At 45.6% G+C, this 121896-nt stretch overlaps 3 protein-coding genes across 10 annotated transcripts in view; 2 read left to right on the top strand and 1 right to left on the bottom strand.

The window, feature by feature from the left end:
- The first annotated feature begins 248 nt into the window (after nt 1-248).
- FLI1 (Fli-1 proto-oncogene, ETS transcription factor) lies at nt 249-79524 on the top strand. Of its 4 annotated transcripts, none has more exons than XM_057425979.1 (9): nt 249-663; nt 2528-2609; nt 44725-44936; nt 51813-51967; nt 55379-55582; nt 61886-61954; nt 74729-74791; nt 76058-76105; nt 77064-79524. In XM_057425979.1, the coding sequence occupies exons 2-9, from the start codon at nt 2571-2573 to the stop codon at nt 77591-77593; spliced, it is 1320 nt and encodes a 439-aa protein (XP_057281962.1). In that variant the 5' UTR covers nt 249-663; nt 2528-2570; the 3' UTR covers nt 77594-79524. The 4 variants fall into 4 exon arrangements, with proteins under 4 accessions (XP_057281962.1, XP_057281961.1, XP_057281964.1 ...); XM_057425978.1 differs by having other exon boundaries at nt 2528-2636; XM_057425981.1 differs by lacking the exons at nt 249-663; nt 2528-2609 and adding an exon at nt 10914-11065.
- Nucleotides 79525-87582: 8058 nt separating this feature from the next.
- On the bottom strand, nt 87583-103355 carry KCNJ1 (potassium inwardly rectifying channel subfamily J member 1). Of its 5 annotated transcripts, none has more exons than XM_057425989.1 (4): nt 103181-103355; nt 101355-101425; nt 100850-100924; nt 87583-89791 (listed from the first exon to the last, which is right to left on the bottom strand). In XM_057425989.1, exon 4 carries the CDS (start codon nt 89770-89772, stop codon nt 88657-88659), a length of 1116 nt encoding a protein of 371 aa, XP_057281972.1. In that variant the 5' UTR covers nt 89773-89791; nt 100850-100924; nt 101355-101425; nt 103181-103355; the 3' UTR covers nt 87583-88656. The 5 variants fall into 5 exon arrangements, with proteins under 5 accessions (XP_057281972.1, XP_057281973.1, XP_057281971.1 ...); XM_057425990.1 differs by lacking the exon at nt 100850-100924 and adding an exon at nt 102473-102564 and having other exon boundaries at nt 103181-103354; XM_057425988.1 differs by lacking the exon at nt 100850-100924 and having other exon boundaries at nt 101355-101463; nt 103181-103354.
- Nucleotides 103356-118105: 14750 nt separating this feature from the next.
- Nucleotides 118106-121896, top strand: part of KCNJ5 (potassium inwardly rectifying channel subfamily J member 5) — an 18645-nt gene continuing 14854 nt past the window's right edge. Inside the window, exon 1 of the mRNA XM_057425984.1 lies at nt 118106-118576. The gene's annotated coding sequence lies outside the window, so the exon portion shown is untranslated. The remainder of the gene's footprint in view (nt 118577-121896) is intronic.

Below are 121896 nucleotides of genomic sequence, written 5' to 3'. Positions count from 1 at the left end.
CCAGCCCCGTTCCTCTGCAGTGTTCTCAGTTCAGCTTCAGGGGGAAATGGGTTAACTGCTTTCAAGGTAGGAGTCGGGGAAAAAAAAACAACCTCAAAGTAAGAAACGATGATTTAAAAACGGATATTTGAAACTTCCTTACTTTAAAAGGGGATTTAAAGTAGCACTTGAGCTCCACTCAGCGTCTCTTTTCAGCTTCACTCCTCAGCAGCATTTCTTTTTAAGAAAGTTGTGAATTTGGGAGTTTTATCCTTTTTTCCCCTTGGTTGTTTAAAGTCGTGAGTAACGCCCGGTGGGCTCATTGGGCGAGGATGTGATACAGCCATGATTGATGAGAGGGAGCAGCTGAAATATTGATAAGGGGGAAAACGGAAATCAAATGAAAAGTGGAGGGCATAGAAGAGAGGGAAAGGAAAGCACGTCCTGGAGCTGCGAGCGTTACAGAAGCTCCCTGAGGAAATGCCTGGTTGATGCAGCCTGTCTGGATGGGCTGGGAATTCTGACTTCAGCGCTGCTTTGGATCTACCAAGTTTAATCTTCTGCTCTTTGCAAAGCTGCAGCGGCAGGGTAGTAATCCAGACCTGGTGGGGAGTTTTATTCCTAGTCTCAACCTGGATCTTTACAAACTGGTCTGCCACTGGTTGAGGGGAAAGGGTATAAAAGGTGAGTCATTTAAATAATAGTAATAAGAATAAGCGAAAGGCGGATCTTAAAAGTAGTTTAAGAGGCCCTTTTATATTGCGACTGATGCTGGCAGGGCGATACGATTGGCGGCTAATCCACAGCAGACTCCTTCAGACGGGCTCCAAATATGCAGATGTATTTATTTATATGAATTAGGGAGGTAAGCGGATGGGGGGGGGCGCTGATCAGGGGTGCAGAGGGGAGCGGGGGAACCCAATACGTGAATCCTTGACCCTCTAAAATTTACTGGCTAAGCAAAATTACCCCGTCCCCCTCCACCCCCTGTTGCAAGTTCAGAAGCAAAAAGAAACTGGAATGTGTTAGGAGGGAGGACGACAGAAGAAAGAATTGTACTTATCAGAAACACATTGTCGATTTTATAATCGGTTGCCCTTTTGTGCCAGCTGGCTGCGTAATAAATGCTTTAAAAATCAATAAAAGGGGGTTTACGTGCAGATAGCTTTGCTTTTCCAGAGTTGTTGGGCTGGGGGGATGTTTTTTGCTTTCTTTCTCTTCTTCCTATGTTTTGAATCAGATGTTTGGCTGCAAAGCAGGGGCGCAGCTCTGGGGGCACTGACGTGTCCGCTATTGCCGGGGTGGCAGCTCCAGGAATTAGGATTTCTTCATTAATCGAACGAAGGTTGCTCCGGGATTCCCCAGCAGTGGCTGGGTTGTATTAGATGCTGAGAAACTAGGTGCAGAGTTAGAATCACTGCCACACGTACTGACCACTTGTGCCCAACTCAGCAGGCGCATTTCTAATTGTGTAGTGTAATTGTCTTATAGTAAATTCTGATGAAGCCTCTTTTTCCATCCCACCCGGAGGACCAGCAGAACAGCAGCACTTAGGAGCTCCCTGCTAAGGGGTTGTGTGTGTGTATATATGGAGGGGTGTGTAGTGTGGTCGTTCTTCTTAACGATGCACTAATTAAAGTAAGTTAATTGCTTTGTGGTGCTTTCCAATGGGACTAAGGATCCTGAGGGCAACGTGTAGGGAAAAAGAACCCCTCGTCGCTTATTTTAGTGACTGCAGATCTATTTTTCCCACACACCATTCTGTTTTCCACGATCGTTGTTAATCTCGGCATCTCTGTAGTGATGACTCGGGGAGGGGGGGAAGAGAGGCAAAAAAAAAAACCCTGTTCATCAGGAGATCATCAAGTCTTAGAAGTACAGAAAAACAGATGTATTGCCTTGATGGGAGCCTGAGATAAAGCACCGCGATGTTTGACTGAGCATCCGAAATAGAGGGGCTGAGAGTGACAACCCTGGGGAGGGGGGTATTGCTGTTTGGAATGAAACTTCCGTTCGCTATTCTTAAAACTTTGTATTTACTTATAGTTTAATTATTATTGGTGAGAAAGGTTCTTTAAATCAATAGAGGCCGGCAGGTTAATGGCTCGGAATGGTTTCAATGAGTCAGGAAAGGCAACTGCCCTTCATTTAGCCAAGTGAAACCCTTGGCTACAAGTCAATAGGGTTAACTAGGCTCGACATGAAAACATGAGTATTTCAGCTGGCTTTTAATTGTTGGCTAAGAAATTCAGTTAATCAAATGTCAAACGTTTCCACCTGCTCTGGTGAAGAAGGCTCTTTTTCCCGGGTGGGGGAATCCAAAAGCAAAACCGGACTGCTGTTAAAGCAGAGAAATAAAACCTCACTTCATCAACTCCTGTCTGCTGCTCGACTTGTAGTTACTGTGGTGGACGTTTTTCAGCGTCCTTTCAAAGGTACATTTAAATGCTTGATCACTTCTTTTTAAGTTTTATTCCTAATGTTACTTTTATAGCAATGCTTTGTTTCATTACTTGTATATAACTTTTTATTCTTTTTTTAATTTCAGGTCAATTTTAGGACCCTTAAATCTCTCTATTAAACAAGTAAGGATGTTTCAGACTGTACCAGACACTTCGTCTTACGTCAAGGTAAGACATGACAGCATCTTTAAACAGGTAATGTCAAAAATTCCAATCTTCCCGAGTTTACAGTGATTTGTATTACTTGAAAATCCTGACTTAGCAGGGGAAAAGAATCTCTCTCTGCCTTTGGTGGGAGAGGGGTTGGAGTCTCCAGTATCACAGTTATCAGTCTATGTGGGGTTGAGTCAAAAGTTGTATCATCAGGGACCAATGCTGTGTTGAAGTGGCTTTGTCTTTTATAATGCATTGATGCTTGGTTCGATCGGTTATAGTATAAATCCTGTTATAGTGAGGGTGTTTTGCATTGCATTGCATTACAGTGGTGGTTTGTTGCTCTGAAACCAATATCAGAGTGGCGCTGCGCTACTAGTGTTATATCCTAGTGGTTTGTTACATTGGCTTCCAATTTCTCAGATACCATTTAGTCTTGAACCAGAGCTAAATTTCATTTAATAGCCTTCTACTTCTCTGCTGCGCCAGCGACTGAATCCAACATGCAAGATGATATGTCTCTTTTGAGAGGTCCATTTCAGGATGGATTTAGAGGGGGAAAATATTTAATGATTCAAACCAAAACATCTCTTTCAGTTACTGCAGATTGTTGCACCAGGCAATGCTATGTAATACTGAGATTTCTTTGACAGTGTGACTTACGGTTTCCTTGAGTAATGCTTCCATACAATTTAGTAGGCAAACTGACTTTGGTTGGGTTTACTGATACTGACTGGTGCCAGACCTTACACTCTAGACAGTTGTTTGCATATCCTTTTTTTTTTTTTTTTGCAGTAAAAAACAAAAGGGTTCTTAGAATGTATTTTGAGGGGCCACTTCTGCCTCTTTCTTTTCATCAGATTGAAACAAGCCTTGGCACAGCCTGGTCCCTTTATAACTCAGTCGAGTACTATATTATATTTGACATCATATAGGGTTTTTTCCACAACAGTTCCCAAGAATGTAAATAAACCAAGCCTGAGACATCTGTGTTACACGTTTAAGGCAAACCCTGCATGCAACAGCACTTAGGGAAAATCTAAAACACAAGCCTCTTCTCTCCCTGAAGAAGGCTGAAGAAACACAGAAGGGTGTTAACTAGAGCTGGGTGGATAATTTGTATGAATAATTCATTACAGGAATTTAGCCTCTTTTTCTGTCCCTCTTGTTAGTCAACGTTCCATGCACCAATTGTGATTTTCATGTACTCACACCTTATTGGAAGTGATTTATTGATTGATTTCTGTGTGTGTGGCTCATTCTGCGGGCAGTTTTGTATTGGAAATGCCAGCTCGGTGGGATGATTCCCAGGTGATGTGTCATTACTTGATTTCCCTGATTGGGTGAACTCGTAGAGCTCTCTGGATTTGGTTTAGAGACACCATCCAAACAGGAATGGTCAAGGTTTCACATGCAGTTGATGTCCCCCAGCATCAGAACTATAGCTCAGGGAATGCTGGTGATTTAATTTTGCTTATTAAATTCGTATAGCTTTGGAGCAAACTCTAGAAGAATAGAAACTCTGTGGAAAGCAAATGAAATTCAAGTCTCATGAAAGCAAACTCACTCAAAGTTCAAGTGAAGAAACATGTTACACAGTCTGTGCCCAGCTTTAGCATTAATGTCTCTTTGGAGTTCCTGTATGTGGGAAATGATCTGAGATGTGTTCTGTTTACAATGAAGAGATGAAGGCCCTTTGACATCCTATATTATGGTATCATTGCCTTTTGTTGCGAGGCTAGATCCAGCCTCAGCTCCAGTTAGTAGCAAAATTCCTTTTGAATTAAGTGGAACCAAGATCCAGGCCTAAATAATTAAACATTCCAGCAGGATTGAGTGAGTCTGTCCATAACTGTGTCAGGATAGCCTTCTCATTAAGTACAATCCTGCAGGCAAAGTGCTTGGACAAAGTTCTCTTCATATAAGAATGTGTTTTATCCACCAGGAAGAACTCCTTCAGGCTATATTTATATCCAGTGTTTCAGGGGTGGAGGGATACATGAGCTGTGTCATTTGAAGCTCTCTGCCTTTTATTACAACCCTTCACCATCAGCTGCCCTTGTCTGGGGGGGGAAGTACCTTGTCTTTGGTGTTTTGTCTGTAAAGCTTCATTCACACCAGTGTCACTGTGCTTAGAAAACTCCACAGCATTTTGACAGCAGTCTCTTAAGTCTGATTCAAAGTCTTCTGGAGACAAAGGAAATCTCTATTGACTCCTAAAAGTTTTGAGTTGGGCAGCTCAGTGCCAGTGGGGCAAAAGGGTACCTGGGCAGCTCATTCAGACCAGTGAGGCTGTGCATCAAAGTAAGAATGTGGTTAAATTTGGGAGAACTAGAACCTTAAATGCACGGGTTAGGTCAACCTCTGGCCCCTCTGAGTTTGGTGATGGTTTCCATTGACTTAAAACGCATCCAGGGGCAAGTGGGAGATTCTGAGGGTGATTGGCTTATTTGCAGAAGTGGTGGGATTGACTAATGATCTAGTTAGGAAATGTGGGTACGGATCCAAGCCTGATAGCCTGGTGCTCCTGAGCAAGATACTTCAACTCTCTGTTCCTCTGTTTCTCCATCTTTAAAGCATGGATGGAAGTGCTGTATAAGAACAACGCTCTGTTCACATGCAGAAAGCACCTGCCTTCTCTTTCCTGCTTCCCCACGCTGAGCTTTGTGGACTTCCCAAAGAAGTCTGGAAAGCAGGAGGTAGAGTTCCAATTGCTCTCTCTTCCCAAGTCTTTATTATTATTATTATTTCCATGTCATTCCTTCTCCAGCAAAATTTACTTGCTTGTCCTGTGGGAGGAGAAGTGTTTTATTTATTGCTTCCGTGGGCTCTCGGCTGATGATGTGTACACTACCCCCTTTGCAGCAGAAAAAGCAGTATTGGGATCAATGTCTTGTATAAATCCTCTCAAACAAACGCACTACATATGTAAAATTTATGTTTATCCTGTGCCTTCTACAGAGAAGGCCTCTGTATGTTGTAATCAGGAGGGGGTTGCTGGCAGGGTGCTCCCCAGCAGCTCCCAGGAGGAGCAAACTCACTATTGCAGCTCTGCGGTACAAAATAGCCTATGGCCACCTCCAGGCCACCCTGGTTTTCTTGCCATGGCTCAAAATGCAGAAGAGAGGGGAGGGACTTGGTGGCTGGAGGAGGAAGAGGAGGATTTCAGTTTTAGTATGGTTTGTTTGATCAAGGGTGACTTATGTTGAGTCATACTGGGCAAGTTCAGCTTCTTGTGTTGTAACCTTGATTTACATCACAACCACATAGGACGTGTGGATCCGTATCTAGCACACTGTATAAGGTCATGACAGGAGCACTCTGTCTTCTCTCCATACACACTTCTCCTGTTGACCTGAATATGATGGAGAGGTAGAAATCATAAATGTAGAAGAAGGCATTTTGATTCACACTGGTTTGTTCTATGTGACTGATGAAGTATCTCTATTACTCAGACCACTATGGACCTGCTGGTCTGCAAGTACTTATTAATTCACAGTCTATCAGAGGGTGCTAATCTCATCTAAACACTCGTATTTGACTGTACAGAATGAGACATGTAATATAATTGGGAAATTAAATTCTAAAAGACAGCGCTGGAATCCTGTCTGGAGGGATATGGAAAGAATTAGGGCTGTAAGCAAAGCAACATGACCTCCGAATACTGACTTTTTAATTATTACCATTGCCACAAGCTCCTCCGGGCCGCAGACGTCTCTGCTCCCTTCTGCACTGCCAGTTTGTGGTTTAATCTGTGTGTAAAGGCGGTGCAAAAGTAATTTTTTTTAGTGGGGAGGTGTTATTGACCCGCGCTTTTCTTATGCCCTTCGGCAGCATCCTAACACTTATCTGCTCTCTATGCGAGGAAGGGAGGGATAGAAAAGTCACTGCTTCTGCTTTCGGTTCCCCGGTTGGACCCACAACAGAGCCTGAAGCTCTGCGAAGCGTCCCGGGACCGGTGGGTCCCCTGCCGTGGGAGCCGGGAGCACCCACAAATCATCTTCATGAGGGGCTGCAGCCCAGAGCTCTGAAAGGGCACAGGGATGGGCTTTGCTCCGGGAAGGAACCTCGGTGCAAGTGCGGGTCTGCTCGCTTTAGAAATGGATTTCATGCAGCCCTAACGTTTGTGGTAGTGTATAAAGAGGCATATTCATGGAGGCAAAATAGCCTGGGTGGCTGGAAACAATATTTGGGTTGTTCTTGCTTTCACCCTGCCTGGAAAGTTTACAGAAGCCCTAAAGAGGGTGTGTGTGTGTATCTTTTAGGAACAAAACAGGGAGATTTTTCCTGGAGCAGGCAATAGGAAAGCTGCAGACAAACACGGACACGATATCTGTCCAGCAGCAGCAAGAGGCTGCTCGGAGACAGCTTACAAGGACAGAACATCCCGTTTAATATCACTGGCTTTTGCAACAGAGACCTGGTAGTGGAGGTGGTGCCTGGGGAATCTCCCCAGGGGAAGTCGCTGCATGGGGCCGGCTCATCCCGCAGGTGCTCAGGGATGCGTGGATTCCGGGAATGCCGCTGGGCCAGGAACCTCCAAAGCGCTCTTGAGAGCAGCTTTAACCCGGCAGCAGAGGGGAAAGCAGACCCTTCAGGGTGTTTTTAACCCGCAGCTCAGGCAGTGGTGGTCCTACTGAGAGCATCCTCTAGCGCGTTACCCGTTTCTGCCTCTCTTTTAGTACTAGTACTATTACTTCTCCCCCGTTCCTGGCGTCCGGCAGAACTTTGCTTCCTCCCACCCAGACGGGAAGGACAAGACCCAGAGAAGGTGGGGAAAGCCACTAAATTGTCAGACTTCAGCGAGCCATTGATTGACACCTTGCGACAATTTGGGCTCAGCTCTTGCTGGCACCTATCTGTATTTTATACAGGAAAAAATCCCTTCCCATTTCCCATTGTCCTGTGAATCCTGGACTTCCTCCCCGTGCTGAAGCCCAGGGAAAAGCTGGCGTTGTTTCTTCCCTGCTTTACCTTCAAGACACGGTTTGAATTTGGGTAGAGAACGTGGAAGAAACGCCGTTTATCCCCTGAAAATGCAGTCTGGAGCTTTGTAAAAGAAACCAGGCTTTCGGGCACAAGAGGCAAGGTCGTTACAGTGATTCGAGCAACCACCCCCCTCCCTAGCTCCGCGACCTTCGAATGGCTCCGTTCTCCCACAGTTGATAGAAAAACACCCCCCACCAACATGCTGGGTCCAGGGAATTTTGTATCCCGGCCTTTCCTGTGTTTGGAAAGAGAGGAGGTGTGGAGGGAAAGGGGAGCAGAAAAGGAATTAAAAAGAAAGTGATGCTAAAGGGGGGAGAGGGCGAGGGGATGATGTTTTAAATCTTTCCTGCAAATCTCCAAGTATCTGAAGTCTGAGGAACAAATTCAAAGCAGGCACGGCCGCCTGAAGAGAAGTTAGGGAGAAATATTCCGTTCCATTCAAGCGCATCAAGGGTCTAGCTGGAGTCTTGTTTGGCTAAGGTCAGACGAGCCTGGGTTCTCCAATAAAAATAAATCTCAAATTAATTATGGCCTCAAGCGAGGGGCCAGACGTTTGGAGCTTGTGCGCTGCAGTCTGTTTGCTCGGCCTGCGGGATGCTGGGGGGGGGATGTGCCTTAGTTTTCCAGTAATTGCTGGAGCGGGGAGGAAAGGGACATGGAGCCCAAATAAAAGCGGCCAGCACACTGCTCACCCTACCGCTCGCCTAATTGCGATGCAGCTTCAAAGCTACTGCATCTTCTCCACCCCACTCTTAAGACGTTATGTTTTACTTAGGATCGATTAGCAGGGAATAACTTCCCGGCTTCAAGTTCCCAAACGGGGCTGCTCTTGTAGACCCAGAGGTGGGATAGACCCGATCCTGCAGCTGTGGGGCTGGAAAACTCAACCGATTTCCTTTTGTCACTGGGAAGAAGAGGTTTGCCCAACGAGTTTAGTTGAGAATCGGCATTTGTTTCTCGGGATCAAATCCCAGGGCTGGAGTTTGGGCTTTTTTTCTTGGAAGAATGTGGGTTTCGAAAACAAACAAACCACGTCGCGCTTTTCATTCTGCAACGGAGCCGGTGCCAGGGGAAACTCAGCCCCGGAAAACTTAAACGTTTGCTGAAGCTGGTGGAGATTTTTCCCTCCAGTGAAGTCTGGAGCAGAACAGACCCCGGCCTAAAAAGGGCAAAGAATGAGGGTAAATATGGTCAATAGTTTTATATAGGATAGAATTTATAGGGTTATAGTATACACACGCACTATACCTGCCTAGCAGGAGGTGCGTAACTACGTAGATAGAGTTAAAGAAAAAGGTACTTTCTAGGGACAAAATCAAGGCGCGGGGCTGGATCTGGGGTTCCTCCGCCTCGGTTCAAAGCGGCAGTCCCTGGGCGCTAACGAGAGCTCAGGTGATGCTCTTCAGGTGATAGAGAGGGAAAAAAGCCGGCTCCCTTTCCCAGCCTCCGAAATGAGGATTTCTAACGTGACAACCACGGCCTGGGAAGGTTTTCATTACCTTTATTCCTATAGAATAACTACACGGTTTTAATTACGAAGCGATGACCGCTAATCCCGTGTGAATTACAGGCAGAACATCCCTGTTTGAGGTTGTGTAGTCCCGCTAAATACTGGCACTGAACTGCGCTAAAGGGTTAACTGCTTTGATGCTGGACGTGAAACAGTCACTGGCCATATCCCCCCTACCCCCGCGGTGTGTCCTTATTGATTTCAATCGGATCACGCCAAAAACGTCGGTTTCGGCTTCTCCGTGCGAGGCTGCAGCCGGTGTAACTGCAAGGACGAAGAGAGGAGGTGGGGACATGCCAAGCGCTTGAGCTCAAGATCGAACTGATTAAAAACGTGGCTGGTGAATCTCGTCTCATTCATAAGCGGAGTGAAAAAAGAAATAATGAAAATAGCGGAGGAGTAACTGATTTCTACCAGCTTGTCCCAATGGAAGCATTTGAAATCTTCCGTGGTTGCCAAGATCAAATGATTTTCCAGATGTCTGGTGGTAACCACATTAAAGAGATCGTAATTCCGGCGCTGTATATACATAATGCATCCAAAACCCCAGCATCGGGTTAAAACCTGAGCACGACGAGCAGCATCGTGCCCGGCGGTGGCTTCGCTTCCCTTGCCCATCACCGCTGCCTCCCTCTCAAAACAGTTAAACCCAAAGGCTGAGCAATCACCTGGGATGATTCAGAGCTTGGCACACGAGGGTTATGAATATTCCAGCTTTCCCAAGCAGTTTGAGATAACTTTAAGGGTGTTATTTTAGGGTTTAGGTGAAGCAAAGGTTCTATCGTTGCGTTATTGGGGGGGGGGGGAATAGATTGTTTCGCTTGTCTATTAGTATGTTTAAAAATCTGGCTCGTTACCTTAGCTCTTGGACTTGTCGCGGGTCTTATTTTAGACCAAACACTGGAGGTAAAGCGCGGCGCAGCCCTGACGGACCCGCTCTAACCGGTGACCTCAAAAGGGTCACCCCTCAGGCATCCCAAATAAGCCCCTGGGTTCGCGGTGCCCGCCTGGCACTAAAATCCAGGGTTGGGTTCCCCGCATGTCTGTAGGCGGGATAGGGATGTGGGTGTGTGTTTGACATCCTGGAGAGCACAGGGCATCCCTGCCCGGGGCACGGGCTCCTTCCAGGGTATGTTTTTTTCCCCTTCCTCTCGCGGTTAAGCTCCTCAGCCTGTCCTCTCCCTCACCCGTTTTTTTGGGAGGGGGCTGGTAGTGTTGTCTAAAGAGGAAACCATTCGGGTTTTGAAAGGATGCGTTTCACTCTTCCCTTTAACCTCTCGCTTTTCTGGCTGCCGCAGCCTGCCATGCGGTAACGCTGGAGGGGGGAGTATTTGGGGGCGGGGGGGGGTGGTGGTGGTGGCAGAGAGCAGGGAAAAAGACAGAGTAATGAGGGAAGCAAAGGGTTAACCGTGATTTCTTTTAATTGAACTCCAGTTCTTGTGGCCCTAGGCAAGGGGGGACCTGACCCCGCTAGCAGCATCCAGATGTGCTGCTCTCCGGGGAGACCCCGGGATTGTAAAGCAGACAAGAGGCGGGGGGGACGGGCTGTCCCCTCCGCTCCCCCCGCTTCACCTCCCGCCTGCAGACGGCCTCAATCGCTGGCAAGCAGCGAGCCAAAACCTCCAGGTCTGGTCACGTTCAGTCCCGTGTCTGCATCTGAACTCCCAAATTGTAGCTGAATTGATGAGGCTAATTTCAGGGGAGGGGGGAGGGAGGGGAGGGAGGGGCAAGGGGGGACCCACAGCTCTCTCCTGCCAGCCTCCGTCTTGGAGAAATAAAGTATTAATATAAGGCATCTCTGCCGCAGCCGGGTAGGAACACTAGTGGCATTATTGCATTTCCCTTTTGGAAGGGGCGGGTGAGAATAACTTTGGATAGCACTCTGACACCCACCCTCCCCCTCCCCTCCCCGTGGTTGGACTAAAGACGGGGGGGGAATCAAAAAGACTGGACACAACTGGCACTGGACAAGGTAATCCATACCCCCCCCCCCCCAAAGAGATCCGATGTGCGGGAGCATCCTCCTTTCTTGGATTCACCCTCCCTTGTTTTCATCCCCCCCCTCTCTTTGCTCTTCTCCTGCGGCTGCAGCAGTTTGCAGAAGTGGGGATGAAGGAGTGTTGCATGATGTGTTCCGCTGCTGGTTTTGCAAGGGGGGGTGGGGGGGGTGAGCCGGTGGTGTCCCTTTCCCTCGGGTCCTTTGGACGGGTTCAGTTTTTCCCGGAAAAAAAAGGGAGGGAAAAGCGTTTATTTTCAGCTGACCGCTCCCGTTTGAATGAAATAGAGAGAATTGGACGTCAGGGGCAAGCCGGGTCTAAAATGAGATTTAAAGGTTGGGGTTTTGTAGTGCCCGTTTTGCCAAGGTGTCCGGGAACGGCCAGCTCAGCTGCTCTGACAATTATTGTCAATTTGGTTCATTTTTGGCTTATAAAGTGTTTTGGTTTGGTTTGGTTTTCCCTGAGTGGGGTTTTAACAGCTTAGTGGGAAACTGGGACTGGGAGAGAATGGTGGAGAAAGTGCTCCTAGTAAATGCAGTGAAATGGATGGGCATCCTCTGCTTCGGAGCCCCGTATCCCAGGGATGCTGGGAAGGAAAGGAAGGGCTGAAAGTGGGGAAGAACCTCCGCAGCCCCGTTTCCAGCCTGTGTTTAATGGCACTCTCGCACTGGAGAGGGACCGGACCCTCGCCTCACTCTCCTTGATGGGAGGCGAGAAGCAGAGGGGCAGAAGTTGCGTTCTAAACGTGTTTTAATCCCCACGCTCTATATTTCCCCCCCATCTGCCTGCCGCCACCGACTTGTATTTACGGTTTTCTCCCTTTCCTTTTTGCCTGTGACTGGAAAACGCATTAATGAAAAAATCTGTGGGAAGAGACGGAAATTCAGTGAGTCAGGCTTAAAGCTGCTCCAGCCAAGAGAAGACAAAATAATATCGCAAAAGCTCTGTTAAACTAAACTGTGGGATGACACACGGCGCTGGGGTGCGAGGCAAGGGCTTGGACAAACAAGAGCTGCCAGAGGTAGCTATTGTTCTGCCCCTTCTTATCTAAATGGAGCAAATATCCTGTATGTAAAATATATGTCTTTTTTCATCGAGAAGGCAGGACCAGCGGAGAGACGAAAGTTTCCTCCTCGAGTGACTTCACTTCCCAAAATTAGCAGAAAAAAACGGTTCATCCGGTTAACTGTCTCTTTTTCGCTCTGCTCTGCTGCAACAACCAAAGTTAAAAAAAGAGAGAGACGGGGAGGGAGGGAGGGAGAGGAGGAGAGGGGAGAGACGCAGACCCGCTGCAAGGGCAGGGAGGAAAGCGAAGGGACAGAGAAGGATCACACAAACTTCAGGAGGCTTCGGTTGCAGGCTAAACCGGGTCAATGTGTGGAATATTGCTGGTCCCGGCTGGAAGTTATTCTAGATGGACGGCACTATTAAGGTAAAGGGGGCAAGAGGGGCTTGGGGGCGCTGGGAAAGGCAGCGAGGGTTGGGGTCTGGCTCCGTCCGTCCGCTCTCATCCTCCTCCCGCTCCGCCGCAGCGCATCGGGGCTCTCCCCTTCGCCTCCCCGGTGCTCGAGGGGCTCCGCAGCCGGCAGGGAGCCGTCGGGGCGGCCCCGGGGCCCCGCCTGGCGCGGCGGGCTGCGGCGGAAAGGCACTGACAGCTCCTGCCCTGGGGCTGCGGGGGGGGGGGGAAGCAACGAGCTGGCCCCAGATGTGTGCCCCCGGCTCGGGTTTCCTTGCCCGGCCCTGCTCGGAATGCGCCGCTGGTTCTGGGGGTCGCCCGTGGGCTTCCTCCGGGAGCTTTCTGGGGGGAGAAAGCGAGGGCCGGGGGTGGTTTGGGGTGAAACATCCCCCTGGCTAGCTTGGGGCCAGACAGGGGGAAGGGGAAGCCAAGAGTGTGGCAAAAACCCACGAACATAACCAGCCTCTGGTGGCCTTGAGCAACCGAGGACGCTGCTGGGACTTGGAGAGCGGTTCCCCCTTTTCTCCCCCCATCCAACCGGCCGGTCCTTCAGCCTCTGCGAAGATAAACCAAGCCTTTCCCAAGCCCCTGGAGGTGGCCGGCGGTGTTACTCAAAGCCCAGGCAGCAGGGGGCTGGCTTTCTTGCCCTGGAGGGAGGGGGGACCCTTGTGCACTTCTTACGGGCTCTTCTTGAGCGAGCGCTGCCGTACAGGAGCAGCTTGAACAGAAGAGCCTTGAAGGGAGAGACGCTGTGGGTGTGTTTGGGTTGGAGGATTTCGAAAGATGCCTATTGCCTGGGTGGGGTGTTGAGCTCTTCTTAAAACCAGTCTATTTTTTGCTGTTTTGGTCTTTCTTTTTCATGTTGTTTTTTGCTGACCTGGTGAGAAAGAAGCTGCAAACTGACAGGAACTGAAACTTTCTCCCTTAGGTTGCAGCTTGTGACAAGTGCACTGCTTGGAAGGGTCTCAAAAGAAGGGGGAGGGAAGGAGGTGGGCAGGAAGAGAGAATGAAGAGAGGGAAACAAGAGGGAATGAAAAGGTGGATGTCAGAAAGGAGGAGAGAAAGCGGGAGTGTTGAAAGCATAGACTTCGGGAGGTACAGCAGGAGTAAGACATGTTTCCCCCGCCACCTCCTTAGATCTGTACCAAAAGGAACCTGGGCCTCATTCACGATACATTCAGAGCACCACAACCTTCTTTGATTTGTGGAGCCCGAAATACTGTGCAGTGAAAGTGCAGAAATCTCCCATCTGTACGTGTGCCGCGGTGCACACATGGACTTGCTTTGCTGCACAGGCCATGGGCCCCCCACACCACCCTCGGAAAGGTGCTGAAGTATTGCCACGACCCATGTAGCTCACGGTGCCTACTGGGTGCTCCTTCTCTCCCCATGCTGCAAAGTATTATTGCTTCCTTCTCAGCCCCTCTGGTTTGGAGATGAGGAACTGCGACACTCTGCAGCCAGGCCTATAGTCACGTTGGGGAGGCTGTGGTGAAAGGAGGAACTCGGCCACATCCCAGGTCACTTCTAGTCCAGAAATACTTTGGTTCTTTAAACTAAGAGAGATGGGGTCCAGATACATCAGTCTCCTTCTGGGTGCTGAGCAATTCCAGCATCGTCAGCAAGCTGCCGCAGGTCCCCATGTCCTATCATTTTCTGTATCATTTTCACTTAGATCAAAGTTCCTCAGGATTATCTAATATTTCTCATCATAGAATCACAAACAATTTGGGTTGGAAGGGACCCTAAAGCTCAAACAGGGACACCTTCCACTAGAGCAGCTTGCTCCAAGCCCCTGTGTCCAGCCTGGGCTTGAACACTGCCAGGAATGGGGCAGCCACAGCTTCTCTGGATGTTCCAGTGCCTCACCATCCTTATATCTGACCCACACATAGCCAGATTTGCTGCAGTCCACCAGTGAAAGGAAGGGGCTAGGCTACCTTGCCTTGCTTGTCTCAGGTGAAGGGCAACGGGAGAGGATGTGGCTTGAGATGCTTCAATGTTTTGAATATGCTGATCTCCTGCCATAACCCATCATTCAGGGGAGATTTTCTAAACTCTAAGATGCAGGAAAGCAAGGTTGTACTGTAGCCAGAGGAAAGCAATTGAAAAGCAATTGTCCCTTTAAGTCTGCTCTGCCATAGGTGGTAGGCATTGATTTGTCTCAAAGCTGTGTGTTTATGTTGGGAAATAGGGCAGAAAGATGCATGTAAGTGACTAGAAAAGACCCAGCAAAAGCTCTGTCATTACTAGAGCAAGAACACAGTGAGGGACCAAATAAAATCTACCAGAGTGGTTAAGAAGGGCTTCCCTCTGTAAATTCAGCAATGTACCCCTCTGTGTAGAACATAAATGCTGTGTAGCACAGAAGAGACATGGGAGAGGGTTTTGCCTTCCAGATGGTTGTCTTCTTGAGCAATTTAAACAGTACAAGGGATTGTTTTCTCAAGTGTACCAGAACTATTCCACAGACTAATTGTTTTAATTGAGCCAAAGACATTTAATTGCACACTTGGCAGATGCAGGAGTCTGAATTCAGTCTACTATGGAAATCTCTCCTTTCGCCTTGCAATCTCCAGTATTCAGTTTGTACTTTCCTCTTTTTTAGGCCATTCAGAAAGAGTCTTAACAACTGCTTTTGCCTACATGGAATAATTTAACTGCAAACCTGCCCAGCTGCAGTGTAACTTAGTAGTAAAAGGGAACATCCGCTGCAGGGTTGATGTGTGTCCTAAGGGCTCACACTTGCATGGTCCTGGAGGAACAGAGCTTGGTCGGTGAATAGATGTGGACATGTTTTGTGCACATCGTGTGCAAGTGTGAATTGAAGTCTTTTGCAGAGCTTTTTAACCCATAGCTCAGGGAATTCCATGGGTTTAAACATATGTAATGGGATCAGCCTGGACTCTAGGTCATTGTTCCCCATCATGCACTGACTTGCATCCCATATGATATTGCTGAGCCAATGCACCAGGTCTAGAACATGTTTTTCTTTCTCCACAAAGAGTTATTTACCCTGAGAGGAGTTAGAGCACTTACTGAGGAGGGGGAGGCAGGTTTTGCTGTGCTCTTCAAACTACCTGTTCAATATGAACCTAGCTGATGCTATGATTCTAATATCTGGCACAGGAGGTGGACTGATTGGTTTGAAAAGTGACCTCTAGAGCAGTGCTCTAAGGTCTTTTATGGCAATAGAAGTGCAGCAAATCTATATCTTTATTAGTTTATTTCCATCTTCAGTTCATATTCTGCAAGCAACGCTTGCAAAAGATGATTGGGAGTCAGTGAAACTCATGACAGCTTGTGTTTGCATGGATTTGAAATCACTGGTAACATCTTTATTGCACGCCTCCAAATCACATCTTCTTTGGGTTAACATCCTGCTCTGGCTTAATTTATATTGTGTTTGCAGGGTTTGTTTTTTATTGCCCTAAATTGAATAAAAAATGGGTACATCTAATCTCAGCAAGATGCCCATGCACGGACTTCCTCACCATAACAAATGGTGTGGTTTTAAACTGTTTAATTGTTTCAGTTCCACTTTACATGTGGACAATAATTAAAGCAAATATACTTGCCAAAGCCTGTCTGTTAATTAAAAAGCCACATTTTGTGTAACTGCTGCTTTCATTCTGTGCAAACATGTTTGTCTTTATGTTCTGGACATAAGAGAGAGACCATCTGAAGGGCATTCAATGAACATTTTGCATTACTCAAGGAGATGACAACCATGCTTGTCTCCTTCCATGAGAAGACAACTTGTGTGTTGGTGTTGCTATAGCAAAGGGTGGGGTAGGGTTCTCTTGCAATCACTGTTTCTTGTCAGTTGTGAACTGTGGGCGTTCGCCTCTGGGCCTGAAACTTGGCCATCAAGATCTTGATCTAAGAACACGCTTCCTTTCTGAGCAAGTTGAAGTCTCTGTTTTGCCATTTTTAAACTGCCCTGCCTTTGGCCCTGTAGAGGTGGCCTTTCCTGGCACAAAAGCATTGACCTCGAGGGCAAGATTCTTCATCTCTAGAATGAAAAACCCCTACCTATAAACTAAGTTTGCAGAGACCTTTGCTGACTGGAGATTTTCCCTGTTGCTGTCCCTCAACAGCCATTTTGAACAGAACCATCTGAACCATCCAAGGGATAAATGACAATATTCCCTCATACCCTAGTCCCTAGTCAGATGGCATTTGTATTGCATTACAGCTTTCTAATGGACAACAGCAAAACCCCATTGGAAATGTTTGTAACTGGGATATTTTTATAAAGCTACATCATTTTCCCTGTGAAATCTGTATGACCACATGTGCCTTTTGCCTTAGTATGAACTTACAATCATGTGCTGCGTGCTGTCGACTTAAGGTGTTTGTACTAACTCCTATTTGCAAGTAAACCACTGGGAGAGTCTCTTCAGAGCCTGAGTAGCTCTGCTGCTCTGTGATGGAATTATTCCTGCTAAGGGAAGACAGGTTTATCTGAAGCAAACCTACAACAGAACAGCACAACTGCTTAGCTTTTAGGCACTTGGGGTTTCACTCAGAGCCTTTACAGAGGTGCTGAGAGTCTTGTATATAGTTTCTCCCCACCACTGTGGATTTTACCCTAACAGGATGTGGTCACTTTAAGTAGTAGCGTGCATGTCTTGAGGATTTCATGCTTTTATTTTAGTTATTTATCTAAATTTTGTGATCCTCCTTTGTCACTGCTTGGAGCATTTCTTCTAAGGAGAGTTTTGTTGGAGTTCTGGTATGCAAGGGTGGTATTCACTGGGGTATTATGGGAAAGGGACAGAAAGCGAGAGAAGCAAAGGGGAAGGTTGCACCTCGAGGTGAGGTCTTAGATGACAGGCTGATAAGGTGAGATATGCTGGGGGAAGGGCATTTATAGCAGTTTTTGCAGGAAGCAGACTTTATTTTCTTCAGGTCTCTCTGTTCTTAGAGAAGGCTTTCCTCCTCATTTCAGTTCACATCTCAGAGCACCAGGCTTAGAATGAGGTATGAAAGCAGATTATGAACGTACAACCTCCCAGCACCGAGCATCTTCCATGCTTTTACTCCCAGTAAAACATCTGCAAGCGAAGTTCTTCTGCAGCACCTCATAAGCTGCATTGGACAAACAAAACTTTCTCATTCTGCTTGCGTTTACTTGAACACTTAAAGACCCCATGTCCCATCTCAGTGCAAGCAAAATTAAAGGAGCCAAGGGAGCCTTAACTTCAGATGTTCAGATATCTGTGGCTTTGCTGCACACCTCATGTTGCAGAAGCACGGCTTGAGTACTAGAGCGTGCGTGAATGTGGGCATGGCTTGCCTAGAAAAAACAGGTCTAACGCATTAAGTTTAGCTTTACAACTTGGTTTGAAGCCAATTTCCCCCCCAGATATAAAATTCTCTTTAAATCTTTTGTTCTGAATCAAACAAGAGATCTGTTTCCAGTGTCTGTGCCTCTGTTGTGCTCTCACGCATGTGTGAACGTGAGCGCACAATGCACGTGATGTGAAAAGAGCTGCCTGTGGTGTACCTCTTGTACAAAGCCATGTCCCACTGCTATGGGTGATGCCTAAGAACTCTTTCTGAGTGAACAAATGTCTTTGTGCAAGGCTGCGAGTGCATATTTATAGCTGCATTTGAAAACACAGACTAAAATATCACCACACAAATGTGGTTTTCTGCCTCCTTCTGCAAACAGCCTGCCCAAACCTTTGCTAACTTGTGCACTGCATCGTCACGGACTCGGGGACACTCGGGGTGCTGAAAAAGTAACTTGTCACCAACCTGAATGGTCCAGACAGCAGCGTATGGTGCAGGACAATGTATAATCTACTGAGCTCCAAATATCAAAGCCTTCAAGATGTTAATGCATCTACTGCTTATTTTCTTTCTTCCTCTCGTTACCGAGGCCACATAATTACTGATGCGTATCTACACAGCGAGTAACGCTGGTCTAGAAACCTGTCTCTTGTAGTAAAGCCACAAATGTTACCTCCCTTCTCCCCCACCTCCGCTACCAAAAGCTTTTCCTTTAGCTGTAAGACTGAGACCTAAACAAAAGGGTTGTACTTTACTGCATGTTACTGTTGAAGACATCCAAGTATGCCCTGAGAAACTGTTTCTCCAGTGACAAATAGCACCAAAGGCAAAACTTGGCAATGATGACAAGGGACCAGTGGTATCTGACACCAGAGACACTCTAATTCTGGTTTCCTTCAATGTTTGAAGCCAAGCCCCCAGAATAGGTATGTAAGTGCATATGTGTCTAACTAAGCAAGCAGCTTGGTTTGTAACGATATTGGCAGTCTGTAATTCTCATTAGCTTTTAAAGGTAACTGTTCCCCCTGCCATCCAGGCTGCTTTCTAGGTGCTTACCAAAGTATTTTGCTTCTATAAACATGTTGATTAGGATTTGCAAGGCTGGCTAAGGAGCACTGAGTATACAGTTCTCACTGGAAATAGATGGGAGCAGTAAGGCAAAATCCCATGGGCAGCTTGCGAGATCTCAGCCTTTGCTTCTCTTCAGTGTTGGTATGATGCTGTGAAGAAAGTGAGCCTGGCTCTTCGTGTGCATCAAGAATTCTTTCTTTTCCTGATTCTGTTCTAAAAGACAGTCAGAAGCACAGCTCGGGAGAGGCTCCTGAAATAAATGCCATGGCTACAGCTAAGTTAGTGGTTTATTTGCATAAATCTTGTCCCTGTTCTTCCAGCATAGACTAATCCAGAGCTCAACCGACCACAGGGTTGGAAAGGAGTAAGAAAGTAATTATAACACCCCAACCCCAGCCTGACAAAGCTGCACGCCAGGAACTGGACTTTAGCATGATGGGCCATGCTTGTCAGTCACACAGAGGGAGTGGAAATAACATAACGGGCAGGAGAGCCTTTAATTAGTCATCTGCCTATTTCTCACTCAGCAAAACCTGCCCTTCTGTGTTTGATCTGAGGAAGGAGACAAATCAGCAAGAATACAGGTTTTTGGGTTGGTTGATGAGTGAAAACCAGAAACTGGAGTAAGGAACAGTAGGGTCAGGGGAAGGTGTGGTGAGTTCGGGAAACCGACTTCTGCCCGATGAGAGAATTCTGATTTGAACGTTTTTTATAGCAGCTTTCTTTAAAAAAACATAAAATAAGATAAGGAAAAGATTAGGAGAGGTTAAAATACCCCCTTTTTTAACAGCTAAAAGCAGAATTTGGCTCTCTGGTTTCTTCTGAATAGCTCCTCTTGTTGTTCCAAGCTTGATTGACTTATAACTGCATCTGAACCAACCTCACATCAGTTCCTTTTTATCAGCCAAAGTGAGACTTCCTGTGCTCCACAGTCTGGCTTCCTGATGTGTTTCCTTTTTCCTTTTAACAGAACAAAGGAAACTGTAACTCCTCCGCTGCTCCTGTTCCAAATCTCCTTGGGACTTCATATAATGTTAGCATCGAACATTTGCCTTTCATTTCTCTTCTGCCTGGTGTCTGAGTCAGGCTGCCTGGAGTGTTAGTGCCCTCTTCGTATCTACTTGAGTTTTGCATTGCCAGCTGTGGAGAGGCAAAAGCTGCGCTGCTGTTGAAATGAATTGACAGCCACCATGCCCTGGTCTAGTAAAGCAAAGCACAAAGGAAAAAGTTTGGCCAAAAGCACTGCATGTTTTGTAATGTTCTGTTAAGGCAAATAATCAGGTGTTGAGATCTCATTGATTTGCATGGGCTTGTCTTTGTGAACTTATTTGGTATTTGAACATGGGGCTAGAGCTTTGTGCTGAAATATGTAGGCTACTGGCACAAGTTTGCTCCCCAGGATGGTTACAGATACACAGTATGGATGGCATTGCTCTTGTGCATATCGGGACTGTCAGCCCTGTGTGCTTTAACAGGAATTATTCTCTTCAATCACCCCACTGAATGGCTGTCACTCTCTTCTTACAGCTATTTTTCCTTTAGCTGCTATAGGGCTGCAGTTCTGTTTCAGTCATAAAATCATAGAATCCCAGACTGGTTTGGTTTGGAAGGGACCTTAAAGCTCCTCCAGTTCCAGCCTCCTGCCACTGGCAGGGACCCCTTCCACTAGAGTAGGCAGATGCCTATAAAAGTGCTTCTGAACGTAACTAAAAGCGACAACAGACGTATGGAGCTATCTGTTAGTACAAACTGCCAACTGGGGCCTGGTTCTGAGAAACATACATTGAATACCTGCAAATTCCTCCTGAAATCAGTGCAATTCCTTCGCGCTTTGACTTCACCCGTTTATCCAAAACACCAGCGCTCAGCAGGCTTAGAAAGAAGGGGGAGATTTGCAAGTTCAGCCTGTCCAGAATAGGCAGCTTATATGAAGGTTCATTTATCCAAACCATCAGCATTCAGGAATGGCAGAATATGGAATATGATACCAGAGTATAGACTTGCCCTCTTTTCTGTTTATGCCTTAATGTATATATGTGGTGTGTATACATGAAAGGGTGGCCAGAGACAGGCAGTGGTTAAACAGCCTGAAGCAGGAAAGGATTACTGCGCCACATCAGTTAGCAAGAAGGCAGCTTCCAGGGAGCCATCCTCACCCCAGCCTAAGGGAGCAGCAGGAGTGATGGGACTTAAAGCAGTGAAAAGAATTAACATCATTGCCCTCCTACAGAATAGCCTTTCTGCAGGTTTCAGTGCACTGATTTGGGGTTTTCTTGTGTAATAACAAAATCCTACACCTTTATATTGAAAAATGTCACTTTGAATCAAATAACTTTAGATTAACTGAGGAAAGGTATCAGAAAATTATATCCCTTCTGTAAAATCCAGGGGAAGATCAAGGAAGTTTCACCTTTTCTGCTGTGTTCTGTTTATGGAACAATTTCTATACAGCACAGTTCGATTTCTATAAGAACTCCATTGATTTATTCCCTATTTGTCCATGAGAGCCGTGTTGCAGATCAGCTTTTAGGACTGACTCCTGATTAGAATCAGAAGTCATGAGTCATGATTAATTCCTTGTATTATGGGAGTTGTCCCCAGAGGCTCACACCAAGATGAAGCATGGCACGTAGATGGACTAAGAGCCCACAACCTAAGCAGGCAAATTCAAACAAACCAAGTAGGAGCTGAAATGCAGGAAGCAACTGGTCACTCAGGAAGTCACCATCAGAGACTCAGAGTCCTGGTGGCCATTCACAAGTTGTTGGCAATAGAATTACCCAGGGATTTGGAGGAGGGGGTGGACCTTAAATGTGGTTTTACCTCTGATACACAGAAAGATCACTAGAGCCAGAAACTGACACACTTAATGCTCAAAAGCCACATTGTAGTGATCTCACAGCATAGAAATTGATCCCAAAGGGCTAAAAGTTGTTTTGAGTAGGCACCACAGCTGTTCTGGGTGGCTTTGAGGTGTTCTGGGCGTTTAGAGTACAGTCCGGGTGACCCGTGGTCCTTCAGAGAGGCTTTGCTCCAGCAAGGACAAGATGATGACACTCCTAACCTGAACTTGCTCCCAAAATTCACGTGACAAGCTGGTAACATCCTTCCTTAATTACATCCACTGTACACATGCAGATCTTTCCCCAGCACAAATATTTATGTTTTGGTGTTATTTCTAAGAGCCATAAGCAAATACATCTGACTTCATTAGAACCAGCCAGGCTTTAAAGTAAGCATGCACTGAAGGGATTTGTTAGGTCAGAACTCTGAGTATCAGCCTGCAAATATAACCCAAACAGCCTGTAACAGCTCCACTGTGACAAGAGAAAGAACGATACGATGTTAAGTGAGGGACCGATGCACAGAGCAGTGTGTCTTATCGGGATCTGGGGTGCTTTTAATTGCACAGATTCCTCCTGAATCCCATTCTCTACTGTGCATGCAAATATCGTGTGTGCTGTGTTTTATCCAAGCGATGGTGAATTCCCCAGTGACACTGAGATTGTACTTGAAATCTGAGACGTCTCTAGTAAGCTGAAGGGAAACTGTGACCATCACAATGGCATGTGGCCCAAACTCCAGCTCCTCGCACCCTGCTGCGGATCCAGCGGCTGGGCTGAATCTCACAGTACCTTGGTTTTGTGCCACTGTCTGCCTCCTGCCTTGCATAAAGTGGAGCACAGACAGGTCTAGACTGAAATGAGTTACTCCTTATCCATGCAGTGATTTTACAGAAGATCTGGAACAGGGCTTTGCCTTGGTACCTTCTAATCCTTTTCTTCTGCAAAGCAGCGCTGTCCTCCCCACCACAATGATTCTGGGTCATCTGGGTTTTGAGTAGTGTTATACAGAAGGCTGTGTGAAACGCTTTCCCAGTGTGCATCACCACATGACTCTCTTTTGGTAGGAAAAAGGGTACCTCCACTTTTAACCCTGAGCCTCAGCAAGCTCCTGCCTGGGACACGCAGTTTCTGCATGTCAGTATTTAGGATGTCACCACTCCACTGGTTTCCAAATCCCAGCTGCACAGCTACAGGGATCTTTTGCCTTCACAGCACTTCCAAAGCAGTGGGCAAAGGTTTTAACAAATGGAGAGTTCCTCCCCTTTGGAAAGGGAAAGCTACACAGTGAGTTCAAGCTTCCTGCAAATCCTCTGGATTTGCACCACTGCATCTGGGTGTATCTCACAGAATATGGGGTAGTCATTAATGAATGGGATAAGCTTGCAGTTAGTTCCTTGCTGTTTGTTTTTCTATCCTTATATGTCATCTCTACTTCAGGAAGGGTGTAATTATGGTTGATGGTTAGTGTTGTGAATTATCTGTGCTACAGTGGTACCCAGAGACCAGTGTGGTCTCTGTTGTGCTAAGCAGTGTATATAATGAGAGTCTTCTTCAAAATTCCTTAGGAGTGAAGAAAAGTTAAGGCACTTAATTTGAACTCCAGAGTGGAAGCAGTCCTTGAGCTCTGCTCTCTGCTGTCAGACGTGACCATGCTCTACCATTCCTTTCCCAAAAGCTTCCAGGTAAAGGATGGATGGATTTCCTTTCCACCACCAATGCTCCCCATTGAAAAGGGCTTCTGTAACTTCATGCTGAGGTTTAAACAGTTTCCTCTGGTTTTGGACTGACCTTTGCTTGTGACTGATTCATACATTTCTCACACCAGCACTAGTAGCTTAAACAGCACTTTCCCTTCCCTGATGTTATGCCCCCAGTGTGTTCACAGCCCACTGCTGAACCTCTCTGCCTTTGTTTTGCTGGGATAACTTAAAATCTGTGTCATAAACCCCCTTCTCCCACTTATTCCTCAGCCCTCAGCTGCACCTGCTCCCGGTTGCATTCGTCTTTCCACAGCGTGAGTCACTGGAGTGGCACACGCTGTTCCTGGGGCTTGGCATTGACACACACTGGAAGATCCCTCCCTGATGCAATTCTGGGATTGCGATGCCAGAAAACTCCGTGAGCAGTTAATTCACTCCAGTCTTTGTCCTCAGCGGAGCCCAGCCTCCCTCAGCCCGTTAGGTTCCTGTGTGAGTTCAGGCATTTCACTTCAGCTCTCAGTTTCTCATCTGCAGAAGTAAGCAAGTGCTTCCTTCCCTCTCTGCCTTGTTTGGTCGATCTGGAGTAGATGCTTTTATAAGGTGGGAGTTGGATTCACGAGCAGCAGCTACAGTGATCTCAGTGCAGGCACTCCTGCGATGTAATGAGCAGAAAGAAACCCAGTGGTTCTTCCCATAATGTCCTTTATTAACACTCAACAACCTCCGACCATGTTCCTGAGATATGGGTACCGTTATCCACCTTTTGGGTCACGTACTTCTTTGTAATGGGGGTTTGTAGCATTGCAGCTGTGACGAGCAGCTACGTTTTCCCTGAGACCCAAGACCATTCCGAGCTGTCTGGAAGGAGTAAGAAGGGTGTGAAGTCCCAGTTGGTTTTCCAGGTTTCTGCAGCAAGTGCCCTGGCCTGCCTGGTGAAGGAGCCCAGTCGAGTACATGCATGTGCTTGTGAAGCTGCTCCATTGATTCATACGTAGAGCATGCAGCTAAAGCTTCAGCTAGGTTTAAACACCAGATGGTTTCTTACATCAGCCAAACTTTTATGTGCATTAAAAGATTGCAGCCAGCACATAGTCAGGACCCCACTCTCTCTGGCCATTTCTTCCATTGATTTCTTGCCCTTTCACAATGTTGCAGCTCTAAGGTTGGTAGTTTCAAAACCAGACTTCCAAAAGGAAAAAGGAATTAATAATTAAGATAACCCTAAAGGAATCTCCATGCTAGGAAGGTGCGTGCTCCTTTCAGAGCCTCTTTTATGACACAAGAACCACCCTCCAGTTCCCTCACATTTACATCACTGCTTCAAGATGTGTCTTTCCAAGCACTCCTCTACCTCACACACAAGTTCTTGTAGGTGCTCTTCTCTACCTCTGTGAACTTAGATCTCTAATAGCAAGTACAAGTGTGTGTGTGGGATTTTTTATAAGACATTAGAAGGCCTGCCATAGTTTTAAGTCATCAAAGTCCAAAAACTGTAAGGAATTAAACAGTGTGAAATGGACTGTACCTGAGTGTCAGGTGTATCTGCAAATGAGCTTTGCCTATGAGGCAGGATGGTACAGATGGTGGCAGTGTTTATTGATACAAGGCTCTCAGTGAATGTGCAATATACTAAGTAAGCAAAGAGCTTTTGAGTGTCATCAGCTCCAGTGGATGGCAGGAGCATAGCGCTTCTACTTGGTATAATTTGCGGGTTAAACTAGTGGAGTTAAGCAAACAGCTGGAAAATGGATCTGTCTCAGGCAATGCTGATTTGCATATATGTAAACTGCATCTTTTACACCTTTGCTGTCCCACTGACTCTATCAGAACTGACCTGAACTCAGTCAGTTTGGCTTAAACCTACTTGTTTAAGTGACTATTGCTGTTGATTTCTGTAACACTGCACACATCAAAAGCTTCAAAAGTGATTTTGTGGGACAAAACCTCTAGTTTTTCATCTGAATCTCTGTTACTAAACCCAGTACTGCAGTGAGATGGATTTGTGCAGCTACAGACCTGATATGTGCATGATATTTGGTCTGGAGCTGATATGGCATGAAGCAGGATGGCCAGCTCCCACACCCAGGAACTGTGTCCAAGTTGTGCACTTGGTTATTCACTCTTTGTTATGACTAACTTAATGGGTTATGGAGATAAGAGAAACATGTTCAGAAACCTGAAATTATCTATGATAAAGTTTTCTTAGCATCTAAGATCATAATCAGTCATCTATTATTTAGCAGAAAAATGAAGAGGAAAGATCTCCGGTCTGGTATCTGCTCAGCAGATAGCAATCACACTCACATGGCTTCAGAAAAGCTAGACCTTTCTGAAGAGTGCTGTTCAGTCATTAAAGCAAGCCCCCCTCTGCAAGAGGAGTCTCCTTGGCTTTATTCCTCTTTCTTACCCTGAAACCCTGAGCAAATCCTTAGAGGTTTCTGTGCCTTGCTTGTCCTAATTGTAAACTACAAATGGGTAATGCTCTTTGGAGGGAAGGCTGAAAACCAACAGATCTTCACAGAGATTGTAGGCTCTGGATAAAAATGCTGTAGGTGCCTCAAATGTCAATAGAAAATCCTCGCTGAAATGAAGTTCAAAGCAGCTGGATGTAAAAGATGGTGTTTTTTTTTTTGCAGCTAGGAAAGGAAAGACACTATTTATAGGACATAAGATATTCTAGTCACTTATGAAACACAGAAAGAAACCAGGTTCTGCCCTGAAGCCCATATAACCTAAACCAATCCCATCAACAGATGACACATGATACACATATCAAGCTGGAACATCCACAGGCTAGGTGGTAGCTGCACCACACACACCTTTCTAGAAGCCTGTGGAAGAGCAGTGGCTGTCACCAGCTCAGGACTACACACTCAGAGGGACGCTTCCTTCTTTCCAGCCCTGATAGTCAAAGATGCAAAAGCCACATGAGCCATGGGCTGCTTTTCCTGAGCAGAAGGGTGTATAACGTGCATGTGAAGCACAACAAAGCTGGTTGAAAGCGTGTGCTGAGCAGCAGTGGGGCAGAGGAGTGCTGTGCCGAGGGGGCTCTCCCCCGTGCTGCTCACCAACCAACTCGCTGTCATTGTTTGACTTTGGCCTGCTGAGACAGGTGCTAATCAGCTTCCAGATCACACTTGGGTACGTGGCAGGCGACTTGTCATTAGGGGCTGCAATAACAAGAAGCAGCTCTTGTCTCTCAATGCTCTATAGAACTGGGAACCTCTTCTGCACGCACCTGACGGTGGCTGTGAGCAGGGGCGCAGCGCCTGGCTTGCTAAGGACAAGTGCTTCCCAGTGAGGGGGGTTTGCATTTTGTCTTGTTTGACAGTCATTTAGCAAGTGCCATTTGGTGCAAGCTGATCCTTAAAAAACAAAGGGTGTGTGTATGTGTGTGTGAATGCAGCTAACATGAGTTTTGCCTTTTGAGCAAGCTCAGAGCCTGCCCCCGCTTCTTCATGGAACTCTTGAGTGCGGTTGGGCACGGGGGTGTTGGAGGAGTGGAAACCCTGACCTCAGATGTTTCATTGAGAGAGGCTGGTTCTTTCCTCATCCTCATGAAAAAAGATGCAAAAGGTAAAGAAGAAAATGCACAAGGCAACCTGAGTCATAGAAAGCCTGGTTTCCTGATAGTTATTCATTGCCATTCACAGTCACCTCCTGCAGTTTTAGATAAGAGAATTATCTTGCAGGTTAGATGAGCAATGGAGATCTGAGGTGAGGAATGAGGCATGTGGCTTGAGTAACACAAGAACCAAGTGAGATGCCCCTGCAGAAAGTAAGAGGGAAGCTTGGGCACCCACCCAAAGGCTGAGAGGGCAGCCCTGGTATTAGGCTTAAAAGCATTTCCTCTTTGCCAGAGAAGAAGTAAGAAATCTGAGGAGGGATTCAGCTGAGGAGAGTTATCAGGCAGGTGAAAACAGCAAACAAGGCCAGCACAGTTGTGAGCTGCCTCTGCGTTCATACTCTCGTGTCACCAAGCTGGGCTCATAATAAACACTCTGTATGATACAAGCACACGTGGCAGAAGGCACTTGGTTCTGGATACCACATGCCAGAGAGGCTTTGAGAAATAAGAGTAAAGAGAAGCACGAGACAGGACAGTGTGGGGCTAATCATCTTCTATGGAAGGACTGAAGTAGAAATGCTTGATGGCATGGCAGTGCTGTTGCCAGCTTTTGTGGTATCTGATTTTCATCTGGAAAGCCTGACTTGCGTTCTAATTCCATAGGAATATCAGCATTTAGTTAATGAAAGTGAGTTTCTTCAGACTGCAGGGAAGAGATTGAGATGAGATGTGAGGAAGAAGTTCTTTCCAGTGGGGGTGCTGAGGCACTGGCACAGGGTGCCCAGAGAAGCTGTGGCTGCCCCATCCCTGGCAGTGCTCAAGGCCAGGTTGGACACAGGGGCTTGGAGCAAGCTGCTCCAGTGGAAGGTGTCCCTGACTGTGGCAGGGGTTGGAGCTGGATGAGCTTTAAGGTCCCTTCCAACCCAAACCAGTCTGGGATTCTGTGATTCTGTGATGCACTGTGCTGGGTCCTGTGGGCAGCCCTGCCTAAAGGTTTAAGATACAAGCCAGTGAGGGGAGGGCATGGGAGTGATTTGACAGGTAGGTGATGTAGGTGATGCCAAGGAAGTGCTGTGTGAGCTCCTCAGTTTAAAATTAAACCTGGCAAAACCCCAGGCAAGAAAAAGGAAAGGCCTTTTTGGGAGCTGAGGTCAGAGAAGTCATTTTGCCCCCCTTTCCCCACCCATTCCAATTCTATTATTCCTCTATTACACACATGAGAAAAGAAGGAGGGTTTTGAATCATGTTTATTAATTCAGAGTGACAATAGGACACCTGGACTAGCACCTGTCAGAATAGGATGCAAATTAGCCCAGGAAAGCTAGTCTTGATCAGTGCAGCCCTAATGAAGCACTAATAGAAGTGATAATGCTTTGAGGGGTATTCAGAGGAGCAAGAACTGCTCGAATATCGGCTCAATTGCATTAATGCAGCACTGCTCACATTCACAGGGACTTCCTGATGCTTTTCTGCTGCTCTTTGGTTTTTAAACAGCCAAACGTGGGACTTATTATAATATTTGCAAACAATGGGGTCGTGGAGATGCTGTGATTTACTGCAGAGATAGAGAGGGGGGTGATGTTTGAAAGCTTAAATTAAAGCAGGATTTGCTCCTGTTCTCTCAAAGGAGAGGTTAACATTTTGCCAATAACTATCACAGGCTGTAAATGGCCTAAGTGTCATCTGATGGATTTTTCTGATTGCTTTTAATCGAGGTCTTTAGGCATCATGGGGTGTAAGCAAAGAAAGGAGCTGAACATTCACGAGCCTTTCATGAGTGGAACACACCTTAGATGTGACTAGGGTAAGAAAGAAACTGCCCTGACAATGAAGTAACAACAGGTTCTGTGCTTCCTGATTTACACTTTTTTATCATCATTATTTTCAATGTTCCTCATTCTGTATCTCAGGGAGATAAACTGCTCTGCATACATGGATATAGGCTTGCATAGGTTTTGAGAGTAGGTGGAGGCTTTTTCACCCTGCAGAGATAGTAAGTTGCTGTGTTATCTATTTCATCTCCCATATGTGGTGGGGTTTTTTAGCCCTATCAAACTTCAGACCAAATTTAGACAATGGGACTGCATTAGAAAAACTCACTTTACTATGTTCAGATCAGAAGAAAGACAGCAAAGCTGAGGCTGGGATATGTAGGTGATCTTCCCATGAAAATGATTCCTTTTTGCTGAGTGCCTTCTCAGGAGAAAGGGATAAATGGAAGGGAGCTCATTGCCCTACCTGAAAACAAAAGACAAAGACATGGAAATGATTTTCCAAACAAAGAGAATCCTGGGATTGGGCTAACCTGAAGATTGAGATAAAAGGGTTTTAGTGTCCTCAGTTTCTTTGTGAATAGGACCCCAAATGCACCAAAGGGTATTTGTGTGTAAGTGTACAAACTCAGCGGTTACCAGGGCTCCTGTTTGCGCTGAGGTGTGGCCCTTTGGGTCAGCTGCAGAGGAGTTCTCGCACACAGTGAACCTTTAAAAGCAAAGACAGGTTTGGGGGGGCTGACACCAGGACTGGGAGCCATACAGGTTTAGCAGAGAGCGTATTGGGTGAAGTGCCTGCAAACCTCCAGCTGACACAAGCTGTATCCTCTCCCACGAAAAGCTTCATAATAATCTGTGCAGAACATCACTTTGGGATAAACACAATAATGCTATAAATACCCCAGGCCATTTCCTGTTGTTCTTACTGCAGCTTGCACAGGGTTTGTGTCTGGGTGAGGGTGTGACTGTAACCCACATAGTAACACATACGTTAACCTTCTTCTCTGCTTCTCGCTGACTGCATTATGGGATGGAGTGAAAACATGGGCTTTTTCTAACGAAAAGCATCCTTTGTCAGTTAACCTGTGGTTTGTTCTACTGAACACATTCATCATTAAGCAATATTCTTTATGTAAAGCATTTAGGGCAGCAAAAGGATTAGCTCTTGTGCTAGTGAAGCGATGAGCTGACTGCATATAGCGAGCCATGGTCACATACACCTCTCACTCTCATCCTTAAGGGAAATTAAACACACCTTAGAACATGAATTGAGAGCAACACGAATGCAACCGTCTCGCTGAATGTTTAGGGTATTGCTTGGTATTTACTGAATTGTATATTTTAAGTGGGTTTGTTGTTTTACTGAAAGCAAGAGCAAAAGTTACCCTTGCACCTGCTTGCAAATTACATAAACACAATGCGAGGAAAGCAAACAAATTGCAGAGGGAGGCCCCTGACTCCTAATGAATGAATCCAGTTTTTAGAGGACCAGACTGGAAGTGCCTGGGACGACATCAACTTTTAACCCAGCACTTTCATTCAAACCAGTATTATTTTGGTTTGAAACAGCAATGTGCTGTTTGCTCCACAGAGCAAACTGAAACCCCGGATTATGAATAGCTGCCGAATGGCTTAGACTTTTTGTCTAAGTTAAACCAGAAATTTAGGGCCATATATAAAGAAGAACTTGGGTACCTCCAAAGAAGATACTGCACTGCTTACATCTTTAAGAGTTCCCCCCTAAAGTGAAACCCAAACTCAGATTGACATTACTCCAAGTCCCTAAGCTTGGATCTGCTTTTGAAGTATGTGGTCACTTTTAACTAGGTAGTAAATCCCATCTCCCTTCAACAACAGCAATTATCATTTCTTCCTTCAGTTTATAGAGACAATAGTTAAATAAGATGATTTTGCCAAGAGAGAGATGGACAAACTGAAGAGAAACTGCCCCAGCTGTGAAAAGAACCAGGACCCATCACTCATCTGCTTGTTGCTGTCCCTGAGCGAAGAAAGAACTGCTCAGAAGCAGCATCTTTTTTAAAGGAGATCATTGTAAACTAATTTCCCTGTGATTGTGGCCAAATGAGGCAGAGTGGGTGTGTGCAATGGATATGTTTCATGTGAAAGGCAAGGAAGGAAATGGTAATAGCAGGCAAGTATGGGAGGGAAAGGCCTGATGAATGAAAGAGGCAGAATGCTCCACTCCTGCTTATTGAGGTTTTACCTCCATGAAGTTTAATATTAAGCAAGTTGAGGCAGAGAGTGGCATTTGCAAAAGCTTTAAATGAAGGGCAAAATGTATTTTGCTCATCTGATTCGTATTTGCCTCTGAAGATGCCCCTAAATGAAACACCTTACTTACGTGTCACACGGTGGCTCAGCACTTAAAGCAGTGAGAATCCATACCGTTGGGCTCTCAGCCTGACTTTACTGCACTTGTGCTGTTTGACCTTCAGAGAGTGATGTCTCTGTGTCTTGCCTGATCGCATGTTAAAGAAAAGCTTTTCACAGGTGAGAAAAGTGGTGTGAAATCTACCCCTAAACATGACCTTTAGTATGGAGATATAGCAAGGCAATATTTTGACATGTTTAACAACACCCACTTCACATTTTTCTTTGATGGTACTGAAAGAATTGCTTCCCTGGTGACTAATCCTGTGGTCTGCTGGCATTCCTAAAGATGTTACATGTACTGTGACGTGAGGAAGTATCAGAGGAGAGTAGAGCATCTATAGCTTCATTAGTAAAGCATATCTTGCCATGGCTGTTGCCCAGAGAAGCTGTGGCTGCCCCATCCCTGGCAGTGTTCAAGGCCAGGTTGGATGGGGCTTGGAGCAAGCTGCTCTAGTGGAAGGTGTCCCTGCCTGTGGCAGGGGTTGGAACCGGATGAGCTAATAAATCTGATGCAAGTTTATCAAAGCCCTGTTCACTGAAAAGGCTGATTTTGGCAGTTTTCTGAAAGCCTTTCCTGGTGCTTTCTCAAGTTTTCCAAGCTTTGTTTTGAAACTACTCTTTATTTAGAAGCATAGGCCAATCACAATATTTTAAAGCAAACCGAAAAGGTTAAAACTGCAATGAAACACTCAGAATAGCTGAGACAAAATATTTCACTTAACTTCAGGTGGGCTTCTCCGAATCATCGTTTTGTCTCTCTGTCCAACATCAGGATTGGAAAATTTCCCCCAGCCTCCCTCATTTCCTCAGGCTATAACAGCAGTATCTCACACATTCCAGGTTTGTCCATCTCTTACCCTGTCTTGACTCCTGCTTTTGCCCCTCATTTTACATGGAGAACTTTGACCTGAACAATTTTGCCGCCTGGATGGTAAATGATCCCACAGCTCCCAAACATCACTCCAGTACTGAAACCACAGAACCATCTTTTCTGTGCTTCCTGCACGCTTCCTCACTTGAGAGCTGGGGAAATGAAGTATGTTGGTGTGTGAACATTATTAGTGTCTTTCTATTGTGAAAGCACTAAGACAGCAGAGATACAGACCATGACTAAAAATGGACAAGCGTGGCAAGGTGCTGGGCTCAGGAAGGAGAAAACTGAAATCCCAACAGTCCATTCCCCTGTGACATTTACAGAATATTCCTTGCACTGCCCTATCCACCTGGATCTGTGTGCAGGTATGGCGTGAAACTCTGAGTTAGGGCAAAAAGCACTGTTAGTGCTGGTTTGGGTCTATGCCAAGGTGTGTCCCGATTCGGTTTCTTTTTTTAAGCCCTCAATTTCACTAACAAATCAGAAATGGGGCTTTGAAGGGTGGTTGGTTGCTTGGTTTTGGTGTTTTGTTCTTCCTTCAGTGCTCTCATTTTCTTTAGAAAGAGCTGAGCAGAGGCAGGAGCAGAACCATACCTGTCTCTGAGCCAGCAGAAGGCAGTGGTAAAACTCATGCCCATTGAATTGACACCAAATCCCTTGGGCCGGGGATAACTCCTTCAATGAAGTGGCTTGAAAACTTCCAGCCAGGCTGACACCTATTTGCTTTGACTCCTCCTAAGAGTTTTAATAGCTCGTGTAGGTTCTCACTTGTGCACAGAGCCCGCCGTTGCCTCTCTGTAGGGTGGCTGTCTGGTTAGCACAGTCAGAATTAAGAGGCAGGCTATTTTATTAGCCGGTAAAGCTGATTGATTTATTAGAGCAGAAATCTCTTGCTAGCTCCAACACAGGTTATTCTCCAAATGCAAACTCTATTTCATTTCACACACACCAAATAGCCCAAGTGCCTGTGCTATGAATAGGCCCCTTTGTTACCCTGCGAATCGACAAGACAGACTGTTTAGTTCATGTCTGTACATTAGCGAAGGAGGACGGGGTCTGTGAGACAGATGTGGCCTTTAATTGCATGGAAATATTAGAAGATCGTTAAGCCATTTTTGACAGGGTTTTCCTCTGACTAAGGGAGCAGAGCCTTGTTTCGGGGAAGGAGCAAGGAGCAGCCCTGTCTTGCCGGCCCCACAAACAGGACCTTGTCCTACTCCCTCACCCCAGTGCTAAACAAAACCAGAGGAGATTTAGTCAGAAGCCCCACTTCCCTGCCAGAGCTGCAGAACTACATCTCAGAAAGAGCTTGCTTTAAATTGCATCTGATAAAAGGCTTTTCAACACAGCTCAGGGGACTTGCCCTGGTAGAGATAAGAGCAGCCGTATCAGCTCTGCTAAGAACATGGAGATGTGCTGAGGGGCCTGCTTCTTATTTACATTAGTATGATTTGAGGGTAAAAAACTCTTCAGCAAAAGGAAAACTTACTGCAGTTATTGCAGCAAGCATTGGAAGCAGTCCTCCATAGGAAAGTGACCTTCTGGGGGGGCCTGGGGTTCTGGTCTTAGTTTAGCTACATGCTACAAAATGACTTTAAGCAGAGTGTTCGGTTGCTTTGTGTTGGTTCCCATGCTGTGAAATTAGTGTAAGAAACTCATACCTGTCTGCATGGCACCTCTGAGATACTGGCTTGGTCTATTAGACACTTGGGTATGAAGGTAGGAGCCTGACAGCTCTGTATGGCACAGTTATCAAGTCAGAGCTAATGATCTTCATTCAAAAACCAAACCAAACCATCACTTCAGTTGCTGCAAGTGGGAACTTGCTCAGGGATAGCGTGGATCATGTCGAGATCGGAGCAAAGGTCCTAGAGATGACAGAATCCTGACACTCACCCCAAACTGGCCCTTGGATGTACATGTTTGTAGCATCACCTTGAGCAGAGGAGAAGTCTGGGATGCAGAGCTAAGTGACTTACCTGAAGCTCTAGCACTGAATTGCTCTGCCTGCTTCCCCTGCACCACAACATTTCAAACTCCCTGCCATGAACTCGATCCTTGCTCTACTTTGCCAGGACCAAGCCATTAGATCTCACAGGTGTGGATAAGTATCCCTGGGTGCAGACTTCTTAAGGTGGCAGTAGCAAGAGACCTCATTTATCTAAGCCAAGCCCAAAGCCCTTCTCAGAACCATGCTGATAAAGCCAACAGGCTTTCAGTTAATGGTTACTGATAAGAGATTTGGTAAGTTTTTTGCTCAGCCTCCCAGGAGAACAGGTTTTGTTTTGTCTAGCCCTAGGATATTACTTGTTACTTCTATGACCTCCTTCTTCTGATGACAATGGAGCACTCCACAAAATCTGAGCTCTTTTGGAGTCAGGCATCATACGTATAGGGAAACTGAGGAAAGGGGATATTAACACAACTATGTGTTTTCTCTCACCTCTTCTTGCGGTGGAGTTAGCCAGGAGGCTGAGTGAGTCTGGTAGATGTGACAGCAGTGATGGAGTTAGATGTATATATTTATCATAGAATCATAGAATGGTTTGGGTTGGAAGGCACCTTAGAGTTCCAGCTCCTAAAATGTAGCCTGTACGTTTGTCTTCAGCAATGGCTTTGCTGAAGTTTTGGCATCAGAAGATATTTAACTATTGCAGTGTTGGTAGGATACCCTTTTCTCTGTTATGCTCCAATCACTAGGAAGAGTAGCACCTTGTCGACTCCTTTTTGTGTTGTAGTGTTAACTTTGGGTTCCAGCCCAGGTGCCAGGATGGGATTTGGACTTTCTGTCCAGGAGGTAATGGTGATGGCTCTCCCTGAATCCTTCCAGGACCTTTCTCTTGCGCTGATATTAAAACATCAGTGTTTCTTTGTAAAGAAATCAAATGCCCCTGGGAACTTCCACTGGTGTAAACCAGCTTTTCCTGTTCAAATATCTCGATGGAGATTGACAAAGAAAATATCTCAGTGTAATCCTGCGGAGCTGTTTTCCTTGGAATGCTGCGAGCAGGCTTGTTCACAAAATCTCTGCTTTTCCTATAGGCGTATGCAGAAACAATCTCGTCACTGGAGCCACAGGGGCTGGGCTCGGTGCACAAGAAAAACACAGATCTGTGCCATCCCAGCGGGGTGGCAGCCCTCAGTTCCACTGCCAAGTGGAGGAGACCAGTTGGGAACTGGATAAGGAGCCAGCAGAGGCTGGGTATTCTGCAGGAGGCATCAATGCATGGCTTTATTAAGCGCTCAGCTGGGCATGGATGGCATCAGCTGGCAAAGAAAATGGAAAACCTGGTCTGAGCGCTGTTTCTAACTGCTCCTCTCTTGGCTGGTCTCTCTCATGAGGTTTAAATCAAATATTTCAGAGCGATTCAAGGGGCTGTGGCTCCCAGCTTCTGCTAAATGTGAGTGTGATTTGTGTAACTTCAGGCTCTTCTGAAAACCTCAAGGTCAGGACTTGTCCATTGCAGTAAATGCCACTTTTTTCTGGTTAAGGGGTAGCTAACAGTTTCACAGGGCTCTATCAAGTGCCTGCATATGCTTCTTGCGGTAGAAATAGGTTCTTATGTGTCCTGAACCACCTCCCCCATTTCCTCTTATCTCTGTACTCTGTGTGATGCACGCTTGACAGCATGCCTAAGTAACCAGCTCTGGGCTGGAGCACTGAATTTATGCGCCGAGCATCATGAGCACTGAGACCCTGAACACAGATTTCATCCAAACGTAGCTCAGGGACCGAGGCCAAACCCAGAACTCAAATAGACTTGAGCCCTAACACTTGAGATCTCAAGCCACATCTGGTTAAGGATTCAGCTGCAGGACTGCCTTGGAATTGTATTTGCCCTTTCTGATATAGTGTCCAGACCTTGCAATATGCACTGTAGATGTCAGTGATGGATTATGCCTTTTATTTCCTTTTGGCTGAACCTTTCCACTGCTGAGCGTTCCCTAGGTAAGAGGCTTTGAGAATTGCTCTGGGCTCCTACCCCTGTTTCAGGGGAGAAGCACATACTGCGCGCTCTCCTGGAGACTCTGCTTTGATTCTTTCATGCTGTTGTTTTTCCTTAGTCTGGAATAAGTCATCTTGGGCTGAAAGTGCATGTTTTGTTCTCTGCGGATGGAAACATAACAGCACCCGATGAATGTTTCCTGATGGGCTTCCTGCGATTGTGAAGGGAATGGTGTCAGGGAACAAAACAGGATACGAGTGCGGTGTTTGTGAATGTAACTGGGACAATGGTATCAAAGTGAAATAAAAAATAATGAATGGGCATTGCTGCAGCTGTGACTCAGAGCTTGGAGGAACCTGAAATATTTGTGTCTCTCTAAGCTGCCACCTCCCAGGTCTGGAATTCCTGGGAGAACACGGTTTTTACAGTGCTTTGCCAGTAGGAACCCTACCTGAAAAGACAGGATTTTGTGCTTGTACCTGTTCCTTTATACTGTTGAGACTCTGCTTTACATCCTTTTCCAGGGCAGCCTGTGAAAGAGGAGGCACATGGATGTGGCATACCCACCGCAGTGCTTTCGGGTTTCTCATTTGACTGTTTTCCTTCCCAGGGTGAATTATCTGTAGTGAAAAGATTTGATTGCTTTTTGCATGCAGAAAACAAACCCAGCAGGATGATTTTATAGAATCAGTTTCTGGTACGAATAAAAGTACCTCCAAAAAGCGAGAAACGGTGGCACTGTCTCAACAGGCAAATGCAGCTTGAAGGGAGCTCAAGCCTCCTGAAACAATGTGCTTGGTCAGCCTGCAAACTCCTGATACCTGCCACTGAAAAGCAGCCTCTGGTGCTGCATCAAGGAGAGTGGGTGCTCCAGGACAAAGCTGAGGTCAGCACAGGGTTTCTGCCTAGCAGTAGGCTGCATTTATTCCTCGGGATAGCTTGGGTTTGTCAGGGAGCCAGGCCCTGAAACCATCTTGCAGTTTTCCTCCATGTGTCTTCAGCGGCAAAGACCATAAAAACGCTATAATAATATTTACTGGAGTGTGTATGTTCACAGTTACATAGTTACATCCATGTGTCTCTGTTTACAAACGCAGCTGCTCAGTGCAAGCCCGTTATTGTACAAGGGTGAGGAAAGCAAAGAATTAAAAGGAAGGTGAAGTAGATCCAGGTGGATTTGACAGCCCAGCTATGGGAAGCAGTCACACATGTAGCGGCAAGTTATTCCTAGTGAGCACGGGCAGCTCTGGAGCAGCAAAGCTGTGGGCAGAGATCGGTGGTGATATAGAGCATAGGGGAATGGATTCAAGCTGAAAGAGGGGAGATTTAGATTGGACATTAGGCAGATATTCTTCCCTGTGAGGGCGGTGAGACGCTGGAACACCCAGAGAAGCTGCGGCTGCCCCGTCCCTGCACTGTCTGGGTTTCTATGATTCTATGGTATAAGCAGAGTAAACTGGCTGAGGAGAGTGTTAATACATGGCAAAGGCTCATTGATTTTCTGGAGACATGATACAGCTTGGAAAGGATTTTGAGAGCTCACGTTGACCTCCCGCCTCAGCAGAGTTCTGTTGATTAATTCATGGAGGTGAATCCTTTTGTAGTGAAATTATCGGCCAAAAAATGAAACCTGGCTCAAGCCACGCCAATGGCAAAGCTTTACAGCACTTTGAGCAGGCTGAACGTTTACCTGCAAGGTTCAGTACTCATCCTAATTCATCTCACATGTTTTGGGTGGCAGAACTAGGGAGGAATTCACCCAAAACTTCTGGGAACAGAAGCCAGAAGCTGTGATTTGCCCCTCCTCTGCTAATGGGCACACACCTCATGTGTTGCTCCCAGTGTGTATCAGTACCAGCAGGGCATGAAGCACCAGAGAAGTTCAGAGTGCTTAGGAAAACCCCTCTCTATAGGTGCAGGGGTGTGGGTAACCCATCTGGGGACTGGCAGGGATGTTGCATGCTCCAAAGAACAGCTGCTGTTCTCTCTAAAGGAGAGCTGCAGCACGCCTACAGGATTTAGGAACTTGCATGATGGAGCTGTGAACATCTATCACACACATCCAGTCTCTCCAGCCTCAGGTTTCATCATATTAACAGGTGGAAAAGCCACAGCAATAATTTGGGCAGGTTCTTTTTGTTGGGTTTGTTTTTTTCACTTCCTCTCCTGGTCCTGTGCTAAGAGTGCACAGGGGCATCTCCTGGAGACTTCCCATGGGGCTGTTGCCCTTAAGCCTCCTTATGATCAGCCCTAAGGCAGCAGCTTGCTGGGGAGGAGTACTGTGACCTGGTTATTCCCATTTGGTACTGAGCCTGTTGGAAACAAACCAAAACAGGCTCTGAGCTGATTTATGTCAAGTCTAGACTGAGAAAAAAAGCCATTGGTCCAGATCCTAGAAACGCGTGCTTGAAGTCAAGTGATTTTCTGAAACGTGAAGTAGCTGAGCATGATTTAATAGTTTTCCTTTTTTGAATCGGGTTTGGGGGATCCTGAGAACAAAATAACGCAGCATTCATTTTAGCAGCTTTCTTTTATTCATTTGACATGAAATTTCATGGAAATGGGGAATGCAAACATAAAAAAGGATGTATTTCCTCATGAGAAATTTTGCAAAAACCTTTCTTAGCTGTCTGATTTCAGTGTGGTTTTGCTCTTTAGGCCTATCTTATTCCTGCTTTGTTTCCTCTTAACATGAGTTGCTAAATTGTGGTTTCCCATTTGTCTGAATTGTGAAGACATGATGCTGTATGCTAAGACTGCCATATTTTGCTTCGGTGCACTAGTCTGGGTGGAAACTGAAAGAAAGGCACCTAAGGAAAGCTGGTGTTGCAGTTTGTGCATTTAGTTGACCTGCTTTGTAGTTCTGAGCAAGTCCTCAGCACAGAGTAAGAGCAAAATTACTGCAGTGTAGGATGTCATCACAAGGATTAAATGAAACCCCTCCTTTATGCACAAAGAAAGCCTCAAATCTGCAGAAGCTTTGACACAGTCTTAAAAGTACACTGCCCTCTTGATCTTTACTCTTGCTGCAGCAGGGAAAGCAAGACTCTATCTCCCCCATCCCTCCTCCTCCTCAGGGCAGGGACAGCTCTGCAGCAGGATTACCAGCATTCGGGTTGCCACAACCCGGATACCATCGGCTCAGCTGGAAAATGCTGTCAACAGAAATGTGGTTGGTCATTGTGCAATGCTGCAGAGCTGACAGAAGAGGTACAGAGTGATGCAGTTTGGCAGCGATGGCTCTCAGCCTGCTGTTTTCACTATAGGGTTATGATGGATCTCTGGTGCTAGCTGCAGCCCACAAAACCTCCACTGGAGAAACAGGCCTTAAATTGATTGTGAAGGGCATGAGATTGGATTGTGGTTGTTGGCAATAAAATGCCTATGATTATAATTTTCTAGGGGGAGTTATGTGGAGTCCCTGTACCAGTCACATAATATCCTGCAAGGAAGGTGGAGCAGCATGAGCAAACCTCAAGGAAAGTGTGCTGAAAAAGCTGCAGATTCCTTTTTGGTCTGGTTAGGTGCATTGTAAAGACTGGATAGATTAAAGTGCGGTATTGCATCAAGCCTTGCTTTGAATTATCCAAATGATTCCTGTTTGTGTTCCAGTAACAGCACTGGACGAGGCTCTGTGCCCCACAGTGCATGCATGGGGCAGGACAACAGAGGACTGAAGGGAGAAAAGCTGTGAATGCCCCATCCCTGGCAGTGTTCAAGGTTGGACAGGGCTTGGAGCAACCTGCTCTAGTGGAAGGTGTAAGGAAGGTGTAAGGTCTCTTCAATCCAGACTGGGATGTGATTTGATGAAAATGAGGCACAGACAGGGGAATGCATCGCTAAAGGTTATGCCAAAGATCAGGAGCAGGGCTGGCAATAACACTGCCTTCCTGCCTCCTAGTTCAGTGCCCAGTCCCTCTGAATTTGCTGCTCTGAGATCAACACAGACTCAGCTCCCTTTTACATTTTATATTTGACTCATTTTCTTGTAAGTCTGATGTTATCTCTTTTCTGCCTGTATGAGATTTTGGCAGCAGAAGTGCTGACTTGTAAAACTGCAGTGCCAAAGTCATTTCTATTCAAGGAATAGATCCTCTGTGCTAACCTCAAGCTATGTGCAAGACTGGCTGCTGCTGGCACCTCCGATTTTGGTGTTTCCCATTGTACTCATGGGCTCTTCTGATGGTGGGTCTGTGTCAGTAACATAGTCTTTACGAAACTATTTCAGGAGTGATTTTGTCACAGGACTAGGGAAGGAAAAAGTCACCGCTCTGGAGGTGGGAGTTATCTTTCCATGCATGAAATGAGGGTTCAAGGTATTCAGCATTTTCTTCTAAGTAAGACTTTGTGGAGGAGGATGAACCTTTGATCTTTTGTGATGCCTTTTAAATGTGGTTATGGCCAGAAAAGTGAATGTAAAGAGCTCAAAGTCGATATTCAGTGAAAAGGCATTGCGTGCACCTGGGAAAAGCTGTTGCTGCAGATGCTGGGTTATACCTGGAATGAAAGCACTGACTACTCTCACCTCACCAGCTCTTGTTTTCATGACTCTTCTCCTACTGCTCAATCCAAGGGGCTTCTAGGGAGCTTTCCTTGCTAGGGAACTTTGGATAAGGTTAAAAGATTGAGCTTTTAGGGGCTTTATCCAAGGCAAACCTCTAGAGGTTAGTGAGGACATTAGGATATACTGGGGCTAGGTCTATTATTAGCACAGTCATTAGCGAAACAAAGACTGTGTTAGGGACTGTGAAGGGGAAGGACATCCAGGTAAACCATGTTTCACAGGTTCGCATTGAACAGTTGCCCCTGGTTTTTACCTAGGGGCTGTTTCTCTGATCCATTCTGTTCATATGTGGGCTCAAACGTCCTACTCAGTTCATTAACTAAGTGAAAACTTACACTAAAGCTTGCATGCCATCTCCATCCCACAGTTAGGAAGCAGGATAACTTGCTTGAAGCTTTAGTGGGCGGTCAATCCTCCCCACCATGCGACTAGCAGGACAGACTGGCTTTCTTGCAGCACTCAGGGATGCAATCAAAGTGTACCTCACCTTGCTGTGGCACTGAGACCTGGCACCTGGGGCTAGATGGCTCCTGTAAAAGAAGTTAAAACTGCAAATTCAACCTTTTACAACTATAAACTGTTATTAATAATGGCCGTATCGCATGGCCAAGGGATCCAGAGGTGTGTGCCAGCTCTTTGAGAGCTGTTTGTGTCACGGCAATGGGAGCCTTTCATTTGTGGTGGCTCAGCATGGCTGCCCTGCGGAGCCTGGGGCTGTGCTTCACAGCGCCTTGAACTTGCCTATTGCCGTGCTGCAAGCTGCCATAGACGGGACTTGCCACATTTATGCCAGGAATGTGATTAAAAACTGGAAAAACTGAAGCTAGCCTATTCCCAGAGGCAATATAATGTAACATATATGCCAGAATAATACACACAAGACCCCTGTCTCAGACTCAAGTCTGGCCAGCTCAAGGACACAGCCCAGGAGGCAGCAGCACAGGGGGAACCCTGGCGAGCTGTGGCCTGTCTGGTTAGGTTATGTTAGCACCTTTAACACCTCCACGTGTTTTCCCAGTTGCCCGTCACCAAAGACTACACAGCTCTTGCATCCAGGGGATAGATTCCAGGGAATAGACATTTGCCCTCTGGTATTCAGTTTAACTGTTGATCTCTTCCTCAGCTAGAGCTAAAGCCAGCCACTTCCTGAGCAGACTAGTCCCTCAAAGCTGAGGCTAGCCAAGCAGATAGTGAGTGCAAGGGAGGTTGTACACAGTCCCTGTCTGGGTCTGCAGGGCCAGGCAAGCCCTGTCCTCCTCCAGAGAGGTAGTCCTCATTGCTGGGACCTTATCTGAGTGGTCCCCATACCCCAACCCTGCCAGCTAAAGGCTACATGTTGCTTGCCACCCCTTTGTTTTTCTCTTGAGCCCTACATGTACACACCGCAGAGAAGCTGATTGCAGCAGGGACTGGCATTGTGCCACCCAACTTCCCTTGTATGCAATCAGCAGTGCTTGTTTGTTATTTGGATGCAGGACCCCGCTGTAAGCAGGTGTTACAAGCCACTATCTCAGCCTGATCTGCTCTGTGTGCCTTCAGCTCCCCCAGAACCTCCAGTCTGTAGCTTTTGTGGCTGTAACTCACTCAGGGGTTTAATTCAAGCCATTCCTGGTTCAGTAACTGCTTGAGAGTGCCCTGATGGCAGCCATCACGTTTGAATTGCTTCTTCTGAGTGCCACAGGTTGCAGTCTGCACACAAGAAGCAAAATGCTCCCTGCCTGGCAATGAGATTGCCATGATCCCCAATAGCACCAGCTGCTGCTATAGGCAGGGCATTGCAGGTCTGGCTTTCAAGGAAGATCCTTACCTGAGGAGGCAGACTTCTCCATCAGATACGCTGTATATGAGAGAAAAGTGTGTACTTGCTTGTGTATTTGAAGATAGTTATACTTGGATGCAGACCTAATCGTTGATCCTAGACCAGGGTTGTTCCTTAGGGTGGGTCGTTTTGGTTTTGGGGGAGGGATATGGCTTTAGCCAGCAAAAGTGTTTTCCCAGGTGGTGTTTCCCTAAAAACCCCATCTTTGTGTGTATTTTTAGACTGGAAATCTCCAAACCCAAACATATAAATACTTTATCTCATGACTTGGCAGTGGCATGGTTTCCTTGCCTCTGACCAGAAAGACGCATAGCTGAGACTGGGTCTAGAGTCGTAACTCAGTCCAGCACCGTGGGTATTTGGGGTTCACCTACCGCCTACTGCCATAGTGTGGGGAACCCCACCTTTTTTGTACTGAGAGGAAGCGGGATGTACAGAAGATGTGTCATTTAGGAACCCCTGCCTGACATCCTGGCTTCAGTCAGCCAGAGAAGCAGCGAGGCTTACCTCTTACGGAAAGGCAGAGCCATCACCAGAAGATCTTGTGCTCTTGTTCCTTTCTACACAGGCCAAATTTGTAGCCTGGAGATAATCTCAGCCTCTTTAAGGAGTTTCTGACACGAGGCTGTGATCATACAGGCTCACACCACATGGAAATTCTTCTTCCAGCACCTTCTACTGCTTTGCTCACTCTCATTATAGCAGAAGAAGCTGCTGGAGAGGTTGAACATGGTCTGCACTCCTTGTAACCCACCACATCAGGCAGTAGGGTAGAAGCTCTCCTTTTTGTTGTGTAAAGGCTGTGTCCATCTCTGCTCATCAGTGTGAGAGGTTTTACAGCAAACTTCAGCAGGATGGGCACAGATGTCATAGGGCTCCTCCGAATTCAACATTAGTCAGGCCACTTACATTCGAGGCTTATTTGGTTTGGTTACGTGATCTGAGATCAGGGCTGGAAAAGTGCTGATGTTTCTGAATGCCGAGCACTGACCTGACTCTTTCGAAGTGGGTTAATTTCAAGCTGAGAGGGATTCTCATGTTTACCCAGTAGAGACTCCAGCTATTGACATTTTCTGTGATGATATCATGAGCCGGGTAATATCTGATTCGCACTTAGATTCTCGTGTAATCGGAGGATTCCAGCAGCTGCACTGTTCTAAGCTGTAAGATTTTCTGTTTCCCTCGCTGGTTATGAAAGAATTTGCAATCATTTATTGTTTCTAAAAGCTCGTGATTTGGGCCGTGTCTTGTGAGCTTTGAGCACTGAGGGTTTAGCAGCACACCAGCTTTCAAAGCAAAGACAGGGTCTGGATGCTCCCGGGTAACCTACCACCTCACCCACATCAGTGTTAAGGGTCTTTTGAATGTTCAGTCTGCAGAAGAGGTGAGTCTGTTGCTTCCTTTGTTTTGGAGGTCTGCTCCATTAACTCACATTAAAATCGTGTGTGCTTTTAGTTTGGGAGGTTCCTCGTTCAGTTTCTGGCTTGCCAGCCATAATGGCAGCTGTGTTATGTGCGGTTAACTCAGCTCCATAAAGAACATGCAGACCTTGTCAGATGCACTTTGAATAAGGCAGGCCTGTGCCAAAGCCTTTATGAGCCTGGCATGCTCCATTTACAAAACCCAAGCACATCAACACGAGGAAATTGATAGTCAAAACTTTTTGTTAACATTTGGAATTTCTGCAGGGGGAAAAAAGCAAAACCAGAAAGGAGAACAATTTCCTGTTTTTAAGCATTTCTAGAAATGCGCAGTTTGGTAACTCACCAGTCCTACACTTCCCACAAAACAAACAAAAAGTGTCAAGTAATGCATTCTTTGCCCCACCACTAACACCCATATCTGACCTGTGCTGACTGCTTCTCCTTCACTAGTAACCTCAAAACATAAACACCACACAGAACCCTCTGAAAGCAGACGTATAGACCTTCAAGTGACACTCCAGAACGGTTCCATGATGCACATATCTCTGGTTGGTTTTGGACCAGCAAGTGTGGGCAGGTGGGCAGGTAACTATGAAGCTGCTTACAACAAGCAATGAGAATGGTGCACCACCAAGCAGCCACCTTTCCTCTTTGCAGAAGTTAACTCCTGCCCCTCCCAGAGCAGCACTGCAGCTCTCAAAGCAGCCCACTGGTTTTGCATAGGGGTTAATGGACCCCAAAGGATCTGATTCAATGCGTAATCCTGGCAGATGGCAATTTCAGACAGCGCTGGGCAGCTGTGGGGCCCTTGCAGGTGCTCACCAGCTCAAAGAGAGACTAAGAGTGGAGTTACTGGTTTAGTCATGGCTCTGAGCACTCGGTTCTTCTTTCTCCTCAGGAGGCTCTGTCGGTGGTGAGCGACGACCAGTCCCTCTTTGACTCCACGTACGGCGCTGCCACTCACCTCCCCAAGGCAGACATGACAGCCTCAGGGAACCCTGACTATGGCCAGCCGCACAAAATCAACCCTCTGCCTCCCCAGCAGGAGTGGATTAATCAGCCCGTCCGGGTCAATGTAAAAAGGGAATATGACCACATGAATGGATCGAGGTAAGGAGCTTTCCGCATCTGCTCACCCTTACGTAAAAGCAAAGCTGGTATCGTCCATTCGTGCTCTTGTCCTGCACATCAACGCTCCACTCTTTGTGTAGGACCGTATCCCTGGGAATGTCACTAATGGCCTGCAGATCTTGCTCTTGCAGTTCTGCATCATGCAGCCCTGCCAGTTTCCATGAACGCTGCACAGACTGGGACAGGACAGAGTTCATGCTGCAGACACTGCTGTAAATCACACATTTCATCACTTAGTTCAGCATCCCACAAATGTGCCATGGTTCAAGGAGCTCCTGAGGATGGAGTCATGCGGTAATAGATGGTGTTTATAGCAGTGCTCCAGAGTGAAGCTAGTGGAAGGGCACTCCTTATTGCATCTCCAACTAGATTTGTGCTCCACCAGGGCAGAAGCAGCCATGGGAAACTGGAGAGCTATGTGGTGGAGAAGGGGAAAAAGTGGAGACTGAGGTCCTTCATGGCAGCCTATGAGGTGTAACAAAACAAAAGGCACATACCCATGGCGTTGATGTGAATATGTGTGGCCACTGGTGAAACAGAGCTCAGGAGTAGATTTGAGCATCAAGGGGATGCCAGTTATGATGTATCATCTACAGGCAAAGATGTAGGTCTGCCCCCCATCATTTGTACTGAGTGCTGAGGGAGATGGATCATTTTGCTGTTCAACGATAAATTTGAAGACTTGATAACATTTTATTGTCACAGCTCAGATTCTCTCTTCTAAGGACATTTTTACAAGTCCAAAGCCTTGGAAATGAATGTCACCTTCTTGGACAAAATTCTAGGTGCAGAAATTTCTTTTTTAGCATTAGCTTTGGAGTTCCTTTTACTTTTAAATTTGATTTTAACTTCAAAGTCACCTTTGTACCTCTAACGTTTGTACAAGGACAGTTGAACAATTGAGGGCTTTTCTGAGTAAGGGTTAGCTTAGGGCTTCTGCAACAGCCTATTTTCCTGGTTTCTGAGAAGCCAGCAAAGTGCAGAGTTTGAAACAGAAAGCAGCCTTGCACTTTCAGGGTTCTATAGCGAGATGCTGGTGTTAAAGACTTCAAATAGCAGCATGTTTTTCTTCCTAGTAAGTATACAGTAGATGCTGATTTTACTATCCGATAAAGATCTTTGTGACAGTTGGTCTTTGGTGGTGATCATTTGCAGTCTGAATTTGATCTTGCCCTGGTTGTACCTTAGGATTACTTCATAAGAACTACATGGATTGTTGCACTAGTGTTTCCTAGCTTAGAATTGGGGCTGAAACATGGGAAAATCAGTTCTTTCCAGAAAAACACCATCCCTGGATAACACAGTCTTTTTGTTGTGATCTTTGTGTTATGATTTCCTCATCTGCTCAGAAAGAAAGGGCAATAATACCACTTTGACCAACTGCCCCATTAACAACTGGAAGCGCTCTGATGCCCTTGGAGAAAGGCCCTTCAGAAGTGCATTTAGAAAGAAAAGGAAGTTTTCAGAAAGGAAATCCTTCTTCCTGGGCTTGCTCAAGACTGCAAGATTCTTAGGCAGAAACCAAGTGTCCTCAGTCTCTCTAAAAGAGGGGTAACAACTTCTCAACCTGTTAGAAAAGGAGAAAAGACTGTTTTGAATGTCAGAACCAAGCACCAAAATAGCTTCCATTCTTGCCTTTGACACCATTTTAGCACAAGAGCTCCAATCCCCCCAAGAAATGAGAATGTTCATCTGACTTATCCATCCTCTCCTCTTCATGGCTAAAACTTTGCCCTTTCCCTGCATGTCCATCACAGTTCATTGTTAGGGATTGGACCACTCTGGTTGCTTGTCCCTCCGCCCATCAGCTGCCTGGCAAAACCATCTGAGAGGCAAACACCAACCTCAATACAAACGAACTCAAAGTGCAGAGTGAATAACAAAACCTCTTCCCCCTCCCTCTTTCTGTGCCTCTCCTTCTCTCTCTTGTTTTTCAAGCACGCTCTCTTAGCGGGTTCCAGCTGCCTCATTAGAGGGAGCAGCCTTTATTCTACGTTTCACCTGTATTTGAAGCATTTTCTGCTTGTTGAAAGAGTGGTTTATGTACTCTAGGGAGTGATAAAGCTGTAGGAAACCTGGCAGTGAAGGAAGCAAGGGACAGTGTCCAGATTCTCTTAGCAGCCAGAAGCAGGTCTGACTGCCAGGAGGTAATAGTGTGATGAGTTGGTTTGGTCCTCAGAACAGTGGGAGAAGGAGTCTTCGAAGAACCTCTCCAAGCCTGTTTTGCAGGCTAAACAACATGGAAACCCTCACCAACTTTCTACCCCATGTCAGGTGTTCCTGGTTTTCTCCCAAATTGGAATGAATATCCCAGATAACTGCATACTGGCTGTGTACAGGGGATGTTCAGGCAGTGGCAGGGGTCTGTGTTTTAGGGCAGAAGATGAGACTTGTGTATTATTACAAGATTCAGCAGTAGATGCAGTGTGTGGCCTCAAAATCTGCTGTTGCCTTTAGAGACAGCTGCTTGCTCAGAACAAAACCCAATGCTGCTTTTGTGTTTCAGAGTGATCCAAACACAAGGCAGTTAAAATCCAACATGGAAAACTTAGAGTCCTCATGCTTCTTTCACCCCCTTAGGCTTTGGGAAAGGGAAATGGTTTTGCATTCATAGCAGACTAAAAGTAGAAGTCCAGCTTTTCCATGGGTTTACTCCAAGATATTCGGCTACCATCCATCTCTCTGTGCATCCATTTGGGAACTGGAAGCATGGTGTGCAATCCTTATTCTTTGCTGGGTTATTTTATAGCATATTCAGGGAAAGATCTGTCTCCTGCATTGTGCAGTTCCCAACAGACTAGGCCTGGATTTCTCTTGGGCCCTCTAGATGCTTTTGTGATAGAAACACAATAATTCCTGTTTTTTAAAACAAAACAATCTTTCCCATTTTAAATTCCAGTGAATATTTAGAAAAACCCTGATTAAAGTTTGCACACGCTTTGGAGACATTCTCTTGCTTCAGCACATTCAAATAAATCTCAGGTTCAAGGATGTCAGAACTATTTTTATGCCCCAATAACGTGCTCAAAACAGAACAAAGGGACCATCTACGATGTCTAGAATAAAAATCCCCTTTAAGCAGCGTGTGAGCCCTCTAGTGGGATCCGCTGGGTTCTCCCAGTCCCCAGCCGCCTGTTTGCATTTACCTGCATGCGATAACCATGATTCCTTTAGATGTGACTGAGCCTCTGGGCTTTCCTCGTGCAGCTTGACTTGACCTGTGTGTCTTTTCCCATCCTTGTCACAGCTGTCCCTTCCTTCTGCAGACTTGGTGTTTTTCAGAGTGAACCTCCCCATGAGAGTGGGATGAGAGGCAGGTTAAAGCGTGCCTAAATGCAAGTTTCGAGGAGCTGTGGTTCTGCCCTGGTAGCTCTGTTCCGTGCCCTGTAAGAGGGCACTGCAGGCAGAATCACAGTATGTCTGTTCCTTCCTTCACCGAACAAACCCCCAACATTAAAATGGAATTTCAAGGGTAAAGGTTAAAGCAGAGGTGACCAAATGGGGACTTAGACCAGCAAGTGGGAGCTTTAAGATAAATATAAGATGGAAAGGCAGGAGGGATGAAAGGATAGGAAGAAAGAGATAGAGAGCAGCAGGAGAAATAGCCCACTGATGGCAGCTTAGTCTGGTTCAGAAATCACTGTAATCCCTTCTTCTGCTCTTTTGAATGAAAGCTAAAGGTGATTCCTAGACAGAGGCCCTGCCTAGGATAGTTAAGTGTTTTCTTTCCAGGTATCTGGAAGAAGGCTGCAGCTTTACACAGGATTTATTAGTCAGTGCCAGGCTAGCTGCTTGTCCATTTTGGCCAGCCTAGCATAAACTTTTGCAAAACACCAAGCTCTTGACATCCCTAGAGACTGCTACTGGAACTGCTGGTACGGAGTCTTTGGAAGGACAGTAGGAATGAGTCCTGCTTCATATTCCTTGGACTCTGTCACTGCCACAGTGAATGTATTCAAGAGATCTTGTGAAAGCAGCTTATATACATTTATCTTAGTAGCTCTGCAATGTTTTCTGCTCTGAGCAGGTCCAGCATGTGCAGCCACTTGAAAACCTGAAGTCCCTGTGAAAAGTCCAGGATTAATCTGGTACCTGGAGCACATTTAATGTCCTGTATGCTTAACAGAGTGGCTTCTCTTGCCACAGTGTTACATCAGGGTTTGCTAAGGGCCCCTCAGTCCCTAAAACTTCATTTCAGATCTGACTCTGATACTTGTTTGTCTGATTTTGGCTGCTGAGACATACAGGGCAAGGCAGAGGACTGGCAGGGTCCTAACTGCCAAGCCAAGAGTCTGCAGGGTGAAAAACCATCACAAAACCACTGAGGAGATATCTTACAGTGTTGGTGTTATTTCTGTGACTCTTCTCTATCAGTCACATGCAGAGAGAGCAGAGACAACCAAGATCCCTGCGGGCTTTGCATATTGTGTCATTTCATGCCACTGGAAACCATGATAGGCGGGTAAGCTTTTCAGAAGATGTCATTGTCTGAGGGTCCGGACATATCCTATAGTTTGGTATGATCATTATATCATAGAATCATGGAATGGTTTGGGTTGGAAGGGATCTTAAGCTCAACCTGGCCTTGAACACTGCCAGGGATGGGGCAGCCACAGCTTCTCTGGGCACCCTGTGCCAGCGCCTCAGCACCCTCACAGGGAAGAGCTTCTGCCTAAGAGCTCATCTCAGTCTCCCCTCTGGCAGGTTAAAGCCATTCCCCTTGGCCTGTCCCTACAGGCCCTTGTCCCAAGCCCCTCTCCAGGTTTCCTGCAGCCCCTTCAGGCACTGGAGCTGCTCTCAGGTCTCCCCTTCAGGAGCCTTCTCTTCTCCAGGCTCACCCAGCCCAGCTCTCTCAGCCTGGCTCCAGAGCAGAGCTGCTCCAGCCCTCGCAGCATCTCCATGGCCTCCTCTGGACTTGCTCCAACAGGTCTCAGAGCTGAATGCAGGACTGCAGGGTGGAGGGGGGTAAATATTGCAGATTTCAACTGTGGGGGTTATTTTCCAGGGGAATGTAATTATAGAGCAGGGTGGTGAGAGCAACTCCCCCAAAAGAGGGACAGCAGGTCATTGCCAAGTGCTTACTGTTGTGTCTGAAGGAGGGACCACTTCATCCCAAAGGTAGGTGGGAATCCATATGCAGGGCTGTGTGTGTGTGCTGAGGCCTGCCCACACCATTTAACGTCACAGCTGGTCTCCAGGCAGGCCAGGCGAGGAGGTTGGTCACCTCCTGGGCACACTGAGCACTAAGCCCAGCAGGCTGACACCTCAAAGCATGGATGCTCGTGCCGTTTCACCAAGTCTTCTCAGGACAGGCTGTACCTCAGGAAAGAATAAGAACCTTTGTGCTGCTCCAGGGCTTTTTCTCTGCCAGTACAGGCAGCATTTAACACCTGACACAAAGTATTTGAGCAGGGAGTTAGAAATGATCACATTCCCTGTGAAAACCCCGGTGTCCCTGCAGTTGCTCAGACTCTCCTCTGGCTGCCACGGGGACATTAAAACTTCAGCAGTTTGCCTCTCTGAAGGCGGATTTTGGTTCCCTGCCTGGAAAAACAGTAGGCGAAATAGTAAAACCTTAAATTCGAACATGTGTAAGTTATACATCTTATTTCCATTTTCAAGCAACATTCCCTCAGTAAGACATGAGGAAAAAATTACCATCTGCCTCAGAATATCTCGGTGGAGCATTTATCTCCCAGCCATGATAACTGAATCTCAGTAATTTCTCCCTCTCACCCCCCCCCAGTTCAGATTAAGAAACAAATTTGTTTAGTGTCCAAACGTGGAGGCTTTGCCAGCTGAACTCAGAGGGTGGGATCTGGTGCGCTGTCGTAGTTCTTACCCTTCAGCAAATGCTTTCCTCCCAAGCCACTTTGCTGCTGCCAGAGAAGAAGGGTGGCTGTGCCATTAAAGAGGTGGACTAAACTGCACTGGATCTGGGCTCTGGGCTCACTTAGCCTCAGCCTTGCACGCTAATGCACCCTTGCAATAACGCTGCTCTTCCCTGGTACCTTCTTAACACGCTGTGTGCATGTGGCAGGCTGTAGACTGGTCTTTCAAGTGACCCTAGAGCTAAAAGCCTGACTTAGTACTGCAGCTGGAGAAAAACAAAATCTGTGCTCCCTATCTGTGGTTCGGAGGCTCATAATTCTCCCAGAGCAGGACAGAGAAAGCCTCCTGCTTGCCAAGGGGCTGTGTGTAGTCCAGCTCTTAGCACAGTGCCACCTGAGTTGTTAAATGTTCCCTCCTCATCACTCCATCACCTCAGAAGTAAAACTGGGGCCAGAGCCTTTTTTGTACACTGTTTCTGTGGTCTGAAGTCCCTGACTCATGCCTAAGGCACCTAAGCTGTGTGGATTTCCTATCCAAGTAGCAGACAAGCCTGGGACTGTTTCAGTGCTCAGAACAGACAAGATGCAGCCCTGTATAAGTGTGACTCTTGAGTTACCATGCTAATATGGTTGTATTCTCCTGTGACTACCCTGTCATTTTGGTGTGGGTGTTTTGTGTTCTTTGTTAACCAAAGGAAGGGAAGGGGTATCTTTATTTATGGTTAGCTCTGCACATGGGTTGTGAAGTGGGCAGTACAGCCTTTCTGTCACTTGATAGACTCCACAGAAAGAAGGTGTGCGGGGCTGTTTTTAACACAATGCAAAAGCATTAAGGTCCAACAAGGGCTCCTAGGAGCATCAGGCTATACCTAAACGGTTGCTAAAATGAAGCTGAGTGATAAAGGATAGAGAGGGAGTGAGGAATGTAACTGATAGACCTGCCATTTCCATAACCCAAACCTCCTTCTGTTATGATGAAAGGGGCATAATAATGATGAGTCATCTGTTTCCTTTCACATTTCAGGGAGTCCCCCGTAGACTGTAGTGTGAACAAATGCAGCAAGCTCGTCGGAGGAGGGACAGAGTCCAGCCCCATGAGTTACAGCACCTACATGGACGAGAAGAATGGGCCTCCTCCCAACATGACCACCAACGAGAGGAGAGTCATTGTCCCAGCAGGTACCACCAGCATCAAAGTCTTTGTGTCATATTTCCTTGCGATGACTTCAATATCCAGCTGAAGAGATAAGGCTTGTTTATCCACTCTCTGAGGAAGGCTCTTTCTTACAAACCATGTAAAAAAGTAAGGAAGTTTCTGGCTAGTGGGAATCACAGAATCCCAGCCTGGTTTGGTTTGGAAGGGACCTTTAAGCTCATCCAGTCCCAGCCCCCTGCCACAGGCAGGGACACCTCACACTAGAGCAGCTTGCTCCAAGCCCCATCCAACCTGGCCTTCAACAGTGCCAGGGACTGGGAATTTCCTGTGTCCCAGTATATGCTCTGCATAAGAAATGGATGATTACTGCTGCTTCTTCTTCCATTTTTTTTTTTCTGGACTGAAGTGTTGTTTTGGTGTGTGGAACCAAATCCAACTCCCGTCATGTGTTAGAGGAGAATCTGCTTCCCGGGACATGTGTAGTGTGATCAAAGAGGCAAGAATAAGCATGAAGTAGACTCAAATTCTAACTCCCATGGTGCTCTGCAGGATCCAGATGCACTTTCGTGTCACATTGATTCAAAAGGAGCTATTTTGTTTTCTTTTCTTGTTAGAAGTAGAAAACCAGAAAAAACGTATTTAGCAGGAACTGCATTATCCTTCCAAAACGTGTTCCACAGAAACATTCCTGCGCAGCGCTCTGTATGTAATATCCACATCTGCTCTCTTCAATTGGCAGGATGCATTTGATACATTTGGATAGTCGAGGATGAGAGCTGCTGTGGCAGACAACTGGTGGAACTGGAACTAGAGGAAGTCTTTGCCCTGCAAAGGTTATAAACACCATAGATAGATTCAGGCTAACCCAGGAACTTGCCAGCAAGGGAGATGCTATGAGCCAAGCTCTACCGGAACATCCACTGCTTTCAAGGGGTGCAGCTTTTCTCAGCCAGTGTTGTGAGGGTTTCACCAAGGATTGTAGCTGATTCAAACAGATGTTGGCAGAAAGAAATGTACTCGTGGAATTTAGCTCCGTTTTCTGATCGTGGCTTGACCATGAACAGATGACAATTCCCAAGCATTTGGTTGCCATTTAGGATGAAAAGGAAAAGCTTGAACTGAATGTAGTGAAGAGAAGGCAATAAAAGATTGACAGCAAATCTCAAAGTAGCATTTAAGTTGTTGTTAGGATCTGCCTAGAGGGACTGGCTAACCAAGCTGGTGACATATGAGATGTGTTCTCAGCATTTACATTGCCTAGAAAGGTGTTAGCTGATGCCAACTAGTCATTATGTTATTAAAGACATTCAAGAGGGAACTTATATCCTGCTCTTCAGCATGCTATTTATGCATATTTGAAAAGACCAAGGGTGGGATAAAGTTTAGCACAGTTGTTGAAACAGGAGAAATTCCTTTTAGTGCCCTCAGTGGAAGGGAGGGTTTAAAATCTTTTTCCTTGAAGGAAAGCAAAAAAAGGACCTTTTCTCCCCCCATGAGCATCTACAAATCAAAACCTTCAGATACTTGTGAAATAGCAGTGACTTACCAGACTTTGGAAGACAATAACGAGCATGATCCCAGATCTCTGGCTGCAGGATATGAGGCCAAATTCATTCAAGAAAGGCATTGGGAAATTTTAATATAATCCAGAGCAAAGATTTATAGCGCATTAGGGTGAAGATAGGCAAGAATAATGTCACATTAGGCTTGCAATAGTAATAATAATGAACTCTAAGCCATGTTTCAAGAAGGCAGCTTTTCAGAGACCATTCAGTGCCTTTTGCAGTGATAAATAGGCTGAACAAATAGCTGAAGCTCAAAAGCGTTTGTTTAAAGAGAGACCACAGATTCATTTTGCCATCCAAAACTTGGTTGGTTTTTTTTTCTTTTCGAAACTGAAGACAAATAACTCTTTCAATTACAAAAATAAAAAAAGAATCCTCCCTTGAATACTTGCATTGTAAAATTTGCAGCCTTGTGCCAGTGCTTCGAAAGCAGAATTCAAATTAGCTATTGCCAAAACATGAAGGAAATCCATCTTTCTTTCCCAAAGCAAAGGTGTGGGGTTATAACTGCCACGGTTAGAAGGCAGCATTAAGCAGGCCAGGTTTGCCAGAAGTTCACTGAGGAAAAGTCAGGGTTCTAATTTCAATATTCCTTAGTCTTGCTTCTCCATTTCAGGCTGTTATGCCAGAACTCAGGTGCCCAGGAATGCACCAGGTATAGCCACTACTTGACCTTTTGTGTCTAGGGATCCCTGCAGCCCAAACACATGCACTCTACAGCCCTGAGCGAAGGAACTGTTTTATACGCTATAAAATGTGTGGCAGAGGCATTTCTTGTCCCTCCCCAGAGCACAGCCTCCCAGCTACGTGTTTCTGCTCTGTTTTCGCAACTGCCTTGGGACCTGAGGTGTTGGAGGTTTATGTGAGAGGAATGTGTCAGCTATGATGGACAGATACATCTCCAAAGTTGAAGCGTGGCTTTGCAATCTTCTCCAGTTGCAGTAGAACATGAATTGGCAGCTTAGGTTTTGAGATGGGGAGCAGCAGCACAGGAAACGTCTGAAAGTGCAGATACGCTCTGAAAATGACTCTGTAAAAGGATATCGTGGCACAAATTCTTGCTGGGACTTTCTGATTCGATGCTCTTTGCAAAACGCAAAGGGTGAGTTCTTTTTTTAACCACTGATGCAGCAAACCATCACCATGGGGTCTGAAACTCCAGCCGGGTTCAATCTCTCTTGTACGTCACCGCCAGTAATAAAGATTCCACAGCTGGAGCTTTGCTGACAGTTGATAATGATGCATGAGGCAGTATAAAATCCACATTGCCCTCCAATAGGTTTTCCAGGGCTAGCGGAGGTAGGACTCTATTCTTGTCAACGGGGTGAACATTTGTGACTCAGAGATACATGGCAAGCTGTTCTGTTTAAGCAATAATATTCTTCCTTTTTCAGAGTCCCTTTGCTGACCATAAATACCACCATCCTCAGACTTTAAAATGCCATCTGTCGGGACTTTGTAATGTGCTTGTGAAGGATGGTGTGACTTAACACAGCACTGATGTCATTCTATAGCATTGCAGAACCAACACGGTGACATACCCTTTCACAGGGATGAGTCTGCTTTTGGAAGCTTTATTCCAGAGTGAGAAAAGCCACAGTGAAATGTCACTTATGTTGTTCCCAAGCTTAGGCATAAGACTCAGGCAGGTGGAAGTCAATCAAAAGAACTTGCCCAGAGGGTCAATGTGATTAGCCTGTGTGCCTTGAGTCTTGTTATAGCACAGTACTTGTTCATCTTGGCAAAATGCATTGGAATCTGTAAATTAAATACATTTGGTTGTGGAAACAACGGTTAATGCCTTGACTGGGCTACAGTGAGTGCTAAGGCTTGCATATAGCATTACTACCCTTTGTACTTTCCTGCCAGATCCCACCCTATGGACCCAGGACCACGTGCGCCAGTGGCTGGAATGGGCTATAAAGGAATACGGATTAATGGAGATTGACACCACCATCTTCCAGAATATGGACGGCAAGGAGCTCTGCAAAATGAACAAGGACGACTTCCTCCGAACCACCTCCCTCTACAACACAGAAGTTCTGTTGTCTCACCTCAGTTACCTCAGGGAAAGTAAGTACTGCCTTGACATAGCCCAGCCCTAGCACGACACGCTGAGAAGCTGAGTAATAAACTCCTAGAGGTCTTCCTGCAGGATAAATCGCAGGAAGAGCGAGGAAGAAAGAGCAGAGAAAGGCAAGCAGAGAGAGCAAACAAGGAAAGGAGGAATAAAAAGTGGGTTGGAAAGTTAATTTTAACTTAGATGGAGTTACTGGTGCTATCAAGGAGGTGAAGAACTGAGCAGGACTCTTGAGAAGATTAGATGGCCTTACAGGCAATAAACCATCTGTAGCTGTATGATAAAAATACATAGATTTGCTCTGGAGATTAAACCAAATATTAACTGATGGGTCAGGGGCAAATTTTCCCATAGCTTTGCATTTTGAAGGCTGTACACATTCCCCTAGGGCTCCTGGTAAACATTGCTTCAAAATAGGACCCACAACTGGCTGGAGCTGGGGATTTTCTGTGTTCCTGGAGGCCCAAATCTATGGAAAAGAGGAAAAAAGACAGGAGTGATTCCCTAAATGTAAGCGTGCTGAAGCAGACGTTGTGCAAACAGCCTAGTACTCAAAGAACAAGTTCTGCTGAACCTCCTTGTTGCTACTCTCTGCCCCATGCTAGAGTATGCTGTATTAAGCCCCTATGAAAGAAGCTGTGAGCTGTCTTCACTTCATCTACAAAATGGAGGTAAAAGCATTTCCTTTCTTCATTAAGGTGTGCTAGGGTGTTATGATGAGGCCAGAGAATTAGAGCTAAATTCCTCATCCTCCAACATTTTTTGAAGTGAAGCAGCTTTTGTAGGAGTATAATTACTTGAGGACTGAAAAATCAGGAGAAACAGCCATAAAGGAAGGTAGGAGGGCAGGGAGGGAAAGGAAAAAGTCTATTTTCTCCACTGAGCAATCAAATTGTGATGTAAAAGCAGCTGAAGATGTCTCCATCTGGCCAGTGCAATAAAGCAGCGAGGCAGCATTTATGTAGGGTGTTTCTTCAAAGCTCTTCAGCACTGCCTCTGCTAAAATCAGTGGGAGTTTTGCAGATGACAGTGGGACAGGAGTTAGATCACAGATGGGTGCCTCTGGAAGCCCCACCTTTATTTTTCTGGAGGAGTCGAGCCAAGGAAATGATTCACAACAAATAACCCAATTGTTGGATGTGAACAGTTTCTGTCCCTTGCAACTTCACCAAGAAATCGTTTCCCCTCCAAAATGATTTGCCCATTTCATCCTGTTTCATCAGCAAAGGGCTCACAGAACACTTTGAGATGATTGCAGATACAACCTTTTAACTAGGGTTTGCATACAGAATTACACACTTCTATGGGAAATGGCAAGGTAGTTCTTAAAGCCAGCGCTGCTTTGGCCAAACCTGCTGACTTGGGCTGGGCAAATCAGATGCTTTGTAACCGGAAAAGTTGTTCAATTCCCACAAGATAAATACTCAAGTGAGACACTCGAATTGTCTTATTGATAAGACTTGAGAATTGATAGAAAGATATGAAGGAGGAGTTGTATGGGTTTTGAATCAAAGAACCAGGCTGAGCTTGAAAAGGTTGGCAGAAGAGTTGAATTCTTCTGCTGCTTTAGCTCCAGACAGCATCTCCAGAGATAATCTCAGGTGTTGGATACACCTTGCTTGAGGTGTTCAAAGAGAGTGTCAGGAATGAAATTCTTAATCTCATAGCATAACAAGCCTGAAGACCTCGATTCGTTTGCCACCTTTACCATTTGCTGCTATCTATTTGTTCAGGAGCAAATTCTTGATTGATCCTACCTACCTTTCGATACCCCAAGTGCCTAAGTTAGTAGTCTGGTTACACTGAGCTCTCTTTTCTTTTATAGGAAAGAAGCAACAGGGCACACAGAAATTCAGGATGTTAGTCCCCTCATTCACACATTGCCTTTACATGCCTGAAATTAGGAGGAAGAAACCTTTGCCTCAGTTCCTCTGTGCTTACTTTCTGTAGAACGGAGCTAGTGATCCTGCCTTCTTGTTGGTCCAATCTGTGGGACAGGGATTGCGTCTCGTGCTTCTCAAGACCCATCACCATGGAGCCCTAATGCAGTCACAACATGTAAGCACTGCTGCAATGCATGTTGAATAATCATCAGAAAAATATAGTGTTCTGCCAGGGCAATGCCTACAAACAATCACTTCTATGCTATGAAGCTAGTGCAAAACCCGAGCAGCTTTGCTGGTCTCGGACAGATCAGTTATTCCAGTTTTACATGGATGCATATGAAAGGAGAATTCAATCCTGGACCATCCCCAGCTTTTATGTTTATAAATTTCTCCCCTCTCAGCCCCTTGGGCTGCTGTAAGACGTCATGCGAGCGCTGTCGCTATTAAAGCAAGCTCCTGTCTGAGTGGAGGTCGGGCAGCCTCTGAAGAGCATTCCTTTCCATGCAGCTGTTCCCAGCGCTGCCTTAATGACAGTCTGGTTTCTGGATTGCTGGTTAACTCCCTCATGGAGTAACGCCTCCGAAAGGAGCTTATTGTTTTTCCAGACTGATTTCCAGCGGATGTTTAGTGCCGAGCCTCTGAGCTCAGTGCCACGGGGAGATGGGCTTTTTGTTTCATGAGTTTTCCCCTTTTGGAAGGTTGGTTGTTTCTGAGACATCCAGCTCTGCTCCTGCTTAGGGTGGAGAGCACATCACAGCAGCAAAACCCAGGAGAACTTTGGGGATCTATAGGCTGGACTCCTTCTTGAGTCTCTCTCTTGAAAGGTGTTCATCCTCAGAGGATGTTAAGATGGAGATGTGATGACTAGTGAATCCTCAGCTTTGGTGCTGGTGTTCCAAGTAACAAACCTGCTCTGAACTTTCCAAGCCTGTTGGCTAGCCAGGCAAGGAGAGACCCCCTGAAAATCAGCTTCCTCAGAATGTTTTCAACATTTCACACTCCTGATCAGGGTGAAATCATTCTTAAAACTGCCCGTGAAGTACATTATTTAGGCACATCTGAGCCCAGATTGAAAAACTACACCAGTAACATACACAAGAGCACAACAAAAGCTCAATCTTAGGTTTGGCGATAGAAGGCTTAGGTGAGCTGTTTAATACTGTCAGTACTAAACCAAACTCATAACACCTTTAGTCTTCAGGCACAACTTAGGTCTGGATCAGAATCATGCAGTTGTTTCCTGTTTCTGTGACCTATGGAAGCAGTCAGGGATATAGATGTCTCTGTTGTGTAGATTTCAGGCTTGCACAACCCAGTTCTGCAGCATGCTCTATCCTTTGGAGGCTCTCAAAAGACTCCCCATTGGTTTTTCTTAAGGGAATTTACTGTCCACCCTCCTAAACCATTATCTTTGAGTGCTTCTTCCAGTTTCTTCTCCAAAACTGTGAAGCCATGCCTTGGCTTTTCCTTCTCATCCATCCCCCTGCATCTTCGTTCTCCAGACTGACTGACTGCTGTGCTGGTATCTTTTTCAAACACAGACTGCCTGGTGAATCCTCTCCAGCCAGCCAGCGGGCAGTGGGAAGGGAGATCTGAATGTTTTCATGCTATGTTTGGGATGAACATCAAAAGAAGCCTGAACTGTCACCTCCTGTCCTTTTCCTTTCTAGTGATGGGGGGGGGGGTTGCTTGTGTGTGGTGTGTACAAATGAAAAGAGCCTGAAGGGGAAAGAATGAGACTGTGGCGAGAAGCAGAAGCAGAAAACTGCTTTGTGGTTTCGAGCCATATATTAATGCCAAACAAAACTAAACTGCTAAATGCAGCAGACCCTGATTCTACTAGAAGATGTGGAGGGAAAGCCACATGGCTTTCAGAAGGTGAGGCTAAAAAAAGACCTCCAGATTAAATAGACTTTGAGATGTTCCTGCATCTTGGGAGGATGAGCTGCCTTGTGCAAAGGAAGGCTTTGTGGGGGAACAAACTTTTCAGCTCCATTTTTCAGCCCTTTCCCATCTTCCCCTTTTATTAATGCAAAGGAAAGAAAAGAAGAAAGGAAATGGTGGGGGGGGGGGGGGGCACCATTGGGTGTAATATGTTTGATATTAATTATAGGAGAATAGCCCTGTGCTTTATTAATAATGCTGATTTAATCTGAGGTGGCACTGACCCAGTGAGGGGCAGGGGGAAGAAGAACCAACCAAAACTTCACCGCACCATAGTTCTGCCCAGCGAGTAAGGGAGGGAGCAGCCTGGCCTCTGTCTGTCTGTCTGTCTGTCGGCCTCTCTCTGCCTGATCTGTGTCTCTGGCTTTCTCCCTTTTCCTCCTTCATTGAAAACCCTTAATAGGAAACACATTTCCTTTTCTGTGGTGTTCCCACCAGAAACCTCAGACTGCCGGGCAAAGGTGAGAACTTTGAGCAATTAAACTGGGGGAGGCGCCGTCCCTTTCCAGTGGCCTGGGCTGCATTTTCTTAGTGTAAAGTAGCTATAGATTGATCCTACCGGCTTGTTCAGTGCTATTCATCACCCCACCCCCACCTCCTCAACCAGGCATTTGCAGCCTATTTAGTCATAGAAAACCCAGTTTCTGAATTCCCCAGCACTTCCCTGTCTGGCAGGGTCAAGCCAGGCTGGGCGCTGCGCTCAGGATCTGCTTCAAATAACCTGAAAAGGAGGAGTGGACGGGAGTTTCCCCGCAGATACTCAAGAAAGCAATGCCAAAGCCAGAAACCATCTGATGAAAACCTGAGTTAGGTGGACAAAGCCGTTTTAATCCCCCCCCATAGCAGCAAAACCCAGCCAGTCTCTAATTATTTAAGACAATCACTTTGGCTGTCTGCAGCTTTCACAGCCAAAGGTACCCTTGGGATCCCTTTGAACTCTTTACCTCCCAGTTTACCATGTTATCCATCCTGCTGTTTTGAAACATCCCCTGTCTTGCAGCATCTGGTAGCATCCATCCTCTAGTGAGTAGGCTTTGTTTTCCAACACCTTCTACCTCTGTGTACATGGTGGCTTGCACACGTCTTTGGCTTTGTTTGCATTTGGGGAAGAAGATAAATCCATAGGAACACCAGGCTGTAAGATCCAGCACCAGCAATTGGCTATTACTTCCGGCAGTGAACTGGCTAATCCTCAGCTCCCACAGGAAAGCAAGACATACTGTGAATACTACTGAGGGGCAAGTGAGGTCAGTGTTATTTGGGATCATGTGGATTAGAAGAATGTGGAGGCTGCACAGCTCAGTCACAGGATCCTAATCAGTTAGTGTTACAGTACCTGCAAAAGAGGTATTCTTAGCCCTGCCAAAGAATCTGGGGATGCTCAGGGGCAGCACAGCACTATATAGTATCTGTACTGTTTGCTCTTTGTGGCTTAGGACTGAGTACCTTAAATGGGACAGAATCTCACTGAGTAGAGGGCCATATAGGTATGAATAGCAGAAAGTGTCTGTAAAAGCACTCCTCATACCAATCCATAGCAAGAGCAGTACCCTGCTCCAGTTCACAGCACCAGTCCCCACAGAGAAGAGCCTCAGCCCTGTTAGGAACATCGCTGCCTGACACAGCAGAAAATATTCCAAAGAGCTGCAGGAAAGGTGAGCCTAGATTATGTAGGGTAAGCACATATAACTAGACAACCATGAAATGTGTATTACATGCTGGCTTCCAAGAGCTCATGGGGCCTCTTCCTCCATTTCCCAAAGTGTTTGAAGGAGAACCAAAGGAAAATGCTTAGAAAGGAACACTTTCACCATAGACAGTGCAAAACAAAGACCTTCCAATGGGTTCTTTTTTGTGCTTCTCTTGAATAGTTTTGTTCCAACTGGGGCTGGATGGAAAGACCACTCTGAACCAAGAAAGCTACTTTCAAAGTGCACAAGGCATGGGACGTGCTGGAGTATCAGTGATGGGTTTGCAGCTGTTGGCCCAAAACCAAGCATGTGACACTCTAAAAATGTTCAGATCCTGACAGTGCAATTCATGTCACTTCTCCTGCGTGTTCCTCAAACAGGAAAATTCTCTATCACAGCTAGAGAGAGAAAAGCTTCTTCCTTATCCTATTAACACAATCTGTGCCATAGTAATTTGTAGAGGCTCTGCTGTGACTGATATTGTACCTGTATAAATGTACTGCACAACCTTGCCCTTCTATAGCAGTTTTCAACGGAGGACATCAAGACACTCGGTGATGGAAGGAAATGTCTTTTGTTTTGCAAGTGGAGAAACAGTAGCACTTGTGTGACATTACAGCTCAAAGGCTTTTAAAGGAATTTCGTATCCATCATGCCTAACTGTCTGAAAAACTTGGTCTTTAGATCCTAGTGATAGCACTTCCTACCTGCCTGCACAGTTCTTTGCTGACAGAGTGCATTCAGACTGCAGTAACTCCTTTTCTTTTCATTACAGGTAGCTCACTGCTGGTCTACAATACTCCATCCCACACAGAAGCTTCCTCACGTCTTGCCACCAAAGAAGGTCAGCCTTTTTGATTATAAACGTCCTGACTTCCCATGCTCTCACAGTGGTTTTGACTGGGTTGAAACTAGGCTTTTTCCATCATCTCCTTGGCATGAAAGTGTTCTGATCTGCTATGCATGCAGAGCATGGTTAAAATAGAGTTATACACAATATGAAGCATCGTCCGTGCTGAAAATCACACCCCTGCTTGTCCTTGGCAAAAATATCATGGCATAAAACATAGTTCTGTTCTTTTCACATGTGTATTATTGAGTTGATGAGCTGATAGCATATTTTCTGTTCTTTATGTGAAGCACTTTGAAACCTCAGGTATGCAGCAAGGGCTGAGACACTATTTTTCTCTGAGTAAGCTCATAGTGGGAAGGATAAAATTTTCTCATGCTAAATCCCATTATAAAGTAAAGGCCACTCAGGTCTTCCAAAACCCATTCATAAATCTGCCAGCCAGTTCCCAGCAGCAAGGAAGACCAAAGTGTGCCTTTCTGACACTTTCATTTTGGAACATTTGGGTTTTCTTTTTCAAATAACCCCAACTTTTTACTCTATTACAAGTTCTGATCCCGTAGGTAGAGCTGAGAAACCCTGAAGTTTTAAAGTTAATTTATGTTTGTGTATCCTTCAGTCAGGTTTTTCAGGTTTTCCTCTGCAGCTACAGTCCTTGTCCTTATTTTTAATGAAAAACTGGATTCTCAGTCATGCTAAAATTATGAGAGTTGGTGTGAGGGGCATGATGCACATCCCTCACCTACATAAGACACTAAGTCACAGTTGGACTGATGAATTGCTTAAGGCCAAATAGGGTGTTAAAGACCAAGAATCAAGTCCTGTGTTCTGTAACATACTGTGTAGGACTGGGAGCCTTGAGTTTTGGTCTTCCTTTCCCTTCTGCTAACTGCGGGAACATTGGCTTCATTCACTAAACCATGTTCAGCTCCTCCATTTGAGAAGCTTCTGGGACAAGTGTGAAATCCCAAGGCTGCCATATGAGATAAGCCACCTAGAAGCAGTCTGCTCTTGTGCCAAGGCAGCTTCCTCATCTCATATATAAACATTTCTATGCTTTCCAGAGCATGGCTTCATTGATGAGCCACGAGTTTGCATTTCAAAGAATAGTGGGGAAAGGCAGAAAGTCTTTTATTGAAGTAGCTGGAGAGAGCCAGCACTTCTTTCTCATTGCACCACGCTATGTTTCATCCCCAACATCTGTCTTGGACTCTGGGCACAATATCAGCACTGGTTTTTAGAGCAGCTTCTTTTGTGCAGCATGTAACTACCCACTTGAGCTGTCTGTTCCATGGCATGCTGTTCTCTCTTCATGAGACAGGCATTAGTTGATAAAACATTGTACATTACAGAGACAAAACTGTTGAGGCTTTTCTGTGCCTGACTCCTTTGATGTTAAGAGTCATCTATTTAAAATTACTAAGAGCTAGGCTGGGTTCTATTTGAATAGAGCAGACACACATGCACGTGTTCCTCCCCAGTTCCCCCCAAAACAGATATGGACACATCCAAGACTGTGCTCTTTCTGTCTCAGGCCAGGTGGTTGCTAAAAATAAAGGGAAGAAGCTGTGATTTTTTTATTCAAGAGAAATGCTCTGTGTAAAATTGCACTCCTCTGGATTTCCTGTACCCGTTATCTCTGCAAGTTGGGCCTAGAGACACTCAGGGAGAAAGAAAAATGTTCCTCCCCCTCTATTTTTACTACCCTCAAGTGTGTTTCCTTACTGCAGCTGACAGCAGTTTGCATTTGATTTCTGTCAGCCAGGCGTTTTTAACTTTACATGGTACTTTCATCATGTGTCAATAAAGGACAAAACACACCCACGGGACAGTCAAATGAAAGTTAAGAACTTGCATAGAAATGTTGAAATTCACCTATTCCTTTTCCAGTTCTTCCTGCAATGAGAAATGTCCTCTGCATTCACTCATGGTCTAGAGAAACCATCCCACTTCAACCTCCCGCAACCTATTCGTGCTCCAAATCTTATTTGTGAGATAAGGCGACAGGATAAGAGACATGTGAACATGACAGGCTGACAGATAAGGAATTGGGGGAACAGAGTGAAGCGTCTTGCCCAACATCACAGAAGAAACTCGTGATGGACGTAAAACTGGTCTTAGAATTCCTCAGCCTTTGTCTAGTCTGTTAAGCAACAAGATTTTTCTTGCTTCTTTTTAGGGCTTTTTAATGGGCTCGGTTCAAGATGATGATATTCTTTTGGAAAAGGAATTTCAGCTTAAAAAATAATGATTTTTGGTTTTAATAAGTATTTTCTGTCTTCCTAACTTCTCAAAAGAGAAAACATTTTTCTTAACGTTAATGCATCTTGAATCTACTGTAAACATTTCTTCTCTCTATGCCTGTGAATGAAACCAGAGAAATAACCTTTTTCCATCCACCTTCCCCTGAGGATTCCAAAGCAGCGGGAGGAGGTGATGAAATAGTACAATGCATGTCAGAGATAGGGAAAAAATACTGTTTTCTTCACTCCTCCAGTAATTCTTTTTGCACGTTCTCGAAGATCACACAGCTGATGCAAATAACCTGCTTGTGCAAATTCCAGGCGTGCTCTTTGCATACGCTTCCACTAGGCTTTAGACCGCATATTCCATCCGCATACTGTAAAAAGGAACCTACGTGGCGAAAAACTGCTTTCATAGCAGAAACAGATACTGTAAACTTACACAGCTGGTGCACGAAGGATCAGATAGGTAGAAACCTCAGGGTGTTCAAAGGACTCTTGCTGCCTGAGCTTCTTTGCTTCTGAGCCTCATAAACACTCAAAAGTATGGTATTTAGCGTCATTGGTACAAATTGTCTTCAGCTGCCTCTGAGAAAGAAATTGCTCTAATGAAAATCACCAGGATTTTTTTTGGCTGGGGAACCATTTTCTGGGCAATGAAACAAGGTCGCTCTCGTTGCTGAATGGAAAGATTTGTGTCCTGCTCCCAGCGCTCCACTGCCGAGATGGTCGGTTTCATTTTCCATCACTGTTTGGAGCAATGACTGACCTACTGTAGGTACTGGAGACATGCGAGAAGAATCTGAGCCCACATGGTCTGCCCAAGTCCAGGGGGATCTTAAATTGCTCGCCTATAGAATGGTGTCATTTAAGTAGGTTTCCATAGGGAAATGGAAAGTATATTCACATACAACTACATTTAGGGGGCCAAAGTGCTGTGTCCCGCATGGCTGTGAGCATTCTGGCCTCAATCCAAGGCATTTTTAAAGTCCATGCTTACTTTTAAGTATGTTGGGGTCTGCATAACTCCTGCAGCACTGCCCTCCATATGCCAGGCTCAGCCTAAGGCTGAGAAGAGTGGTAAACCAGCACTAACCCAAAGTCTCATAAATCCAACCTAAATTCAAGTAGCACACAGGAAAAACAGATCTGCTACCATCATTTTCAAAGAGGGAGGAAATTTGTATGTGAACACATGAATATGGATGTAGGAAATGAATGCGAAGGATTTAGTCTGTGGCTATCCCCTGTTTATGTTTGCATTATAGAAGTGTTTGTGTGAACAATGAGGATGTTTGGGTATAAGGTGTGTTTGCTTGTAGGTTTTCTTTGGTTGTTGGCAGATTTAAGTAGATAAACACATCGGGGAGCTCTGAAACTTACACAGCGTGGTTTCCTGTGGGTTTGTGCTTGTGAGCCCCTGAGGAAGAGTTTCCTGATGTTGGAGCATTTACTAAGATCTCTTACACAGATTCCCTGGTACCAGGCAAAATATGAGGCCATGCAGCTGCTTTTCCTGCCATCAGGGCCACAATCTCTCTTCTCTTTTCCTTTCAGTTGGTGTAAGCTCTTTAAACCCCATCATCTTGTCAAATTCAGTGACAATTTGGAATGACAGGCTCAAGAATTTGTGGGGGCCTGGAGAAAGAGAGGGGCAAAGCGACCACAGGCACCGTGGTTGCGTAAGCATGGTTCCCATAGGGAAAGAGTCTCAAATTCCCGCATAAAACGCTTCCCTTGAAAAGGCCATTTTTCAGGTGGGAAAAATACTGACCAGCTCCAGCGAATCCTTCTTTCGAGTGTGTCAGCAAGGCCTCGTGCTCGCAGCAAAGGTTGCAAACCCTGCGGTCTCGGCGGTGGCAGAGGAAAAGCAGCCGCGGCTTTGTGCCCTCTCCACTGTCTGTACAGGCTGAAACATTCGTCAACGATATTTGTGTGCCTGGTGATGAAATAGCCCGGTTTTAGCTCCGCAGCAGAAAAAGGGGAGGCTTTTTTGGTGCTTCAACTGTGTGGCTAACCCAGGGATTTATGATTTCAGGAGAGACAGTAGCAAGCGCTCCTCTCGGATTTTTCCTTTTTCCCTTTCTTTTTTTTTTCTAATTGTTTTCCTTTGAAATTCCAGAGTTAGTGTTTTGTCTGCTTTCTCCCTGACCCTCTTCGGAGGCAGGCGTGTGTTTTTTCACCAGAAAAACTGGGAACAAAGAATCGTTGTCTTTAAGCTGTAGCAGGCAGGAAACCCAACTCACAAGGGATCACCCTGAGCCAGCGCTGTCCCAGAGTAGACTCCAGTTCTCTGAATTCAACCTGACAGCTTGTCTGGAGCACTTTCTAAGTAACCATTATCCTTCCTTTTCTCCCAGCAAAAGAGCTATTATTTTTTTGCCTAGGGTGCACTGCAAGCAATGTTATTGCACATGGAGGGGGGGGTTTGCATGTTTGCTGGGGTGCAGTCCCTCCTGTGAAAAGCTCTTGGAAGTTCTTTGCCTGGTTTACGAAGACAAGAGTAAATTTGTTTCCTGCTAGTGAGTTAAATGGGCAAACTCTGTGCAAAAAGCAACCGTGAGGTCTGCGCATGTGTCTCTTCCCTTCCCTTTTCTCTTTGCGTGTATTGCTGCATCTAGCTTTTTGCTGCAGGAATACTTCTGCAATTTGAGTGGTTTGGAGCGCCAGCACATTAACTGGATGGCTTTATCTCCCTGCATGCTGTGGGGGTGAAATATGCCCAGTGCTGTTTGTGCGCAACCTGTATGTGTTTGGGATGGATGTGTATATAGATCCATGTGTGAAGGGTGCTCAGAAACGTGCCTTTCATACTGTGCAGTTGTCTGTGTTTTTACACAGTAACATGCCAGCGTATGGCTGTTCATGCCTGCAACTTGGCATAACATGTATGTTAACTGGCAAGAGACTGCTGCTCTGGGAGGGATTCTTAGGACACATACTTCATGCACTGTGCGTTGGGACTTCTGCTGCTGCTATTAAGAAAAGCCACAACAACAACATCATTCTCATTGCTTCCTCTGGTCCTGTATAACGTGTCTTTGTCAGTGCTGCAGAGGGTGAGGCAGGCGGGGATCAGGAAGTTCCAGCTGGGGGTGTTTTTCTACCCACACTGGCACAACTGGGGGCTGCCTCCTGTGCCTCAAAGCAAACAGGGAGCGAGTCCAGATTTCAGGGGCCAGAGTTCTTGAGTCTTGAGAGGGGAGCAGAGCTCCAGGCTCTAGACTTGCAGAGCCCCTTCGTGTCACCCTGCCAGGATAAAGCTAGCAAGGGAGAGGGATCACAGATCCCAAGCCGGATCCCTGTGACCTGCCGCAGAAGGGACTTCCCTATGTGCAAGCAGAATGGAAGTCCTTTGAAAGTCCTGAATCCTGGTTCTGTGCATGCGCTAAGCTCCAGATCCTTGTGGCTTCAATCTAACGCTGAATCTAGTATTGGAATTATATTGAAAGCTTTTGATCACTCTGATCTATGTTTCTCTAAGGACAGCAATGCATAACTGGGCTCTCAGCTACTTTCAGAGATTCCCCAAGTGAAATTTGTTCTTCATGCCCATGTTCTGCCACAGGTTTCTTGGTAAAACCAGCAGTCAGTCCCTTCTCACTTGGTTTGGATTGACTTCAGGTCAAAACCCAATGTTGTTCCAAGTCTGGACTTTGTGCCAGTTACCTGTAGAGCAGTTTAATAACAATGTAGAGATGTTTGAGAATATTGTTGTTAGTTTTGAAATAATGGAATAGTCTGATCATGTAGAATGGGAGTTATATTGAAATTCTGCACTTAGCGTTTCTTCCTTTTAGTGGAGAGCCCTAGAATTACTTAATTCCACATCTGATCCCTGTGCTGGTGATTCTTTAGTGTAATGTTGTGGTCTTGAAGCAGAAATGAATGAGTTTGGTGCTTGAAGGCACTGCAAAGTTGAGAACAGTCAGAGTAATACTGGCTGTGAGCAGCATACCATGTGGCATATGTGCGAAGTAATTGTTTTAATTAGCAGAAACAGTAAGTTGAAAAGTAATTCACTGCAAAACAAATGATTCTGTGGCTGAGAGTGTGAGGCCGCAGTGTACACAGTTAGGATACAGATGTTAACTTGTACCTGGGTGTGTGCCATAGGGCTAAATGCAGGGGAAGCTGGTTGCTAACTGCCTGACCCACCTCTTTGAAGAGGCCAGAGGACTCCTCATGCTCTGCTTTCTAGTCCTGTTCCACTCTGTCAAACCTCCTACAGACAGATGACAGCATCCAGAGCCTTCACAGCTTTGTGCTAAGGAAAACTGCATCAAAGCGAACCTCTTGCTGCTGACACTGTAAGGATTTGCTCTGTATGTATGGAGCATTTAGTATGTGTACTTGGAGCCAGAGTGAGCTGGGGAAGAACCTCACGGACTCTGCAACTTTAATGTTTGCTGCCATCGTTTAAAACAATGCGTCTAATGTTTCGAGGAGGAGCTGGAGGTGTTTTTGGCTTCCTTGCCCCTCCAGAAACCCACAGTCTAGGTTTGTGCTCTCCAACTGGCTTTAAACACAACCCCACCTCTTCAATGCGATCTCCAGGAGGTTAAACGCCGTGAGTGTGAGGGCTCAGCAGCTTGGCAGACCTTGCTTACATGTTTGCTTTGCAGCAGGAGTGTTTTTTGTTCCCATGCGCCCGCACTGGGGCTCTTCCAGGGTACCAGAATAGTGCCACCACACACAACCTCGCTCCGGGAGAGAAAGCGGTGAGGTCCCATGCCCTTCTTTCTCTCTCCCCCTATAAAGTAGTTGCCGCAAAATAGACCCCAAGTGACCACTTATATTAATCACAAGTCTGGATCCCCCAGGGTACCTGGTTCTGCTTTCCCCATTTAAAGAGGCTAATTTAAATTCCAGCCACCAAGCCAGAATCCTTTCTTTCTACTGAAGCAGAAGGACTCATGGCAAAAACCAGACTGTTCTGCATGGAGAATCCCATGGATCCCATAGCCCTCTTTAGATGGGCAGCCTGTTCCTTTCCCTTACTCTGATTTGCTTCATTTAAATGTGTAAGTAGAAGTCCTGTCTGGAAATACAGCGCCTGTGCTCCCTAACCAAGTAGGATGGGGGTGTTCTGTGTTTCTGGTTTGGGCTTTTTTTCTGTCAGGAGAACTGCAGTCACCCAACCTTTGTTGTTCGTAAATCACCCCAAGATGCTGTGGTAAGGAATCCAGTGGATGATGGCTAAATGACTACAGTCATTACTGTTGGTATTAATCGTCTGAGTTGGCAAGACAGACTTGGTCTGAGGCTGCCAATGCATTTCAAAGGGAAATGGAGGCAGTGTCAGTGAGCAGCCAGACAAGTCACTGAGACTTGGGAAACTTACCTCTATTTCCTTCCTGGCTCTGTCCTCCTGACTCAGGACAAGCCACTTTCCATTCACTGGCTGTCTAATGTCCTTGGAGATATCAGCTCCAGTAGGCATAAATGGGGGGCTCTTCCTATTGCTTAGCAGCTGCCATACTAGGAAATCTAGATGCCTCCACGAGTTTGCTGCATGCGTGTTTCTCCAGACATCCTAGAATCCCAGAATGGTTTGGGTTGGAAGGGACCTTAAAACTCACCCTGTCCCTACCTGCCCTTGTGTAAACATCCTCTATAAAACTGACCTCAGAAAGATGGGGTATGAAAGCTTCTTGGGAGGTTTCAAGCGATGCTCAGCCCTGTGACAGGGCTTCTCCTGAGGGAAATGTGATGGGGATAGCATTTGCAGAGGCTGGGCTCAGTGTTTGGACGCTCCTGTGTTACATGCAGAGTTACATTTCAGGATGCTGTTCGATGTGGACATGCAGTCCCATGGCTATTGTGTTAACCCGGCGTGACACTGCCCATGGGGCTGACAGAGGAGCTAATGTTCAGAGCAGTCACTCTGCACCTTGACAGTGAGCCCCAGCAGCTCATAAAGCAGACAGTGCCTGGCTGGAAAAGAGCTGCTGCTGCCAGTGATGCCACGAATAGGATAAATATGCTAGGCTTTCCTTCCCAGCCTTGCTTATAATTAAGGGCACTATGCCAGCGCAGGCAGCATTTCAAACAAGATTCCCCTATAGCACCTATAGCATTTAGTCCATAAATGACCCAGCCCCAATGCATCCATCCTAGAACAAAAAAGGCCTGACAAATGGGGATATTACCAGCCCAGTGCCCATTGTTCTCCTTCTTATCAAGGCTGGTAGCATAAAATAGTGACTGAATCTGGTTTGACTAATAAAGCTCCTACGGAGAGAGCAGGATGAAGGGGCTGTCAGCACTTAGCGAGCAGCTCAGGAAGCACAGGGACTGTGAGCCTATTGTTCAGCTGGAATCCCCCCCTGGCTTCTCCCCTCCACCTCAAGCTCTCAGATTTATAATTTTTAAGAACTTTCTAAAGCTTATCAGGGAGGCTTTGCTCTCTAATACATCATATCTTAAACACAGATTCCCCAATGGCTTGCTCATTGGACTGCATTCAGGCTGAAAGGCCTGCTAGGCATCTGGGATCATCTTCTCTGTGCTGTGGAAATCTGCTTGGGGATTTTCAGCTTGGTTTCCAAGGGAAGTGAGTCTGTGCGGGTCTGTCCATCTGCCCCCAGCAATACTGGAGCCTGTTAGTCTGTTTAGACTAAATATGATCCAGCGGTATGGTGAACAGGAGCAAAGTAGCACTCAAGCTGTGAGATGGGGAGGGGGTGTCTGTGAAGGTGGGCTGGTGGCTCAGTGGAGCCTGCCTTATCTTCCCAATGGCAGTGCCATGCCTCCCACACTTCCACAGCTCAATGTGCAGCCGTTCTCCTCCTCCACGTCCCACAGTCTCAGTCAGGGGATCCCTGGGATTCGCTCCTTGATTTCTACCCCACATCAAGTCCTTCTGTTGTTGCATCAGACAGCTTGACAAGAAGAGGTTTGGGTAATTTAGTTCATCTCTTGAGCCTTCTCAATGCCCGCTGCTGATCCTGCTAATTTTGCCATGTTCTGAGCTTTTTGTTAGCCTTCTTTCACCACTGTGTTGTTTCTGATTTACATCAAATCACAGAGGAATCAATAGGCTTTGAAAGGGGAGTTGCACAGCAGAGGATGAGAGCTTCCAAATAGCATGGAGGGTGGAGAGGTAGGAGCCAAGGGACATTTGGGGTGAGAAAGCATAGACCAAGGTTAGAAGGGGTCCAGAGACCAATGCTATGCAGTCTGCTTTCTGGGAAAGACATTTCATCTGGGAAAGGCATGTAAAGCCTGAGAAAAGTGCATTTATGCATGTAAATAAATAACATGATATTTAACCTTCTTCCCAGGCGTGCTGTGAGTGTGAATGTTTGCAAAGCTGTGAGATCCTCAGTTGAAAGGTGCTGTGAAAGTGCAAAGCATTATTAATATCCTTTACCTTACTCATAATAGCGTATGCATGCATTCTGGGGAGTTTCTGGACATAAACCAGACAGCTGCAGAATGACATTTCTTGAAAGCATCTATGATTTATTTTCTGCTCTTTAATTCCATTTTGTATTGAGCGCACATTTGTCATAGGACTGTTGTTCCACTGGGCCTTTCAAGTCTGAAACAGGCTTGGGGACCTGATCCTTAGCTGGGATAAATTTACCCTTAACTCCACTGCAGCTATTTGCTGCTTTACACCAGAAGAGGACCTCAGCACAAAGCTTCTTAATTGAATTTCCAAGTTTTGGTGTAAAATCCAAGTGGGTTTAATGGCAGATAAGACTCACCCTGTCACTAACTGTCTGTCTGGAGTTCTATAGGATCCTTTTGAGTCACTGAGTGTCAAGTCTTAGGAATGATGCTGTTTTTGCAGGAACTTGAGTCTGTGGATAGGTTCCTTGGCTCTGCCTTTTCCATTTTGTCTTAGACATGTACAGCTTTAGAGCCTGGGCCTGGAAGCTGGGCGGGCTGCTGTGGTTCTTTCACATTGCACAGCTTTGTGTGAAAACAAAACCAAAATAGCTCAGTGCAGTTGGGCTTTGTTTTTTTGAGAGGGAAACAAAGAGCTGGAAACTCACAGTAGCTGATTGCACACATTCAATAGCTGTGCCTGTATTGCTAACTATCATGTTTAATGATGCTTAGCTAAGCCTCAGCCTAACCGTGTGCTGGGCTGCATCCACAGCAGTGTGAGCAGCAAGTGGAGCTGTTGGAGCATGTCCAGAGGAGGCCACGGAGATGCTCCAAAGGGCTGGAGCAGCTCTGCTCTGGAGCCAGGCTGAGAGAGCTGGGCTGGTTCAGCCTGGAGAAGAGAAGGCTCCTGAAGGGGAGACCTTAGAGCAGCTGGAGAACCACTCTGGATCCTCTAACACCCAAGCAGCCAAAGCAATACATGCCTGATCAGCACAACTGATTGTAATAATGTCACTTGCTGCTAAAAAACTCCTCAGGAGATGCATTTTACACGCTTTCTGTGACACTGTGAGCAAAGCAAGCTCCTCTCCTGTAACAAAGTTTCTCCATCTGGAGGAGGAGGAGGATCATCTGTCCAGATGATGGCCTATTTGTTTGCTCAAAACATGCTGATGCATCTGAATCAACCAGCCCATCGGTAGCAGTGGATTCACTTGGGTCAGTTATCTGACCCAAAAGAATCAGAGAAAATGGAAAATTTTCCATGAGTGCTGCTACTTTTTGGAAAGGATTTTTTTTTCCCCTAATATGAAACGAAGTTTTCTGCTGGAAAATTAATTGCCACCTTTCTTCTGAACAGGATCACTGTGTGAGTGACATTTCCATTAGAATTACCTAATGGTAAAGCTCTTTCCGACTGAGCTAACCAAAATGTACTTTAACATCTTCATCAGTGGCAATTTCTGAAGATTTGCCTTTCTCTCAATGCAGAACTCTTATGGCTTTTTTCCAAATATTTCCCCAAACATTGCTCTAACATCTCTGGTTGTAATACCTTGGAAGGATATCCCAGGGGAGAAATGAAAGTCAAAGACTGACTGCAAAGAGGACATGGGAAAAGCCAGTGGTTACTTCAGACGTCGTCCTTGCTCTCCTGCTTCCTGATAGAGCAGCAGCCCAAGCTCTGTGTGCACTCAGACAAAGTTGGGATTTGCACAACAAGGAAAATGCAAACAGCATCTTATTTATAACAACTGCTGAGGACCGAGCCTGGGGATAAATTCCCCAGCAGCACTCAGCTGCAAGCCCCTTGCCAGCCATGGGAGCAGGGACAGGGCTCACTCTGGAGACAACAGGGCTGGGGCTGCCCATTTTCCTCCTTCAGAGATGTCCCATCGTGGTCTTTGTCCCGGGCTGGAACTGTAGGGGTTTGTTTTTCAGGCTGATCTATTTGCAGCGGGATTTGTGGGTTCTGTAAAAAAAAAAAAACAACAATCAAAATAGAAAACTAAAAAAAAAACCAAGGAAGAAACCAAATGAGGAAAATAAAAATAAAACCAGGCAGATTCCACTAGCTCCATGTTCCCCCATTCCCCTCTCTTCCCTCCTCCTCTTTCTCTCCCTCTCTTCCCCTCCCCTCCCCTCTCCCGGCTCTGTTTTCCTTTTCATGCCAATAACTAGAAGGCTGTAATTTCAAAGCTGCAGCGGCTTTCCCAGCGCCGGGAGGAATGTTCAAGTGCCTGGGATGTTTCTGCAGGGAGCTGCACAGCCCCGCTGCGCTCTGCAGCCCGGCGAACCGGGGCACAAGGCAGTGCTCAGCCCTTCCCAGCAGCATGGGCAGAGGAGCATTAGGAGTGTCAGTCCGGAGGATGTTTTATCCTCTTTCCTTAAAATAGCTGCCTCGTTGTGCACGTCAAGTTTTTGGGTTTTAAAGTTGCCATGTATTTTCTGGAAATAGTTCATCTCAGCTTCCTTTTCTGCCCACGGTCTTCTGTCACCTGGGCACAAGAGAAAGGGCGGCTCCTTTTGGATGGGATGAGTTGCACCCCAAACTCCACTGAGTGGGGTGCAACTCCATGATCAGATGTGTCAGGCTCAGGCATCACCCAAAAAGCTCGTCCCAGACAGAAATGATACGGAAGGAGGAACAGACATTAATGTTAAAGGATTTTATAGAAATGGCTGTGATGTTCTCAACAAGATCTTTGATTTGATAAACCCAAAAGTTTTTGTGTAAAAACATTTGATTAAATCCATTGATTAATTAATTTTTAATTAGATTAATTAAAACAAGAATTTGTATTTCCAAAAAATTATTGGAAAAAGTTCCAACGTGGAAGAAGGTCAGAATTTATACATTTAAAAAATCCAAGTTTCTGTTCAAAACATGGGTGTAAACACAATGGAAGGTCAGTTGAAATAAAAGACCGAAGTCACTAAAGGGATTACATACTATTTTCCTTGCCTCGCCTGTGTATTTTCATTTTACAGTGAAATCTTTAATTTCTAGTCAAATCTCTTCATTTTGTAATGCATTTTCAGAAATATCAGCTGTTGAGATTGGAAAACTTTTCCCATCCCAGTTGCTTTTATTCCAATTCAATGTATCTTGGACTTGCCTTGTTCTCTGTTCATTCCTCCTTCTCAGTTCTAGTACACATAAGATCTTTCTCTGTTTTTACAGGCCCTCCTGTTGCGGGGACACAGAATGTGAACAAGACAACAGAACAGCAGCGGCCCCAGCCAGGTAAGTGTTGATTGCATCCTGCTGCATTTGCTAGGTAGTTGGATTTGCACTAGACCGGGGGAATACATGTGTCAAGCAGCACAGCACAGACAGCAGAGCCTGACAGGGAAGTCTCGGAATAATGAGTCACCAGCAACCAAACTGTTTCTGTTTTCCTGCGTTGTCCTTCCCCATTCAAAAGAAACATCCTTGTTTCAGCTGAGTCACGTGCAGTGCCCAGCACGAGCTGCATCTCCTTTGAAGCACCCCAACGTGCTGCACTACAGGTGGGGAAGCAGTCAGGGGCACGGAGCTGCTGATGCTGCACTGGTGGAATGTCTGCTCTTTACCTCCTCACCTCGGCCGCAAGGATGGTCGGTGGAAGTGTCTCCAAACAGAATCAACAGGGCTTCCCCTGCGTCAAAGAAAACCAAATAAGAAAAGCGAACCCTGTTGGGCAGCAAGCAGTGGTGTTTCCTGCTGGTTTCCCAAGGGGCCTTTGAAAAGCTAAATACCACCTTCTCTGCTTTGCACAGCTGCTTTCTATCCCTTCTTTTTTCTTAGGGGGTTGGTTCTTTTGGCATCGATTCAATCCACGAGCAAATGCTATAGATCCAAATCACCAAACTCAGAGAGGAGCAAAGGAGAAGTGTAGAGATTAGGGCTGAGGAGGCCCCTGAAAAAGGGAAAGAATTCATTCCTAATAAATGCATTGTGGGGTTTTCAGGAAACACTCAGCCTCGTTGGAGCCAGTGATCAAAATCGTGTTACTCCCATCTGTCTAATGCCCTGTTTGCTTCGGTAAGGGGGAGTTGGTTGAGCATTGCTTTCCCTCATTTCAGAGGGCAGCAAGCTCAACTGCTAACAAGTGAATTTGCAAATCTCATCTGCTGTTCAGCTCTTTTTATTAGGAGAAATATATTTGCTCCTGATTTGTCACTGTTCTACTATCCCACGCTTCTTTTTTCCCGTTTCATGTTTTCTAGCTGACACATAAGTGTAGGGTATGTCCAAAGAGATTACAGACTTTGAAAGCAGGCAAGTCTGAAAGCGGTGCCAGAAACACTGTGCCATTTGGGATTCCATAAATAATTAGTGGTTGTTTGCTAAAAAAGAAAGAAGGAACAACATCAGGTTCTGTTCCAGGCCCTAGGAGGAGAGACAGTAAGAGTAAAGAAAGAAAATGAACATTCGAACTGGTTTGCAGAATAAGCAACAATGAACTGTTTTTTTCTTTTGGATAAATCAGGTTTTAAAATAGCTTTTATTGGGTCTTCTTTTTTTTAGATCCCTATCAAATCCTGGGGCCCACTAGTAGCCGTCTTGCCAATCCAGGTGAGTTTGCTTTTACATTTCAGACCACCACAATCAAAAGGGTTAGCTACTGGATGAGTAGCTGTTGCTCTCTACCACCGGGGTAGCCATGAGAGACATTGACCATAGCAGCTGTGCTCTCATGAGTGCTTTTGCAAACCTTCTTACAGAAAAGTGAGGAAAGTGGTACAACATCATCTTTGTCAGGACAAAATCACCACCCGGAATGTTCTTACCCAAAACTAGCATTCTCTGAGGAGAGTTTTATGGGGGACTTCAATGCTGGTCTCTCAGATTTGCAGTGCAGGTTAGTTTTTCACTGTCTGCTATGGATTAGCTGAGTGAAAGGCACAAAACACCTCTGAAACTCACCATGTAATAACTGTCCCTAGAATGTCATCCATAGAAAACTGACTTTAGGTGGTGAGACCTGGAGTGAATGTTGCTTGTACTAAAGAAACTTGTACATGTTGAATGCTGATAAGGAAACTTCCTCATGTGGCTCTTTACTATGGGTATAACCACACCAAATAAAACCAAGAGTCACTTAGTCTGGGGGAGAAATAGTCTTATGTTACGCAGATCACCAACTGGAAAGAAAACTGTAGGTATCCAAAACAATATCCATGGAAAACAGTAAGAAACCAAAGAGTTGGAGTATACTGTGTTAACTGCTCCGTGAAGAGCTTTGCAGAGCAGTATGCTCGGGAAAAAGCCTGTTTATGAATAGCCCCAAGATTTTAAGGCCAAAGGCGACCATTATGAAATCTAATCTGACCTCAAACTCACGAACAGAACAAAGGGTTGACTAACTTGTTTGCTGGGAACAGTTTATCCATTCCTACGTAGGGCTTTCTAAAGCTTGAAGGACCAGTTCCCAGTAAAGATCGAGATAGTCCTTCTGTTTCCTGCCTTTGTCTTTGCTTTTAAGCAGGAAACACAATGTCATTTCCTTTCCTTTTTGGCTTGCTTCTCGCAGGGAGCGGGCAGATCCAACTGTGGCAGTTCCTTCTGGAGTTGCTGTCGGACAGTTCCAACGCCAGCTGTATCACGTGGGAAGGGACCAATGGGGAATTCAAGATGACGGACCCTGATGAAGTGGCGCGGCGCTGGGGAGAACGCAAAAGCAAGCCCAACATGAATTATGACAAGCTGAGCCGAGCCCTCCGATACTACTATGATAAGAACATTATGACCAAAGTGCATGGCAAAAGGTATGCTTACAAATTTGACTTTCATGGCATTGCGCAGGCTCTTCAGCCTCATCCCACTGAATCATCGATGTACAAGTATCCATCAGATCTCTCCTACATGCCGTCTTACCATGCCCATCAGCAGAAGGTGAACTTTGTACCCCCGCACCCCTCTTCTATGCCTGTCACATCATCCAGTTTCTTTGGAGCAGCCTCACCTTATTGGACCTCCCCTGCAGGAAGCATTTACCCAAACCCCAATGTCCCTCGCCATCCCAATGCCCATGTATCACCACACTTGGGCAGCTATTACTAGATGCTTTTATCTTCAAGTGGCCTTTATCAGTCTGGTTGGACCTTTTCTTTACTTCTGGGATTTTTATGGTTTTTTTTGGGGACCCTTAATGGAATATTGTGGCCTTTCTGGGGAAGAATTAAAACTGGATATTGGTTATTCCTGGACCAAACCTTTTACTTTTGTAACTTTGCCTCTTGTGTCTTGAACTGAGAGATGGATGCTTCTTTGGGCCAGTACTCTGCATTTTCTTTGGTTTTTAACGCTTATGTCCTCTGTATGAATTGACTATGAAGATTGTTTGCCATTACCTGGAGCGATTATTAGCTTTTTGATGTGAGAAGTTTTTCAGGATTCAAAGGCTTTTGACGAGACATAGATCCAAGTGTGGGTTGTAGGAAAAGATGACTACATGGGGGTTTTTCTCACTGTGGAGAGGGTAGGAGACTTGACCATTCAGTGGAGGACATTGGGCTGCAGGGGACCGCAACTGGAATCTTAGCTTTAAGGCAGATGAGGATGTTCACCCAACTGGAAATTAAATATATATATATTCGTATATATATATGTACATGTATATTTTAAGAAGTAAAGGGCATTGAAGGAACTTTTCTAGAGTGTACAACTTCATTAGACTGTGTATTAACTCCAGAAACAGCAGCAACCAGAACAAAAAGTAACCTAATGTCAAGCACAGACATTCCTTGAAAGCAAAAGTGAAGGAAAAGAAATGACAGCAGGCCCCTGAGCTCTGCCAGAGCCTTAGGGATCGCTACAAGCTACCGATTCGCGAACGCTGTGCGTTTGTCAGACCGTCATCCAAAGGGTCAACAAATCAGAAGGCAAATTACTGTATAAATTATGCAGAGTTATTTTTTTCCCTATATCTCACAGTTTTAAAAGGAAGAGTAAATAAAACGAGTTGACCTCGGTCACAAATGCAGGTTTGTTGTTTTTTTTTGTTACTGTCAGCTCAGTTGTTTGTGGGTTGGTTTTGTTTTTGTTTTAATGTAATTTGTACATCTTTTCAATCTGTACATTTGGGCTGGAGCTTTGTACTTTTTGCTAAAAAAAAAATAATAGAAAAGAAAAGAAAAATTAAGACAGGAGTAATGTATCTGTTGGGGAGAGCCTTGGTCCTGCAATTGGATCCATAATGACCCCCAGAGTAGCCAGAAACCTTCCAGATTTCCCTGGGTCTGTCTAGATGAGAGTTTGTTCTTGCGTTGGCCTGTCTGCAAATTAACTCCACTTAGTTTGCATTGAAGTTGATTGAAAGCATGTAGCAGCAACTGTTTAAGTACTTTGGATGATTTTGCACCAAAATCTTAAACTTTGGAAAGATCTTAACCACTTCTTCGATAAAATTATCCAATATTTCTCCTAACATCTTTTGGAAAACTCTCACCAGGGCTTTTCGTTTCCAGTTTAAACATTCAAAACCTCTCAGGCATCTCTAATTTTGCACATGTTAGTTCGATGATCCACAAACGGCCATAAAGAGAAGAGTAAACCACAAGCATTTGTGTTTTAGAACAGATGTCTACAGGGGGGTGAGACTTCCATGTACAACCTATTAGCTCACTTGTATTAACTGGCAAGCAATTAACAGGATCACAAATATCTAGTCTAGACATAACCTCTGGGACTCTGTGTGGGTGCAAGATTTGGTCCATGTGCATCTGATTGCAGGACGGGAGCCTCAAACCAGAACGTTATAGTCTGCTCATAACTTTAAACAGAAGCACTGATGCCATTATTTAACAGAATGGAAAAATCAGATCGAGCTAATCAGTTTAGGTCTTAGTGCTTTCGGGGTGTTTATAAGTAACATTACTGCAATAATCGCAAAATCTAAGTATGAAGAAATTACCCATTGAAATGGGGCTTTTGCTACTATATATATGCAATGTACTTTTTGGATATTAAAATATATATAATTTTGCAAGCTATCTTGGTGTTTTTTTTTAAAAAAAACTGTATTAAGTGTTACAATGAAACTGTTGTATGAGGAGGATGATGTAAAAAAAAAATGTGACAAAATAAATGGTGGTTTTCTTCTCTAAGGCATCATATTGTCCCACTCTCTCCCTCCCCTCTCATACCTGCAGATAAAGCATGATCTTTGCTTCTAAATTAAATTGAGCTAAAAAGGAAAGCAAAGCAGCTTCGTAGTGGTGGCGATCCATCCTTATCACTATGAAACAATATCAACCTCTTAGTCCAGAAAATCCATGTCTCTGGAGCTGGTGTTTGTCAGGCCAAATTCAGTTATTGAAGGGTCTAAATCCAAAACTCAGGCTCCATCTTTTGCCCATGGAGAGAGAGAGGGAGAGACACAAAGTGGTAGAGCAGCCAAAGCTCGAGGAGGTGAAGTGTCTTGCACAAGGACAGTGGCAGGCCCCCGTGATGGGGTCACAGCACTGTGTTGAGAGCCATGACTGCCCCGACAGACATCTCCATCTCTTTGCTCCTTAGAGTGCTCAAGAAGCCACTGACGCAAGGTAGATGTGCAATGCTGAATATATTACCAGCCTGCTGCTCGTGTTTCCCACCTATCCCCAAACCCCAGGGAAAGCCAGTGCTCCAAAGCATTCCTGAGATGGAGTAAGAGGCTGCACAAACAAGCACTGCCAAGGAATCTTCTGATTGTGTATAAAGGTCAAGCAAAGGCACTTCCTGTATTTTTGCAGACGCACGGTGGTCCTGAGAGATAGCTTGATCTTTCTGCCGATTTGATAAACCCTTAGAAACACATAACTGCACAAGCACACCATTTCCTTCCTCCACACACAACCTTTTGTTGCTTCGTTTCTAGTACAATAGCTTTCGCTGGCTTGATTAGCAAGCCTGGGCTCTGAAAAAGAGTGATGTGAGTATGTTCAACCACCAAAGAGCTGTTCCCTTTGTGTACTCAGACATAGTTGCTCCATTTAGTCATTAGAGTGGTTTTTTGCTTATCACTATTGTTTTTACTATAGTGCTATCCAGATTCATTCTGGCTATGCATCATCAATAGAGATATCAACTGGTTTATTTAAACATGGTGTGCCTGCCCAGTTGCCAGGAATAGGAACATCTGAAGACTGGGGTTGCACAGACAGGGTGAAAGGCAGAATCTGCAGGTTATCAGAGTGCAAAGATGTCTTTGTAGGCCAAACTTGGCCAGCAGGATCCTTGGTGAAAAGACTTGAAAACAACCAGTGATTTAAGAAGTGTCTATTCCCAACTTGCAATACCTCAAAGGAGCCCAGACTGAGGTGGAAGGTGATCAGCAGCATCCATAGCACAGGTCCTGTTTCCTTTTAATGCTTCTCTTCAGGGTACTTGGTGGTATGAGTCTTTGCTAGGATTTCTTAATATTCAGCTTTAGATAGAGTTTGCTGCACACAGCAGGCTGCATTCCCATGGAATAAAGAGATCTTGAAGCAAAGAGATCTCACACCAGTGTGCAGACAGCCTCAGACTGGTGAGGCACTTCCCAGGCACCTTTTAGCTCTTTCATAAGATCTTATTATTCCATTCCTCAGGTAAAGGACAAGTAATAACATACAGATGGGAGCAGTGCACCTGTACCCTGATAGCAGCCCGACTTTGCCATCTTTGAAGCTTTAGGGGTGATAACAGGGGCATCTCCCCTCACAACCCACATTTCTGGGACACGCTGAGAGAAAACAAACAAGGAATTTGATGGTATTAATGCTACTTCTTGCTTTTCCCAGGAGGAGCAGGCAGATGGAACTCAAATATTTCAGGCTTAAGTCAGAAAAGTTACCAAACAGATGGCTGGGATCACATGGTTGTGAGCTGTGAGTCAACAGGGATGGCAGAAAACCTTCCTTGCACTGAAGTTCAGAATTCAAACCTCACCAGGAAGCTCAGCTCTCATTGAAATCAGTGGTAATTTAGCTATTAATTTCTAGTGATTGAGTATTCACCCAGTATTTCTGTTCTCCTCCCCAGGCTCAAACAGGGAATGGGATCTAGCTTAAATATGCCAAACTAGAATGAGCTTTACATTTCACCTCCTGTAAACAGGTATTTCCTATAATCCCTGGATGCCAGAACCCATCCTCTAGCAGCTTAACTGCTTTTATATACCTAAGAGTCGTACTCAGAAGGTGAATTTCCAAACAGCTGCAGATATCCAACACGCATCTAATGCAAGGGAGAGGGATTTCCCCATGCCAGGACCTTCCCATTAGTGAAGAGGTGGAAGCATTTGTCATACTGCTGCCCAACAAGCATACTCCAGAACTAATGGGATGTCAACCACATGTAAATTCTGTTGGTGCAAATATTTGATGTGAAACTGGACTGGTCTAGTAATACCTCATGTTATTCTTACCATTCACAATGAGAGTAAATTACTATGCCTGAAGCTTTGTATTAAATATATGTTTAATTAGAGATGAACCCAGCTGCTGTTCCCCACCCCTACCACCAGCAGAAAAGAGCCATTGGTCTGTAAATTCCAGGTTAAAGGAGCCAGCTTTGCTTTGTTGCACTATCAAAATAATAGCTATTTACTTGCTGCTTTGCTGGGCAGATAGAGTATTTTTAATGACCTTTGTGAAATGAGTTTGTTTGCCTTCAGCCTGCTTCCTAACAAAGGATGTTCTCCCACATCAAACTGAGCGTTGCTGCATTTGGTGTTAATTAGAGCTGTAAGGGGACTGGGGTTTATAAATTCACTTCAAAGACCCTATTTGTATACTTTTCATGATACCTAGCATAACATCCATGTTACGATTTGCATCTGTAAAAGCAGAACTCGCTGCAAGTAAAACTCAGACTTTCCCGTTACATTAGAAAAGAACTAGGAGACAACTAAGGTCACAGAAAGAATTCCACACAACACATCATTTACCTTGTGTGTTGTGATTTGTTTCATCTAGAGAGGTAGAAATCCTTGCACGTGTAATGGGGCACTGTGCAAGCAGGTGTGATGGTGACAGTGATTGTTTACACCTAAACAGACCCTTCAATCAGTATAAACAGCTGCAGCAGATAAGCCGGAAGGTTTCTGGGGTAGGCTCTCTTAGAGGAGGGGGTTTAGGTGCACCTTGCTTAGGAGCAGGTAGAAAAGGATAGCAGTAGGTTATTTTCTATTTCAGGTTGTATTGCTGAAGGAGGAAGAATGACCCAGGGCCTCTAGAGGTTTGATGTGCAGCTATTTCAACACAAGAGCTTGCTTCTTCCTTTCCAGGAACTGCTTCAAACTTGTTATTTACTTTGGCTTTTTGTTAACTTGCTGTCTCCTGGAGCTGTAAAGTCTGATGCTGGAGCTACTTTAACTTCCCTGCTGCTGCAAAGCCCGACGTGCAAGCCAAAGGAGTCTCCTCTGCTGCAGGCTGCTCTAGTCACGTCACACCACAAGTGGGGATGAGCAGCTCTTCCAGCTCCTTGGGGAGCACAAGGTGGGTTTTCTAAGTGTCTCTGTGTGGCTGCTGGTTGTGCTCTGGCTGTTGGAAGTGGTACCTGCCACAACCTGAACCCCTCACTCTTAGGTTTTCTGTCATCCCCAAGGCCTGTAGGGCTGATGTACCATAGTGTTAAGCTGAAACAAGTGAGAGGTGGAGGTTCCTATGGAGGGTACAAAACTTTTGGGGGCGGTGTGTGTGTGTGTGCTCCAGCTGCCTGTGTGGGATCTTCACAAAGCCCTGGGCTGTGGTCCCTCCTCTCAGTGTTTTGGAGGAGCAGGGATCAGGGGGCTTTGGGGTTGTTGGCAAAGCTCCTGGCATAGGAGCACAAAGGTATGGATGTGATTTGGGCTTCTAGATACTGTCAAGGGATAAAATGGGTCTACAGCAGTGAATCCTTTGTGTGAGTGTCTGTAGGCTCGGTAATGTACCAGGAACACTTCCAAATCCAAGGGGAGCTTCAGCTGAGCAGATGCTTTTGGGCACTGTTGCAAAGCTAACACAGAGCTGGAGCTCCCAGCTTTCCTTAGGTGGCCCGTGTGGCTGCTTTGGTTAATGCTGGGGAAACTGAGGCTCAAAGCAGAGAGTGATGACTTGCTTGAAGCTACAGAACGGTTGCATATGGAGTACAGGTCTCCCCAGATCCAGCCTTGCTGTTCCTAACTCTCCCCACCTAACTGCAGACTCTGCTGAGGGTGCTTTAGATGTTTACAGCCCCCAACCCTCCACTTCCACATCACCTCTGAATTCACTGCAGCGAGTTTCAGGTCTCCCAACGCTTCTGTGAAGTGGCTAAATACATCCAGCCAGCGGAGCTCATGCCAAAAGCAAGTCACTAAATGCATTAAACTTTGTGTAATAAAACAAGGAACAGCCCCAATAAATCCTGGCTTTTTGCGCTTTCCAGACTGCCATAGCTCTCCCTGTTAACTTCGCCGCCCTACCAAGGGGTGCTGCGTGTGTGGAGCTGGAGCTGTGCAGCTCATGTGGAGGTAAGGGCTGCCATCCAGCGGCAGCAAGGCAGAAGACACTGTAGGGAATCCCCCGCATCCCCCCCCGACAGCACCCCTGCGTGGTCTCTAGCATCCTAACCCGCCTCGGGAGTGGGTTGTCCTAATAGGAGAATGCGGTGACTTTATCCCTGCAGAGCTCGCTTGGGATGCGGTCACCCGGGAGAGCAAGGGTTTTAATGCTTCCCACGCTTAAGTGTGGCTAAAACGAGTTGCAAAGTGTGATTTGTCTCATTTACAGCCTCTCGTTGCTTGTCCACATCCTGCAGCAGGGAGAATGTGATTGTGCAGCAGTGAGTTTGTTCAAGTCCCAAGTTTCCCCTGCAGATGCTTCCACCACAGGAATGTCATTGTGGCCACAGGAGACATGGTGTGTGCTCTAGCAGCCGAGTAGAGAGGCCTTTAGCCTTCCTCACAGACATTATCTGTGTGATTTAGGGCAGGTGATGGAGGTTCCCCAGGCTGCAGTGAGAAGCTGTAGGCACACACTGACCAGAGAGTTTAGGAGCCTCCTCAGCTTCCCCTGTCCCTGCTGCGGCAGGGGCTCTGCTCACATTCCTTGTGCTGTGGTTTCTCCTTGCTTGTGTGGGGAACAGGAATTGGGCCAGCACCATGCCAGCTCGAGGCGGGGGTGAATTTGGGGGGGGGGGGGGGGGGCAAAATAAAAGGGAAGGGGAAATAAAGGCTCTTCCCAGCTGAATTTGCATGAGTCTAACCACATCGGTTTGCTGCTGGGGGAGAGGAAAGAGGATGTGACGCCTCAGCTGCTCTCACTTGTCAGGTCTTTGCATGCTGCTGACTTGTTTATGGGTGAGTAGCTGAGTTTACAAGGAAGTGGGTACATGCAGAAGTTATCCTTGCAGTTGTTGCTGGGAGCTAGTTAGCAGCAGTCCACCACATTCCATCCAACGCAAGTCAGTAGGAGGAGTGGCATTTAGGGGTCTCTTTTCACCAGTTACTACCAAAGGCGGTGTGGATGCAGCTAACTAGCACATGTCAGCTTAGTAAAAGCAGTGACTTTAATTCATGGCCCTTTCTCCAGCAGTCAGCAGGATGTCTTATTCATTTGCCAGCAGGAGGGCAAATCCATTTCAAAATGATTGAAATATTATGCACAGCTTGAATGAATGTTTAAAATAAATACAGTAGAAGAAACAGTTGTTTGTGAAATGAGAAGATAAATTAAGCTTAGTGCAGACACATTAATCCCAAACCCTAGCTGCTTGGCTGACACTTCCACAGCCTTAATCTAGCAGTAAGTACATGGTCTGACTTCTTCTCCTGAAAAAGAGACAGGACTTTCTCTTCAGTCCTCTGCTTTGTATTGGGTAGGCTCTTGGGCCTCCATATTCCATGTGGAAAGGGCTAATTGCTGCTGGGACAGTATGGACAGGCTGGATGGACAGACAAGGAGAACAGAACCCTAACGCTTGAGATGTAGAAAAGGGCTTCGTTTGCCAGTATCGGGTCTGTGGCTCCCTCCAGCCACTTCTGCTCAGCAAGATTAAGTTTATTTTCATCCTCTCAACTGAACTTTCTTTTAATGGCAGCAGGGGTGACAGCCCCCAAAATAGACTTCCTATGGAGTCTGTCCTGAGTGGCACCGTGTGCCGCATGTCTCCCGATAACCCTTTCTCCCTGCCGTGGGCTTTTATCTCTGTGGTGACAAACAACCCTCTCTGGACAGAAAGAGGAAATTCCACTCATTGTTCTCCTGCTGCTGGGCTCTGACTACAGAGCTCTATCTCCTGCCTGGTGCAGGGCTGGCAGGCGTTTCCTGGAGTGACAGTCGGCAGGAGGCTGATGGGAGGGATGAGGGCTTTGTTCCGAGATTCCCAGTTAGGTACCGGTATGATCTTCCCAGCCATGGCCCTGTCAGCTTTGGATCTGACCCCCTCATATCTTCTCTGTTCATGCAATAGCCGGTTCCCCCTCTGTAATGCCAAAACATGTGTAAAAAACACAGTCACCCTTCCTCTACGGTAGGCAGCACAACAGCATTTGAGGCAGGTGCAACTGTCCTGATCGAGTGAGCAGCAGGTACTCATCCTTAGGGTGAGATCAACCATATTCTACTTGAGTTGTGGTAGCACTTAGGACTTCTAGACATGCACTTGTGCTGTAGTGACAGGACAAATGGTTAAAAAGCTGTGTCATGAAGAACTTGGGGGTTTGGGATTTTGAGGTGGCTTTCCAAAGGCAGTGCCTGAATGTGTTGTTTAGGGACCCTTTGAACTCTGGAGGTGTACACCAGCTCTCAGGCAGGCACTGGAGTAGGATTTGTTTGGTTTTTCCACTTAATACTAATATCCCAAACCAGCTTTTCTTAAAAAGAAAATGGGAATCCTTCCGGTCTCCTCACTGCACACCTGGGTTTGACCTTTTAAATGGATTTCCCATTGACTTGCTTTTCTGTACAGTGCAGGTTATCTTTCTGCTTCTATTAAGGGCATCTTGGTGTATCTTTTCTCCTGGCAGTAAGAGGTAACTTGAAATCCTTGCGTCCTGACAGTACTGCTTTCTAGGGAAATCACTCACAGGACAACTGTACAGGAAGCCTAGAAAGGAAACGTAGAGCAGCTTTGGAAGGACTGAGCAGCGTAGTAGCCTTTTGGTTCAGACAAGCCTGCGGCTCTTGAGACTTCATTTCACTTCACTGCTCCCTCCTAGATTTCTACAGATGGCCACTCGCCACTGCTTTGGTGTGCCATTCGGAGTGGAGGATGGCACAACTGCCCTTCCAAGGTACACTGATGGTTGGAAGGGCTCAAATGCTATGGTAGTTGGGACTGTAAAAGTATTTTCCAGTTGACAACGTTAGTTTGCAAGGTTGCAAGACCAGTACCCTTAAAACATGGGTCAGGATCTGTGAATTACCTTGAAGGTGTCAGCTGGTGGTTCAAGCATTCCATAGTTCCAGCCATAGTGCAGCCATTTCTAGTAACTCTCATGTGTGATGAGAACAGAACTCTGTGCTGACCTTTTCATCTGGAGGTGAAGGGTGTAACAGTGACACATGGAAGAGCGGAAAGACTGAGACTGTTGAGAGTTGGCTTTTAAAGTGCTTTAGTGACATAATTGTTCATACCATTGTTTTCTGTACAGTGTAAGTACTTTCTGTCCCATGTTACAGATGCCAAATCTGAGATACTTACTAAAGTGATTTGTTCTGAACCAACAGAAGTTGATAATACACTGGGACTGAGACCTGAAGGCTCTCTGTTCCCAGAGTTTGATTTCCATGCTCACACTATGTTCATCAGCAAAATAACTTTGTCTTGTCATCATTTGACCTGCTCAATTCTCCCCTTCTTATAAAACTGCTCGGTCCAGCAGCTTTTATAAAGGCACTTCCATTTTACCACAGCGTTGGAAGCAGATGAGCTGCATCACGTCACTGGGAAGGGTTCCCCCAAAACCTCTTCCTTTGGTCTGCCACTTGGACTCTCAGCAGAAGAACTAGTTGGAGGGGGGGGAAAAAGGCTGTGAGGAAGTGGAAGCTCACCAGGAAGTTACTGAAGCTTCTTGTTGCATTTGAAACTTTGATGTCAACAATCGTACCCCAAAATGTTCCCTGCTACTGAGCAGGACTTGTTTCCTGTAGGGATGCACATCTTGCTGTGGTGAGATGGATGGTTTGGAACTAAATGTGAAGGCACCATTGGTGGGAGGCTCCATTGCTGCGTTTTTGTTTTTACAGGACCTTTGTGCTTCAAAGGAAAAGATAATCTGTATTTGCAGTGTGGACACATCTAGAGCTGGGAATTTCCTCTCTCATTGAATTGCTTCCCTGCCAGATACGAAGCAGCATGTTCTTCACCTCCCCTTCTTTCTGGCTACAGATGTTTCCCAATTTCACAGTTATCCAGCTCCTGGGGAAGTGAAGGAAGAGTATCTGAAGTGACACAGGAATAAACTGCAAAATTCCTCGTCTCCCATAGCAGGTCTCTGCTTCTCCTTGTTTTTCACTTTCAGTTTCCATTTGGCTATTTTTCCCTGAAGGAATCTAGGGCTTTCACAGGAGAGAAGTCATAGTTTAGAGTTTTAGATGCAGCAGAATAGCCCAAGCTTCATCTTTCCTAGCTTCCCCAGCATGTACCATCCTATAATGCCCCATTTTGGTAGATGTACCAGCCTTCAAAAAAAGAAGGGATTGTTTCAAAGTGTTCAAAAGTGCTCAAATATTCCACAGCCAGAGAGTCTGCTTTCATAGAGTACTTTGGCAACCAGAAATATACATCTGCTGAGGTTTTGGCTCCTAAGTCTCATAGGTTGCTATAGCTTTGCCTTCTGTCTCCCCTTTCCATGTTCCTATTCCAACAGCTATGTCTTTAACATGTCCTAAAGTTTCTCTCCATCTTTTCAGGCTTTTTAACAGACTTGCCTGCCTCTGGGAACTTAAGTGAGTTAGGCATTCCAACATAGCAGCTTCATAAAATGTCCCATTGGTATAAAAATAGAAATTCTATGGAATACATAGTGTTCTGGTGATCACTGGTATTCTGTTACTCTTTGATTTGAAGCTTTTGAGAAGATCAATGCTGTTTTAGAGTAAAACCAAGTCTGTATTCTTTTCTGGTTTCCTAAGTTATTAATCCCCTCAAGACTGAATTCATTATGAGCGAAGATACTGTCCCATGAGTATCTGGAACTACATTTTAGTGTCACTTGTTTCACTAACTTCTGACAAGACAAACCCAGGATTGTCATAACCTTTCTTCTCTTTGGCTTTAGCTTCTTTCTCATTGTAGAGACAGAAGGCACAGTGGGGAGTCTCCACAGCCACTGTCTTGCTGAAATTCTGGAAGTCTACTCTGTATTTCCCTTCTTTGGTCTTGGACACAATGGGAGCAAAGCGGTAACCCCAGAGCACCTCCTCTGGGATGTAGGATGTCCTCACTTGACAGGTAGCGCTCGTGGCTTCAACAGTGCCATCTAAAAACACCACCAATTCAAAATCTTGCTGTAGAATGGTTTCTGCTGCCATATGGAAGAATGGGCTGTTTTTATCTATGATATGATAAATAGTTAATGGGGAAATGAAGAAGAGATTTTCGTTGCCAGCGTCAACTACAAATTCTATGTTGACCTGGTCCAAAATGATTGTTTCTCCTTCTGGGGTGATGGTGGTCTTGAGAAGCTTTCCATAGATGTGACTGCCAATCAGCAAGCTCTTCCTGAGGTTTGCCACCCGAATAAGGAGGCAGAGCTTCCCACCACGTTTGCTGATGACAGCATTCTTGCTGAAGGTGATGGTCTTAGCCCGGTTTTTAGACCTCGATATCTTGGCCAGGATGGCACCACACATAAAAGAATTGATGATCACCCCCAGGATGGACTGGAAGATGAGCAGGAAAATGGCAGTGGCACACTGCTCTGTGACACATCTGAAGCCATAACCAATGGTTACCTGGGTCTCCAAGGAGAACAGGAAAGCTGAAGTGAGGCCGTTGATATTGTCAACACAGGGGGTGTGATTTATGGCAGGGTTGAATTCTGGCAGGTCTTTGTGTATGTATGCCACGACATACCAGAGGAGACCAAACAGAAACCAGCTGCCTAAGAATGCTGAAATGAAGATAGTCATTTTGTATCTCCATCTGAGATCCAGGATAGTTGTCCATATATCAATCAAAAAGACAAACCTTGACTGTTCTACATTGCCAAACTCTATGTTACACCTTCCATCTTTAGAAACAAGCCTTGCTCTTCGCCGGCTCCGTTCTCTGATGTGGCTGGCAAAGCGTTTCCGGAGGTAGCTGAACATTCCCTCTGTTGGTAGTGTTCTGGAGAGTAAGAAACAATAAAGGTTATGGGTAATGCAGGTTTCATTTATACCTGCAGGCAAGAAGCAAAGACTGATGATATCCCAAGACACTTGTTTAGGAAAAAGCATTTGCATGTTTTCCCTCAGCTGGTGGGAAAAAGTTCCAGTAAGTAGATGAGGAAAATACCAGTTTCTTGCCTAAGGAGCATTCCAGCAAAAAGTTATCGTTTTCCCTTGCTCAGCCAACTGTTAATATTGTCCTCTGCTTAGGTGAGTAGGAGGAGAGGCACAGAGAAGCAGGTAACTGTCATGGACATACATTGGAAAACAGGTGGCTGGTTTTTGTGGTCTTGCTGCCTTTTAGAAGATGATGTGAAGACTAAAGGATGAGATTCAGAAATCCATCCTTAAAGGAAAGGGTAGCTCTGTGTCATTTTGTCCTTTATGCTTGGCCATGTTAACGAGAGACCCAGGGAATAAGAGGCAGTGATGGAGAAAATACTACAGATGTGTTCAGACTCCAATTCGGATCAACCTCCCCTGGGAAAATTCCCAGTCTTAGTGACTCAGACGTGCAGGCCTCGGGAGAGGCTGATCCACTGGCAGGTTAGAGGTTGCCTGATATGTTCATCTAGGATTCAATTTGGACACCAGATTTCTGCTTAAAAAGAACTGACATGAACAACTTGAATGGAAAGTAGTCTCACTGCAGTCTCACACATAGGATATTCTGAGTTTACTGTGTCTAAGGGTAGAGTGTCTTCAGACATGCAGAGACCTGGTTGTTTTGGGGACCTGCATCTGCTATGGATGATCTTTTCTTTAGAAGGACCTGGACTTGAGTGCATCTCAGATAGGAGGTGCTGGAGGCTTTGTGATCGTTTGCTACTGTCACTTTACAGATGCATTTGCCCTTCCCAATAGACCGTGACACAGCCTTTTATTGGGAAACAGCTCTTAGGAATGATGTTTGCAGTCAAGCTACAGCTCTTACCTAAAACCCTGCATCATATCACTGTCCCATCCAGGCTTCCTTTTTGGCTAGAAGCAAAGTGCTCAGGCTCAAACAGTTGTCAAATGCGCTGCCCTAATTTTACTTGATTTCAGGGGTAGTAATGTGCTGGAATATCTGTGGCGAGAGTAGCTTAGCTCCCTTAAGCCCTAACTTTATATCTCCAGAATGGGGATAACCCACAGGCATGTAGTGGATTAGACATACTGGTGTGAGTTATGTAGTGTGAAATGTGTCTCATTTAACTTGAGCCACTTCAGTGTTAGATAGCTGCCTGTGCCAGTTGTACAGCTGACACCTGACTGACAGTAAAGGAGGCATTTGCACTCTCTGAGGGTCCGCTGCCCTTCGTAAAGCTCCCATGGGGATGAGAGCTGCTGCTTGGCAAAGTTATTTTACTCTGTAGGCATATAAATTAATTCAGAGAAGCTGCCTGATATTGTAGCCAACTAAACTAGAAATCCTTCCATTAGACATCATTAACAGCAGCCAGAGAATACCTTTAGCTATGGCAGTCGGTAGCAAAGGGGGTGTATTAAATTATCAGTGATGAAGTCTAAGTACAAATTAATTACATTTGGCAAAGCCAGAAGTAAATTCTTTATTTGATGTCCTTGTTTGTGGCAGCAGCCTTGAGAATGACTTTGTCTCATACAGTTGCTGCTTTTCTGTACTTGGCCTGAAATCACAGTTCTCTGCTCATTAAAATGAGGATGAAAAAAAAACGAAGGTCACTCTTGTTGTAATGTAGCTGTTCACTGTTCTAAGCTTTTGCCGTTGCATTTACTGGCCGTGACTGTAGCTGGCAAAGGTTAAACTTTAAGCGCGTATCCCAGGAAGGGGGCAAAGAGGTCACTCTCTAAACAATCCTCAAGTTTTATTTTCCTGACGTGCTTTTAATATGTTCATGTTAATGCATAGTTTGAGCACCAGTTAAATAATCTCATGCAACACACTACGCAGGGAAGTTTTCCACTATTTAGCTTCTACCAGTCCTGTTGTGCAAAGCCATATGGCTCCGCAGCTGTCACAGGCATTTTGTCCTTTCCTGCAACAACATGAACACAGTCACGACCAGAATCCTGTCTGAAATGCTGGGATGCCTCACCCTGTCCATCAAACCCTGCATGGGCATACCAAGGATTGGGAGGTACAATTCAAAGATGATAATGACAGAAGAGAGCATGCTGGTCAGCATGGTTATCAGACTGGAACCTGGGAAACAGAGCTCCAACTTTTACCCTTCTTTTCCTGCCTCCTTAAATCTTAACTGCACACTTCAGAGGCTGTTTTACAAGCCTGGCTTAAGCTACCCCCAAATAGATCAAAGAAGCAGAAGAATTACACCCTACTTCAAGCAGGATGACAAAGGAATTCTCCCTTCAACCAATCTTTCTTGCTCCCACACACAACTGAAGTGTGCTGATGTGCTTCAGCAGGAGGAAAATTCTCTTCTGTCTAAGCATGCTACGAGTAGATCAGAGACTGCCCAGAGATTATATAAAGCGAGTTGTATAATACAGCGCTTAAAGTCCTTTCAGTTTAAATCGGTGAAGATAACCCAGCTACATCTTAGCTAATATTTACCAGGGTATGTTTCCTTTTGGGCCCAAATAAGCATGGTATTTATGTCTGTCTTGCATGTGAAATTCTGTGTTGCAGGAGTTCAAGCTGCTGCTGTCTGCAGGCATTGTATGTTTATAAAGCTGTACTACTCATTCTTAAATGAATGGGGCATTTGCCAATAAAGCTACTCAATGAGTAAAGGTGACATGTCAAGGTTAGCTTGGAAAACAAGGAGTTTCTGTTTCCCTGTTGCAGCCTTGTAACTCACAGTGATCACCGGAGTAAGCAGAAGCTTCTTAGATTGCTGTTCTCAAACTCCTGATCTTTCCGAACTGACCTACCAGTATATTTGATAGATGCCTATAAAGTCACTCGTTGGAGATGCATTTCTACCAGTTCCTTTCTCTGTGTTCCTGCAAGTAGGTAATGACAGTCACAACTGTTCCTGATGGCTATGTAGCAGCTGGAGTTCCTCTACTAGCTCAGAGATGTAACTGAGTGATTCTCTTTGCTTTTACTTGCTTTCAGTTGTTTTGGGTTGAAACACTGGGGAGAAATGACCAGGCTCTTGAATGGCTGGACTCAGTCTTAAAGGTCCTTTCCAACCTAAATGGTTCTATGGTTCTTTAATTGTTCTTTGGCTAAACCCTTTGTGCAGCGCTGTGTGCAGAGCACGTTAATCCAGGGAAATAGCTTTAATCTCAGCCACGTGCAGCACTTAAGGAGATCAGTGACTGAAGGAAAGGGAAGGTATTTAATGTCTGGCAGGAGCCTGCCCAGAACAAAGTTCTCCTGCTATTTCTCTGAAGTTCTCATATCCATGGCTTCACACACATTTCTTCCCTTGCAGCAATGGATGGAGGAACAAAGTTGGCAGAACTGAGACAGCAGAAATGAAAAGCAGCCCACTGAACCCAGCTTTTGTTAGAAATCCATCTTTGTTCAGGATTCAGAGGAAGTTCTAAGAAGCTTAGGGAGAAGAAAGGGGGATACAGAGCTAAAGGATTATTTTTTATTTTTTTTCAGTCCTGTTCAGGTCTTTTCAGAACTCTGATGATCTTTCTGTGTTTTTCTTTCTGTTGAACTTTCTCTGAACAAAGAATGTGAAAGATCCAACTCTTAATATCTTATAAACCCCTTTTTTATTAGAAAAGCAAACAGTAACGCTTGGTCTCATGGTGTATTATCTGCTGGGTGCTTTACTACTGAGCCCTTTGGAGAGTACAGCTCCTTTGTCCTTTACTAGCTGCAATGGCTTGCGATGGGATGACAGGTGTAGCATCCTATCTCCCTGTCTTGCTGCTTATATCAGAATCAAGGACTGTCAAAGCCCTCTCTTGAACCAGTTCTAAGTAGAGCAAAAATATAAGCTTGCCTAAAGCAGCCAGTCAGCCCTAGGGGCACGTCTAAAGAGAATCTGATTTACCCCATCCTCCGTGCCCACTTTATTCTTGATGGACACATCAGCAAAGGGACAGGTCCTGGCAAGCTGATGCAAGCAAGCTTTCTTCTTGGACTTGGCAGTGTTGTCATTATTTATTCCTGGTAGCAGATCTGAGCGCTGAATGCGGTTGAAATGCCAGTTCCATGTGGGGAATAGGATCCTGTGATCCAGCTCAACATGTTAATCTGGGAGCCTTGTCAGCTCCAGCCCAACTGACTACGATTTGCCAGCCTAAGCTCCAAATGGAATTTCGAGTGGATGCACCAAAGGATCTTAACCCTGGCCTTGCCATCTCTCCTGCTCTGCAGAATTAGTGGCAGATGCCTTTTCCCATGGCCATTTTCAGGAGGAAAGGTGAGGTGGTGCCTGCCTGCGTGTTGTGCATTAGGACATCACTTCCACTGTGAATATGGAGTCTCTTTAGAGCAGATGTCTTTCATCTCGGCTTACTGTAAGCGCACAGGTATGATCCAGCCAGCTTTCTGCGAGTACCTACTGAAGAAGTCCTCTTAAGTACCCAACCTTCCTCTTTAGATAGGGGGGAGGTTTCATCCTGCTGTCTTTTAACCCGAGTGACCCAGGATTGTCCCAGCCCACCCCAGCAGTGATATGGCAAAGATGTGCTATCCCCTCCCTTGATTCCCCCATGCCCTGACTGTTTAAGGGATGCTCTGACATGCATGGGATGTATAGACTCAATGGATCACTTCACAGTGCTGTTCATACCTTGCCACCCTTTAGCAGAGGGGTTCTGACCCTCTGCTTTAAAACTGTATCTTCTCAGTGTGCTTTGTAGAGCTTGCTGCTGGATGTATTCTGCTGCTGAGCAGCTCTAGCATTACTTGGGTGCACCTTGGAGTCCTGCTTCCAATACCAAACATCCAGGAAGGTTCTCACAAAGCATGCATGTGGTATTTGGAAAGACAGGCTGCAGTTTCCCCTCGCCATGTTGGCTTGAACTAATTCATTCATGAGAACACAGGCAAATGAATAAATGAAAGAAGAGGCACTGCAGCAGTGAACACTCAAGCAAGTCATGTTTTCTGAAAGCTTCGGAGTGTTTGAGGTCTTCAAAGGTTAACAAACTTACTTCAGGTGTATAAATGAAGGATTTACAGCAGTGAAGGCAGTACTGTCATTGTTAACAATGAGTAACATTGCATTGGTGCTGCACAAAATGAATCCATGGCTGCATTTACTGGGGGAGATTGTCTAAAGGCTTCAGCTGACTGAGGAGTAAATGACAGGTATGGTATAAAAGAAGGCATCACTATTTGATGTTTTTGCAGTGCCAGACTAATTCTATGGCTCCCATAGCACTCTGTACAGTGACAGACAATTCTCATGCAAGCAGATGATGAGAGATGCAGTCATGCTGGGGATCTTGCCTCTGGAGAGCAGAGAACTGGGAGCTAAGCTGTCTTTACAGGCTTTCTCAACAGAGCTGTTTCTATTTTCAGACAATTGGGTCGCCCCTGGAAATATTAAGTTTTTAGCAAGAAGTGGTTTTCTGGGAGAAATTTCTCAAGTAAATGATATCTTTGGGTTTTGTTTTTTTTACTTTGGCCTCTCATTGCAGTGGAATTGTATGTGATGGGGTTGCAAAAGGAAGAAAGATCAGGGATTTAACTCTCCACCAACTTTCTAAAGGCAGGTTTTGTCTAGTTACTTTTCCTCTCTGTTGCCACAAAAAGGCATTGCACTCTAAATAACGTGTGGGAAAGCAGCCTGTGCCAAGTTCTACCTGCATGACTGAAAGCAGAAGCTGTCACCAAAGAACAGTGGTGCAGTGAGATGTGGGCTGGGGAGGTGATGCCGCATGAACAGCCTCAGTAAAAGTCATTGGGGAAAATGGGCAGAGTCATGTGAACCAATTCGGCATGTTCTCTCACTTTGCTGTTCCTTGCTGCAGTTAAGGGGTTGAATCATTAACCCACAGTTTGTTTCTACAGGTTGGCAATGTCGGGTCTCAGTCACCAGTGCGGGGTGGCAAAAGGGCTTCCTGCAGAAGCCCTGGAGGCTGAGAGGCAGCTGACACAGGCATCAGAGGCCATGACCAAAGTCAAAACCTGCGAGCTCTGACGGTTCTGACCCTGCTTCAGCATCTGAACTCCAGGTATCTCATTGGCATCACGTTGTCATGTAAAAGTGTTTGCTCATATATGCTTTTTCTTTCCAAAGTGCTGGTAAACTCAAACTGATGGTGCTTAAAGGTCACCTCTGTACCTTCCCGAAAAGGACCCAGCCCTGGGTGTGGGGGAGCTTGCTGACAGAAAACACTTAGCGCTGCTGCAACAGCTTCAGTGTGGTTGGAAAAAGGTTCTTGCTTACTCAGTGCACAAGAAAAGCATGACACTGCTCTTTCTGTACTCTGCACAGTACTAAAGGAACAAAAGCAAGAGAGCAAATGTTGCTGTAATAGAAGTCTTCCTGCAGTACTTCACAGCTCCAGGGCACAGACACAGGAGAACAATACTCAGAAAAAACCACAACAGCCTTGCTAGCCCTGCTGTGCTCAGCCCACCTCAGAGACAGGCTTTGATGTCCTGTTTGTCAGGTCTGTAATGCTCCCTCAGTGTGAGCCTGAGGAAGGTGAGGAAAAGGGAAATGAGCGCTGAGCCTGGATGTTACTGCGGTAGGAAGAGTTTTTGCTATTGTGTTTTTATGATACAGACTGTACATAGCCTGTCAGTGCTCCAGAAAGGTGCCTGGAACTCAGGGTATGAATTGCATGCTATGGTCTCATTACTCTGCTGCAGTGTTTCATCTGCTTATAGCACCGGGGTAAGCAGTGTGGTTATCTTAGTCAGAAGCTTAGGAATATTTTCATGTAATGCTAAGAACACCGTCCTATTGCAGTCCTTATCTTTAATTAGGCTGTAATTTCAGTATCACAGTCTTTTATGGCTATCAAGGTGACTTTGATTTCTAAACTGGCAAAACCCACTATGCTGTGCTGGTTTGTTGCCAATAAGCCAACCCATAGCAATGTGGGTGGGACTGGCATGGTGATCCTGATACGCCACATTCAAATCCCTGCTTTGCCAGGCTCCCATTGGGAGCCTGAGTTACCAAATGGAACCAGCCCTGAGTGTTTCTCAGACAGTAGGATTGTGAGAGGAATATATATGCTATAAATACACATTACTGCTATTTTTTCCACCCTGAAGACAGTTCTTTCAGACTTGATCCTATTGCTTTCTTATGGTAAACAAAGAACAAAGCGAGGGAGGTTTTCTCTCAAGATGAAAGTGTGTGTATGTGTGTAGTGCTCTCCTTAGGTAGTTTAGATCACTGAGCTGTGGGTAAAGAAGTTTTCCATGTCTTAGTTGCCAGAGATTAAAGGCATGTGATGTGACAGTGCCAGTTCTGTGATGTGTCTTGGCGCTTCTCATCCCCCTTCCTCTAGTAACTACCACACTCAGAAGCGAACCCAGCATGTACAGTTTATAGAGCACTTTTCTACTGTCACTTCTTTTGCTACTTGTCTGTCTGTTCACTGGTTCTGTTATTTGCATTGATTTGGCATTGGTTTGCCATCAAGTTGTACTGAAGATCATCTTAGGAACATTAAGAGCCCATCTGCTTTGTGAGCGTGTGTTAGGTTCCTCTTTGTCCTGTCTGTCATTCAGTTTTCCAGCAGATGTGTTTGAAAGGAATATCATTCCAGATTTCTCTCCATTAATAGGCATTTGGGACTTACTTGTCTTGAACTTGCTTTTTACCTTAGAAGTAGAAAGAACCACCCTGATGGCCATAATCAAAGGTGGATCATAGCTAGTAACACAGGGAATGAGAGCATCTGGGAGGGAGAATGTAACCTCATAATTCTTACTGTACATCTAAAAAGCAAAGAAACCAACGATGGAACCATAGAATTGATAGAAAGGGAAACGATTCATTGCATTCCTGAACAGATGTGTGTTTTCTTGTACCCTTTTGGGTAATACAGGCTCACAGGAGGTCCTCTGTGTATTTGCCCATCTGATGTTCTGAGCTTCTATTTAAGCACATCATCTGCTACCTGTTGATCTTCTGTGTTCCCTACCCTGCTCACTGGGCCTTCAAGTCCGTCATGTCACAGCTGCCAGGTAGACTGGCACTTGCTGCATCTTTAATCAGTTGAAGCTCAACAATAAGAGCATCAGGCACCAGTAGTTTGGAAGATTTCTTGTCATCATATACTGCTCTGCTCTGTTTCACAAGTGCTGGCAGCACTGCAAACTTGGATTGGCAGGTTTTGTCCTGTCTCTGGTTCCTGAAGCTGGATTTCTATGATGTTCAACCAAGCTGTCTAGATACATCTTGTCCCCTTACAGTCTCTCTTGGCTGCTGCATCCTGCTGTGGGTAACAGCCTTTTGGAGGCATGTATAGCATAGCCTGCAGCTCCTGCTGTGGCTTTTAAGGTCAGTTTGTGTTCCAAAGACATGGGTTGTGAAAAAGCCTGACTTCAGAGGTTTCTTCAGAGGTATTAAAGGCATTCAGTGCTGTGATGAAGCAAATGCTGTGCAGGCGAATCAGGGTCTGCTTGTGCCTAGTAGATGGGTTAAAATGTTCCTGTGATTCATTGTAACTGAATGCCATGAAAGATAAACATATTTCAGGAGCAAATCTTAAGGATCAAATCTGAGTAGGCAGTATTTGCTTAGCGTCCTACTTTCACATCTCCTGCAGGAAGCAAATGGCTTTTAGCTACCTGAGAACCTGAGTATTCCCTGAAATACTAGAATTGCCCCTTTTAAGGCTAATTTCCTGCTTTCTGCTAAGGGGCATGTAGGGGAGCGCCAGCTGCAAATCTAAAGACAGGAGCAGTCTGCTTTCCCTGGGGGCTGCAGTGTTTCAGCAGCAGAGCTTTTTCTATTCCAATCCTTCAGTTACTTTTGTGTTTCTAATTATTTCCCTAAGTGTAATTGACTTGCAAGATATTCTTGGCTTTCAGTATGCATTGAGTGAATTATTGACCCATCACATGAGTCATTGATGTGAAGAGATGTATGAACAAACTGGGTGTAAAATAGCTACTTTGCATTCTTAATAGCAAATGTAAGCCATTAATAACTTTGCTGCTTGCTGCACTCAGAGCCTGCATAGTTTTAGTTTGACATGCATATGGCTGAGTTCATCCTTGGTGTAATTTGAAATTCATTGGGCATGGACTTCATCTCCTTATGCTGCTTTAAAATCTCTCTTGTGTTAAGATGTGAGATGCTAATTCCAGAGTTGCTGGCTGACTTGAGATGTTACATTTGAAAAATCAAACCCAATTAAATCAACTTATTACTGAGGTCAGAGACCAGTGTTCAGCACATTCTATTCCTTGCTATTTTGCAGCAAAGAGTAAACGTAGTGAGTGTACTGTATCTCGGTCCATAAACAAACTAATCTGCCCTAATAAGAAGGCTTCTGGTTCCAGGACGGTCAAGGAATAAAGCATTCCCCAGGGTCCAAATATCTGAGCTTAGTTCCTGGCTTTTCACTGTTTTTTTGTGTACTGTGGGACAAATGTTCTCTCTTTGTGTCTGCTTCCCCATCTATTTGTAAGGTGGAAGTGGAAAATGGTGTTGTGGGGATAAAAGCAATGATTTCAAAAGGCTTTGAGACCTTTTGAATGTGTTGCTGTGGACTGGCAACACAGCATCAGCTTGCTATAGTTAGAACAGAGCTAAGGTTTTTAGGAGGCTATACATGAGAGATGCCTGATTGCTATCTTGGCAGAAACTTGTTTATTATCCAAGAAAAGCTTCTGTGTGCATAATATTTTAATATTCTCAGCAAGGGGTGAAGCGGGGGAATGCATAGTACGGCTCTGAGATGGACAAATATTAAGCTGATTTGCAGATACTTTTGCAAATCAAAGTCTTAATTTGAGATTTATTATGAGTTCCCACACTGTGCAAGTCTTTGTATTTAAATCACACTATCACCAAGTGCTCAGTGGCTCTTTCTGCCTCATATTGTTCAGCATTTAATGTGTTTCCTGCAGGAGGTCCCTATGTTCCAGACAAAACCAGACAGAAAAGCAAAGGGAATGTTGAACTCTTAGATACCCTTTACAAATAGCCTGCTGTCTCCTTTCTGGTGCACAGGCATCTTATACCTTTTCCATTCATTTAGGAGCTTAAGTCACGTTGGAATTTTCTATGGTGCTGATTCACTCCATCAATCTAAGGGAACTTACTGAAGTGCCCACATTAGTAGCTCAGGTGCCTCAGAGTTCTTCTCAGTTGTAAGAAACTGGCATTTCAAGTTGAATTACTTCCATCCAATTACTCCCCTCAAACTTACCAGTTTCTAGAGCTACACAAAGAGCTATAGGACCCAAGACTTCAATTTTGAGCTAAGTCTCTGCTTAAGTGCCTTATTTGAACCTGGGACTAAATTACTTGCAAAAGTGAGGCTCTTAGCTCAGATATTGATAAGCTTTTTAAAGTCTTGCATTGGTTGCTCTAGTTCATATAGAACCCAATTATGTAGCAGACTTTGTGATGTTGTTTGAGATTTCCAGACTCTTGGTAAAGTGGTATAAGCCTGGTGAAGGATTTATTCTCACCTTGCTCTATGCCTCAATATTAGAAAAGCCCAGGCAGCTCATTTGAGACACACAAGGGTTAGTGTAGAGAGGACTGGAGGAGCTGTCCTTCATCTCACCTGCCTGCCACCAGGTTGTGTGAGCAGCCTGGGTGACAAGATTAGACATAACCTCCAAATTCTAGGTGAAAGGAATTCATCTTCCCTGTTTCATCTCTTGATGCATTGGGAGACATTCACAGAGAGGGTGGCCATTTGGGTCACGGGTAGCTGCATCCTATGGGAGTGTCACTTGTATAACTGCTTGCTTTTCTCTTTGTGACAGAAATTCTAGGGCTGTTTGTTATTGTTCCACAGTTACCCTGTGCATGTTTCTCTCTACAGCACAAAAGAGAGTTGAGAGGGCTCATTAAACTATGAGCTGACTTAAATTACTTTGCATTTAGCATGGAGTACTGCAGAGAAAGCATGTTCACATGTCAAACCCCTGTGCTGTGAAATCAAGAGAGGAATAAAACCAGCTTACCTCTGTGAGCGCTCAGTACGGAGTGTGCAAACTCATCAGCCACTCACAGCCTGAATGTGGTTCGAGTGACCTATTCTGTAGAAAAGACTTGTGAAGATACTCGGGTGGGCTAACAAACCCCTCTGAATCTTAACTAGAAAGCTCCTTTCTCCAGCATGCAGGGTGAACTATAGTCCTATTTCATAGACAAGAAATGGAGCCTCAGGGTATATAGTGCTAGTATGTCCTGCGGTGTGTTATGCTGCTGAGGTAACAGACAACTGGCATAGCTACAGCTTGGAAAGTAACTATACATTCCCATGTCAAACTCCCCTCATCCTACTGTAGCCCAGATACTTAAGGATGCATCTTAGTTATTGAGTGTTAAGGTGAGCTGCTGGTAACAGTTGAAACACAAGAGTAGCTTTCAGGTGCAGGGTGCTTTGAACTCCATGGCTGGAAGCGCTTCCACTATGACCACCCCTGTTCAAGAGCCACCCAGTCCCCCCATCATACTGCTGCTTACCAGCTATAGGGATGGGTCCACAGAACTTCTGGCTGGAAATGTGAATTCCCAGAGCTGCTGTTACATTGCTCCTGAAACAGGGAAGGACAAACCACGGGTCTGGATGGAGCTAGAAACCGGCAAGAAACTCAGTGCAAAGCAACGAGGCATGAGAGCCTCTCTCCACCGTCTCTCTTGCCACCTCTCAACTGCCCGTCTCCTTCACACCCAAATACAAATCCATGCTTAAGACTTAGTGCCCTTTGCCCTCATCCTTCCCCGCTCCACACATGGCTCCCACTAAGTAGGGCTGTATTTCCAAGTCCTCACATGCTCCCCTCAGCTTCACGGTGTCCACTTTTGACCTGAGAGCACAGCTCAAGAGGCTCATGCCCTCTGCTCACCTAACTCTAGCCTAAACCTTTGTGCTGCCCTGTCTTTGCCCAGGAGCCCAAACTGTTCTGGTACACACAACAGCAAGCTATGTCTAACTAGATGCATGACTAGGTGTAGCTGGGCATTGATGTATCGGTGTTTAAACTGAGCTGTCAGTCGCTATAGTATAATATAAACAGTATAATACTGTTAAGAGAAGCTGATGACCAAAACTCTTTTGCACTAGACCTTATTAGGATGCTATAACAGAATTTAAGGAAGCAGAGGCAGTTACTAGCTAAGCACCCATGGAAAAAAGGCTGTGGTACAGGTAATAGGAGCAATCGGTACAGAAGAGGTACCTGTAAGATTCTGATCATTCAAACCATTGTTATTTTCATAATTTGATTCTATAATAGACATTTTCCCTCTCTTGTACAGAGAAGTTGCCTCATGCAGAAAATAGGTTTAAGTAAGAACTCTTATGGTGTCTGTCATCAAATGCTCTCCGAGAGCATTACTAATAATTCATTAAAGCAGCACTGTCAGCTGGAACACTTTTAATTACCATTTTCTGACAAGTCAACCCTTCAGTGGTGTGCCCTGATTTTTAAATTCATTGCTAACACATATGCAGGTCTTTCTTTTTCCCTGCTGCTGTTTGTATGGGTTGAGAGAAGTAATTGACTGAGATGAAAGAAGTGAAAAGTGCACTATGCATTTTCATGCCCAAAATGGAGTATAATTTAAGGTTGGTTCCTTATTTTAACAGCTAGCTTGAGAAACTAGGCACTGTAGTTGCTGAACATCTTAGTGTATCTGAATGCAGGGAACTTCTACACTCATGGCTGGGAGCCTGAAACACATTGAACTTAAGCTACAGCTGTGAAAACCATGAGCTTCTACTTGTGAACTGCATACATGTGTAGCCCTTAAGCAACTCTAAGCTGAAGATGGGCTGACTGGTCCTAATACAGGGTTAAAACAACAGTCCTGGCAGTTAGTACACAACAGCTAATACGCTGTAAACGTGTGTCAGCTTATCCCACCCTAGTTTGTTTGCATAGCCTTCGAGGTTCTTCCAGCCCTGTGTTGCTGTCAGGAGTACTGCTTGGCATTCCCAGAGGAGAGTAATGCCTGAACCGCCACCTTCTGCCTTCTCTATCTGAGGTGACTACAGCAGGAGCACAGATTTTCTTTGGCAATGTTTTCTTAAGCCTCGGTAGCCTGTTTTATGGGAGCAGAAACTGGAGAAGGGAACTATCAAGAGGGTTGCCCAAAGGAAGGTAAGTCAGTGAGTAAGCAGACTAGAATCCAAACATCCTGTTCCACAAGAAGGGACTCTTTAGGTCCCTTGCTGTAGTCATTAGGTGGCAATTTAGTGGAAGAAAACAGAAGGGACAATGTGTCTGGAAACACCAGGGTTTTTTCAATCAGATATTAAGAAAACAGTACAGCACTAAGCCTCTTACCTTGTGTCTTAAGCAGTAAAGTTGACTGCAGAAGGGAGGCAGGGGGAAAGCTGCCTGGCTTCGTGTCCCCTACACAATCCAATTTCCACAACTGTGTGGTCCAACAGCTTCTGTATCAATGGAAGAGAGCCCAGGGCCCTCTTTGGCTTTTATGTGTGGCTGTGTCAGCTCGGACTGGTTGCCAGCTCATCTATATGCAATGGCTCATTAACGTTGTGGCTCAGTTTATATATTGTATGTGAAAGGCAGAGGAATGGCTGCTGGATGGATAAACGCCACAGTGGAAGTGTTGAGCTGCCAGAGTAAGGGAAAGTAATGCAGTATTACCCAAAGAGGCTGACATTGGTGTCACCAACATCAGTCTCTTGTCCCATCCCACCAGTACAAGCACAGCAGAGGTGCCTTGACTACTTTTGGTTCTTTTCTTTTCATGGGCAGTGTGGTTTTGGATGCCTGTTGATACCTCCCGTATTCTGCAGAACCCTTTGGTCTTGGGATTCATTTGGTATGTGCTATATTGGTATGTGTGCCCTTGCCCAAATTCCTGCTTTGATTTTTCCTTCCCAGATTTGAGCTGGAACTCAAGGTCCCTCTGAACTATTTGCAGAGGACTGACTGCAGGAGTTAACTCATAGCTGTAAAGTTGCTGTTACTTGCTCTGCGTTGCTGTTGTCTTGGAGCTTAGAGAAATGTGCATCCCTTCTATTACCCAAACCCTTGGCAGGGTGCCTTTGCACCTGGTGTTAAGGGATTGACTGATGTAAGCCTGGAATCTTACCTATAGGCACAGAAAAATTAGGTGTCCAAGGAAGCTGGGAACAGGATTTTTATGTTGCAGATATAAGGAATTAAGCTCTGTCAGGAGCCATCCAATTGTTTTAATAGCTCTGTCATTAATAATAAATTTGATAATATTCAAGCAGCACTTTTCCTCTCTAGAGCATGTTAATCCATCTGTTACACCTCTCAACATTCTGAAGACAGGTACCTTTAGTGATACAAACACATACAAGCTTTTATAGCACCAGGAACTGATGATGGATTTGCTTGGGATACTTTTGCCAGGTGCTATTTGATATGATACACTCTGAAATAACCTGGTTATTTATATCCTGTGCCTCATACCTGCAGGAACTCTGTCCTCTCCACCTCTTGGCACTTTCTAATGGCACCGATTCATTTTCTTGCATCACACAGTGCACTGCAGATTGGTTGACATGATTTTTTTCTGAAGAAACACTTCTCCTGCAATGAAACTCAATGGGATTTTTCCCCACTAGCTTCAAAGGGCACAGTTGAGCCCTTAAAGGGATTTACTTCTGTTAAATATTACCCTCAAAACTGAGAAATGAAAAGCAAATGAGCTTTCTTCCTTTTTCCTCTAAGACACGTCAGAAGAACATTAGGAAAAAGAATAGCTTTCCACAGCTTTCAGAACCTCCCCGAGTGCATTTCAATTGCAGGTTTCGAGGTAAGAGTGTAATTAACAAATTTATTCAGTCTCAAGCCAGAAAATTCTTTCTATATTTAGCATGAGAAAGCGGAGCAGGAGGAGGGGAGTAAATGACCTAGATTTTCACAAGTGACAAATGACTCCTAGGTGCTCAGAGACCCCTTAAATGCCAGAGATTCCCCCAGCAAAGCAACTTCTCTTCGTTGTTTGTCACATGGGATGTTTCAAACCACGCAAGACACTCTCAGAAGCGTAGGCTATCATGTTTGTTAAACTGATTGGCAATGTTACCCTAGGTAAAGAAACTAAAACTGCATCCATAACCAAGCAATTAAACCCTGTTTTTAGAAGTGATCTTGGTATGCCACCAGTTCTCCTCATTCACAACATCCCCCCTTTGCCTGGAAATGTATGCTTGGAGAGCATCTCCATAAAGAAGCAATGAGGAAGAGGAGATGTGACTGAGGTAGCGTTTTCAGAATGGCTATTGCTGGGTTGGCAATCTTTTCTGGTTTTCAGTGTTCTGTTTTCAACAAGAAAGTCATTTGTCTGTAGAAAGCAAGTCCTCATTGAAAAGCCTTTTCTTTTTGTTTCCTTAATAGCAGTTTTCTGTATAAATGTTGATAATCTATTTTTTCAAAGACAAATTTAATGCCTTTATCTTTTGGAATGATTATCTATAGATGGGGGGGGGCTCCCTAAGATATATATTTTAGGTACAGTAGGGAACTGGGTACTGCAGGCAGTTGTTTATTCATTAACCTCAGTGTAACCAGGCTGGCTGCCTCCCAGTACTTACTTTGTGCTTACTGTGGGGAAGGATTCGAAATGCATTGCAGTTCCACACTGAGTCCTGGGGGAGATGATGCTGTCCTTCCCGTTAGGTCTCATTTTGTGTGAATAAAACATGAAGCATGTTCCAGGTAGTAGTGAAACAATGAGTACAGCAGCAACGGGAGGCTGAATATTCAGTCTGGCTGTACAGTTGTAATTCCTTCCTAAAACTTTCTTTGCTGTGAGCAAGCCCCTCTAAGTGGGCAAAACTTAATAGCCATGCATGCCAGCATGCAGATAAGCTTGAAGAAAGCACAAAGCTCCAAGACAGGAAGTATCTGAAATGTAAGAACAGCATAATGGATGCAGTTGATTATATCCCCCATCTCTCCCAGCACCTTCAAGTATTGCTACTAATGAATGTAAAAGGTTCCTAATCACTTCAAGCCTGCCTTATTCTTAGACAGCAGGTAGTTGAAGTCCTTGGCCTCCTCTTCTAACTGTAATGACAGAATTTAAATGCATAGGCTATTTAAATTCAAGAACAAAGCTGGCTGTAGTGCTGGCTTGGCAATACATGTGGAAATCCAGAAAGGCAGAGACTTGCTGTTTAACTCCTTGAAGTCAGAGTCAATATCTGAACAGCAACAGAGGCTTCATATTCTCTGCCCGCTTCCTTACAGAGCAGTGCAAGTGGGATTGGGAGGGGGGAATACAGTACTTGTGATTTCATAGCATGAAAGAGAAACCTGCTGCCCACCGATGAGTTGGTTTGTGTCTTTTAGACACTCACACACTTAATTTTTCTGTGGGCTTTCAGAAAGCACGGAGAGCTGGTGGCAGGAATTTAGCACCGTGTTTAAGTTGCTATGCTAGAACAGCACAGATGCAATAAGGAGATCCTGAAACTGTGTGGCCTAGAATGCCCCCCAGGCAAGCCTGTGAGGTGGAACACCTCTGCTGATGATGCCACGTGGGGAAAGTGGGTTTTATGCAACTTGGTGCATGGAGGAAATCGTGCCACCTTCTCACTGGAAGGAATAAAGCTCATTACTTGTAATTCAGCAGCTTGGCAGAGCGAGTTAGTGCCAGAGAATCCTTACTTCCCTTGAAAATGTAGGGCACGGGTGGACTGCAACAAAGGCACTTCTTTGCTGCTTAGTGGGAGTAAGCAGGGTGTTGAGCACAAGGGTGCTCAGCTGGATCACTGAGCACCTTGGAGTAGTGCGAGGCTGTGTAATCGCCCATGTAGAATACAGTGAGGGACGTTAAGTCATGAGTCACTTCCTTTTTTTCCAGTCACTGAATCCTCTTTTTAAAAAGTCAAGCTAAGCACACAGCGAAGAAAAGACTTGTATTGATAGAAAGCACCATATTGTTATATTGCCAGTTGTGTCCTTGTCACCTTGCCCCTTCTCTGCAGCACTCCAAAGCAAAACAGTCTGTGATGAAAACATGACTGTGTGATGCTACAAACCCAGTGATTGCTCTGAACAGTGACACTGACGTCTGACTTGAGGATGTTTGAAACCTTGTTTTTCTACTTGAGGCTAGGTAAAGGGAAGTGTAAAGCACTGTATGTAGGATGCCATACAGCATTCAAGGTCAGGTTGGATGGGGCTTGGCACAACCTGGTCTAGTGGAAGGATGAGCTTTAAAGTCCCTTCCAACCCAAGCCAGTCTGTGATTCTATGCAAGTGCCTAAAGTTATTAAACAACCAATGTCAGCAGTTAAGGGTTTGTTTCTAGAATTTCATTTAGCTTTGCCTAGTAGCATCAGGCTTCTGTATTAGCCACTGGCTCATCCCTCTAGTGTATACCACTTAAAGTGGTAACTAGCTGCAAATGAGTGACAATGTTTATTAGTCGGCCAGAGGAACGAGCACACGTCTGGGATAGACACTGTGCTCTAACAAGAGTGTTTTGAGCTGCAACTGATCAAATGGCATGAAGCCTTATAATGGGATTGCACTTTGTTTCATTCTCTGCTTATTTCCTCTCTCATGTCTCTCCCAATAATCTGTTGGCTCTAAAAAGGTATTTATGGAAGTTTATGTTGCTCTCAAAGGCATGAGATGTTTCTTGAGATTTCCCAAGGTGTTGTCCCTGCCTTGACCTTCGAGAGCCCCTGTGGCCATTGGGTCCAGGTTAGCTCTGAGCACAGATGTGTCCAGCCAAAGACTTCTTCTGGAGCATGTGATACCTTGCTTGCTTGAGCAAAGCAGATAGCTTGATAAGGAGCTGTATGACCAGGCATACCTTCATGGGGACTGTCTCCTGTCTGCTAGAAAGCAGGTAGAGGAACAGGAATAAACAAATGAGGGTATATTGTACTTGCAGTATGCCCTGTTACATATTGCCAACAAAATTCAGACCTGAAGAACTTTAGTTCTGGAGAACTGAATATGGCCATCCCCTGTACTGCCATTCTTTAAGGTCCCTGGCTCAAAACCTCCCAGATATTACCATGCTTCCAGTGTCCTCTGAGGCAGGACCTTCTGGATGGTGGTCGTGTCCCCCTTGGGATGTAGCTCTAAGGTTATTTTTGGGTCAACTGCCAATTGCCCACTGGAGCCTTCCCTTTCATCCAGCTTCAGAAATTCATTCCATCTGTCGTCTGTTTATCTGACAGCCCTCAGCTGCATTTTATAGACTGTTAGGTTTTGTTTGGTTTATTATCATTACTGGTTTTATGTCAGACAATGTCCCCGTTGCCTAGCAAGGTCAGTAAATAGGTGCTTTGAAAAGAAAGGGTAGAGCATAAGCTTTCTGCGAGGTAGAACACTATATTCTGCTTCACATGGAGTATTTTCTCTGCAAGTCTCCACGGACCCTATTGGCATTAATAAATGAAATTCACCCTCTCTTTTGGAATGCTGGGGAGAGAGTCATCAGCCCATTTTTCACAGACAAACACCAAGACAGAGAAAGGCAAAGCAAGGTAGAAAGCCTGGTCTGATATCCTGCCTCACTGAAGTCAGGCATTGATCTCTCATGGGAGTCATGAAGAAAGCTGAGAGCCTGTTGCTTGAAAGAATTCGAGCTCTGCTGATTCCCCTTTGCAGCTCATGTGTTGAATGGAGCCCACAGTGAAGAAGTAAGAGTAAGGAAGTGAGCAAGGTTTGTGGAGTGAGTGGTTGGTTATTTCCCAAGAGTAGGAATATGGTCCCAAAAGCAACAGAGACATAGGACAGGGTAGTGAAGAAATCAGCACATCCTGTTTACATGTGTTATGCTCTTTGTTCTGTTCTTTCATTGGGAAAAGGGTTATCCATGATTGTCTTCCAAGTTCAGTCCAAAGTCCTGGGGAGCCTTGTGAAATTTAGGCAATGCCTGTATAGGAAGAGCTGGATCCAGCAATGAAGTCTGTACTTGTGAGCAGCGGCAAGTGTGACCAAAGAGTGTGTAAGCCATGTAGGCAGTGCTAATGGGAGATAGAGCCATATGGTTCCTGCCCTCCCTCTGCTTGTCTCATGTTGTTCCCATAAGAGTTTCCATTGATTTTGTGTGTGGCTGTTGTTATAGGAAGAAGAAAATATGAAGAAGCATCCTGGGCTCCCCCCCAGAGCCACAGGTCCTACAGCTACATGCTCTCTTGCTGGAAGCACAGTTACTAGATGATCATGTGGAACCCCATGGCTTTGCTGTTGAAGGTCAGGACATTAGAAATAGGCGTGTAAAGAATGGCTGTTTTACAATGAGTGAACCCATCCAAGCGAGTCACTTGGGAGGGCAGTAACAACAGGCTGGATAGCAGAGAGCTCATAGCATGTTTGGGAATAGAAAGCAGCCTCAAGTGTCTGCTCCTGCCTGCTAGTTTTGCATGAACAATAAAACAGTGAAGTGTCTTCATGTATGTAGGCTGGAAAGAACAAAGTCACTGAGGAACAGCAATACAGTGGCTGAATCCTTCCTAGCTCAGTGTTGGACAACTTGCTCTGGCGATACAGAGCTTCCTTCAAGAAGCAGCTGGTTTTGAGCCTCTGCCTTAGTGCTGGAATAGGAAGCAGGAATGTCGACAACTCTAAGTTTGGCTGCTTGTCTCTTTGGCCTAACAGTTCCATAACAGAGTCAATGACAAGGTTACGTAACTGAAGACAGTCCTCTGTCCTTCCTCTCACAATGTGTCCATATACTGAAGTCTCTTTGTGCTGAAGTTTCCCCTTTACTGTAGGGTTTTGTCATGGAGCCATGAGGTGCTTCCTGAAGAGGAGCTTAACCTATGCCCAGGAAGGCACCTTCATTTCTTGTAGCAGGAACTTCTGTAGTGCTCCATCAGCCACACTGAGGTGAGCCTTAGCATCCTGTGGCCTATTCTGTAAATGGTTGTCCTGCGCAGTAACTTGTAAGTACTTTATAAATTCATATATAAACTCATATCTGGGTAAAGTACGTAAAATTGGCACATATTTCCATGGAAAAACTACGGGAAAATACCCGATTTCCGTAAAGCTTCTGCTTCATGATTAACCTTTTGTACCTTCTTGCAAACAGGATGCACACTTAAGTAAAGTTTCAAAGGGAAGTGCGGCTTTAGGAACGTCAGGGCAATAAAGAACCAGTGTGGCTGCCCACCACCCTCTACTGGCTTGTTCAGGGACTGCTGTAGGCAATGCTAGCTCTGCATGGGTTGCGAAAACCTCTCAAAGGGGTGAAAGAAAGATGAAGCTTTGAGCAGAAAGCACTTCCGTTTGCATTTTCACACCATACCTGCCCGAGTACCACAAAGCTCCATCTTTGTTTTCAGAGTAGGGCCAGTGTCATCGACCTAACCCAACCCTGGTCAACCTTTTCGTACATGCCAAAATGATTTTGCACAGCAAAAATCAGAGACTGAGCTTTTAGGTTTGCTTTGCTGATTTTTGAGGGGATGGGGTGGACAGAGTGGGAAGTGTAGTTCCGAGTTGAAACAACTCGGAGAGGAGCACTGTGTGTCTGTTTGCTTTGGTATTTTATCCTTCTGTCTGCCCTTACACCAGAAAGCGGTGTGACTCACAGAGTCACTGAGTTATTTCCATGGTTGTGTTGCAGGCTGTGAAAGCTTTATAATGGCCTGAGATTACACTGATTTCCATCTCAGGTTATAGCAGACAGTGGGCAGATTTGATGGCTACCAAAAAAGTAATTTCATCCATTTGGGTGAAGCATCTTTTCTGGTACACTTTTAGCCTCCAATTCCAAGTCAGTGCATCGAGTGGCAAAGGAAACCCAGGCAACTCCAGCCAGCAAGGAAAGCTTCACTCAGGCCCTGCAGGGAAGATCCACCAGGTTTGCTGCAACTTCAGTGAGCTGCTGCTGCGCACATCACAGCATGGTAGGGAGCTCAGGATGCTCAGTTTGTGCTCCAGGCTTGACTGGCTGTGTAAAGGTACAGGGTCTGGCAGGACTCAACAGCAGGCATTTGCATTGCTCATCTTTCTGGGGAATTGGGCTCCCATAGTCTGTAGCATCATCTGCCTTAGGCATGTCCCATCGCACAGCTTGAGGGAGCTGGGTCGTTGCAGCTGCAGGCTGCAAGAGGTGTGTATTTGTAGTGATGGCTGCCAAGCCTTGCTGTCACAGCAGCAGTGTTAGTCCCACAGCAAATGCTTCATCCTCGCTGGCCTATGTGAATAGAAGGGAACCTACCCCCGTTGTTGCAGAGCAGGGAATACAGGGGAGGCAGGAACAGAAAGACTCAACTCAAAGAGTTTTAGCACATATTGTCCTTAGTGCTTTAGCCAGTTGCTGCCTGCACTATTGGATTTATGCACCTGGATCAGGGACTGCTCGATAGGTCTTTAATTTCCTCTGGTTATACCCCGAACAGGGCTCCCTAGGGACTGAAAGCACATTTGCAGTGTTACTGAATGTCACCTCTGTGCAAACGGAACAGAGGAAAAAGATTCTAGTAATAACTGTGAACTGTATGGAGGGCTGGTAGGCTTTCTGGCTGCTGATGGGGGTTTTGGTATCATTTTCCTCTGAGTTTCAAGGTCAGTTGGCTCCATAGATACAAATATGCCAAGAACAAAACATACAGCTGTGCCAGGAGTGTGGGACATGCTGGCACTGCAAACAGCCCTGGATCATGGCCAGCAGCACCAGGCAGTGGGCGCACAGGACTGTTCCTACAAAGGCACTTTATTACACTGATACCAAGATGTATCTTTTCTCTCCATTGCCCCATTAAACATGAGTTATTCATGGTTTTTGTGGAAAAGCCTTGATTCAGCACGATTTGGAGGATGGGGGAAGCTTTTATTCATGCACTACAGAATCACATAGCAATACCTGAGTGTATAACGGGCAGATTGGGTCCCTGAATTAGTGCCTACAGTAGAAACCAGAAGCCTATTTTCTCTCCTGATTTATTGTGTACAGAGAAAGCTTTCACTGTAGCTGTTGCGAGTTCCTACAGGCCCTTTACTTTCCCTCCTAGGTATGTTTCCTTTTGTCAGTTATGTGCTTGAACTATCAACCAGTCGGGAAAAGCTGGAGTTAGCTTCATCTAGAAGCCTTTGGCAGACTTCAAATATTAATGCATTTTATAGTGTCTTTATTTTTCCCAGCTGTCAGTTATTGCTACCAAGGCAGGGAATTCCTTATAAATATTGAATGCTGCTGCAAGGTCTGGGGAGAAAAAAAAGGTGTAGAAATGGTTCTCAAGCTCTCAAACAACTGAAAAACTGCTGACAACCTTCCTAATGTTGGCAAATGCTGTGGAAATCCAAAAGCTGGAAGTTAGCAGGGTTTTCTAGTGAACAGTCATAGTTGTTGTGTTTAGCCAGTCTGTGCAGATGCCTCCTTGACATAGACACTTTGGGGAAGAATGGAAAAATTGGGTTTGTTCTTAAAGTTGTTGTAGTAAGATGGGGCTCAGAAATTGGCTTTAAAGGTTTATTGCATGTAAAAGGATAAAACTTATTGCAGTGGAGATGAACTGCTGGAATTGTGACACAGCAAGTGGTATGGCAGCAGGAATTCATGTTTGGTTCTTTATGGACCCTCCCACTACCCTTCTCACACCAAAAGGATCCTAGTGCAAGGTATAGTTTAGTCTCTTTTTAATCAGAGCTGTGAATTTCAAATGGGGTTTGAAGGTTTCTCACCTTTATATCTCTAGTTCAAATCTAGCCTGGGTTAACCACAACTGAAGCCCTAAATCCCTACTGATGTCAGTCAGATCCTAAGGGCTAACTGAAATAGAGAAGCCAGAGGTTAACTGCTGGGGTATTGCCAGCTAATCTGTCTATCATGCACGGTGCTGGCTGGCCTCTAATAGAGCCCTTCTGGCTCGAGAGCTGCTCCCTCCAGTGTCCTGAACACACTTGGGGTGTAATGAAAGGGCAGGTCTAGAGAAAGGCTGTCCAGACAGTACCCATTTGTGGCTAAATAGAGGCCTTTTGTCCCCGGGGCTGCAAGTCTGCTGCCAGGCACCCACAGAGGAGATTAAACAGTAATAAAAAGACTTCATTAGAGACAGTGGGGGTCATTTTTTCTGCAGCCAGGGTAGAGCTGAAAAGAATCCTGAAGTGAACTCAGAGCAATGACGTGTGAGACCTGCTAGAACAAACGCTGGGTTGCTTTGAATTCCTAACAGTGAGCTGCAAATAGCATTAAAGTCTGCCAGTTAAATAAGCTAGGTATGCTGATGTGCATTGCTTAAAATCTATCCTCAGGTTAGCATTTTTGCCCTGTAGATTGTGCTTTCTACACAGAACATGCTGGCAGTGGCTGGTTTGTGTTGTGCTGATCAGTGATGTTCAGTGATTCGTGGTTTCAGGTAGTGACAATCTAGGGCTTCAGGTGTGCACATCAGGCTTTGGTTGAGCTCCTGCCTGTGCCCAAAGGCAAAATATAGTCTATTACACTCTCATGCCAAGACATTTGTAGTAGATTTCTCATAGTGAAATGAAGGAGGTGCTGGCTCTACCTCTTGTCTGTCTCATATTGTTGGGAAAAAACACAAGCTGGAGTTGAGATCCTTTTCCATTGAAAGAACTGTGTTTTTAGATGAGCTTGAGAAACAGCCTGTACCTTTCTGCTTACATCCTGTCTGCACCCATTCCTCTCTGCAAAGGGAAGGCTGTACCTTTTTAGGAGGGAAGTTAATGCAACAGAATTCCCACCTGAAAGAACAGAGGCATTTGCTTTAGCAAATGAGAAGTCTTTTTGCAGCCTGGCAAGGAAACTGTGTCCCTAAATTTGCCATCCCTAGCAGTTTACTGTGACCCCTGCATTTCTTCTGTTGTTAGGGAACAGCCAGGCACTCTGGAAGCTGAAGTTGCAGTCTGTCCGTAGAAGAGATGTCACACGTGTGCGAGTTCACACACACTTGGTGCCCTTCACCTGCATTTTCTAGCCCTGCGGCTACCATGGGCCTCAGTGGGAAGTTTGGCCTCTGAGTGCACTTCATCCTTAGGTTCTGTTGCTGCACCTGCAAAATGAGACCTTCATTAGTGTTAATTGTAACAGCAGTTAACCAAGACCTGGAGGAACAGGCTTGAGGTCAATCCGGAGGATAGCAAGGGCCTGGGATGTGGAGTGGCTGCTGCACATCTGCTGGCAAGAGCCCCGTGTCCCTCTGAGAAGAGCTGCCTCTTTCCCCGGCTTAGCACTAGCTCCTCATTACCATTTAAAAGGCAACAGACTCCTCCACACACGCTTCACAGAGGCAGGGGAGTTTATTACAGCAGCTTTTCCTCCCCTTTGCCTGCCTCTGTTCCTACTTCCCAAGTCGGGTTTTGAGTGTGGGGTTTGAATAAGCCCCAAACCACAACAGGAAGGCAGACAGAGTGGGTGCCTGTCATATCCATATCCTCAGAGCTTTCAAGTAAAGCTCAGCTTCCCTTCAGCTGAGTGCACCGGGGAGAGCGTGGAGGTGGATGTGACAACCTTATAAGCTCTTTCCAGCTGTGTTTTCTTCTAGTGGGATGGCAGGATAATGGGTGACAAACGGGAAGAGACATCGCTCCTTCCAGAGCCCAAATTGCACAACAAATTAAAATGCTCCCTGAGGGCACAGTTGCTCCCTCTTCAATCAATACATGTAAAACCAAAGACAGCCTCCATGGATTTCAGTGCAAGCTACAGCTCCTGTCACTGGTGCTCAGACTGGAGACTGTAACTGTGGGTAGTAATTGTCATGGGCCAGTCTGTGCTCATCAAGGTGGGGAGGCTCATTTATATGCAGTAAAACCCCAGGAGACTGGAAGCTACTCCCCACTTGGTTCATGAAAGCTCAAACCTGCTGCATTCTATAGGAACCAGCAGTAATCCTCACTGTTTGCTTTACAAAAGCTTTTCATATACATAATATCCTCAGAGAGCTATTTAGTTCTACCAAAATGAACTTAAAGTTTGTTCTTCCACATCTTGTTGTTCTGTTAGCATATCTGGGAGCTAAGTGTTCCACAGTTGCCATAATTTCAGCCTGTAAATAGCCCTGTAGGTCCTTTGAACAATGAAGCACAGCTGGTAGAGCTTGAGAGCACCTGGAGCACACTCCTGGAGTTGGATCATTCATCCCATTCTAAGGTAAGGGTCTAATTTAGGTGCCTTCTGATGCTACCTGCATCAGAGGGGAAATAGCGTGGCTGTTTGGACTTGGACCAGTGCATCCTAAATCGCAGTGCTTATGTTGAATCCCATCCCAACCACTGAGAGAGCTTGGAAAAGCAATCTTTCTGTGTTTCCTTGTTCACATCCTAGCTAAGAGTATACCCAGACTGTGTGTACTGCCATTCTGTGTTACACCTGCCCTTCTGTAGCAAGCTTGTACCTGGAGTCCTCTAACATACTTCAAACTTGCGCAGCCATTGACAGCTTTTGAAGCACTGCAGCAAGGGCAGGTTGGTGTCACTGCCTCACTGAAGTGTAGATTCCAGCTGGAAAACTCTCTCCAGGTCTGGATTGCCTTTAATCAGTACAAATTGGAAAATGCAATGGCTGCCCCGTCCCTGGCAGTGTTCAAGGCCAGGTTGGACGGGGCTTGGAGCAAGCTGCTCTACTGGAAGGTGTCCCTGCCTGTGGCAGGGGGTTGGAACTGGATGAGCTTTAAGGTCCCTTTTAACCCTATGTGTTCTATGAAACACTATATGTAGCAATGTGCTAGTTTACAGTGTAAGAATAAGGACACAAAAGTCTACCAAACTGCACTCATATGCACCCATGTAGAAGGTACTAACTATCTGGTGATTAAATAAGTGGCTCCTCAAAAACCTTTAAGGTTGATTGAAGTAGGTACCTTCGAAGTGCCCTCTTTTGTTGCCTTTGCTGTGCTCTGTATGCTGTCACAGGTCCTGTGACAGGCAGCAATTACAGCACCCTAATGCATTTAGGACGTGTGCAATCCCAATCTCCAAACCACCATCTGGGCAGAGGTGTAATCTGCACAGCACTGTAATTGCATCATGTAGTGGCAGAGCTGTAGCAAAGAGAAGTGTCGAAATTATATGCCTGACAAATGCCATTAGGGAAGAGGGCTTTCTTCCCAGCTGGATAATATGTCGGGAATCGGGGATTTCTGCAGCCTCACAGGGCGGTGGGAGCTTGGAAAACCCACGTTCCGCTTCAAACCCTCCCTGTGCCCCACTTGTGTCCGGGTTGGTGGGGAGCCGGTGGAAGGACACGGTGCCAGCAGATGGCAGTGCCTGTTAGCAGTTTTATTTGCCTTGCATGAGGCTCAGTGCCCCCCCGTCCACCTGAGGGCTGGCAACTGGGTTCCCAGTTGAAGCGCACTGGATAAGTGCATGTGGGAGCAGGGAAGGCTTCTCCCTGCCACACAAGCTTTGCAGAGCCTCTGTTCCAGGCTGGACAGCTTTTCCCAGCACAAAAGTTCATTCTAAACCTCGTTAAAAGACACAAAATGAACGAAGAAGCAGAGCTGATGCCTTTCGGAAGGTGACACTTCCTTCATGCTGATGAAACAGCACCCAAGCACTCATCTGAGTGCCCATGTTATGGTTCTGGGGTGACTGACTCTCCTGCCATGTGAATTAATGCTTAGTGCTTTTGAAGTCTGAACACTTATTGCCCCCCCCCCCAAACCACCCAATCCAAACTGTGAATGTACTCCTCAAATAACTCTTCTATAAGGATAATTCATGCATCATTCTCCCGAAAGGTAAAATAAATACCACTGAAAAGAGTGTTTCTAGCAGTTCTGAGCATGCAGATCTGATGTGATTTCATAGGATTTAATGAACAGTTTATTGCTTTGCCTTTTGCTTTCATTGAGAATAGCTTCACTGCTGGTGTGAATTCCGTTCTCTGTGCTGTTCACAACCTAGATGGGGTATCGCTGTCCTGATGCCTGTGAAGCAGGAGCCAGACTGGCTGGTTGGATCTCACTGCCCATACTGTGGTGAAGTGGGAAATACAAGTTAAGCCAAATTACAGCTGCAAAACTGATTTTTAATGGCCTAAGTCCTTGGTCTGGTTCCAGATTCATGTCCCAGATCCAAACTCCACGTACAGAGAACGAGAGCCCTGGTGAAAAGCACCGTGTGTATAGAGATGTGTGTAGAGATTGATTCTTAACAAAGAGCAGCATGACTATTAATGGTATTTAGAGCTGTGGCTATTTCCCTTTCTTTAGTGTGCCTGTCTTTGCATTGTCCCAGCCTAGCTTCCATTAAATACAGAGTTCTATTTATTCTAGATTGAGGATGGTTATGAATCAGATCCTCTCATCTCCAGGAAGTTCCACTTGTTCAATTTGTTTCCTGATCCACACCAAGAACGCTAATAATAAGTCGCCAGACGTCCATACAGTCAAATGAAGATGTCATTCCAATGCTGACATGTTCCATTAGCAACAGGATAATTTAAAAACCCTAAAAGATGAAAGTCTTTCAAAGCAGAACATGGGAAAAGAAAAAGCTTTTAGGTTCCAGCAATGCTGACCCATCCCTGGGCAGTGCTTTGGTTGTGACAAGTTCTCCTTCCCTGATCAGCTTCTCTGTGAAAGCATTTCTGATGGGCTGTAATGTGTGGGGTCCTGGAACAGTGAACTGGGGGGAAACAACAGGGGAACAGGGCCACAAAGCCTGAAGGGAATCTGCAGTCACCAGGCAGATTTGTCTTATATTTGCAGCTGACCTGACATTTGCTTTTCAGAAGAGGGAATATTTTACCAAGCGAGGGACACAGCAGGGTATTATCGATGATTAAAAAAAGGGAGAGAAAAGAGACAAAATATACAGCGAGAGCTTTGAGAGCATTCCATGGAAGGAGCTGATCCCAGGCAAAGAGCACCCTCAGTCAGCAAACACCATTCCAGCAGCTCCATGGTTGACAGGCCAGGGAAAGGTGCCAGAGGAATCACGCTCTCCCTCCTTCTCTTCCCAAATTCCTTGCTCTAGCCTGGAAGGGTTTCCACACCTTATGTGCACATCCTCCTTAACTGTGCAGCTTCTGCATTCTCCTTATCCTCCCTCTCTTCCTGTGTTTTAGGACCTGCTTTCTGTTTGTGTGATTTTAAAAGAACCACCACCACCCCCCTTAAGAAAGCGAAAGCCCAATCCTGGGAAGGAGAACCCGGGAACCAGGGAAGGGAGAGCCGAGAAGAGACGGGAAGGCACGGGAGGAGGTAAATCACCGCTCTTGGGGAGCGGGCAAGGAGGGCACAGCCCAGGGCAGGAATACGCCTTTCCCCCGCCCCAGCCAGCCCTTTCAGTGCAAAGCAGCGCTTTAAACCCCTCCCCTCTTCGCTTTCACTCCCGGCCCCTTTCCCTTCGCTGCTCATTCAGAAGAGACGATGCTCCCCATCGCACTCGGTCCTCTCCTCTGCCCCCCCTCTTCCCCAGCCCTTTGAAAAGCTTTCCACTCGCAGGAATTTGTATGGGAGAGAGCGGGAGCAGGGAAAGGCAGCGTTTGCCAGGCAAAAGTAAGGCTGCAGCAGTTGAGGTGAGGGTTTGGAGCACCCTTCTGCTCTGACAGAGCCAGGGAAACCGGGAACACCGAGGGAGAGGGGCGTGGGCATTGAAGCCTTCAGTGCCACATAAATGCTTCCTAAACACAGGCAGTGGGACGGAGGAAGGAGGCAGCCCCGGGATCCGAAGACGACCGCAGCTCTCTGGTGATGGCATGGATCGGGCGCTGGTTTACCTACCTCTCGGTCCTGCCACCGTCCATCACCCCCCAAGTGCCAAGGCACAAGACTGATGCGGAGCTGCTCTTAGCAAGTAAGTTACCTGATTTGTGATTCTTTTTTCCAGTTCACTTCTACTCTGACTTCTCCTGCCCGGAAGGCAGCAGGACAAGCAGCAGAGGTGTTCGTTGAGCTGAACCCCAGGTTTCTGTGCCCAAACCTGCCAGGGTGTGAGCTAGAGGTGCGCTGTAGCTCAGCAGCTGCTAGGGAACTCTTTGGGAAGCTGGAGATTAGATGTTGATCTCGGGGAGGGGGGGAAGCACTGTGAGATCTGTAAAGGTGCTGTGCAGGAAAAGATACTGGAAATGATTAACTGCTCAGATACCAGATTAGTGGGGACCAGTGGAATACAATGGGCAGGGGGAGACGATCAGAAGCAGCCCTGAAATGTGTGGAGCGACTCCATAATCCTCACCTGGAGTCAAAGATTCAATTAATGTATAATTAGGATACTTACTAATCAGCTTAATGTTTAAACAGCCCTTTCATTTAATACAGTGGGAATACAGTTTGTAGCTCTGGGAGAGAGAAATGTGACTTCTTGTTTTACTGCTGTCCTTCTCACTCGTCAAAAAGGTGTCGAGTCCTCCTTTTTGTACCAGCACATGGTGGCTGGGAGTAACACGCAAACTTTTGTGTCTCATCCGGCTTTGACCTAAGAGTTTCAGGAACCGATTGAGAATTGGCAGAAACTGGTTGTGTTCCACAAAGCTTAGCATCTGACTTTGGGGATTCTGTAATCAAGCAGGTCCTTCCTCCTGCACCCTTTTAAGTAGGCAACTACACTGGATTGGTAGTAGAACAGCTTGGAGGGCAACAGAACTGGTTTCTCTCTCTAGTTCAGTCCAAGCAACCAGTATCTTCTATAATGCATGGGAAGTGTGTCTGGTAGTGTTTGTGTTGGGGGAGTTATTTCACCTTTGGGGTTCAGTTCTTTCTCCCACTGTTCCTACTCAGTTGGAGTTAAAGGATCGGGATCATTTCAGTTTCCCCATCTCTGGAAGGTTCCAGCCCAGTTATGAGAAAGGAAACAGAGTTTTGGAGTCTTGTTCCAAGACAAATCTCTGGACTCTTTTTACATGAGAATCACCCACCTTCTGTTCAGTTTGAGGCTGGGAGAGCTGCTTGGACGTTTGGGCTGAGCACTGGCACTTAGCCGGCAGTTTGGTATTAGGCAGGTCAGTTTGTCTCTCTGTGACTCATCTTTTGTCTGCACAGTCGGTTCAATAGCACGGCCTTGGGGCAGAAGGAGCCTGTATTGGGTCAACTTCATCTTTAAACTCTTTGGATGCAAGTTAGTGGAGAAGTATGAAGTGGTGTTAACATCCTTCATTCCCAGTTATTGTATTAGTGAAATATCTAATGGTGGAGAACAGGAATGCGAGTGCTCTGGGGGCAGGACCTTCTCTTAGGGTAGATGTTCTCTTTTCCCCAATGCTCAGTATGTGCTGTCTGTAAACAGCCAGTAGCTGGAGAACCGGGAGTGTCTTATCAGGCCAGAAGTGTCCCTTTGTCTTTGGTCAGTTGTGTTGGATGAAAGATAGCGGTCACATTCTCAATGATGCCATAAGGTCCCCCTAAAAATAGTCTGGGGTAAGAGGACAGAGACAGAGAGGCTGCAGAGTGCCTCAGGCAGGCTCTTCCTTGGGGCTGCAAGGATCAAACTGGCATATTTTCAGGCTTTATTTGTTGGGAAAGTTATTATATCAAAATTAGGGGAACCACCAGGAGCATGATACTGTGATTGCATCCTTTGCACACGGGCTTTCCATGCTCAGCTCCTTTAATCACTCAAGTATACGGTAATTGGCTGGAAGCCGCATGGATTATATCCTCCCATCTGCCCTTTGCATCTGAGTTGTGCTATATCAAGTAGTAGATACCTCTTACAGTGTGGAAACTCCATGTTCCCCAGTCCTTGTTCTACGAGTGATTGTTATAGCCTATACACGGGGGTCATTATGATGTTTCATAAGGCATTTTCTAGTTTTCACCTTGTTTTCTGGGGAAAAACCCCAACAACCCACCCCAGTTTCTATTCTTACTCCAGTTCAGTTTCTCCACTTTTTTCTGCATTGGTCTGAAATCAATCTATTTAATGCAACTGCAAACTTGTGCTGTGTATGGGATTTTTTTATACTTTAATCCATAGCAGTGGTGGGGAAAATCAATTTGAAACCTGTAGCTACTTGAGAGAACAGAAACATTATTTCTTGGTGTTAGAAATCATCTTGTTAGGTTATTCTTGCTGATAGATCAGCCTGTGTAGGCTTCTTGGAGTGATCTTTAGGCACAAATGAAGCAGACAAGGACTGTTCACTGCTGTTGGCTTGGTGGAAGGGGATTTACAGGCACTCATTTGGGATTTTGGAAACTCTAGGTTTAATTCCCTGCCCCACCACAAACTCCCAGCATGAGCATGGAGTGCGCAAGTGTATTTGTGACTCACTTCCCTGTCTTGAGATATGGGCAATAGAGCACTTCCTTGCTTCACAGATCTCAACAAGGAAAATGCTAGGGCATGTGATAACCTGTGTTAAACACTGAAATACTGGGATACTCCAGAAATGACAGCCACATTGCTACCTCACAACTGCCCATGAAAGGACTGGGGGATCTTAGAGCTGTGATTGTCCAGAAGGGTAGACTGGGAGGGAATTAGCAGGTAAAAGTAAAGTACAAATGTTCATGTTGTCTTTGTGTTGGAGTCCTTTGAAAGACTAAGCACCTTCTAGTTTGCTATTTCAGAGCCTAATGAATGCTAAGCAGAGAGGCACCATCATCAGCCACACGTGTACTGGGTGGGCATCTCCTCTAGCCCCCCAGAAATCCCCTTGTACAATCATACCGGTTAGTGTGTTAGAAAAGCAGTGCTGTGACTGAACGCAAACTCAAAGAGGAAATTAAAGGGAGGAATCTCCCTGCTTCAGTGCTGAGTGAGATTACACTTTGAAAAGCAATTATTTGGATGAGGAAGGTTTTGAGCCACATGTTCATTAGCCAAGTGCCAAGAGTCTTCCTTCTTGTGCAGCTTCCTTGGGTTTGAATAGCATAACTCTTCTGCATCATTTTTTCCACCAGTGGGATCTCCAAGCACTTTCCAAAGAGGCAGGCCCCATCTTATGAATATCATAAGTCAGAAAATGGAAAGATTACATGATTTGCACAAAATCTACCTGCTTTTCTTTTTCTTGCATGCCTCAAAGGGTGACCTCATGTTGCATTGTTGAGGGTTCAGTCTCAGTTGTACACAGGCAGTAAATAAAAGGATAGTGGGAGAAATATCTTTCTCAGGGAAATCAGGGCCCCTCAGTCAGTCACCACCATTTATCTTCAGAGTTTTAAAGGCCATCT

Source organism: Pezoporus wallicus, unplaced genomic scaffold (assembly GCF_028554395.1).
Source record: "Pezoporus wallicus isolate ANWC-B61680 ecotype Strahan unplaced genomic scaffold, APGP_CSIRO_Pwel_v1 contig_8797, whole genome shotgun sequence".
Lineage (NCBI taxonomy): Eukaryota > Metazoa > Chordata > Aves > Psittaciformes > Psittacidae > Pezoporus > Pezoporus wallicus.
This window is presented reverse-complemented; position numbering and strand designations above follow the sequence as displayed.

Coding starts and splice junctions, on each gene's coding strand:
- KCNJ1 (XM_057425989.1), bottom strand. CDS start 89,772: ATGTTCAGCTACCTCCGGAAACGCTTTGCCAGCCACATCAGAGAACGG.
- FLI1 (XM_057425978.1), top strand. CDS start 2,571: ATGTTTCAGACTGTACCAGACACTTCGTCTTACGTCAAGGTAAGACAT. Junction 44,937..51,812: donor GACCACATGAATGGATCGAG/GTAAGGAGCTTT, acceptor TTCACATTTCAG/GGAGTCCCCCGTAGACTGTA. Junction 51,968..55,378: donor GAGAGTCATTGTCCCAGCAG/GTACCACCAGCA, acceptor CTTTCCTGCCAG/ATCCCACCCTATGGACCCAG.